Source organism: Primulina eburnea, chromosome 10 (genome assembly GCF_022965805.1).
Source record: "Primulina eburnea isolate SZY01 chromosome 10, ASM2296580v1, whole genome shotgun sequence".
NCBI classification, from domain to species: Eukaryota; Viridiplantae; Streptophyta; class Magnoliopsida; order Lamiales; family Gesneriaceae; genus Primulina; species Primulina eburnea.
Window position 1 is genome coordinate 36,667,995 of NC_133110.1, and position 144,179 is coordinate 36,812,173.

The following is a 144,179-nucleotide window of genomic DNA, read 5'->3' on the forward strand; positions in this document are numbered from 1 at the left end:
GATTAATTCAAATGATTATACTGATACACGGGACATCTCCCCGGATAATAAAACACGACATAAAGCTGACCACGACTCAAAATATATAATTATAGCTAGCTGGGAGTGTCCGACTAACCAAAACCAAACAATCCAACCTCAACCACGAGCTCGGCCAGCAGAACCTCCATCTGGTGCTGCAAAACCACTCTGGAGATCTACATAGTGCCCAAAAGCAACCACAATAGCCTCCCAGTAAACAACTAATGTTAGGATTCTGGTATGATACAGTCCAACGAACATAACAATAACATAAATCATGAATAAACATAAGTAAAGATTAAATGTGAAATGCATGAACATGGCTCAATGTCAACGGGGTAAACGGAGCCAAACGAAAGATATGATCAACAAGAATAATGCTCGAGCAATATAGAGGGGAGTTACATCGTCGTACAAGTAAACCACCCTATCAAGTATGCGAGGTATACCAGGATGTGCTGATCAACACCCCAAATCGACCTCCATACAATTGTAATGTTATATAACAGGAATGGCAGAAACAACCAGAACTGGATATGTGACACCCTGACCCGATACAATTAAAATACAGCGGAATTTAAAATTTTCTTTCAAATGGAAGGAGTTTCAAAATACATTTCATTAAAAGTGTTTACAAAATAACAACATGATCATTCCAATGACATAACAAAATACAAAATATCATTAGTGTGATCATGCTACAAAATGATACAAAATAATCATCCTTCCAATCTTCGTATGCATATGACCCCCATCCACAGTCAACGTCCCGGTCCGTCGCTCTTATCTGCATCACATGAAAATAACTGAAATGAGAATAAATCTCAGCAAGTGGAACTCTTACATAGCAATGATACATAGTATACTCTGTAAAACATGGCTTTTAAATCATAAATACCATCGACTCTGAAACATGAATAACGTAGCAATAACTGTAGCAATAACATAGCAATAGATAGCAATGCGATGGTATTCTCTTTTCTATGGTTGGATTGATATCAATAGTATCTGTGACTGTGGTTGCCAATATCCCATCGATATAAATCGATAACTGTGAGGGGATAAAAGCCTATGGTCGATGATCATCTAATTGCATGCAATGCTCTGACTATGATTAATCAATCCAATAAAACATTTGAACTCTGAATAACATTTAAAGCCGTCATTTCGCAATCTCTTATTTTCTCTTGTATTCCCTTTGAACAATAATTGAGACATCAATTGTCTCCAATGAACATAGCAATATAATCAATACATAACAATGAATCAATTGAAGGGAATATCACTTTAAAACCTTTAAAACACAATACATATATCAATCATGTGAGCAAAAAGGATGAAATTCCACTTACTACCCAATAGAACACCTCAAATAAGCTCTTGGTACACCACCTACAACAATAATCCATAAATAACACCAATATCAACTCTATATCCACAAGTACAAGCCAAATAATCCACTAAACAACTCAAACATCAAAACCAAAATAACCCTTCACTCAAAACCTCGTTAGAATCGCACCAAAAACTTACCTAAGCTTCCTTATACCACGGAGAACGATGATCTCAAGTCGGAATTCCAAACAAAGCCAAGAATCAAAGATAGGAAGCAAAAGAAATGGATGAAAACCCTTGGTTTTTGAGAGAAAATCTCGAAAAGTAGATAGGATAAGGTATGGAATTAAGTCAACTCAATCAAAAGGTACTAAATAACTCGCCCATACTTACACCGCGGGTGCGGTCACACAAGCACCGCGGGTGCGCCATGCTCACGGCATTCCAAATTAAATTCCATGCACAAACACCGCGGGTGCGGTCCTTCATTTACCGCGGGTGCGGTGCTTACTCTGCCGCGGGTGCGGTCATGCCACGGCCCTCCAAATGCAAAATGATGAATAGTACACCGCGGGGGCACTCATCTAAGAGCGCGGGTGCACTCTACTCACGGCAATGAACAGTACCAACTCAACTAAAATCGATCCGAAACGCTGAAACGAACAATCAACACCAACTAATACCTCAAATAAATAATAACCAATAATACTATAGCCCAAAACACAACTAAACACGACTAATCAAAAACCCAAATAACACAGTAAAGCTTAAACCGTACCGTACACCGGGCTCGGCTATTACAGGATATCACAATCTCAGTGCTCATCCTGAGGGCTAGACTAACAACGGGATTGATCAATCTTAACTATAGTTTCAGGTGTATCAATATAGCCCTAATCTCGAGTTATACAATAACCAGTGCCGAATAACAATGAATAACAGTAACTGGTCAACAAGAAAGACAGGGCTCAAGATGTATATCAAAACAGTATGCCCCAGATTAAATGTCATATAAACTGAACATATAACTCAATAAGGCATTTAACAACTCAAATTGTTCACATAATCACATAAACAACAATCACAACACATAAATATGCTTAAAACATAATTTAAGTGTTAACATGGTATGTTAATGAACTATAACATACCTATACCAATGAATGACGATCGATACACTACTTTAAAACTCATCGGCCGAAAACACATAACAATAAGCCAAAGAAATACCACATTTTACCAAAATCTTAATTAAACCAACTATGTTCTCAAAACCACTAAAGTTAAATTTATTTTGCTAAAACTCCAACTTTTCAAATAATGTGATGTATTAAACTAATTCTCGCTCCGTTAAATATAAAAAAACTCCAATATTCAGCATATTAATGATAAATATCTAATGAACGAATAAACTAGTTCATTATTAAATTCTTGATCGGAAAAAAATAACTTAACACGTCCAAACGGTTCAACCTACACAAATAACTGATATATTCGCCAATATAGTACCATCCGATCAACGAAAACAATTCAAATCGAAATGGTTTAAAACCCAATTCTGTGCAGCCTATAATCGATCCTAAATCTGGAAATTCGAGTTCGTTTATACCAATAATCGGAGCTAGATCGAACAATAGCGGCCTCGAGGTGGTGTCTCGTCGGAAAAGTCACCAGTAAACTCATATCACCAGAAACACCCAAAATTAGCTGGAAAATGGTTGAAAAATAAGGATATCATCACAACTATAAATCTCACCTTCAAGATACTAAACCACCAAGAAAACAAAGAAAAACTCACCGGGAAAAGAAAAAGAAAAGAAAAATTGGCTCGCACAAATAGTGAAAACAACAGCTTTGATCCAACTGAATCATTGCTTAAAATATCTGATTCATAGCTTGAATCAAAGCTTAGGATGTTAGGAACACAATCCGAATTTTTAAGTTTCAACATCGGACGGAGAAGTTATGACGATTATTCGACGGCTGCTACAGTGGTGATGGGAATGGGTTGGAAATGGTTTTCTTCCTTCTGTTTTCTTCTATCTCAATTTATGGTAAGTTTTGGGTGTATGCATATGCATATAATGTAGTGTAAATTAGTTTCTAAAAATAGTAACACATTCCTTTTTTATCCCCTTTTTGCATTTATTTAGTTCTCGTGTGTTATATAAACTATAGATGTATTTTATGTCGTATTATAAAATATATATTTTTATCACATTTCTTGAATTTATCTGACATAAATAATTATTTTAATTAATCAACTCAATAATTATTCTAATTATGTCAAATTATCAGATAATATATTATAGGGCCTTACAATATGTCGCAACATTTTATAGATGTGCGAAATAATTGTTCGCTTTTCAAAATAAAATAAGTGAACTAGAAACACTCAACCAAAACAGGTCATCATTTGAGATGAATGTATTCATTCTGAAATATTTTATTTTAATTGAAATTTAACAAATTCTTAATTAGAATTTTTTTTTAGTTTCTCCAAACTTAAACAATGTTCGAACAAGATTATAAAAATCTATATTCCGATGAGAAAGCATAGTTAGTATTAAGAAAGCAACCAAAATAGAATTTATGGTCCTTCAAAAAAAATCATCTTTTCTTTAGAATAAATATAAGAATATTTCGGAGTAAGAAGCTTGAAAGGACTCATTGAATCCTGCTCTTTTTCTTGTTGTTTAATAAAATCTTTCTGATATAAAGAAATTTTTTATTCCATATGTTGAAGAATTTCGGAGCCATAGAGCTTTCCTGTATCAGGGTCTTCTCTTAATAATTTGTCCCAAAATTTTGTGAACTAACCCTCCATAAGCAAGGAAATTCTGGTTGTAACCTCCATATCCATGGAATTCCGAATTCCATAAAGAACAGACATAAAATCTTACCATCGATTCAATGTTCTGAAAATGATTTTTTAATACTTGAGGAAATTTTTAACCAAGGCAAATGAGCGACAGTTTATTTGTATCGTCGCTACATTTAGCAACGACATTAGTTACACAGTCGCTAAAATAGCGACAGTGTTTAACTAAATTGTCGCTACGTTTAAATCGGCGACAGTCGCTAGTTTTGAATCGGCGACGGTTTTCAAAAACCTGTCGCTATTTTAAATCGGCGACGGAATTTTCTAAAACCGTTGCCGATTTAAATTTAGCGGCGGTTTATAATTCGTTGCTAAATTAAACTTTGTGACGGTTTTAGTAAACCCGTCGCTAATAGCGACGATTTTTTGTTTAAACTGTCGCTATTTTTAACAACGGCTCTCTAAAACCGTTGTAATTTCTCCGAAAAAACACGCTAATCCACAACAGTTCACGAAAACCGTTGTCTTTTCCCTAAAAAACGCTAATCCACAACGGTGCACGAAAACCGTTGTCGTTTCTCCAAAAAAAACACGCTAATAGATAACGGTTCACGAAAACCGTTGTCGTTTCCCAAAAAAACGCTAATCCACAACGGTTCACGAAAATCGTTGTTGTTTCCAAAAAAAACGCTAATCCACAACGGTTCACGAAAACCGTTGTCGTTTCCCAAAAAAAAAACGCTAATCCACAATGGTTCACAAAAAAAAACGATAATCCACAACGGTTCACGAAAACCGTTGTCCTTTCCCAAAAAAAAAACATTAATCCACAACGGTTCACGTAAAAAACCGTTGTCTTTTAGTTTTTGAGGGTCAACGACAACGGTTTTGTAAAATCCGTTGTTGTTTGCTGCTTTTTAACAACAGTTTTCATTAAAACCGTTGTTAAAAAGCAAAAGACAACGGTTTCTTAAAAAAACCGTTGTCTTTTGAGTGTGGTTGAATGCATATTTTGTTGTAGTGATCACAACTATAAATCTCACCTCCAAGATACTAAACCACCAAGAAAACAAAGCAAAACTCACCGGGTAAAAAACAGAAAAGAAAAATTGGCTCGCAGAAATAGTGAAAACAACAGCTTGATCCAACTGAATCATTGCTTAAAATATCTGATTCATAGCTTGAATCAAAGCTTAGGATGTTAGGAACACAATCCTTCAAGAATTTTTAATTTTCAACATCGGACGGAGAAGTTATGACGATTATTCGACGGCTGCTACAGTGGTGATGGGAATGGGTTGGAAATGGTTTTCTTCCTTCTGTTTTCTTCTCTCTCAATTTATGGTAAGTTTTGGGTGTATGCATATGCATATAATGTAGTGTAAATTAGTTTCTAAAAATAGTAACGCATTCCCTTTTTATCCCCTTTTTTCATTTATTTGTTCTCGTGTGTTATATAAACTACAGATGTATTTTATGTCGTATTATAAAATATATATTTTTATCATATTTCTTGAATTTATCTGACATAAATAATTATTTTAATTAATCAACTCAATAATTATTCTAATTATGTCAAATTATCGGATAATATATTATAGGGCCTTACAATATGTCGCAACATTTTATAGATGTGCGAAACAATTGTTCGCTTTTCAAAATAAAATAAGTGAACTAGAAACACTCAACCAAAACGGGTCATCATTTGAGATGAATGTATTCATTCTGAAATATTTTATTTTAATTGAAATTTAACAAATTCTTAATTAGATTTTTTTTTTTTAGTTTCTCCAAACTTGAACAATGTTCGAACAAGATTATAAAAATCTAAATTCCGATGAGAAAGCATAGTTAGTATTAATAAAGCAACCAAAATAGAATTTATGGTCCAAAAAAAATCAAAGGAGTTTTGACGAATACTACTTATAAGCTTAAGAATAATCGTGGTGAATCATCTTCATCTCCTTTCTCCACACTCTAAGATACACACATTGCCAATGAAAGAGATAACATACATGAATTGGGCAAAACCATTAGACTAATGTGAAGCAAGGCCTTCAAACAGGCTACGAGAGGAGAAGGAGCGAAAGATACAAAGGTTGTGGATTTGCTCAAAGAAATGAAAGAAGAAGAGACAGAATACTATGAAAACAAGATGCGAGCAGAAAAGCATGTTGCAAAAAATTGAGAAAAATATGGAAAGGAAATAGGAAATGAGGTTGAAGGAGCAAGAAAAAAGGAGATTGTGGGGAAAAATCTGATCATATAAAAAGATATGAAAGATCCAAAGCTGGGTGATGTTTAAAAGCATTATTATATAAGATGCAAGAACAAATTCTTCGTAAACGATTCAGTCAAGAATTTATTTAATTCATAATTTGTTAGATTTGATTATTTATATATTTTAATGGCAAAAACTTATGTGAGACGGTCTCACGGGTAATATTTTGTGAAACAGATATCTTATTTGGATCATTCATGAAAAATTATTACTTTTTATGCTAAGAGTATAACTTTTTATTGTGAACATTGGTAGGGTTGATCCGTCTCACAAATAAAGACGAGATCATCTCACAAAAGACTTACTCTATTTTAATTACTTGTATTTTGTAAATTGCGTGTAAGTTTTTAAAATTCAGTTATGTGTAATTTTAATTTGTTATAATTATGTCCAATTTTATTATGATATTTTAAATTATTTGTATTTTATTGATATTTTAATTCCATATAATTTTTTTAAAACTAGCTGTAAGTTTTAGAATTTAAATTATTTAAAATTTTATTAGTTTTTATTTTTTTGCATTTTTAAAAAAAATACAAATTATTGAATTGAATAGAAAGTTCATATTCAACAGCTTCTCACTACTACAAAATCATGCACCAATAGAGTTGCCAAGACTGATCATCGTGATCTATTTTATCTCATCCTTGAACATGTGTGTTCATCGGTCGGTTCGGTTTTGTTTTCAGTTTTTTATTTCGGTTTTATAAATCTGTAATCCGATATCCGAATAATTTTTCTTCGGTTCGGTTCGGTTTTCTACCAAAATGGTTCGGTTATTTCAGTCGGTTAATTCGGTTTTGGTATAATTATTTAAATTAATAATATAAATATATTGTAAAATATAATGTAACGCCCCATATTCGACGATTGTCTCTACTATACCAAGACGAGTTTTTCCAGCATGCTTATGTCCTCACTCACACGTATCCTAGGAAACTTTTCAGGGGGGTCACCAATCCCAAAATTGCCCCAAGTCAAGCACGCTTAACTTTGGAGTACTTATGCGATAAACTACATAAAAGAAGATGCACTTTCTTGATATGAGTGGTACCAATCAAATCTTTTAAGCCCTCATCAACTGCAGAGTCTCATACCTGAACAGTTTCAGAATCCCTCTCATTCCGGTGTAAGATCGGTTCATTCATGTTCCCTCCACCTAGAAGCCTGCCATGCCGCTCATTGTCCGTGCATCCTCATGGCACCGGCGATCACCCCCGCCCTCTTCGGTCCCGGGCCTCACATGCCCATCAGCTTCCACTTGGTTCGTCCCTGAACCACACCATACTGGGAGAGGTCGGCTCTGATACCAACTGTAACGCCCCAGATTCGACGACTGTCCCCACTGTATCAAGACGGGTCTTTCCAGCGTGCTTATGTCCTCACTCCCACGCATCCTGGGAAACTTTCCAGGGGGTCACCAATCCCAAAATTGCCCCAAGTCAAGCATGCTTAACTTTGGAGTACTTATGCGATAAGCTACTGAAAATAAGATACACCTTCTTGATATGAGTAGTACCAATCAAACCTTTTAAGCCCTCATTGACTGCACAGTCCTATACCTGAATAGTTTCAGAATCTCTCTCCTTCCGGTGTTAGATCGGTTCATTCATGTTCCTTCTGCCTAGAAGCCTGTCAGAAGCCGCTCATTGTCCATGCATCCTCATGGCATCCTCGATCAACCCCTGCTCTCTTCGGTCCCGAGCCTCACATATAATATGTTAACTTTCTACATGCTTTCATAGTAAAATATTTAAATATAAGGTCTAAATTAATTCAACAATCAACTAAAAATAGTTCAAAATGGTTTTTCATTCACTAAATATCATATCAAAATATATAATATAAATAAAAATATAAAAAAATAATTAATTTAATGAAATTTTGGTTTGTTCGGTTTTGACATATATAATTCAAAATCGAATCAAATAAACTTCGGTTTTAACATTTACATCCGAATTACAAAATTCGACTTTCGGTTCGTTTCGTTTCGGTTCGGGGTTCGGTTTTTTGGTTTGAATTTTTGGTTTTTCCGGTTTTATCCGAAGTTTGAACACCCTTACATACTCTCATCAAACATGAATTTTGAAAAAGATTATCTCCATTTATTACGTAGAAATCGTCCTAAATGAGAGTAAGACAATGAGATAATATATAAATGAGAGTAAGACAATGAGATGATATTATATATATATATATATATATGTATATATGTATGTATGTCTGTATAAACACACACAGACAACAGGTTGGAGATTTCTTATCTGGGATCAACTTGGACCGATTTATCTCGACGTGGCTTTCACTGCACAATGGTACACATAATTGTTTCCCTATATTTGTTATTTAATTAATTATTCTCCCATCAATTTCTTTAGGCCACGTTTGGTACTATGGATTATCATTGGATTACGCTTTTAGTCAAACGTTTGGTTGGTTTTTAAGAGCACCAGCAATATCCATGGGCCCGGGAATTGAGCACTGTTGAAATGTGAAAATGCAAGAAAAGAATCTCAAACTGAAGATGGTATTGACAGTCCTATTTTGCACAGTAGAAGAGACAGGTTGTTTCATTTCCAAAACTACCCTTCGCCCTACTTTTAAACATGATTTCTCTTTTCTCAATTTGTTTTCTTGTGTTCAAATGGCCGCCGTTGTTGTTTGAGGAGGATAGTAAGTTCAATTCGTCGTTGCAAGTTGTCTCAGAAATCTTTAAAAGTATCAGGTAAAATATCAATTCAAGAAAATATTTTTTTTCTTTCCACATCTGTTTGTCTTGGTACACAGTACTTCTCTTTCGAACCTTTGTTGAAAGAAAATGTTGCTTTCCTTTCCACATATGTTTTTTTTTTACGAATTAATTAGTTTTCGAACATTTTTGAAAGAAAATGTTGGTAGCTCATTTTTTGTTGAAGTTCGGTTGTAACTCTTGAATTCCGTCACCAACATTTTAAGTGCATTCCGACATTTGATGCTTCAATCGTGCATTCAAAGTCTTCTGTCACAAGATGGACATCAAACGTAGAAACCTTCTACTGGTTGTAATCGTACAACAACTGGTGTTTAGAAATTTATTGATGTTGTGTCTTCTAATCCGACTGCGTGCGAATGTGGTTGCCCATCGATGTCGTGCCACTCGTAACAGACTTGTTTTGTACAGCATGACACAAAGAATCAATTCTCAATTTAGCCATTTGAATATGATTATTGATGCTGGTGATGTTCAATGTGTCTTGAACTTGAGAATGAACCGAAATGCCTGTGGAAGGTCGTGCTATCTTTTAATGCACTTATGAGGACTAACAGATTCTCGGTATGTCCGCGTCCAAGAGAAGGTTGCAATGTTTTTGTCAATATTGGCACACCATAAAAAAAATCGGGTAACCAGTCACGACTACATGTGTAGTGGACAGACAGCAACGCACATTTTCATGAAGTTATGCATGCATTGTTGAATTATTTCGGTTAACGTGTTGGGGGTTTGTGATCGAAATATGAACTTCATTTACGCTCTTGCTGGATGGGAGGGATCTGCCGCTGATGCAAGAGTTTTAATAGATGCATTGACTCGGGATTATGCATTCAAGGTTCCAAGAGGTTATGTGTGAATAACTTTTACGTGTACTTGCATCTTTTTATGTAAATATGCCAACATTTACCATAATCAAAAGTTTATCGTGATAATGATTTTTTGAGACTTAATCATTGTGCAGGTTGTTATTATCTTTGTGACAATGGCTACGCTAATGTGGAAGGTTTCTTGACTCCGTACAGACGAGTAAGATATCATAGGGATGCTTGGGGCAATCGTGCATCCGCACCACAAGATCACGAGGAGTTACTCAATTGGAGGCATTCACAAGCAAGAAACATTATTGAAAGAGCATTTGGTTTGTTGAAAAAGAGATGGGCTATCTTTCGAAGTCCTTCGTTTTACCCCCTGCATGTCCAAAACCAAATAATTCTTGCTTGCATTCTACTACATAATTTCATCCGTAATCAAATGCCCGACGATCCTTTAGATGAATATGATGAAGAAGTTGGCAGTCCCATTCATGATACACAGAATGAGTATATAAGCAGTTTTGACTCGTCCAACGAGTGGGTTAATTGGCGAGATCAGTGCGCAATGTCCATGTGGAACAACTATAATTAACGTTTTTTTTAATGTATTAAGTGCTTGTCGACAGTTGCACATCTTTATATTGTTTATGTTGTTGTCGTCGTTGTTTTCATATCAAGTAGTGTAATTGACGAAAATTTTTTCCGAGCTCATTGTTCGTGCAACTGAAAGATTTGAATGTTACGGTCTCGGCTCTGGTTTTCACCATTTTAACTTTTTTCGCTGACTATTACTACATGCACTTATAATGTTGATTTCATGACAGAATAAGTCCACTCAGATTTCCTGTACTCATGGATAGTGTAGCAACTTCTGGTAGCGGTAGTGCGAGGTGCAAGAAAGAGGACAAGACACGGCGAAGCTGGAGTGGCCGGGAAGAAGATGTGCCAATACAGTCGCTGAAAGAAGTTATGACAAAGGGTTGGAAAAGTGAGAATAGTTTTAAAGCGGTTTACTTGACGTTGTTGGAGAATACAATGCATGTAGCAATACCAGGAACAAATATGTGTGCCAATCCTCATATTAATTCAAAAATACATGTGTGGAAGAAAACATATAGTACGTTGGTGACGTTGTTATCCAAGAGTGGAGTCAGTTGGAATGATACTGACAAGACGATCGATGCTACAGACGAGACTTGGGAATCAATTGTGAAGGTATGTATTGTATAGTACTCTGACCTTGATTTACAAAAGTTCACTGATCACTCATTCGCTTGATCCTTGATGCAGCATGACCCAAGTTTTAGACCAATGCGGCATAAGCATTGGATGCTTTCAATGATTGGGCTGAAATCTTCGGAAACGATCGAGCTACTGGGGAGCATTCAAAGAATTTTGAGAATGCGTTACAACAAGTTCTTAAACTTGATGAAAAACTTCCCAACATAGAGTTCATTGGAGAGACACGTACATTTAACCCTTTCTATGTTGCTGACGATTCGATATCTGAAACGCATACGCCAACGTCTAAGACAAATGCAGGTACGTCTTCTAAAAGCAAGAAAAGGAAGCACACGAGCTTGCATGATGAATCAATAGTCGAAGCAATCAACAACCTCGCTCACATAACCAAAGACACGATGACACAATTGATCAAGGAAATTAACGCGGAGGACAAGATCTCGGATGTTCAAGATACGGTTTTGGATGCATTGCAGGGTCTTACCGACCTTTCAGAAGATGAACAAGTTGTTGTAGCTAAGTTGTTGTTCAACAACCACAACGACTTGACACTATTCAAAAGACTTGGCGACCGTGGAAGGATGTGCTTGGTTAAGAGGTTGTTGCGTGGTGATTAATGCTTACAGTTATAAGTTTGTTTTTGAACAATGTTTTTTGAATTCGTAATCTACCACAACTAGTTCTTTGTAGTGGTTCATGAAAGGGATGTTGTGATTTTGGATTTTGCGTATGTACTATCCTTTTTTTGGGAACAAAAAGTGATTGAATTATAATTAATTTTCAATCTATGTTATATGCTCTATTTTCTTACACACTACTGCAATTCCAATTACTTTTATTACTTACCCTTGTGCACTTCCAAATAGATTCTAGTATTTGCCTACAATATGACTTCGTGTAACAAATTCGAACATTCCCAAGTGTCCTCTCCAGATTAAGTGTAACACAGTAGAACAAACTCTCCTTGACTACTGTGATTTGAATAAATAAAATGACAGTTGAATTTTTAGACGACTACGACTTCAAAGATTTTTTGTAAAACAGAAACACAACTCAATTAGCATTACCATTGTTCATTTACATACAACTACACTGCCCATAGTAAAGCCTTTCACATTTCCGCACCATATGCATCACTTATATGTACATGAACATAAAATACCCACTACACATAATGTTTGCATACATGACAACCGAGTAGACACTTGTACATACATTTAATCAAAATACACATTAGATCAGCATACTGTTAATTACTCGGTGCAAACAAAACAAAGGTGGTTCCACAAAAGGACATAATACTGTGACAATTACTTTAAGCGCTGGAGTCATCTGATGAAAGCTCCACAACAGCAATCTTCTTTGATTTTTGGTCGTTTGATTTGTTGTAGTTTTCCTTCGACTCGATATTCACTCCAACCTTCAAATTCAAAGCTTCATTCGTTTCCGCAGCATGACACTGATGGACGTGCTCGTGGACAGAAGCTATGTGACACAACTTCTGCTTCTTCCTACCGTTTTTATAAACAAATCCTACTTTGTCAGGAGTTAAGAACTTCACTTCACTACACTACCACCAACTTCATGTTCGCTGCACATAAATTTTTCATCATCAGAAATGAGATCAATGATAGGTACCTTGTACTTGCTGCTTACAGTTTCCTAAGAGCTATGTTCACAACGTAAAGCCATTGTGGACCACCTAATGAAAGACCGTATGCTGTTGAGTTCATTAGGAGTAACATAATAAGCATGCTTTATAAGAATAGAAACAAGAAGTTAATGACTTTATTTCTCCAACTACTTGTATTCAATATGCTGCATGTCCTAGATATTGTAATCATGCAAATCTTTACCGGTTGTTTGACCGAACAATTGAAGGCTTCCTCGGCAGCTTCTCTACTTTCGTAACCTTTGTAACAAGCACCAGGAAAACAATAAACTTGGACATTGGCCTCAGGCCATCTGTCGTACACTCCAATCTTCTTTCCCACAAACACGACGTATGTTTTGGTCTGCATTTACGAGAATAAATAATACAATTTTCGAACGAAATATGTATGTACAAAATGCTTTACTCAGATTAATAAAGTATTCATGGAGTTACAAAAGTTAACAAATTAGGCATTCCTACAACAAATAATATATTCATATCATTAACGTGGATGCAGAAAGAAAGGAATTGAAAGAAAGCATAAATTCACCATCTAAGATACGTTCACAACGACTGCATCCTTGATGCCTCAAATTTCTCCTTGAAAACAACCTTCTATGGTGTACAACGCAAATCAACGGTCCACAAAGGAGCAAATTTCTGTTGTATAAAACACAAAGGCATAAAAAATAATGAACCGAAAAGAGAACTAAAATATTTAATGTTCTTCTTCACATGTAGAACAGATCGAAAATATAAAAAAGAAAAATTTTTACATGCCATTAATTTGTAACCCATCACCTTAACTTCCTTTCACAGATCTACTTCCGTAGTAGATCAGATGTGTGAGGTAACAATAGCCTCACCGTTGAGTGAGAGAGTAGTGGGTAGATATGTGACTGGGAAAAAAATAGAAGCGTGATGTCCAGAGTGATAGGGGTGAAATTGGACAATTAATTATTATACTAGTACTTATCCTGACAAAATAAATAGAACCAAACATAAATGCGGTTTGAAGACTTGTACTAAATGTCCATGTACTACACTTTATTATCCATTTTATTATCTTTCAATTATTAATCTCATCATGCGTATCAAACGGTGCCTTATTGAATGCAGTTGGCAGAGGATCGGATAAATTACGTATATAAAGATCACATCTGATTGATTTTATTTATGGAGTTAAATTAATTCTGATATTGAATTATTGATCAATTATTTTATTATATTATATTAACTTAATATGTGAACGATTATTATACATTATCAATTTTATTTAATTAAATTTTTCGTGTTAATTCCCGTAATCATGAAGGATAGTTTGTAAAGTTACATCTTTATCCGGTAATGGATAAAAAGAAATAGCGAACTATTTAAGAATTTCAATAAAAGTTTAATAGTTTCCTTGTCTTTATTTTTTTAAAATCTTTTCCGTGCACAATGAGTTAATTCTAATGAAATTTTTATAGCTTAAGCCTTAATTAACAACTAATATTTGATAATAATTAACTTACATTTTTTTTTTTGAAACAAATGAATATAGGAAAATGCTGGCTTGTTATTTGCACTCTAATCAAAGTGTTAATATGCAAAATAATTTTTATTTTAGGTTTGGAAAATAAAAATTATTTTGCATATTAAATACTATAATGATAATAATAATTTTAAAAAGAATCAAAATTTTAATCTTATAACAACAATAATATCTGGAATTTTTATATAGTTACTATATTTTCACATCCATCTTATTTTTTTTGTGAGATATAGAAATTAAATTATATCAGTTGATTTAAGTTTATATACAATTATACGAATTTAATCTCAAAAAAAAATTCTGATGTGGAAGATTAGTCTAGGCTACAACTATATAACATATATACACATAATTTTAAGAAATTTTAAACCAGGACTCTTATATCACTTGTTGGTCTTAGATGTGCTATCCTGAGATATAATTATGAAAATAACGAATAAAATTGGACACTGAGATTTAGGTGTAAAATCCCTAAAAATTATCAGGATAAAAACCACAGGCAAGATGAAAAGAATTCCAATATAATATTTTATGGTGTACAACCACTCACAGTGTTTCCAAAGAAAACGCACATTCTCTCAATACAGGAGAGCAAACATCTCATAAATATTGTAAAACACACACAAATAACTTGTATATGAGATAAGAGAAATGAGTTTAGAACTAGATGCTCGTTATGCAATGTATGATGAAAAGAAACACCTATTTAATTTATAGGTGATTCATCGTGTCTAAATATAAAAAAACAATTCATGTCGTTCGACCAAATTTGACAAACATTTTACCAAAACTTTTTGATTAAATAAATGTGCTCGTTCACTGCCACCAACCATTCACACCAATCAAATGAGATACTGCCATTCTTTCTCGATAGTCGACATCGAATTAGCTCTTGTAAGCATTTATTTTCGACTTTGAATCTTAAGAAGCCGATAGAAGTTGAGAGTTTCTGTAAGAAAATTAGTAGCGTTTGGACAAGAAGGTCGTTAACTTGAACTCGGAGATTTCAAGAGGACTTGGACTTCCTATACCAGTTTTTGTTATCGGTATCGAATGGTAATCTGATTGATTTTATTGATGGAGACCTCATTTTAGCTCGTTCACGGGGTCTCCTGGAAAAATTAACGAGAGGAAGAGTATGCTAAGACGAGGATAAATGTCTACTTTTGGATGCACTCTTTGGGTCTACAACATAAATTACACAGAGAGCAGAATCAAATTTTCCATTAAACGGATAGAGCTTAAACATTCAGCTTGGCGTAGAATGCATGCAAGTGCTGCATCAACAGGAAATCTGCTTGCTCTCGAGAAAAAAAATGGATTATGGTGCTTTTGGGCCAGTTCCAAATTGCAACAACTATTTTTACTTGGTTTCGTGTCACGCCTCGGGACAAGGGTTGATTGACACCGGCGTTGCTCTCAAATTTACATTCGAAAACAATAAGCCTCATAAGTACAAAATTCATAAACCAGTCTTTTATTCATAATACTGAATAATTCATTATCGGTTACAACTCAAATAAATAATGTTTTACAGCGAAAATATAAAACCACACATAACAGTGTCTTAACAAATGCAGTGAAAATAACAAAAATAATAACTGAGAGCAACAGTCTTCTTCACCAGCCCCAGAATTGATTCTGCTCTTCTTCTTCTAACAATTCTTCCTCGTTCTTATCTGAGATGGGTTTGGTGGGTGAGTGATATGGTTGTCACTCAATAAACGGGAGTGGGAATAACTCTCAGTTTTCGAAATTATTTTCAACAGAAACAGTAAAACAAATAATATACAAAAAAACTCTTCTTTTCAGAACAGGAATCAATATTCAGAACATAAATCAGAAATTAGCAAGTAAGCACTGAGCACGTTTGTGAATTTCATGGCTAAATTGATATCAGTCCCCTATATGTTCTCTCCTCTAAGGACGAGGCCAGAATCAGAAATCAGAATTCAGAAATGTTCAGAATATATATTCCTACCATTAGTTCACTAGGTTTCAGTGCTTCAAAATCAGAGATCAGAAATATATAAAACATGAATTATCAAACTGATTTCAAGATATTTATACATAAGCCCACTTACCGTAATTTGCTATAAGGTTTCGGTAGAAGTCTGAAATCTGCTTGTTCTTGCTACTGGTTTCTACTGGTCGAAAATAAGCACTCTCTTAGCTCGAAAATTCAAGTGATAATCTCAAGATTTGTGTAACACCAATTCAGAGGTTTGAGGGTGTTATTTATAAGTAAAATTTTACTGTTAGCCTCCCAATTAATTGTCATAATCTGACATTAACAGCCTATATTCCATGTTAAATGCTTCAGTTATAAGTCATAAGCTGAATCAGTAACTGCCTGCTGGAATCTCGCTCTTCTGCTGCTGGATTTTACATGTTGTCTGCTGCAGGATTCTAATCTGCTGGAAAAATACCAGCTTCTGAATTATTAACTTCTGCTAGAATTTTTGCATTGCTACTGAAGTTTCGCTAGCTGCTGCAAAAATGCTAGCTAGTGCTGGAAATTCGAGTTCTCACATTTCGCCCCTGATTAGTTCCAAACAGAAGCCAAGTTTACACCTTTTCTTTTCTTTGATCAAGATTCAAGCCAACTATATAATTCCTTTTGAAATCATCCCCAAAAATTCAATCAACCCTTTCTGCAGTACCATCACCGGTTTGTGGACAGTCATGAACAAAGGTTCAAATAAAATATATAAGGTCGATCAAGTATTTTGCAGATTGAGATGTAAGTGAAAAGCAGTAGGATATTGAATTGATCCTGGAGATTGCTTTTGTATCTCAGGAATTTGTAAGCTGTGTACGTTGGAGATAATTGTGTGGGCGTGGTGAACATAGATCATTTTTAGCCGAACAACGTAAAAATCTGTAGTGTCTTCATTATCATTTTCTCTTGAATCTGTGCTTGAGTATAAGCACTAATTCAATGCTTCTTGGCAAATTTATCGAAACGATTTTCTGATAGAGGGTATCAAGCGAAACGCCAGTTTAGTTCGTTTACATTATATAAAGTCACAGTAAATCTGATAAAAAAATGTATTCAAACTTCTGTTCTAATTGACAGAAATGTGAATTCATACAAAAGGACAAGTTATAAAGCAACAATGAAAATGGACTCAAATGTCATACAAGAGCTTCTCAAAAACCTTCATATGCTCGGTTTGCAAAGAGATGGCCACCGATAAGCTGCCGTTGTTTGTCGGACTAGGCAACACGAAGCTTAGACCTTCATACGCAATCCCACCCGGTCCCATGAAGATCGGCCTGCCCCATCCGAAATCTGCGTCGTGGATAGGCAGCCGAGACCAACTTGTGATCCCAAGATTCGGGCACCTGAAAGTGTGCGCCCCACGAACAAGTGCCTTCAGATCTGGCTGCAGTTCCAGGTAATCAAGAGCAGACCTCAGGTAGTCATTGTCCATCCGAACCAAAGCATCGTGAATTTTACTAGCAGAATACCAGACGGGCTTGGATTCAAGATCACCAGATACAGCAACCGGAGTGGCTGTGAAGATCACATTGCCAAAATAGCCTGATGGGAGCGAGGGCCGGAGCCTGGATCGCCCATCCGTTGCGATGTACAGCTTTGTGTCCTGATCTTGAGGCAGCCCGCGAGCCTTACACACACATCGCCAAATATGGCCTGCCAGCATCTCATACGAGCTGTAAGTGACCGTGTTTCCTTCCTCTTTCGACTTGGACTTGAGGGTGTTGAGCTGATCACGGGTTAGCTTGAATATGGAAACTGCTGTCTCAGGGGATGTATCAGGTTTGCTTGTGAGTTTCATGGATGGAGGGGGCTGATACTCGATGTGCTTGAATTGTGGTTGGGGCGGATCGCGGGCACGGAGGAGGGTCCGGTCGATGAAGGGTTGGACGCTGATGTCGAGGCCTCGGGCCATGTCCGACCAGGTGTTGATGAAATGGAGACCAGAGAATCCATCGGCTGCGTGATGCTGCATTCCAACGCCTAAGGAAACTCCTCCACATTTGAAATATGTTACCTGTAATCATAATGAAATTCATTGAGATAAAGTTACCATTGCATGGTTCCATTCCCCACATTACAATTCAACTCTATGCAACAAAATGAAGCCCAAGTGTATTTTCAATTTTTGGTTTCAGGTTTTTAGTTCAACAGTTATTATTTTCGATTTTAGTAATTTTTCCGAAAAATGATAAAATATCCATTAAAGTTACTGATGTGACGTCAGACATTGCTCACATCAATACCACGTCAACATTTTGATAAAAAAAAAATGACTAAAACTTAAAAAATCCAATTAAGGGACTAAAACCGTGAATTGTCCAATAACAAGATAAAATAAAAAAAACATACAAGTTAAAAAAGAAAAGTAAAAAAAAAATTAATGTCCCCATTTCAAAATAACCTCTAATTTAGTAATATGGAATATATATTATTATACTTACTATAACATTTAATTCAACAACCTCTATTAAATTCTAAAAATGTTATATTTTGTTGTGTTTATTATAAGCAAATACTTCACGTGAATATGTGTAGCCATGAGTTGTAAGACGGTCTCATGAATCATTATCTGTGAGATGAGTCAACTCTACCGATATTCACAATAAAAAGTAATATTCTTAGCATAAAAGGTAATACATTTTCATGGATGACTCAAATAAGATATATGTCTCATAAAATACGACTCGTGAGAGCGTCTCACACAATTTTTTGTCGTGTGATCATATAGATAAATAAGTGACACACCATCTAACCCCCAACTACAATTCTATCAACTTGCATCTAATTAAACGAGCCAATTGTAATTAATAACATATCTCAAATTAGTGTGAGATATTCAAGAGGAGTGAGTCTCATATGAGACCATCTCAATGATCTTAATTTGTGAGACCGTCTCACAGATATTCACGATAAAAAGTAATATTCTAGCAAATAAGAGATATGTCTCACAAATATGACCCGTGAGGCCGTTTCACACAAGTTTTTGTCATTCAAGATTGACTTTTTTTTTTTCTGAATCACAAGTTTTAATGGTATTGAAATTGGAAATTCGATAAGAATCAACTTTAAATACCAAATAAGAATCAACTTTAATTAGCTTGTATTGTAAATCGGAAAACATGTGATAATGCAATTAACCTAATCCAGAATAAATCATTAAAAAAAATCTCTTTAAATGGAGGTGGGCAGTGCATGTAATAAGTGCGCGTGTTCTTTTAGTGGATCAATTAGATGGGAGAATAATCCGATTAAAAAAATTAGATTTTAGGTAGTATTTGTGAAAATTAATTTTCAAATATTTTTAATTTTTAAATCAATAAAATATTTTAAAATTATACGTAATAATTTTTATTTGTTTAATTACTTAAAATAAATCCCGAACGTGACAAACACTAAACCAAGAAATCACCTGAAGCGCCAAAAGTGGGTAACTTGAGATTCCGAGGGAATAATCCACGGCCGGGATGAGGCAGCGCAGCTGCAACGTCGGAGCAAAGTCGCCGAAATCATCCACCTCTCCGTCGCACTCCGCTTCCACCAGAAGCACTCCCTCGGCATTACAGTCGATCTCAATCCTTCCATCTTCATCCCTCTTGAGTCTCCCCGCCATTGGATAGAACGGCACCAGCGCGCGGCCCAGAGCCAACTTGAGAACCCTGGCGTCGAAGAAGTCCGCCGCTCCCGTGGGACGGTAAAAGTAGACGCTAGGTGTGTGGAAGTTTGGCACCACCAGGTCAACGTTGGAGTTCCATAGGCTGACGTTCGGCGTCTCCGCCGCCGGAGCAACCAACGTTGAGTTCTTCACGTCGATTTTCATTTGTCTTGGCTTCGAGTCCCACTTTATCGACAGAATCACGGCAGACAAGCTGGTGTATACGATGAACGTTATGTATGGATGCTTATAAAACAGGGAATCATTAATTTTTTTGCCTGAAAAATAAATTAGTGTTTAAATAAATTGCTGTTCAAAATGTGGCGGTGGGTGGCGGAGGAGGAGAATAACGGCTTTGGTACGGTGCGGTTTATTACTAAGAGAAATGATGAATATAGCGGCTTATTTTATAATCTTTTAAGGTTTACCTACCACGCCTAACGAAGAAGATTATTCTTATAATTTATTAATGACCAAGTTTATATATATATATATATATATATATATATATATATATATATATATATATATATATAATATGATGTCATTTGTTGGTGTGCACCCCATATTTTTCGATATTTTGGAAGCGTGTGTGAGGAGACGATCGATGTGACGTTTCATGATATGTTTAGAAATATTGTTCAGACAACACAACCAATAAATTTTTCGATATTTATTGGGATCATGATAAAGAGTGGGTCTCATGTGAGACCGTCTCACGGATCTTAATCTGTTACACGGGCCAACCATAACGATATTCACAATAAAAAGTAATATTCTTTGCATAAAAAATACTATTTTTTTATGGATGACTCAAATAAAATATCCGTCTCACAAATACGATCCGTGAGACCGTCTCACAAAAGTTTTTGCCCATGATAAATGTATTGGAAGATATAACAAATAATTTCAAGTTTAATTGAAAACGACATTATCTAAAGATAGAATTTAAAAAATAAAGCTTTCCACAAAATCCACTCTCAAACATAGAACATATATCAATATTAATCAACCTATAAAATGAATTTAATTATAAAAAATGATAACAGATTTATAAATTTCAATTTGTTCCAATAAAAAAAACAGCATTTCTTTTCTTGGATAACCCAACAAAGACGAGTAGTAATTAAACTAATAACAATAATAATAATGGGACAATAAATAATATTTCTTTCATATCTAAATTTTAATTTAGAAAATTGGGAATATTTGACTTTGGTTGACAAAGTTGGTGAGTGGCAACAGTCCAAACATATTCACAGTTCACCAACTCTAACGTGTGGCAATGTAAATTACACACTTATCCATTTTCTCACCAAGTCTAATGTGGTTTTCATTGCACCAACCCCGGGTGGAAATAGCATCTTTAAACTAAATTGTTTCCTATTCCACGAGTCAGAATATTACAAATTAATGATAGATATATACATTTAAAACTACTTACTATATGGAATATTTATCATATCATACGTCGAGAATAGAACTTTCGGTGTAGTTTTTTTTATACGAGATGAAAGATTTTGTTTTATAATGGATCATATCTTATCATAAATGTTCGTCGATCTATTTTAAAGAGTCAGAATAGTACAACATTTTTTTATGGAAAAAAGGTGTATGATTTGAATTGATCAAACAATTGTGGTTCTAGTTAGTAAATATGCATTAACGTGAATCGCAAACAAAGTCAAGTAGGCAACACACGACTAAGTCGCAAGGGGGGATTTCATGTCAACTTAGACCAACTTTTTGTATTTATTTCTCCACTCAGTTTTGACTATTGACAGATACAATCATCATGTCAGAAAATTTAGGTTGGAAAATTGGCCTTCAGTCCCAGTCGTCGATTTTTTTGTTGTTCAGTCACTGTATACTTTTTTAGTACCACATTTCCACATGAAATATACCACATTTTGTATGACATAGTACCACAATTTTGTAGGTAGTGAGTGAACTCAAAGAAATGTTTTGATTGGTGATTTTTCAACAACTTCCCCAATTTAGGTTGGCTCACTAGTCCAATGTGTTTTTATCATTTTAATTTCATGATATTTTTTTAGTTCAAATAGATATTTGAAAATATGATATAAATTTATGAGTTTAATGTATCAATACATTTTAATTGAGTATACTATTTATGTCATATATAAGACATGAAAACTAAAACAATAAATATAAATCATTGAGATTATTGGGCAATGTACAAATATAAGTATCAACCGCATTAAATTAAGTGTATAATTTTAATTTTTAGGTATGAAATATTGATACTTTTTTGGACCAATATGGATGAAAAAAATACAAAATGTATTCATTTCATGTACAAAGTGAGTTAAATTGAATATCAGTCAATTTAAATTGGGTATATGTAATATAATATTTGAATATTTAATTCAGAGAAATGAAATGAAAAACATGTCGGATCAAATAGTTAAAACTAAATTTTTTTGACACGAAAACTAAATCATAACTTCTATCTATACTTAGAGATCAATCTCAATTTAACACAAACAAAATTGATGACGCTCTGAATGTGGTGAGATCACCACCCATTTTTAGCTATTTAGCTTTTTTATGAATGGATGACGGGACTCATCAACACTAAAGGTTTTTTTATTTATATATATATTTTTTTTGGGTTAAAAAAGACAAAACAAAAACCAACATATCATCTAGGGGTGTTCAAACTTCGGATAAAACCGAAAAAATCGAAAATCCAAACCGAAAAAACCGAACACCAAACTGAACCGAAAGCCGAATTTTGTAATTCAGATATAAATATTAAAACCGAAGTTTATTTGGTTCGGTTTTGGATTATATATGTCAAAACCGAAATTTCATTAAATTAATAATTTTTTTATATTTTTATTTATATTATATATTTTGATATGATATTTAGTGAATTAAAAACCATTTTGAACAATTTTTAGTTGATTGTTGTTTGTTTAATTAATTTAGACCTTCTATTTAAATATTTTACTAAGAAAACATATAAAAAGTTAATATATTATATTTTACAATATATTTATATTATCAATTTAAATAATTATACCAATACCGAAATAACCGGCCGAAATAACCATTTTGGTAGAAAACCGAACTGAACCGAACCGAAAAAAAATGGTTCGGATTCGGATTATATATTTCTAAAACCGAAAACCAAAAAAACCGAAATAAAAAACCAAAAACCGAATCGACCGATAAACACCCCTACTACTATCAAATGATATTATAATTTTTTTTAAAAAAAAACATTTTGTAATAAATATCTATATTATTGTCGTTTAGTTTTTAATTTTATTTGATGGGATAATCTTGGACACATCATATTATGGCGCATGCGAGCCAAGTGGCTTAAAATAACTTCCGTATTAGAGCCAAAAAGTATATTTAATTTGATCTAAAGAAAAGTTATTGAATTTAATTGGATGTTAATTACAGGTGTAACATATTTCAATTAAGGTATTTAGAAAATAAGAACGAAAAAATTTACATTAGTGCTCGTAAAGTGATCGAGGCGAATTTATTTTTGCCAAAATATTATCCAGTTAATTCCCTTACATAAAATTCCAATCGATTTGTTGACTTCAGATTAATTTTTTCCAAGTATTTCAATGGTGCATTTGGAGCTAGTTTATTTAATTTTTTGCTAAAACTTATGCTCAATTTTATAGAACCTCAATTGATTCATCAATTACAGGACTGATTCGCTTGTTTTCTGTCATAAATTTTGATATCAATCGATATTCTCCACATAATTCATCATAGGCAATGCACATTGGTCTTAAAATCGAAAATGCCGACATAAACTACCACTAAGTGAATACATAATTCACAATCCATCACTCACAACCATGACCATAGGACTTCATGAGTTCCTTTTAGAAATCATCGAAGAATGTCAAAATATAAGTAAAAGAGACGTAGAATGCTGCCATTTGAAAGAGACTGCAAAAAGGGAGTTAAGGAAGAGATTCGACTCGTTTTCACCTGGCTGTGGACGAACCAGCAGAAAGTCTTTCACTTCTAGCTTTATCGGCCTTTTCCATGTAATCTTGATGAGATTGATGCTTCGAGCCTATAAGCAAATAAGCATCTTACATTTAGCTGATGCTCATTTCAAACACATTTCACATTCAAAAGGAAAAAAAATAGCATATACAGAGATGAGAAATTCGAGCCACGTGATCAAAAGTTCCAATTAGTAAAACACAGTAAAGCAATTCATTTACGATTGACTTCCATATCTTTTATTTAGTTCTTGCTTGTGCATAAGGGCTAACAAGCAACTTATTTTATTTTATTTTTATCACAGCTACGACAATATTCAAACAAATTGATGGATCCTCAATACCAAGAATGGAAATTAAAACTAAGTTATAACCAAGATTTGTTCTGTGTTGATGTTTCATAATGTCCTTTAACCAAGAAGCTTGAATCATCGTTTCAACTGATTTTAATGTGATATTTAATACCAAGTAATGATGCCAAGCCTTGTTTAGCTATTAATTTCTGTTAAGTGGCAGTCCTTTTAATCAGAAATAAAAATATTAGAGATCAAAGACAGTTAAATTCTCAAGTGTAGAAGTTAGATAATGCAGAAATTTTTAAAAAAAAAACACCCATGAAGATAATGATCGCAACAAAAAAAAGGCTAGACATCTCCATTTTCCCCATCGCATGTGACTATGTAAGGAGAATTGGCAAGATATCCAACCAAAGGTGAAAAAAAACCACAGTGCAACCAAGCAAGTCTGATTCTCATCAACAAGAAGTTTAACTTGAAGGAATTTCTGATTTTCTGTAAGTTCAATAGCTCAACCAAGCTAATATCACCTCATTTCCTTGATATATGGAGGCTAAGAGACGATATCTTGTAGCTTGTATCTAGATCTTCCAAACTTTCAGCATTTTGAGTAATGCTTGTTCTATAACAGCTAAGTCAACCATTTTCTTTGGGACGTCTACATAAATACATTGCAAAACATGTGAAATCCTAGAAGAACACATGAGGCTATAGTTTTTCTAATTCCCCTTGGCCTCTATTGTTAAGTCTTTTTGGTATGATCGGTTACTCCATGAATTAAAAACAAAGTATAAACATTTACAGTCACCAGTTCTTCTGTATAATGAAAAACCATTATTTAAATCACTAAAAAAAAACAATTATGGAATTTGAAATTCCTTAACCTGAAGACTCATAATTTGATCATCAATCACATCCTTCCTCGAATTCAAATTGTTTAAAACACAAATGCAATAGAACCCCAGTAATTTCCAATGGACTACTGAACCACACGATCCTTTCACATCAAGTTTTTCAACAGTCTACGCTCCCCACTCCACACAGATAATATAGAATCCGCCATGGATTACCGTGAAAAATATTGAATCAAATCATCAATCATCGAAGATAAGAGTACCATTACAGACAGAAGCTACGAATTTATTGAAATCAACTAGCCAAATTAACGCCATTTCCAATATCGGGTGAAATAATAAAGAATCACATAGGAAATTCCAAAAGAATAGGAAAAAAAAACCTCGATTCTTGAGGTACCATGGGATACCAAAGAGGACTCCAATGATAGCGATGCCAGCCGCCACATGCTTCTTCTCACCGCTGTATAGATAGTGATTCAATCTAGCGCCAAATCCCCCTCCTCCTCCAGCCGCCGCACCGGCTCCACTGCCGGGTTTCTTCGAATCACTGCTCATTCTTGCTGCTATTCTCGTTAAACCCGTCTTCTCCGCTTGCAAGCTTTCCATTTCAGCTCAAAACCCGTTACGACGTCGGATTGTTCTGCTAAACGGTTTGGTCCAGGCCAGTCGGCCCAAAATAAAAGTTAAACGAGCCTGAAGTTTAATTTGGGCCAAAATGACAGATGGTTTGCAATATTTTTACTTTTTAAAACACACGATTTGAAGAGTATATTTTTGGTTAGTTTGAGATTTTTGAATTCAAATTTTGAGCTAAAAATTAAATTTAAATATTTTTTATATTTTAATATTAAAAATTGAAATTAATATTTAATATTAACGAAAAAAAGGCTAGACATGTTGATGTACATGGTATGTTCTCGCCAAAAATTTCAACTAAAAAAATAAATAAAAGTGAATTAGTATTATATTTAATAATATTCCGATTTTCAATACTATTAAATAACTATTTTTAAAAAATAATAAGATTCCTCATTGTTTCTCATATACTTATTTAAATATATTGATTTTTAAATAGTATTAAACAAAAAAAATTATATATGTAATTAAAATAATAATTTATATTAAAATATAATAGTACAAATATTTTTTGTTTTACTAAAGACAAATTTATTCAAGAAACTTAAAATCTACAACGACAAACACAATAATTACGAACTATACAAACCTATACAATTCTTTTTGTAATTTATTAAATTAATAAATATTATAAATAAAATAAAATAGTTATTTGAAAAGAAGAAAATATCTTGAAATTTGCTACAACATATTTGTTAAGAAAAAATAATATCTAACAATATTACTATTTAATAATGTGTTATGATACTTAAAAAATATTAGAAATCAATAGTCTAATTGAACTATTTGTCAACATATTTATGAAAATTTACTAGAGGTAGGAAAGAATAAATTTATCTAAATTAGTTTGAGTAATTCTTCCGTGAGACGATATCATAAATCTATATCTATGGGACGAGTAGACTCAATCAATATCTTGAGTGAAAAATAATAATTTTGACAAAAAAAATATTTTTTCAAGAATCGGATTGAGTAGAAGAGGTGTATCACAAACTAACTTATGAGATGATCTAATATAAGTTTTTATGAATTAGTTTTAATATTTTGTTCATATTTAATAAAAGAAAAATATATAAAGATATTGTATGATTATATCAATATTTTAAAAAATCATTTGAGGGCATATTATGTTTTTTAAAGTAAAGAAATAAAAATAACGTATACCTTTTTTCTAAAAAAGTCGAGTGTAAATAACAATTTTTAAATATTTGCATTGATCGCATTATTTCATTTAATTTCGGTTCAGTTTTGAGTTTTGTGTTATTTACATATTTTGTTCTTCATACTCTAAAATAATAAATAAACTATAAATTTTTCATATATATATAATATTAGGTTTTTCAATTTTTAGTGAATAATGTCGTCAAGAATTTTTTTACATTAATTATTCATATATTATTATTATTATTTGTAGGACCGAGCGCTTGTCATTTTACCAAAAGCTTTGTGGTAATGGCAAAACTCAAATCTTTTAAACCACATAACAGCTCAAGTACCACGGTTCGATAGCTCTACCAAGCAGGGACAATTTTTGCACCCAACAATATTCCTCCCAATAATTGTAACCTTGCAATCAATGGGAATCAAACCCTTGACCTTGGATCATATATCAATTGTAGAACCGAGCGCTTGTCGTTTAACCAAAAGCTATAGCTGATCGTAATGGTGCAACTCAAATCTTTTAAATCGCACAACAGCTCAAGCACCAAGGTTCGATCGCTCTACAAGCACGTGACAATTATTATTATTATTATTATTATTATTATTATTATTATTATTATTATTATTATTATTATTATTATTATATTTAATTAGAACTTTAATATAAATATTTTTTAAATGTTCAAAAATAATTAAAATTTTAAATCAAAATTTTCATTTTTAAAAATATTTAATTATTCTTTAATATTTTAATAGACAAATAATATGATTTTTTAATATATTTTAATTTTTTTATCAGTATTTCGAAATACAATGATAAATACTTTAATTTGACAACAAAATAACGGTCCGAATTTGAACATAATCTCAAACAATATAATAAAATTATATAACAATTAAATATATTCATTATATCAATAATTTTAAGATAATTATTTAAGCGTTCATGCTCGCACTGAGTGAGATATTAGTTAATCATTTCATTCATTGCATATGTTATAAAGCCTTTTTCCCATTAAATTAAAGAAACAAAATATATTAATTTAATATGTAAAAGAAAAAATTGGATTGAAATATTCATCTTTAAATAAGATATGAAAGTGAGACTAATTTAAATAAATAAAATGTGAGCAATGTCAAACAAAGAATATTTGCTTGTTACGAATAAAAAATAATGAAAGCATTAAATCCTCGTTATGTTACATTATTACATATGCAAGTTGACTATGTTTATAACACCTTATGACCCATTAATCATATTTGAAAAACTCGAAAAGACACAATAGTTTAGTCCAGTGTTCTAAAAAAATTCGCTTAAACTCTACTTAAGAGCGCTTAAGCTTGAAACTCGACAAAACGCCCCGCTTCGGAGAAAAGCGGAAAAAACAGTTAAAATGTAGTTTGATCGAATTTAGCGTAGTTAAGTGTGCTTAAGCACAATTAATCACATCTATTTATTTTTAAATTTTTTATTTTGAAGGTATGTATTTTTATTTTAAAATAATAAATTAGGTTTATGATTTAGATGTTTATTTTTTAATTTTAATTATGTTATGATTAAGCATGTCTGATAATGATTTAACAAATATTTAGTATTTTTATCATATTTATGTATTATTTTATCTATTTATTGGTTCGAGATAATACAATTACACTAAAAATAAAAAACACTTTTTCACGCTTAAGTCTTTTTTAATCTCGCTTAAGCTTGAAAAGCTTGGAGCTCGGCATCCGCGCTTCGGGACGTTTCACGTTTTTTAGAACCTTGGTTTAGTCCAACTCAATGTAGAACATTCTTAAATATTTTGAAGATTATACACAAAAGACAAAACTTGTGTGAGACGGTCTCACATGTCGTACTTTGTTAGACGGATTTCTTATTTGGTTCATACATGAAAAAATATTACTTTTTATGTTAAGAATATTACTTTTTATTGTGATCATCGGTAGGGTTGACCGGTCTCACTAATAAAGATTCGTAAGACCGCCTCACAAAATACCAACTCTAAACAAAAAAAAAAATCATCAATTAACTTACAAAAAAATTAAACTAGATTTATTCACAATTCAAACAAAATAGAGCAAATTATCATCCCAAGTCAGCTGCAATAACTAGTTATCTTCAGTTCACCTGAGCCTTCTTCTTGAAGTAGGAGAAGGGGAGAACTCCAATGGAAGTGGTAAAAGCTCCATTTCACCGTTCAATATCTTCACAATGTCACCAATATCCGGTCTCAGCTCCGGCGTCTTCTGTATGCAAGAAAGTGCCAAGTTAACACACAAGCTTGCCTGTTCTTTATTGTACTCGCTATTGAGCCGTTCATCCACGAGTTCTAGCAGGCTTCCGGATCGAGCCAGGAGCCGAGACCAGCTCACTAAGTTTGCTTTCTCAGGTCTCATTGGGGACGAAAGCACGTGCAACGGTCTTCTACCCGATACAATGACTAGAATCAGTACACCTAGGCTGTATATATCAGCTTTCTCCATTAAGTATCCACATGAGCCACTGCATTCTGGTGCTACATAACATAGTGTCCCTCTCATGCTCGTTGTGCTACTTAACTCTCGACTGAAAAGATCGCCACTCCACATGTCGCTCCCCGTGGAACGCACTTTCTTTTTCCTCCTACCCTTCACTGAAACTAAACTCCACGTTCTTGTTAACAAGTTTACACTCTTTGTGTCCCATTTTGTTCTTCCTCCTCCTGAAGTGAAAGCTTTTCCCTAAACCAAAATGTGGTACTCTGAACCATTTTTTTCTCCATACTTGGCTCTTTTTTGGGTCACGGTTCTTGTTATCGAGTTCATCTAAACTCTCTTCTTTCCACCATTCGTGCATAGCCCGATGCTTCTTAGTACACACAGGCTGAGATATTTCGGTTCCCTTTCGTACACCATTCTCCATTACTGTATTAGGATACTCAATCCCATGTTCTCTTACAGGTTTCCCAATTGCTTCGTCGAATTTACCTTTCGTTTTGCAGTTATCCAAGTTGGCTTGCTCCGTGGATACCCCCATTTCTTCATCCCAATGGGGATTCGGTGAAGAACAGATTTGAGTCCCAATCCACTCATTCACATAATCTTTGCTACATAGTTCACCACTCCCATCTTGTCTCCACCACCAGTCTTTTCCCCATTGTTTCGCGCCAACGAAAACGTTATCATTACTATTATCTTTGCAATGATCCATATCACATAAATCACAATCATAAGGCATAAACTTATCACAATCCTCCCCACCATTATCATCACTCAACAACTCTTTTCCCTTCATATTACAACATCTACTATCGATATGATTAATCTTGCAACTAGTTTTCAAAGAAGAAGTCGCTTGCAAAGCCAAAGCAAAATCTACCTCCTCATTTTCATGAATCCCATTCTCTCCAACTAAACCACCGGCATTCCAGTTTTCCGAAAGCTCTTGACTCTTCCACAACTCTTGACTTTTCCCCAAGTCCTGGCTAAACAAATCTACCCCAAATTCACCCTCGAGCTTCACTCTCGACAACCCGAAATCCGACAGCTTGGCTCTGAACTCAGCATCAAGCAACACATTGCTTGGCTTCACATCACCATGGATCACAGCTGGTTCACACTCAAGATGCAAGAAAGCTAATGCCTTTGTAACATCTAGAATAATGGAAAACCTCCTGGTCCAATTCAAGCACAAATTATCAGACTCAACAAATAAAGATTCTTGCAAACTCTTGCTAGGCATGTACTCATAAACCACAAGTCTCTTCTCTTTTTCTACACAAAAACCCAATAAACAAACAAGAAAAGAAGACTTTAGCCCACCAAGAATCTTCAACTCATTCTGGAATTCTTGCTCACACTGTAATGAAGCTGAGTCAAGAAGTTTCACAGCCACCAATTTACCATCCTTTAGAATACCTCTAAAAACAGTGCCGGAACCTCCTCTGCCTATTGTATTGGACTCACTGAAATTGTTGGTTGCATTCTTGAGCTCTCTGTAAGTGAATCTTTGAAGCTTGTTCAGTGGCTCGGTGGAATCATATGGGCTGGTGCGGGACCTGTGCACCAGAGAGTACCAGAAACGGTGAAGAAGATACAGAATAACAAAGATAATCAAAGGAGATGCAGATATTGTGGTTGCAAGGAAAATTATGCTTGTTTTCGGTTTCGAATCAAGTGGTGAAGGCTGTCTTGAAGCCATTTTTCATTGAAATGATCGAGAAAAAATGGTGATGATATGTGTGCGTCTTTCTTTTTCTTTTTTCCACCTCCCTTTTTTTTTTCCTAATTTCTCGTGTTGGTGGGGTAGGAAGTTCGTCCTGACTTTATCGAGATTAACATTATTGGAACTTTGCCGATGCTATTTTATTTTTGAATTTGGCACGCATTTCTTATTATGTAAGACACCACTTGACTTTTGTATGACAACGTAAATCATACATAAATCAACAAGATAATGACTCAAAAATTTGAGTTAAATATTATTTAGGACAAAAATTTGTGTGAAACGGTTTCACGGGTCGTATGTGTGAAACGAATCTAGTCTTATTTAGGTCATCTATGAAAAATATTACTTTTTATGCAAAGAATATTACTTTTTATTGTGAATATAGATAAGGTTGACTCGTCTCACAGATTAAGATCTTTAAGACGGTGTCACATGATACCCACTCATTATTAGTTTGTATGAATTTGTTACATTCAGTTGCCAACTCAAAATCTTGTCAGAAATTTTGCAAATATTATTGAACAAACATTTATATTTAATTATTTTTCAAGTAACTTTTTCGAAACTTGATTTTGGAATAAATATTTTCCCAAATCATCCTTCCATTAAAGGTGTTGTATTAACATAACTTTACAAATTTAAGACCGAAAGAAAATGGCATAAAAAGAAAGACTGCAATATCACCATTACTGTTATAAATTCAAAAAGGCAAAAACTTATGTGAGACGGTCTCATGGGTCGTATTTGTGAGACGGATCTCTTATTTAGATCACCCATTAAAAAGTACTACTTTTTAGAGTGGGTCTCATGTGAGACCGTCTCACGGATATTAATCTTTGAGACATGTCAACCCTACTCATATTCACAATAAAAAGTAATACTCTTAGCATAAAAAGTTATACTTTTTCATGGATGACCCAAATAAGAGATCCGTCTCACAAATTCAACCCGTGAGATCGTCTCACACAAGTTTTTGCCTACTTTTTATGCTAAGAGTATTAATTTTTATTGTGAATATGGGTAGGGTTGACATGTCTCATGGATTATGACCCGTGAGACGGTCTCATATGAGACTCACTCATTCAAAAAATATTTAATTATTGTGTACAAAAGTTGTGAGTTTATTAATTTATATGGGGAGGATTATACTATCAGATAATGTTGTTTAATTTTGATTAAATTAATGGGATGGAGTTGAAATTTGTGAAAAGGAGATGGATATCGGGGAGCTTTTGACTAAAGAGAGCATTTTGCAGGAATGGAGGAAGAAAATGGGACCGAATATTTTTAAGGCCTTAATGGTTTGTCGGTTCACTTTCCACTTTCTGTCCTTCAAAATTTTCTTTATTTGTAATTGTTTCATGTCAAAGTCAATTTTATTCTATCAAAGTTTCCATACCAAATTGAGCGTTCATCCATCAGATTTCTTATCTCTGAGTATTTGTCTCAAACATTGACTCGATGAAGTTATTTTTACTTTTGTCAAAAATTTTAAAACATTTGTGACCAAAACTTCTAGATGATTAATATTAAAAATACAGTGGACTTTATTGTTGTAAAATAAATATAACAATTATTGTATATAAAAAATAGTATAGATGGTTTAACAAATCATGAACCTGGAAAATTCAACTCTTCACCATATCTTATGACATAAGATAATGTAAGTTCTATATATTGAAAGGTTGTTGTTTATCATAAACGTACGGAAAATTAATATGTTATGTGTACCAAAAGTTATTGTTGTGCTCTGGTGTTGTCAACACGAGTGCACAACATGCAGGGAAAATTAATATTGACACGCAAGTATAACTTTTTTAGATTATGCATGAGTACGAATACTTGTGCGACGCCTCGTGGCAAAAATCCATTAGAAAAATATGTAAATTTTTTACACAATACAATATCAGTGAAAATAACAAAATCAAATTCACTGACACTCCAAAGAATTAAAATGCATCAAAATAAACAAAACTAAAAACTATATACATAAATCGAAGTTGATTAAAACAAATAATTGAAGAACACTTTTCAATCAACACTCTGCGTCAGAGTTGTTCTTCACCTTTCCTCAACACCAATCAGCAATACGACATACACGTGAATCAATCACGCAAAGTCTTTCAACAAGAAAAATCTGTTGGGGAAAACCCATAAACCGCATAATCCATCACGTTAAATCATTAAGAATTTGACTGAAAACTTAAGCGGAAGCGTACCTGAAGCCATAATTCTGAATTGTTTAGAACGTGTCTTGATCTTCCAGATCTACGCGCTCTTTCCTTGAGAGAATCCTTTAGTTTCTCTTCAGAACTATTTTCTTAATGGGTGAGAGAATAGTGAAAGTAACAACGCGAGATCTGGGGACCATGACCCTTATTTATAGATAAAGTTTACCAATATCTTCTGATATTTCTGTTTTAGCCCATCATAAAAACAGAAATTACACTTATGTCTCTACACATTAAAGGCCCACAACTCATTAGATACATTAAAGCCCAATAATCCGAAACATTAATTGATCACTTTATTTTGGGTTTAACTTAATAGACAACCCACAACACATAATTATTCACATATAAGCCCATATAAATAAATTGATCCAACAATCTCCCACTTGGGCTATATGTGCAACTTTATAATTATGTTTGTGAAAATAACCTTATGAGCTCAAAATTGTTGTCATTCCGAAATGTATTTATAACCAATCCGGTCCATCAATTACATCAACATAGGATCCAAGCAGTCTTCGCTACACTCAAGGTAACTAGACCCATCAATGGTCACATATGCCAACACAACTGAATGACATGGATCATGAAGTGGATGTGTAGCATGGAAATTTCATGCAATGTGACCGTAACATGCCTATTTCCAACTGGTCCTCCCTTTAACTTTATTGAGATCAAACTTTAAATCATAATCAGAGTGTGACTTAACTTGAAATTTATTTATGCAGAAAATAAATTTACATAACTGTAACTGAAAATGTCTACAACTGAAAAAGCATTTAAAATAACAAACTCCCACTAAAACTGAATTTCCTCAATTGACATAACACTCATACTAGCAGTGTGCTCATGAAACTGTTTGGGTGGTAGTCCCTTAGTAAGCGGATCCGCAACCATGGAGTTTGTACCGATATGCTCAATAGATAACTTTCCACTCTGAATTCTTTCTTTTACAACCAAAAACTTGATGTCAATGTGTTTTGACTTCGTCGAGCTCCTGTTGTTATTGGAATACATAACTGCTGATTGATTGTCACAATGTAATCTTAGTGGCTTTTCAATGCCATCAACAATGCGCAGTCTTGTGACAAAATTTTGCAGCCATATTCCATGATTGGATGCCTCATAACATGCTACAAACTCAGCTGCCATGGTGGAAGAGGCTATAAGTGACTGTTTAGCACTCTTCCAGGAAATGGCACCTCCAGCAAGGAGATAGATGTAGCCCGATGTAGATTTCATACTATCTTGGCATCCAGCAAAATCGGAGTCAGTATACCCAATGATCTCAAGCTGATCCAACCTCCGATATATGAGCATGTAATCTTTTGTTCTCTGTAAGTACCGTAAAACCCTTTTGACTGCTTTCCAATGTTCCACTCCTGGATTACTTAAATATCGTCCCAAAATTCCTGTCACGTACGCAATATCTGGACGTGTACAAATCTGAGCATACATCAGACTCCCCACTGCAGATGCATAGGGAACCTTCTGCATTTCATTTTCCTCAAAATCATTCTTTGGGCATTGTTTGAGACTAAATTTGTCTCCCTTAGCCACAGGGGTATCTGTTGGTTTACAATCTTGCATCCCATATCGCTTGAGAACTTTCTCGATATAGCCTTTCTGAGATAATCCAAGAATACCCTGAGAACGATCCCGATGTATCTGAATACCCAGTACAAAAGATGCATCACCAAGATCTTTCATCTCAAAATTCTTAGCTAGAAATCTCTTGGTTTCATGCAACAACTCTATATCGTTGCTAGCGAGCAGAATGTCATCAACATATAAAACCAGAAAAATATGCTTACTCCCACTGAACTTATGGTACACACAATCATCGACCAAATTCATCTCAAAACCAAACGAGATGATCACTTGATGAAATTTGAAATACCATTGTCGAGATGCTTGCTTGAGCCCATAGATGGATTTCTTTAATTTGCAAACCATATTATTTGTGTCTTTGGACACAAAATTTTCTGGTTGCACCATATAAATCGTTTCATCAATGTCACCATTTAGAAACGCAGTCTTTACATCCATCTGATGAAGCTCAAGATCGAAATGTGCCACCAAAGCCATTATAATCCTTAAAGAGTCTTTCGAAGAAACCGGAGAGAAAGTCTCTTTATAATCAATACCTTCTTTCTGTGTAAAGCCTTTAGCGACAAGACGAGCCTTATATCTTTCCACATTGCCTTTCGAATCCTCTTGGTTTTAAATATCCATTTGCAACCAATGGGCTTCGTACCTTTAGGCAATGGGACAAGATCCCATACGTCATTATCCTTCATGGACTTTATCTCTTCATTCATGGCATCATTCCACTTTTGAGAGTTAAAACTTTCCATGGCTTGACGGAAGTTAATAGGATCATCCTCCATCAATCCAATGTCTGCCTCATGTTCTTGAAGAAATACAATGTAATCATCTGGCACTGCATTTCTCCGCTCTCTAGTGGATCTCCTTAATGGCATAGGTTCTGGAGGTGCTTGAGTTTGTTCATCTGGAATGAGAGGATCTCTAATATTGTCTTCATCTATTGTGTCTTGGTCAAAGTGAGGAATATGATCCTGATCAATGTCCAAGACACCTGTGGGAATATTTACATATTCCTCTTCAAAGACAATATCCCTGACTTTATCTCCCCCCGCAAACTCAACATCCTCAAAGAACCGGGCATTTCCCGACTCAAAAATCGACTTACTTGTGGGATCATAAAACTTGTACCCCTGGATCTTTCAGAGTATCCAATAAAATAACAACTAACCGTCCTTGAGTCCAGTTTCTTTTCATTAGGCTTGTAAGGCCTTGCCTCAGCTGGACATCCCCAAACGTGCAGATGCTTAAGACTGGGCTTTTTACCCGTCCAAAGTTCATAAGGGGTTTTGGTCGCTGCCTTAGTTGGAACCCTGTTAAGGATATATGTTGCGGTCTTTAGTGCTTCTCCCCAGAGTGATTCTGGTAAGATAGAATGACTGATCATACTCCTCACCATGTCCTTAAGCGTTCTGTTTCGTCTTTCAGCAACACCATTCATAGTGGGCGAACCCGGCATAGTGTATTGTGGGACGATACCGCATTCCTCTAGGAATCTAGCAAAAGGTCCTGGACGTTGTTCACCTGAACCGTCATATCTATCATAGTATTCACCACCACGGTCAGATCTAACGCTTTTAATCTTTAAGCCAAGTTGATTTTCAACTTCAGCTTTATAGTTTTTGAACACATCCAATGACTGTGCCTTTTCATGAATGAGATAAATGAAGCCATATCTTGAAAAATCGTCTGTGAACGTTATAAAATATTGTTCACCATTCCAAGAAGCCGAAGGGAATGGTCCACAAATATCAGTATGTATAAGTTCTAAGACGCCTGAACACCTATTGGCTTCAAATCTCCTTTTGTTGGTTTGTTTTCCCTTTATACAATTAACACAATTATTAAAATCTGTGTAATCTAAAGGTTCGAGAATTTCGTCTGACACAAGTCTCCTTATTCTCTTTTCAGAGATATGACCCAATCTTTTGTGCCATAACGCAGCTGAATTCTCACTGGTTAATTTTCTTTTAGTGCCTCTACTTGTTTGTAGGGATTCATTAAATGAAGCAATAACATCCAAAGAATAAAGATTATCGTATCCTGATAAAGAACCAGAACCAACCAATTTTGAATCGAGAAACAAACTGAATATTCCATTTCCAAAAGAACAAGAATAACCAAATTTGTCCAATGCAGAAATGGAAATCAAATTCCGTCTAAAAGACGGCACAACAAATGTTTCATAAAGATCCAAATATATTCCAGTCTTTAACAATAATCTAAATTTTCCTATTGCCTCAACTTCAACTTTGTTGCCGTCACCAACATAGATGAATCTTTCAGCATCATTTGGTTTTCGGCAATCCAGGCAACCCTGCATGGACACACTGATGTGAGTTGTTGCACCAGAATCTATCCACCATGTGTGTCTAGGCACTGAAGTTAAATTAACCTCAGAACAAACCATATTCAGAAGCATACCTTTCTTAGCACGCCAAGCGTGATAATTACTGCATTGCTTCTTCATATGCCCATCACTGCCACAGAAAAAACAACCAGAACTTTGAGAATCACTAGGATTCTTCTGTTGTTTCTTCGGAGGCTGTGTATCCGCAGCAACCTTATCCTTCCTTTTCTTTCCTTTATCCTTCGAGGTAGATGTATAATGAGCACTTTTTGTCTTGTCTTGCTTCAACCTGTCCTCTTCCTGGACACAGTGCGAGATGAGTTCATTCAGAGACCAAGTCTCTTTCTGACAGTTATAGCTCACCTTGATCTGGTTAAACTGAGTAGGAAGAGATATCAAAACCAGATGCACCAGCAAGTCCTCAGAGAGGTCAAGCTTCAGTGCTTTCAACCTTGAAGTAAGATGAGACATTTCCATAATCTACTCCCTGATGTTGCCCTTACCCTTATACCTCATTGAAACTAGGCTTGCCAAAAGTGTACCAATTTCGGACTTTTCACTTTTAGCAAACCTATTTTCGAGATCTTGAAGGAAAGCCTTAGCTGTAGCAATGTCGCTAGACATTGTGACCCTGAATGTTTCTGGAATGGCCCTCTTCATGATCATCATACACATGCGATTCGATCTCTCCCACCTTTCAAACTCCCTCTTTTCATCAGAGGTACTCTTATCCGTAATGGCGGGAGGAGAGTCAATCCTTATCGCAAGGTCTAAATCCATGACTCCGAGAACTATCAACAAATTCTCTTGCCACGATTTAAAATTTGAGTCATTTAACATAGGAATAGAATTTATGTTGGAATGAATATTTGCAGGAGTCAAATCTGAACATAGAACAAAAACAAAACATACATGCTCAACCAAATATCCAAATAAAATAATCAATAGATTCAAATAATGTAAACCCCCATAAACAGAATATCGAGCACTCCATTAATGTTTCATCTTTGGACAAAAGATTAACTTGTAAGTGATATCCTGGTGCAGCAGTCAAACACTGATAGTAACTATCATGTCAAATAACAACCTTCCTTTGGGCCGATTTATTATTCACATGAAAACCGAACAACTATCACATGTTTACCACCACAATTGTATATGTGATTATATTAAATATTAACCTTCCTTTGGGCCGATCAATATTCATATAAATCACATATACCCAAAATCTTTTTGTATTTCAAAATAAAATTAATTTCCATAAAAGAGGTCACTTTGGCGACATTTTATTTCAATTAATCAATTTTAAAAATACATATAACCTTATTATTTTTTGAATTAATGAAAATTTAACCTTAACCGAATAAATCTGAACCGAAAAAAAATTATTTTTTTTAAATTTTTTTCGGAAATTTTCGTTCGGGTCGGGCCAACCCGGTCCATAAAACCCGACCCGAACCCGTATGAGTCGGGTCGACCCGGTATGTAAGATCTGGCCCGAACCCGTATGGGTCGGGTCGGCCTGTTCCGTACGACCCGACCCGAAACCGTATTTTTTTTTTAGAAAAAATAAAAAATAAAAAAAATCCGAATTTTCGATTTTCCTCTTGAATATTTTGTTGAACAAAAACTGGAAGGAAAATCGAAATATTATACCAAATCTTTACATTTTACAACCAAATCTTTTTACCAAAACCGAAACTTTAAAAGATTTGGTTTTCAACCAAAATATTTTCCAGATCTGAAACCTTATCAAAAAATTTTCAGATCTAAACCAAAATAATTTTCAGATCTGAAACCGTATCAAAATATTTTCAGATCTGAAAACATATCAATATATTTTCCAGATCTGAAGCCAAATAAAAAAAAAATTTAAACAAAATTTTATTTTTCAGATCTGGATCCAAAAAGTATCCAAAAACTTTAAACAAATCTCAATGATTCAAACATGAATGGCTCTGATACCACTTGTTGGAGAAAACCCATAAACCGCATAATCCATCACGTTAAATCATTAAGAATTTGACTGAAAACTTAAGCGGAAGCGTACCTGAAGCTATAATTCTGAATTGTTTAGAACGTGTCTTGATCTTCCAGATCTAGGCGCTCTTTACTTGAGAGAATCCTTTAGTTTCTCTTCAGAACTATTTTCTTAATGGGTGAGAGAATAGTGAAAGTAACAACGCGAGATCTGGGGACCATGACCCTTATTTATAGATAAAGTTTACCAATATCTTCTGATATTTCGGTTTTAGCCCATCATAAAAACAGAAATTACACTTATGTCTCTACACATTAAAGGCCCACAACCCATTAGATACATTAAAGCCCAATAATCCGAAACATTAATTGATCACTTTATTTTGGGTTTAACTTAATAGACAACCCACAACACATAATTATTCACATATAAGCCCATATAAATAAATTGATCCAACAAAATCTTCAACTCTAAACTTTGTACATATTCAAAGAAAAACTCCGGAAGTTGCGTAAAAATCCCCTCACGGTTCTTCGATCTCTCAGTATTTCGTATATATAGATATTCATATCTTGACCTAATTATCTTTCCATTAAAAAAATCCTACAAACATGGAAACAAGAGTTTATTAGGAATAAGATTTTATTCAAATATAAGATATTATATCTTAGAGATAAATTCAAAAAACAAATCTTGTAGGATAAATACCAAGATTAAATTATCTAGGAATAAGTCTCATTATTCGATCAAGTCAAATTAGTCTAGAAATCCAAAACTCTTATTTTTCTATTTACATAAAATACAAAGATTAATTAGAAATAAAATATTCCTTTCACACACACACACACATATATATATATATAATTCTCATACAATGTTCATTAACTTTGTTCAGCTTTGTGAACATTATTGAGATGTACAAATTTGACCTACTTCATTACGTCTAATATGTGAGTGTTGCTTCAACAATATACACAAAACGATAATTTTTAGTACAATTAATTAATATCAAACGATTATCCGTCTCTTTTCCACGAGTTTGATGTAACTCATCTGTTATCACTTCTGTCTGACGACAAGCATTGCGTTCTATTAATTAAGATCAAAGACTCGGTTATCATACTGTTTAGCCCAAATATTTGAAAACCCATCCAATATAAAAGCCTGCAGAATATGAGAAGGCCCAATAAACAAGCCCATAAAGTGTCAGTTGAAGGCCATGACGGAGGAGGTGATCCACGACTCATAATGGATAGACGTGGAAAATGGCCAAACCGTTTAGGGGAGTTGTACAAAAATGGGAACGAAGGAATCAGAGAAGGCTCTCAACAACTACACACAAAAAATCTACAGCAACTTCTCTGCAAAAATTCTCACATTTCCTTTGTCGCTATTTTTATTTCCAGTAATCAATTTCCATAGATTTCAGCATGTTCATTCAAGTTTATTGTAAAAACTTCGTTCGAATTTATAAAAACATAACTAATGTTGATGTTGCTTATGAATTCCTCCTTTAATTCATTATTTTCCTAGTTTCACGTTCTTATTTTTGGAGTCATTTCGAGGGAATTATAACAAACGATCGAATCGAGATTCACAACGTTTGAATAGAAGTCAGATTATTTAACAATTTTGGCACGAACACGTGCCTGGCACGCCCGCAAAATTTCGTGACAAACAAGTTGGCACGCCCAGTGGGACCAAATGCCTCCAAAGCGTACTGAGAAGAGTGAAAGAATTCCTCCATCACTGGGGAAAGATCATCGTTTACAAGAAGAGTTTCAGGAAACTGATGCAGATGGAAGAACGGTGGAAAGGCTAGTTCACCAGTTTGAAGAGGAGACTATGAAGGAAGGAACTGTTGTTTCTGGTGGTGATGGGCTTTCACTGAACTTTATGTTGGCCATGGAGAAAAATATCCGCAGTGATATCAGAGAAATGAACCAGACTTTCGCTACTGTCATGATGGAATTTGTGGCAGAAATGAAGGAATGGAGAAAGTCTGCAAAAGGCGAGGTGGTTACTACAGAGAATGACAAACTTCAAGAAACTGATGTTAAATCGCTGAAAGATCAAGGCCAAGGATTAGGAGTTTCTCAAGCAGGTGAAAGTCGCCGCTTGGGGGAGGCACTGATTCCTGAATCTGCCAAGGAAGGAAGATATACTCCTCCGCACAAAAAAGACGAGGAGTTGGGGTTGAAATTCCAGAATTGCAATAACAGTAAACAAATGGCTGCTAATATGTTCTCTGTGACATCTCCTAACTCACATCCAGTGATGTATGGTGATGGGGGAATGCGTGGATTTTCAGCGCCAGGTTCAGGGAATAACACTCGGGGGGCAATATATCCTCCTTACCAGTTACGACAAACTCCAGTGGTGGATTTTGAGATGGTACGTGATGTTATTCAAGAGTTGTATGGCCCAGGAGTGAGGCCAATCAACCGACCAGAATTCTATAAACCGTATTCTGATGTTGTGGATCGTGACAACACTTATCCAAGAGGATACCGCATTCCAGACTTCACGTTATACTCCGGGGAAGATGGTCAGTGCAGCGTGGAACATGTGGCCAGGTTTACAATTCAGTGTGGGGAATTGGCAAATTTGGAGAACTTTCCTAATTTCAAGTTACGTTTGTTCCCCAATTCCTTGACCAGCACTGCTTTCACATGGTATGCCACACTGCCTCGGAAAATGATGTTTGAGGTAAAGGAGAACAAGACAGAAACTTTTCATGGAAAATGCCGCTGTCACAGTGGAAATGATATGTATTATAGTGGTTGGAATATGAGGTACAGTAGGGGATCCATGGCCAAAAGGCCGGAGAACCAGCACCTTGGAAAGGTTTCATTTCATGGGTCAATGAATGGCGAGGGAAGGAGTGACCGACAGTCATTCCAGAAGCTAATACAGAGACCACCACCTCTAGACACCGATAATAGATATGAAAGAAAATCTCGTTTTGTTATTCCTCCCAGAGCAATCCTCAATGGTGTATGGAAACGGGTGGAGCATTTAAAGTTCCCAAAACCGCTTTCTCGGACCCAAAAACGACGTTTGTTGAGAGAAAAAGCTGCTGAGCGCAGATCTAAGGTGGAGGAATCACTAAGAGAGAAGAAAAAATTTGGGAGGAAGGCTACTGAAGATAAAGAAGAGGAAGATGGTGATTTGTTAACGGAGGAAGACAGTAATGTTGTCAAGAGAGCTACTTTTAAAGTGGGGCAGATTTTAGTTTCGTTTGAGTGTGCCACTGGCTCATTAATGTTGCCAGAGGAATTCAAACGCAAAAGGGTGTTTGAATCCGATGTATTCCCTGGAAGTCAAAGTGGTACAGAACCTATCCAAACTGATATTTTGAATGAAAGCATTGATATTCTTATCGATGAAGAGAAAAGAGTGTTAATGAAGCGACCTACCAATGAAATGACGAAACATATCAAATCACTCTACATTGTAGCGCACATGAATGGAAATCCGTTTTCTAGGGTGCTGATAGATAATGGGTCTGCTGTGAATATTTTGCCATACAGAATCCTTAAGAAGTTTGGGAAGAATGTGGAAGACTTGATATCTACCGAATTCTCTGTGGCAGCTTTTACTGGGGAATCTACAAAAACTTTGGGAGTGTTGCTAGAAAATGTTACTGTGAGGTCTCATCCTCGCTGTCAGCTTTTTTCGTGGTCCATTCCAGTGCTAGCTTCCATGAGTTGTTAGGGAGGGATTGGATTCACTCCAATCATTGTGTACCATCATCTATCCACCAGTTACTGTTAATGTGGAAAGAGGATGAAGTGGAAGTGATACAGGCTGATTCACAGCCGTATCAATCGAATTCCAATGCCGTGGAAGCTAGATATTATGATGGAGCATTTGGTCCAATCAAGTTTTGTAACTACAAGATGTATGGACAACCAGGAGCAGTGTACATGGATACTCAAAAGGTTAAAGAAATAGTTGAGAAGGTTCTCAAACCTACTGCCATGGTCTCTCCTAGACCTATGGTCCGACCTATTATCGAGGAGGTCGATGACTAAGTTCACTAAAAAAGAGATGGAAGTCGCTGCAACTTCCGAATGGAAAGCCACATTGTAGCAGCTGGTGAATGAAGTACAATCTCAGGAGTTGTGGGATATCGATGGAGCTAAAGTAATATTTGAGGAGGAACGTAGAGGTAGTGAGGAAGAAAAGTTACAAATGAGGATTTCATCTTAGCTCCGGCTTGGATGAAAGATCGACAGCCGGAGACATGTGGTTTATAAAAATTGAAAAGATGGGAAGTATTGTACAAAGTAGGCTGGATGGCCACTTTGGTTAATTTTGTCATATTGGCTTATAAGAAGTTTCTGTAAATATGAGAGGAATAGGCTTTTAAGCCATTCCTTGCTAAAAAGTTCATTCCTTGCTGAATTTGTTTGCAAATAGTGATGGAGCATCTGTGAATAAATAAAAAGAAAATTTGCTCATGGAATCCTTTGCAGCTGATGTATTTTTAAGAGAATAATGTGTTGTCTTGTTAGCCGAAGTGATGACGTGTAGAGTACGTTTATTACATATTTCGATATTTTGATGGTGTTTGGAAAGTATGGGTATTAATGAGCATTGGTGATAGCGTGTTGTGAGAATCTTAAAGGAAACAGGCTAGTTAGCCGTTATTTTTAAGTGATTTTTACAAAAATTTTGGCAGAGTTTCCCTTGTAAATGTGATATGCCAAAATTGTAAACACCTGCAAATATATCTCAAGCAACATATACCAGAACAACAATGTATTTTACAAACAAAGTTTGGCTATCAGCCACTTTTCCAACCCTACACCTCATAAAAGACACTTGCCAAACCATGGCAAACAAGTGCAAAAAAGTACACCTACCGTCCCTAGCCTACTTATTTTTTTTCAAATGTGTATTACACTTCATACATATATGCTCAATCAGTTGCAAAGATATTCATCCAAGCTTGGAAATTATTTTGGATTGGCCGGCGGCATTCCCAAGAGGTAATTTCCATATTCATTGGTATTTAAGATACTGCTTGCATTGGCCTTTGAGATAAATCCTCAATTTATCCAACTATGTTCCTGCGAAATAAATGGGAGCACATTAGAAATAATGGGATGTTGATCAACAAAACCATGCTTTGTGTGTGCTATTGTTGTCATTGATGTGGCACGTGTCACTTCTTTGTGAGATGGAATGAATCTTGCCATTTTTTAATTTATGGCTTGCCAAGATTCCAGAAAATGAGATCTCATCCTCAGTGAATTTGGGTGGAGCATCACCATTCCTTGTGCTGGTACATTTCTTTTAAGCGCATGGAATACAGAAGTTGCACTAGCTATATGCCAAGTTTTGAATATGGGCGCCAAGGGAGCCGTCCTGTTGAGATGCAAGCAGTGGGTGTTGCAAGGTATTGCTCATAAAAAACTCATTCTGACATATTCACGAACACCTTGAGTGCATCATGAAATATGATATATTCTACAAAGTTTTTGTGATGAGGGATTGGATAAATGGTGAAATATACCTACCTCGAGAAGATGTGGTTTGATGTGAAGGAGATTGACGATGACAACTTTCAGAAACTTGAATGGCATCACAAAGTCGATGGAGCGGCAATTTCTTCGGGAAAATCGGTGGGCACCGATGGAGGTTTGGGGGAAGTGAGAAAGAAAGAGATAAAGAATGGTTTGAGGAAGGTGATATGAATTAGGGGATTCAGGTAATGCACACTTTGATTTAACCCGATGGAAGGAAAACATGTGTCTCGGTCAATTCATATTCAAGTCACAGAACCATTCCTTCTTAACCATATATTTCTACGCAGTGTATAATAGCTAGTTTGGCCAAAATTGGGCCAAATTAGTAAAATGTCCAAATAGCCAAAATTGGGCCAAAAATGGCCAAATTGGCCATTGGCCCAAATTGGCTAGGGGGGCAGTTGTTTAGCCCAAATATTTGAAAACCCATCCAATATAAAAGCCTGCAGAATATGAGAAGGCCCAATAAACAAGCCCATAAAGTGTCAGTTGAAGGCCATGACGGAGGAGGTGATCCACGACTCATAATGGATAGACGTGGAAAATGGCCAAACCGTTTAGGGGAGTTGTACAAAAATGGGAACGAAGGAATCAGAGAAGGCTCTCAACAACTACACACAAAAAATCTACAGCAACTTCTCTGCAAAAATTCTCACATTTCCTTTGTCGCTATTTTTATTTCCAGTAATCAATTTCCATAGATTTCAGCATGTTCATTCAAGTTTATTGTAAAAACTTCGTTCGAATTTATAAAAACATAACTAATGTTGATGTTGCTTATGAATTCCTCCTTTAATTCATTATTTTCCTAGTTTCACGTTCTTATTTTTGGAGTCATTTCGAGGGAATTATAACAAACGATCGAATCGAGATTCACAACGTTTGAATAGAAGTCAGATTATTTAACAATTTTGGCACGAACACGTGCCTGGCACGCCCGCAAAATTTCGTGACAAACACATACATTGTAAATTAGTGCAATTATTGAGAAAAAATGCCAATTAGTAGTAATTTTCTAAGCTTATAATTTTGACGAGAGAAATGATTCGGCTGGACGACGTATGTTTAATGTTTCCTTCCACTTCTGTCCTGTTAGAAAATGGAAATGTTTTTCCAACAATAATTACCTTAATTCTACTGGATTTCCTAGTCCTTTGCATTGCAAATAATCTATATACTGCTTTACTGAGGTTCTTCATAGGTTCAAATACACGGGTTAACTGGAACACTAAAATGTGTACTTCGAGTTAACGAGTGAAAACATACAAAGTGTAGTTTCTTTTCAATTGGTTCTTCATGAATCTAGTGGAAAATCAATATAACACTTTACGGACACTGCACACACTCTCTATATCTGCTCATTTTGTAGCACAAAATCTGCTAGGTGCCAAGATTTGATAACCATTACCCTGCGGTCTCGATGGCTGTAAAGCTTTACAACCTTTATCTTATTTCGATGTTGATACTCGTGCTTCTGGTGGATCTGTTCGTCTAAGTCATACAGGATGTGATGATCATTGCTGATATTCCAGTTCTGTAACATAATCAAAGAGGCAAGATGATCATGATCACGTTACTTAATTCTTCTGGGATTTACAGGATTTTGTATTGCGATTATTACCTCAGCGGCTCAACTACGCCACGCGGAAGATAGTTCGGTGTCCACATCTTCTTCTCACCAAGTGGCACTCTACAATATCAGTTATATTCATCAGCACGTAACATTTAGTGAGAAACATTTTTGGATCTTGCTGCTACTAGAGTTGAAAATGTGCATTTTGAACACTTTTTCGGAAGAAACTGTATTTCTATGAAGCTGAGAACTTAGAACAAAATTCGGATAAGGAGAGAGAGAGAGAGGATAACCTTGTAACCTCTTCGAAGGAACTCAAGCGAGCTTCCTTCCTCCTCCCGCAGTCCCAATACCCTAAGTAATTCTTCCTTAGCCTTCAAAGTAAAAAATTTCCTAAGTCAGCAGGTTTGTATCTCATACCCATAAAGTGACTAGAATAATGAAAAGAAGCGGTAAGGAATTAATGTATATTTACTTCTCCAAAGTGAATCGAGTTGCACTCTCTGTTATACATGCATATGACCCATCTCCTTGCTTCAACATCACCTGCCTAGGCCCTGAACAAGTTGATAAATGACTTGCTTATGGCCATTGATTTTCGCTCTAGGTTCGTAAACTTCTCTAAATTTTGTGGGAACAAGATTTGAGAATCACTCCAATCTGGGATTGCATGAAGTGATCTATTAACATCTTTTTTTCCACCATAACCAATGAATGCAATGAAACAAACCAGTAAAGTTTTAGCAGGCAGAGACCGAAAAACAGAAGAGAAGTATCCAGACTTAAAAGCTAAGCATATGTATTGCTCACCGGGATATTGAATAAATAATGCTCCAGTATAGTTCACCACATAAGATGCCACAGCAACTGTCTTCGAAAGCCAAGAAAAAATAATTGTACACCAAAAAAAAAAAAAACAGAACAAAAAGGTTGTGTATAGAATTTTGAAATTCAAGGCAGTACCTTTGAGTACTCTCGAATTCGACTATAAAAAATGGAAGCGAATTGAGAAAGAAAACGATAATGCAAATCCCTGCCAGGAAATCCTAAAAGACCGAGATCAGCACTGCGCTTACAAATGATATTCAGTACAGACAATGAATGGTGAAGGATACAATCCATAATCCATCAGAATGAATTTAACTTTAGCATACCGTAATGTTTCAAGTTTCAAGTTGAAGAGAAGAGTGGGGGGTGGAAGAAGCAAATGTTTCCTACATCATCCAGAAAACATTAACTAGTTCACATACACATCATCGATGAAAAATATTTGTACCAAGTGTTCTAAACGGCGGTCGACTAAACACATTTGTACTCAGTGGTCTAAATGGCGGTCGAGGCCGTCTAGGCGGTAGGCAGCCCTCGACCGCCCCGCTCTTGTACAAGGTGGTCTCTATAGCGGTCCGAAGCTATCCGGCAGGTGAGGTGGCCGAGTAGGTGGCCGATGCAGTGGAAGTGGCCAAGCAGACGACTAACACGATCAATGATTTTAAAATCCTAATCAACTGTCAAAATCAAATAATTTTAAAATCAGTCAAAGTCAATCAATTTAAAAAAACCTTAGATATAATAAAAACACATTTCATTTTCTTTTGTATTTATTTTTGGTTTCAAGTGTCCCCCACAATCAGTTATCACGTGCCTCAAACCATCTCCAGCCGCCAATAGTCACCGCCTTGATTATCTTGTTAGTTTGCGTTTTTATATTTATTTGCATTTTGTCTAGATTGTACTATATTGTATGAATCATTTTTACGCATAAACATAATTTAATTACATATATTACGTAAAAATGATGATTATTTGTAATATTATGGCACGATTATACACAAATACCTATAAAAAATTGCTAAAAAAATTCAAACGCCTAGACGACTGAGGCGGTAGACGGTCACTGACCGGCTCCCGCTACCTTGTTTGTACTAGTCTAAAAATGATCGATTTATTGAACAACTATTTGCATTTAACATGGAAATGGCTTGGGAAGATGAAATAAATGACATACCACATACTTCTCTACACTAGAAAGATCATGTGTGCTGCAATTGATTTTTTTTTTTTTTTTTAACGAAATTAATTCATTGATGAATATATAAAGTGAGGGTGGCTTGTCGGATTTCCAACGACCTGCATCGCAAGTCAGTAATCAGAATGGTGAAATTAAAAGCATGTTAGCAAAATCACTCCAAAGTTAGTCATGTCAAATATGAGCATTTCAACATAAAAGTTTAATAATATGATTATCATCTAAACTTGGTTATAGCTTTTTGAATATTTTACTTCACGGAAGATTTGATAAGTTAATGACATTTATTCGAATTCCTGATGGCATTTAAGAGAACAACCTTCATTTTCATATGCAAAATCAAAATCCAATGCGTCTCTTATGGACTTGAAGAGCGACGTGACTGCACCACTAGGAACGTCATCCAAGGATCCAATCGTTTTCCATCAATCTGAGTTTTTTTTACAATAATGAATGAGAAAATTTCTACAAAAATAACTCCATGTTTCTTTGGCAGATAAACTTGTCATCACCTGAGAAGAACAATATATATTTTAACCAAGTAGAGTCCATCAAAAGAGCAGGCCGAGTAAAAATATGGTAATGACAAATGCGCTGGGCATTTTCTTGATGCTATGCACGTTCAGAAACAAAAAAACAAAAAAGTAATTAAGTTACCGAGTCAAGAGCTGCTTTAAAAAGATCTGTTGCCCTATGCCTTTCTGGTTTATCGGGGAATACCTGAAAGCATCATGGCATACAGCTTATTTGACTTCCATGTCCTGAAATTGAAATTATACCATCTTCATGGCAAATGAAAATCAAAACTGAAGATGATTTTCTTGCGATGCAAGCTCTTGTTTCCTGTTTCTGTTGTAGCTTTCTAACAAATGCTAACGCAAGTTGAATGTTGGCATCACTGTACTCATCAGATTATCCCTCTATATCTCAGAAAGTTTCAGAAAAAATAATGTATCTGATAATTAATTTGTCAAAAACTTGTTTTTACTGCGTTCCTTACAAAACCAAGATACAACTTCTTTCATTTGATTAAGTAAAAGCAACCATGGAAAAATAGAGATGGAAATCTTTGGCACTGTGTCTTTTCTCTTCTTTTATTTTTTTGCGGAGAAAATACTCAGAAGCTAAAAGAATACCTTATAAGAAGAAATATTGGTAGGCAATGGGCTGGTAAAGTAATCAGCAGAGCGACAAGCAGAAGACGATAAAGAGGAGGAGGCAAATGTCAGTACAGCAAATGAAACTCATAAAATATCTCTCAGAATTTGCAAGAATCTTAAACGAAGCAATCAAATTCAGAAATCCGAAAATATCAATGCAAAGGATGTGCAAAAAGATCTAATCGATAACAAGTGGATTAAATGAGTGTGTGATAGATAAATTGCTTAGAGTATTCAAGAAAGTAACTGAAAATACCAAGCTTGAACTACCAATGAAAACACAATAAAATAATTACGGCCGCAGTAAAATTCTTCTATCTTGTGTTGCCAAACTCAAATCTTGGCAATTTTTGCATTATCCATGAGTCGATGACTTAAATGGAACTCGTTAACAGTACTAATTAGTTTTCAGGTTCAGCTTTTTATCACTTCATAATACATTTTGTCCTCTTAGGAAGATGAGCAGTTCTATGTTCATCCTCGCTACTACTGACGAATCATACAAAGATTTTAACCTTACAATCAACAAGACATCAGAAACTAAAATAAATACCAGAACACAAATCCAACACAATTATATAAGCATATGAAAATCATTACTGCATCACTAAAATCCATACCATAATGTAGCTGCAAAATCAGTAAGAATCCAACCTAAACTACAATCAAAGAATGAATATTCTTTAAATCTGAATTACAAACAAAGGGCCCATCACCCATCAACAAACACATAGAAAGTAAGCATCAGTAAATTCTTAGGAGTCTAGAGAAATACGCACGGAAAATCAATTTCAACACGAGTTTTTCCATCTTGAAGAGCGTAAAAAAGCGAAGTGGCCGGATCCGATGCAAGAACTTCATATGATCTGGGCTTGTAAACTGAAACGCCGGACTTTGGGCTCAACCCGACGCAGATTTCGTGCCTTCTGGGCAACTATTAATCACTCTCTTCCGGCAGTGAACTGAGCTGACTAGTTTGATCGAAAGAAGGACCAATGGAGGAAGAGACGAGAAAGGAGACTGCTGATGAGCAATTTCAACAAAAGAAGAGTCCAAAACAGATGGGATTTTCGTCATTTTTGAAACTGCGGCCGAAGAATTAATAGTGTGTGATGGGGGCAGGAGACAAAATAACGGTCAGCAAATTGGTTGGATGATATTGTCACTTTTGAGTCAATATCCTTAAGTTCGAACTCGCCTCTATAAAATTGTCGAGTTCAAAATCGAGTTTGAGATCGACTCAATAAGTTTAACTAACGATCTCAAATGGGCTTCTCACTGAGTCGAGCTCTGAGTAAATTACGAGAGGCTTCATTCGTTTACATCCTTATCTTCCTAAAATAAATGAGATATGCACCACTTTTCATGGATTCTGCTAGTTATTCATATTTGAAATCATGTACATTTCTAAGGGTTTTTCACTTTTTTTTGAGCTAATATTGAATTGAGTGTCAAAAAAACCACGCCGAAAAATCTTTCCATTTGAAAACAAAGCCTTCTCTCTTACGAAAGAGGGCATTCGTGAACAATAGGTGAGGGACATTCCTTTCACGAATTTGTGTTTCATGTTCGTAGGAGTTTAGGAGCTCAGGAGTCTGGCCATAATCCACATAAGAACCCTCACGCGATTAGTCTCCGACCACGTTTCTCATCTCACGAGCCAAACCGTATCTAATAATCTCCAAAAATGGAGCTAAGATTGTAATACTAAGAACAAAGTTAATAAAATTTCAAGTATTTGAAAATCTTGTGGGTCTCACGTGCGGCAACTCGAGATAATAAATATGAAAATAAACAATAAATTTTGACATCGAGATTTACGTGAAAAACCCCTAAAAATTATTAGGGTAAAACCACGAGCAAGATGGAAAGAATTCCACTATAATATTTTATGGTACAACCACTCGCTGTGTTTTCAAAGAGAACAAACAATCTCTTAGTACAGGAGAACAAACACTTCATAAATATTTTAGAACTAAGCACTCAAATGCTATAAGATGAGAGAGAACTCGATGAAGAGATACTTTGAAATGTCGAATGATGCATCTGTGTGAACCCCTTATCCGAAATTTCAAATCTGCTGCCTGACAAAACATATTCAAAGTGTTCTTTGATTCCTGCCTAATAAAACGTGTTTCCATCTCATTTAATGCTTGTCTGCCACCTAACATACTAACATAGTGTCAGCATTTCTCCCACTTGGAGATTTGGTCAGAAAATCAGATACATTATCCTTTGTATGAATTTTCTGCATATCCACACTTCTTTCTTCTAGTATTTCTCGAACAAAGTGAAATTGAACTCTAAGGTATTTCGTCTTGGAATGAAAGGCTACATTCTTTGCGATGTGCAAGGCACTTTGACTGCCACAAAACAAAGGAACATACTTTTGTTGGAGCCCGATCTCTTCCAATAATCTTTTAACCCATATTGCTTCCTTGCAAGCTTGAGTAGCTGCCATATATTCTACCTCCGTTGTAGATAACGCTACAACTGTTTGAAATTTTGAAACTCAGCTTACTGCTCCATCTGTAAGTGTAAAAACATAACCAATAGTAGATTTTCTCCTATCAGGACTACCTACGTAATCTGAATCGACATAACCTTTGATTGTAAAATACGATCCTCCATAAAATAATGCAGCATTTGAGATACCCTTAATGTATCTAAGGATTCTCATAACAATGCTCCAATGATCTCTTCTATGATTCACCATCTACCGACTATCTGCTCTCACTGCTTGAACAATGTCTGGTTTTATACAGACCATCTCGAGCGTCAAACTTCTCACTACTGATGCATATGATAATCGAGACATCTCCATCCTTTCTATTTCACTACTAGGACACATCTCGGAGAATAACTTGAAGATAACAGGAAAAGATGTCGAAATTGACTTACTATCTTGCATGTTGAAGCATTAAAACTTTCTTCAAATAATTTTTCTAGGAAAGCCAAATCTTTCTGTTACTTCTGTCTCGGTGAACTTGCATCTCTAGAATCTTGTTTACTGGTCCCAAGTCTTTCATAACAAATTCCCTAACCAATTGAGCCTTCAATCCTTGAATCTAATCTTTTTTGGGGGCATGCTACCAATATGTCGTCCATATACAACAACAAAATGATATAATCATTATCAGACCTCTTGAAATACGTACAAGGGTCTGCACTCAGTCTTTTGTATCCAAGGCTCATGATATAGGAATAAAATCTCTTGTACCAACACCTCGACGCCTCTTTGAAACCATGTAAAGATTTTTTCAACCTGCAAACCAAATTTTCTTTGCCTTTTTCTACAAATTCTTCTGGTTGTAGCATATATATTTCTTCTTCAAAATCTCCATGAAGAAATGCAGTTTTCACATTTAGATATTCTAGATGTAAATCAAACACCGCACACAATAACAATACTACTCTGACTATTGTAAACCGAAACACGGGAGAAAATATCTTGTTGAAGTCAATGCCTTCTTTCTGAGTACTCTTTTACCACCAATCTAGCACGATACCACTCCACTTGGTTATTGTCATCACGCTTGATCTTATAGTTCATATGTTACCAATTGCTTTCATCCATCGTGGTAGTGCAACAAGATCCATAGTTTTATTCTTTTCTAATTCCTCCAACTCTTCTTGCATTGCTATCATCCATAAGAATACATCTGAGCTTTAAGTAGCCTCGCGGAAATTCGATGGCTCACCATCCTCCGATATAGATAATATGCAATATTTTTTTGGTAACATAATCTAAAAGCCAACCTGGTGGTCTTTTGTCTCGAATTGACTGACTCACACTGGAAACCTCTGATTCAATATGTTCTTGTTCTTTATTATCTGGTACCGCTTCACAAGAAATTTGACATTCGTTCGTATTATTTTCCACTTGAAATATAGTAGTTTCTGAATTCGGCATGCCTTTGTCTCCCTTTACTTTATCTTCCTCGAATATAATATCCCTACTGATGACAAGCTTGTTGGTAATAAGATCTCACAAGAGAAACCCCTTTACTCCATCAGCATAACCCAAGAAGATACATTTTCTGGATTTCGAATCCAACTTTGATGTTTTTTTTTATCATTGTACAAAACGTACACATAACTTCCAAATGTATGCAAATGAGAATAATCACTCGGCTTCCCAGTCCACATCTCCATCGGAGTTTTCAGATCAATCACCACTGAAGAAGAACGATGGATAATATAACAAGCGATTTTGACTACTTCCGCCCAAAATGAATTGTTTAGCCCACAGTCCTCAACATAGTTCTTGTTCTGCCCAACAAGGTTCTATTCATCAGCTATGTCACTTCATTCTGTTGAGGTGTTCAACACTTGCCTCTACAAGCCATATTCCTTTGATTTCTTCTTGCTTATCCTCCCATTTTTTAATACCCCATACAACAAACTTAAGAAGAAATTTTTGGTATTTTGATCATTTGCAAGAAGAATTTCAATGGCATCAACATCTACTACAACTCCACATGCAACCATTGCACAAGGAGAGAAACCGGAGAAATTTTCTGGTGCGGACTTCAAAAGATGGCAACAAAAGATGCTTTTCTATTTCACAACCTTGAGTTTGTCAAGGTTTTTGAAGGAAGATCCTCCAACCGTTGCTGAAAACGAGACAGATACAAACATCAGGGCCGCTTTGGATGCATGGAACCAAAGTGACTTCTTGTGCAAGAACTACATCCTAAATGGGCTTGACAATGCATTGTACAATGTGTATTGTCAAGTCAAGACCGCCAAGGAACTATGGGATATACTTGATAAGAAATACAGAGTGGAGGATGCGGGCTTGAAGAAGTTTATTGTTGGAAGATTTCTGGACTACAAGATGGTGGACTCAAAATCTGTGATGAGTCAAGTGCAAGAACTACAACTTATCTTGCACGATATTCATGCAGAAGGAATGAGTCTAAGCGAATCTTTTCAAGTTGCTGCGTTGATCAAGAAACTCCCTCCGTTGTGGAAGGATTTCAAGAATTATTTGAAGCACAAAAGGAAGGAGATGAGATTGGAGGATCTCATTGTGAGATTGAGGATAGAAGAGGACAACAAGAGCACCGAGGCCAAGGCAAGTAAGATGGCACCAAGGGTGAACATTGTTGAATCAAGTTCTCAAGGGAAGAAAAGGAAGTTTGAAAAGCAACCACAACAAGGCCAACAACTATCAAACAAGAAGAAATCAAAGGGCACTTATTATAACTGCGGAAAACCAAATCACATGGCTAAGGATTGTAAGAGGCCAAAGAAGGGAAATCCTCAAGCCAACGTAGTTCAAGAAAGGTCGGTACCATTTGATTTTTCTCAACTTGACTTGTCTGCAGTTGTTTTAGAAGCAAACTTGGTTGAAAACCCCAACGAGTGGTGGGTTAATACGGGAGCAACTCGACACATATGCTCCAACAAAGGGATGTTCTCCACATACACTCCATCGACCGGGAGAAAACTATACATGGGGAACTCCGCTACATCTGAGGTGGTGGGCACCGGAAATGTCGTACGGAAGATGACATTGGGTTTGCAAGTAACCCTTGTTGATGCACTTCATGTACCGGACATAAGAAAGAACCTCGTGTCGGGGTCTTTGTTGGTCAAACACGGGTTTAGACTAGTATTTGAGTCTAATAAGTTTGTATTGACAAAGAATGATCATTTCATTGGAAAAGGATATCTCGATGAGAACTTTTTCAAGTTGAATGTAATGGCTATAAGCCAAGATGTTGTTGAAAGTAATAAAGGAAAAAGTTCTATTTACTTGCTTGAGTGTTCTCATTTATGGCATGTTCGTTTAGGACACGTAAATTTTAATACCTTGCAACGTTTAATGAAACTTGAGTTATTGCCTAAATACAACGTCGATCCAACACAAAAATGCGAGATATGTGTTGAAGCAAAAATGACCAAAGCGCCTTACCACTCGAATGAAAGATGTACAACTCCTCTAGAATTAATACACACCGATCTTGGTGATTTAAAGTTTGTACAAACTAGAGGAGGGAAAAGATACTACGTGACATTCATTGATGATAATACAAGGTACTGTTACATATATCTTTTGAGGTCGAAAGATGAAGCTCTTGAAGCATTCAAATGTTATAAGACAGAAGTTGAGAATCAACTAGGCAAACAAATAAAGAGAGTTCGAAGCGATAGAAGGGGCGAATACGGAGCACCGTTTGATGAATTCTGCACATCTGTGGGTATAATTCATGAAACGACTGCTCCTTATTCACCACAATCGAATGACATTGCCGAAAGAAAGAATCGAACTCTAAAAGATATGATGAATGCTATGTTAATAAGTTCAGGACTATCCCAAAACTTGTGGGGGGAAACAATACTATCGGCTAATCACATCCTGAACAAGATACCCCACAAGAAAAATGACAAGTCACCTTATGAATTGTGGAAAGGTCACAAACCTTCCTACAAGTACCTTAAAGTGTGGGGGTGTCTAGCTAAGGTTGAAATACCAAAGCCTAAACAAGAGCGGATTTGACCAAAGACGGTCGACTGCATATTCATTGGATATGCACATAATAGTAGTGCCTATAGGTTTATAGTGCACAAATCTGAAAATGCAGAAATGAATACGGGCATGACAATTGAGTCAAGAAATGCAGTATTTTTTGAAAATATATTTCCTTGTAAAGAGAGGAAAGAGAATGGTTCTAGCAAAAGAAAACTAGAGACGGAGAATGAAGGTCAAGTACCTACACATGATCCAACTCTATATGAAAATGCTATACCGTTGGAAGACTCTTCAAAAGATCAAGAGCCAAGAAGAAGCAAAAGGGCTAGAATCTCAAAGTCCTTTGGTCCAGACTTCCACACTTTTATGTTGGAGAATGAACCAAAGAACATACAAGATGCTATGGCTAGTCCTGAAGCTCCTTATTGGAAAGAAGCCATCAACTCAGAAATGGACTCTATTTTGCAAAACCATACTTGGGAACTAGTGGATCTTCCACCAGGTACCAAGCCATTAGGATGCAAAATGGATATTGAAAAAGAAAATGAGAGTTGATGGAAATATTGAAAAATACAAAGCCAGGCTTGTGGCCAAAGGCTATAGACAAAGAGAATGTCATGATTTCTTCGACACGTATTCACCAGTTTCAAGAATAACATCCATTCGTGTACTCATTGCTATTGCAGCTTTGCATAACCTTGAGATACATCAAATGGATGTCAAAACGGCATTCTTAAATGGTGAACTTGAAGAAGAAATATATATGGATCAACCTGAAGGCTTTGTTGTTAAAGGACAAAAAAGAAAGGTCTGTCGCTTAATTAAGTCTCTATACGGACTTAAACAAGCGCCCAAGCAATGGCACGAAAAATTTGACAAAGTGGTATTGTCAAATGGATTTAAGATTAATGAGTGTGACAAATGTGTTTACATAAAAGGCACTCGAGAATCTTATGTGATGGTATGTCTATATGTGGATGACATGCTAATAATGGGGAATAGTCAAGAGTTGATTAAGGGTACAAAGAAAATGTTGACAAAATATTTTGATATAAAAGATATGGGTATTGCTGATGTAATTCTAGGGATTAAAATCTTTAGAACTCCAGAAGCAATAGTCCTATCTCAGTCTCATTATGTAGAAACAGTGTTAAAGAAGTTTAACGCTTATGACTCTACCCCAGTAAAAACGCCTTTAGACGTGAATGTCTATTTGGCGAAGAATCGTGGAGAACCAGTTTCCCAATTGGAATACTCCAAAATTATTGGAAGCCTTATGTACATCACTAATTGTACTAGACCTGACATCGCTTGTGCGGTTAACAAGTTAAGTCGGTTTACAAGTAATCCTAGTGATGCACATTGGAAGGCGTTGACAAGGGTGCTTAGATATTTAAAGGACACCTCAGAATATGGACTACATTTCACAAGGTATCCTGCAGTACTTGAAGGATACTGTGATGCAAATTGGATTTCTGACACCAATGACTCCAAATCCACCAGTGGCTATGTATTTAGCATTGGTGGAGGAGCAGTCTCTTAGAGGTCATCGAAACAAACTTGCATTGCGAGGTCTACTATGGAATCGGAGTTCATAGCGCTAGATAAAGCTGCAGAAGAAGCTGAATGGCTTCGCAACTTTCTAGAGGACATTCCATGTTGGACAAGTCCAGTGCCAGCAATCATGATACATTGCGACAGTCAGTCAGCAATTGCAAGGGCACAAAACAGTATGTATAATGGCAAGTATCAACACATTCGTCGATGACATAATATTGTGCGACAGTTGATCTCTAATGGAGTTATATCTGTTGATTATATCAAATCAAAGGATAACTTAGCGGATCCGCTTACAAAAGCATTAAATAGAGATCAAATGTACTATCTGTCAAGAGGAATGGGCTTAAAACCTACCAAATAAAGTTTTCATAGTGGCAACCCAACCTTGTAGATTGGAGATCCCAAGATCTTGGTTCAACGGGACAACTAAATTATGAAAACTTGTGGAATCACTCCTCATTCCTAAGACGATGAGTGAAGTTGCCTACAAAGGTAGTGATGTTAAGTATTGTGGTTTTAATGATTCCGTAGCTTACAAAAGCGGGGTAAGTAGGATACCCTTTTACAAGAAGATCACCTATGTACGTGTGAGGACGGGCCGCCTCGATGAAACACGTATGAAACCAAGATGTGTTCCATGGCCAAAACGGACACAACCGATAAAACAAAGTAAAAATGGAAGAAAGATTATCTTGTGGGTACAGTTGTCTGGTTTTACATGAACCGCCAAGAAGTTCAAGACATCACGTTCACTTCGTGGCCTAGTAAATCCGATTGTATTCCACTAGGGAAGGTTCAAAGCCAAAAGCCACCTCTCCTGATGAGATAATTTTTCGTATATACTCTCTTATGCATCACGAGCATTCATGCATTAATTTCATTCATGTGGGGGATTGTTGGAATAGTGATGCTTAATGAATGAAAATTAAGCAAATTAATCAATGTGTTTGATTGGAAAAATTCGAAAAGAAAAACGAAGCTTAATGAATGAATATTAAGTTCGGTGGTTCTGAATAAAACTCGAAAAAGTTCTTCATATGTTGAAAGAATTTCAAACGAGTAGTCGGAACGTGTAAGGAAAAATAAAAAAAATTGCTCGGTGAACAGTGTCATGCGCGCAGCCGCGCGCGCGCCTGCCAGGCGCGCGGCCACCCGTGTCTGCGCGCAGCCACGTGCGCCTGCCGAGAGCTCTCGGCAAGCGCTGCCGAGCGCTGCCGAGAGTGCTCGGCAGCGTGCGAGCGGGCGTGCGCCCCTGCACGCACAGACGCGTCCCTTCGGGTTTTTTCGAATTTTCTGATGTTTTTTCATCTCCTTGGCATTGTTTGATGATTGTGATTAGTTATAATGGCCAAGGGACACTCCTTATGAATGAAAGATCATGTCTTTCGCATGAAAAACATTAAATGCTTGATATTTTGAAAATAAAAAATAACATACACAACATATTCATCTTTTTGCATCTTCTTCTTCCTTCTTCAACAAGAGAGAGTTTCTTCATTTCCTTGTGTTAGAACTTGAATATTTGAGTGCTCATTATTAAAGAGTTGTAGTTGTATCTTGGGAGAAGATTGTCACCAACCTCTAGCACATTGTGAGGGGCAAATTATTCTTAAGGGGAAAGTGTTCAACACTTTCCTCTACAAGCCATATTCCTTTGATTTCTTCTTGCTTATCCTCTCATTTTTTAATACCCCATACAACATGGTCTTAGTTTTAAATGTAAAAATCGGTTAGACCGATTAAATCTATATTATTATTATTATTATTATTATTGGGACTGGCGCCCTTTTACCATTTTTATTTTTTGTATTGTGCTTTAAGCATATCTCACAAAAAAAAAAATATTGGCCTTTAAACAAAAAATCTTATTTTATTATTATAAGTCCTAAATCATAATAATTATTCCACAACTTATTATTTTATTGATTGTTTGAATTAATAAAATTAGATGAAAAGTGAAAAAAAATTAAAAACAATTTTTTCTTAAAAAATATCTGTTATTTCGGTTATCGACTGAAAGAAAACCGAAAAAACTGATATTTTATCTGTTTAGTTTAGTCAATTTTAATGGCTAAAATCGATCGGTTCGGTTAATAGAAAAAAAAAACATTTTTTCAATTTTGGTGTTTCTGTTTGGTCACTTCGGTTTGGACTGATTGCACATACCTAATAACAACTCTAAGCGTCTTATGCTTAAATTTGAATCATGCGATGCAAAAGATTATCTTGATTGTCAAAACTAAAAGTTCATCAAAATTTTTAAATTTTCGATGCTTATTAAGTGCAAGAAAATGATAATCTAACATAAATGACATGATAGGAAATATTCAAAATTTTATGGATGGTGGAGGGACAAAAAAACAAAAAAAAACAAATTAATGGGGAGATGTCTACTTTTGTCTCCCATTTTTTTTTGTCTGGGCAAACTATAGTGGTCGTAGAATCATCAAGAATATATGTAGCTGACTTGATCAAGATGTGACATTCAGATACAAGATTGGATCATTCTAACTTTTTAACTTCTACAATCATCAAAGGGCAATTTATTTGTGATTATGGCTAGAGATGATGTATAATTACAAAGCGCTTTCATATTTTTCAATACGATGCAATAATTATTTCATCTAAAATCAAAATATATGATATTTAGATTGTTATATATATTAAAAGATCTGAGTTATATCGTTATCATAGTTTTTGTTGATGTATTCGATTCTGCGATTTTAATTTTTGATAAATCCCCTCGTTCTTTGAGATGGTGACTGGACTTGTCATCTTATATTTAAGATATGATGGTATTTAACGTAAGAAAGGCAAGAAATTACATGGGTAAAAAACTTGTAACTATTGAATCAAAGATCACGAGGATCAACAAATATAATCTTGGAATGTGATACAGAAGACGATTTCAACCAATTATCGTCGCAGTTTTTGTTCTTAATATCTTCTTGAAGTTTCTTTACACACCAAATATCCTCGTCCCATGAGAATTTTCTCCAATGGGGAATGGCCTCTCTCACTGGATCCATTTGCCCTACCTCGGCCACCACCACCCTACAACCACGGTCGTTTCTTGCCATGTTGTGCACGAATTTGCACAAAGTTTTCATGAGTCGCGGACCATCCTCGCCTTCCATGTGAAGCCCGTACAAGAAGTAGAACCCGAAATTCTTGAAAACGTTCGGTATCGATGGTATCTTTAACCATGGGAACATTGAGTCGACAACCCTAGTACCCATGCAAACTGCATGTGTTAGAGCTGAAACTCCCTTCAGCTGCAACCTAAAGACTTCCTTGGTGTTCCATATGCTACAAATAGAAAATGATGATGGCAAATCGCCCTTCTCAGGGTTCCAATTCGAGATATCCCTCTTCGGGAAGGCGACGAAAGTTCCTAGATTGAGCTTGTTGTGAAGTAGCACATCAATATCTTTAGGAAAGAACTCCGAGTTTGAGAATAGAGCATGATACATTGTCTCAGCTAAGTTTGGAGGAACACGAACAATAGCTATATCTGATGGTAATGACTTATAATGCCCGTGAACTGGTTGCACTAGAACCGTGGGATTTCGGAATTTCACATAATTGTTTTTTTGGGTGAACAAACTTAAGGAGGGCTTGTTGCTACATTCTGTAGCCATGTATGCATATTCTGCCCCATTTTGTTTACACCACCCCTCCAATTCTTGAACAAGTTTTGTTGCAATGCCAAATCGCCTGTAGTAAAATCAAGAACCCCATTAGGACAAAATCAAAAATTGATTATTTTTTTTTAAAATAAAGTTATGGAATTGGCAAAGTGGAGTCTACAAATCGAGTTATTTTTTTTAAAAAAAGTAGAAGATATTGTTATTTAATTTATCAAATGGGACATATCATGCAATCTAAAACTGTACGGAATATGTTCTTTGACAAAAATGATTAGTTTTTGGTGCATCTAATGGAATAATTATTGCACAAAATAATAAAAGAACAAATGGAGATATAGCCAAGGGGACAGGTTGCATCAACTCACCATAAAATATGGCTATTATTATATTAATACTGAAAAGTACAAAGATATTTTCTGTTGACGAAAATATATATCTCATATTCCCTCAAATATATACACACAAATATACATACACACATATATATGCTGAAATTATAGATGGACGAACCTGTGGGAAGATGACACCCTGAGTCCAAGAATATAGGCCAATTTAACATAGATTGGAGATTCATTCGACCTTAATTTTCCACTTGTTACGGTTTTAATGCAGCCCCTAATTACACCCACGATTTCTCTTCCATTTCCATGTTCCGCCACCTATAGATTTTACAAGAATATTGTTACTACTAATGGTTGATAGCGTATAGTTTTTCTGATATCAATATCATAAATTTGGAACGATTTCTCGAGTTCACCTAGTAATAAGAAATATATATACCAATTTGAAGAGTAAAAAATAAAATATGTTGTATAAATATTGTAGTTCTCATTCCTACCAACATAATGTGTGACGAGAAGTTCCGGACTCTAGCAACAGGGTCGCCCATGAGGTCAGTGACAAGCGCCGGTTTTCCCGGCTGCCCCACCTCGCACCGCCGCTCCAGCTCCTCCACAGCCTCCTTATCTCGCCTTCCGTCGTACTCTCTCACCGCCACGACCACCGGCGGGTGAATCGCTGCTGCTATTTTCAGGGAAGACATGTATAATATTGGTGACAATCAGTATATATATCCTCGGTTCTATCAAATATCTGCTGGGAATTTTGTTCTGTGATACGAAATTTTTACATCCGAAAGATGAATATATATAGCCAGTGGGATTCGATGACGTGGCTGAAAACATGTACGATGTATGCGATGGGATGTGTCGGTCTCGTTTTACATGATAAATAAACCGGAATATACCAGTATATAGTGGATTATATATATATAGTTATGTTGACTGCACTCAAAATAACATATAAAAAATATAAGAAAAAAAGCATAAGTTAATAAAATGGAATGATATATCTATTGATTTGAGGTGTATGATATATAACTATCAAAAACAAATTCATGAGAACTTACGTTCAAAATGGACAATATCATATCATTATGGATATATGTGATTTTTTCAAGCCACTACAAGTTGTATCAGAGTCATGGTCTAGATCGAATCATATGGATGGAATATTCGGATACTTTTACAAAAGAGATGAGAGCTCCCAGTAGATCCGTACGCTCCTGACCCAATGAAAATGAGCAACCTCGAGGGAAGGATGTCTGACCATGAGAAGAATTTGACCGAAGTTCCACATTTTAAAATACATGGAGAAAATCATGGATTAATAATATGGAATGATATCTCCATTGATATAAGGTTTTTGGTAAAGTTTAAAAGTAAATCTATAAAAACTTAAGCTTAAAACTCTCTAATCATGTCAAAAATAATCTTAAAATTATTATTTGTTTTATTGGGCTAGAAATGATACATGAGGCGAAGTAAAATTATTTCCAACATACAATGATTACTTTGTAACTAAATGTTTGAGAGGGATATTTTCTAAAAAATTATGGATCTGAACATATATTCGAGATTAAATCTTTACATGACTTATCCAATACTTCATAATATTTAAAAGAATGGCTAATCAAAGTTAGACATCATGATAAACAAGGAACACATCAGAATAATAATGTAAACTCATTATTCAAAGTAATATGCTCCTAAAAATAGTCTTGGATTCTTCTAAAATCTCTGGAGATATAAGAAAGATCTAAAAGACAATATAGAATTATGACAATCAGTTATACTATCTACCACATAAAATTGAGGACATTCTTGAAAAATAAGAAGAAATTCTTGGAACATTAAAGGATATTCAAACAAGAATATAAACTCTATAACAAAAACCAATTTTTAGTACAAAGATATTGGAAGGAAGGTCATCACCATCATTTGGTATCGAATCCTTATTACACCAAAGAGGAAATGTCAAGATAATGCCAAAACATTTAACCGACGAAGTAAAATTTATCAATTTGATTAAAAATTTCTCAGAAAAGAAATTAAGTTGATGACAACTATAGAAATGATCGGTTTAAAAGATCTTCAAGACCTTGCTGAGTCTTTTGCGAATATCAAGATCGTAGATCTGAATATGAATACAACAAGGGGTGAACCTCCCCCAATTACTTGGTCATATTCCCATGAATCACCAAGGGAAAATGTGAAAATATCATAATACAAATATGAGAGGACCTCAAACAGAATTTCAAGTAGGTGGAGAAGCACACCCGACGGGAAAAGGTCAATGAAAAATCAAATTCTATTGCATCAAACACCATATGAGAAATCTGTTTTAGAACCAATACATACTTTCGGGGTTATACTTAATCTTGATATACTTAATTTAAAAACAGAGAAGATATCATAGATAAATGAGCATCGGGTATGAGAATCATAGCAAGAATACTTGTTCTCAACAAAGAGGAACTCATTAAAATTCTAGAAATGAGTTTGATGAGATCAATTAAAATTTTCTGGGACATGCCTTCGGCATAATCAAAGATTCAGTCCTAATGCAAGAATTTCTTAACGAGATGGATGGGAGAATGAATACCCTATTTAAGCCACAATTATAGGAATATACTATTTTAATAGTCAAGACACAGAGAAAAAAAAAAGCAATACACTCAAACTCTGTGTGGTCTTGAATCACATGACATATATTTGGTTGATGAATCTATAATATTATTCACTAAATATAGATGAAATTTAGGGTAGGAAAAATATATTAATGCAACTTTTCTTTCCCAAGGTGCCAAGTCTCTGGTGAGAAATGCTAATTAGAGAATATGTCATTGGCAATCCATATTTTTGGCATGAAGAACCTCGCTTTTCAAAGAAAACTTGGCAGGATTATGTTGTATGACACATTACAAAAGAATTAAAAACGACTAAGTGTTATTAATAAATGTACTCTCTTATGTTGTAAAGAAAATGATCTTCTAACAATCATTGAAAGTAAACCACAAAGACAGAAAATTGAGAGCTTTAGATCTCATCCTTATATCAGAAAGGGAAGAAGTGGAATTAGTTCTTGGAAACCAAGAACATTATGGTCTAGACGAAAAATTTGATCTTACAAACCTGAGCAAATAAGTTGACCATCAAGAAGTAGGATGAAATCTCAAGCATCGAATTCATCTCGAAGTACATAACGTACACCAACAAAAAAAAATTTCAGAAGACATCAAACCCGAGCTAGTAAAAGTTTTAAAATTTGTAATTTTTGAACATGTGGAGCAAGATATCATATTTCGACCAACTGTCCATAAAATAACAGAAAAGGAATAAAATTCTTCAAACCAACTATGAATATTGAAGAAGTAATTTATTATCAAGATTTAGTTCAAGTATACCAATTTGAAGATATTCTTTCAGACGAAAATATATATGAAGAAGAAGAAATCTCGAGTCAAAAAGAATATAATGGAACATATTCAAAATCTGATCGAAGAAAATGCGTTTCGTGTCGAAACATACGAAAATGTTTAATTTATTTACGGAAGCATGATGAACTAATACTAATAAAATAATAATTTGGTATATATGCTAAAAAAACCTTGCGAATTTAAATGTTTTTAGCCTAAATGACTTTAAAGAACATGTTCTATAGGTATAATAATGTCCCGTGCCAAAAGTTCAATGATATTTTTGAAAATTTTAAATAACTAGGGAGCTCAAAAAGATTATCAAAGGATAAGAAAGTAAAGATAAAAGGGAATTTTAAGTTTAGAGAGTTATCACAATTTGTCCTAACTTAAACCACCACCTCTTAATTTTTTTAATATACACCAATAACAACATCCACTTGCATATAAATTCAAAAACCCACCAAGCTTTTGAAGTTACCAATAAAATAAACAATAATTGTGCACACACACACACACACACATAACGTGTAGCTTTTATTTAATTCAATATTAATTTTTTTTGTCAAAAAAAAAAAAATTGAATGAATATTGACCAGATAGTGTACCAATAATTGCTAGAGAAGCCGCTGCAAAAGATCTTATTTATCATGTGTGTTTATGGCTGTGGCGGCGAATATGGAACTTTGCATATATTATCAATCTTGGAAATTATATATATTTACATTCAAAACTTCTTACCATATTATATAAATAATCATGCCTTTGGTCCACAACTTTTTCTCATGTTGCAAAAGATTCAATACTTTTCCCACTTCCTCTATTGGCTTCTTTTCAGTGACAGTGAGACTATATCGGGCAAAGTATAAAGTAAAGATTACGACATTAATTTTAAGATATGGTATGAATCGAGATTACGTATATATTATTGTGGATTTGTTCCGTGTTTCTTATAAGATACATGGAGAATATTACAACCCTAGTGAGTTGCACATGCCATCGTGTTCGCGACCCAATAATTGTCGCAAAATTCGCGAGTTTAAATTTTATTGTTATACCGCTATTAAAATTTTGATATACGGTAAAATTTATATTTTTTTTTTACTTTATTGTTCAATTATTGTTTTAGTTATGCATCTTTCAATTGTTGAAAATTTTAGTAATTTTTCACCTGGAGTGTTCATGTGATATTATGCATATCAGCGTCATGTCGAAGTCATATAAATATCGTATTGGTAGCTCCACGTCAAGAAAATGATTAGAATTGCAAAGATGATAGACTAAAACTAATATTTGACGACATAAAAATAAAATCTCGTTATAGAACAGCACAAATTCAAGACCACCTCTCATGCACAGTTGATGAGGACATATGTATGTAGAGTGAATCTCATGTGAGACCGTCTCGCGGATCTTAATCTGTGAGAGGGGTCAACCCTACCCATATTCACAATAAAAAGTAATACTCTTAGTATAAAAAATAATACTTTTTCATGGATGACCCAAATAAGATATCCGTCTCAAAAATACGACTCGTGAGACCGTCTCACGCAAGTTTTTGCTATGCATGTATATATGTATGTATGGTGATGATCACATGTTCTTCACTAGTTAATTATAATTAAGACTTTTATTTTGCTTTTATAAAAAGAATGGTAATGATATAACACACAACAGGTGTTGGAAATTTAACAACTTTAAAGTTCAAAGCTAACACGTCGTCTAATTTTATTACGAATTTAATAATAACTACGATATTATTATTATTATTATTATTATTATTATTATTTATTATTATTATTATGATATATAATTAAAATGTTCCTTCTCATCAATATTAATAGATTAACAAAATCAATTCCTTCGAATCAGATTCAAGATTTATTTATTTTACTAATTAATAGAGAAGATAATATAGTTGATGTGTGCGAATATTGACCTAATCTCTTTTACTATTTTCTACGTCCCTCCCAAACTTTTAAGAAATTTTTCCTTTGTTAAACTAGCTGTAATTCATGCGCATTTATGCTAACTTTTTGTAATACTCTTAGGTTGATTGTTCATGGAAAAATGTTAGTTTCGTTCGCTTGGATAAAATTCTCTCACAGAATAAAATTATAAATAATTATATTATATATATCATTCATATATTATATATCATTCATCGTCTATTAAACCATGCGTAAGTGAATAATAGGAATATAGAATTTTAATGTTATATACTTTTTTATTTGTCTGTGTTATAAAATAAAATAAATCATTTCATTTTAAGCACGAAAACAACTTCTTTTTTAAAAAAAATGATTTATAAAAAGAATTATTCTGAATATTGATTTAATAATTTACTTGTCAAAGTACAATGGAGTGCCAAAAATAAAAAAATAAATAAAAAGGACAACTCAAGTGCTTAGCAAGTGGTATATATTGATTAGAATAAAATTGACTTTTAATAATTATACACTTCATAGAACGTTGTCCACATATAATTGGTTCCACATTTGATTTACACAAAAATAATGTCTTAAAAGGAATTATTTTAGATTAAAAAAAAAAGCCCTCGAAATGACTAGAAAAAGATGGAGGAATGACAAGAAAATTAGAGGGATTCATGAGATGGGCATATTCTTGGATTAAAGTCGGATGGTATATATGAATATAATTATATTTGATTCTAAATTTAATATAGTATGGTTGGAATGTGATCTTTCACTATTCATTTTTTTAATGATTATTGATTTTTTTTAAAGTTTAATTTGGTATTTTATGTTGTATATTTTAATATCGGGTCAGTATTAAAAGTTAAACAATACATCGTTTGGTACAAATAATGAGATCCAACATGTTAGTATCATCACGTATTTTAATCAAATTTTTCTTCTTGATTGGTTAAAATTATATCCATGAATGCTTATTCTTAATAAGAAGTGATACGAGTTTTCTGGTAAAAAAAAAAAAAACTATTTTATACTTATGATCAAACCTTTTGATTTTATGACAGATTTATCAACGGAGTATTTTGAAAGTTATAAGAGATTAAAATTTTAAATCTTATTTGGTTGAAATAAAATTTAAGATACATTGTTTAAATGTTCAATACATAATAATGTTGATCAATCAAGTACGCAACCGAAAGACAATAACGATGTTTATTAGATATATTGAGACAATTAGCAATGCTGCCCGAGTCATGTTCCTTAACAATCACATCAAAGATGTAAGGATTAACTATTTAACTATGTCTCTAACGATGCATAATACTAAAAATCAGTATTCTCGTTCTGTACTGGATAGAACAATCAAAATATGATGTTTGAACTGCTATATGATTTAAAAAATTTGAGTTGTACCGTTACTATCAGCTATAACTTTTGGTAAAACAGTAAGCTCTTGGTCCTACAATTGGTATCAGAACCAAGATCACAAGTTCGATTCTCATTCATTGTAATAATTGTAATTATTAGGAGAGAGATTGTTGGGTGCAATAATCGTCTCTACTGGATATAGCAATCGAAACGTGGTGCTTGAGCTGCTAACAACAATGTAACTCATCTTTTAACTCAAATTCATTCCACTAATCGTGTCCGAATTACTCGAAATTCATCCTCGATCGAGTTCGAGTTTGAACTCAGAGTACTAAATTTTTTTTTCGATCCTCACTAATACTCTACTGGGAATGTACCTTGGTGGCAACTGGCTTAATTATTGACAGTCAATCTCTTCTTATGGGATAAATAGATGAATAATCTGTATACTTAAGGCGGTTTACTTTGATGGATTAGATATGATAAAAAAAAATTGTATGATTTGGAGGTAGAATAGTAATTGATAGCTAATAATATGTTTAGTTTGATTAATTAAATTTGAAATAAAATTATAAAATTACAATTTTATTATTTTTTTAATAATGTTAACGATATTAATGAAATATTAAATTCAATAATTTGATTGATTCGAGATAAATAATCAATACTTAAATTTGCGATCAAACATTTGATGGGATCGTGTTAATCATGCCTAACAATAATGCATTGAATTTTCCTATGCAATAGCCGAAGGCAAAGTGAGAATCTGGACTGCAGTCTTCACAGCTTCAACATCTATGTCTACAAGTTTCCCTGTCTTAGACGATAAATGGCAAATTTCTTTTCCTCTGCATTTGGGATTATCTTCAGAAATAAGGCCAAACTGCGCCAGAAATACAATCATATTAACATGAAATCCATCCATTTCTATCATATTGCATGTCTGAAATTGTATCATGCTTCAGTTTTACTTGTTCTTTTTGTTACTTACCTCGGTTTTCCACGTGCGTTCGCAAGTTGTATGGCAGCTGTATTTGTAGCTATCACTCCCGCTGAATCATTTATCAGAGCAGCAAGCTAGCACAAGAACAAAAAGTATACTGATTCGACCGGAATTTTAGCACAAATATAGCTATAATTTTCTACTCCCCGTGTTATCATTTTAGGCTTTCTTCATTTGTAGCAGCAAGAATTGAATAAAGAGTTGATTTTGAAAGTTCAAAAACTGTCTTGATTGTTGGTGCTACCGATCTTTAATCGTAGGGCCTCGGAAAACTAGCATAACTAGCCCATATGAAGAAGCCTAACCTGCCCGGTGGTGGTGATATGCTACGATTTCTTAAACGTTTTCCCTCTCTTTTTCATGTGGGATGACGAATACCGGTGTGAGACCCCTGTTTACGACCCCTGTTTACGTCGTTTGATCAAGTAATTTACAAGTTAGCTAAACCCCAAATCAGAAAGTTTCTTTCTGCACTAGTATCAATCAGTGTGATAGATGATATAGCACCAAATGTTGCAAAAAGATTTAAAACAAGAATTTTTTGTATTCGAGCTTGTACACCTTATCACACTGGTCATCTCATCCCATATATCAAGAAGTAGCAAGCGATCAGTATCACCCCTGCATTGCATCGAGGCTTTGGAATCTGACTGCATCCCATGAATCACTACGTAATTCCCCTACTGCACACTGGCATTCTTGTACTTTGCCTCGACAACCTCCTTCGGCCATCGAAATCGACAATTTCCGTGGAGGCAGGGGCTGCTTTGGTAAGTTACGTGCTGGTCTCGCAGCCAATCAATCATCTCATGATACCTAAGATACGACCCAAAATAGTTAAGTAAAAACTAGAGGATTAGAATTCTGGGATGTTTTTTAAGCTCACATGTTGTAACCACCCTCAGAGAAATTCATTCTATCAGGTGTAAATGTTTCAGAAAGTATTAGGCGTTAGTGTGGACGATATAGAAGATATAATTGGAGGACACACTTGGGAAGAGCTTGCTCAGGAGGCCAGTTCCTACAGCATTTACATATATATAGCTAACTCAGTCCCGGGCGGTGGACATGAACAAGAGCGCAGCATGTCCGATTCCTGCTAATTTGGTGGATAAGATCATATCATAGCACCTATTCTGCAATCAGCGCGGGAACTGAGATTTTGAGGCCTGAGGCGAGTACCAGAAATCGTGCACTCAAATCTTAATTTTCATATATTTTTCTTCGAAGTATATATAATAATATTCGCAATAATAATTCTAAAAACAAAAGATATCATTCAAAACAATATGTCATAAAAAATGTTGTTAATAAAACTAAGACGATATTAAAAAATATACATAACATTCATGTTAGGAACGAGTAATCAGTCACTTGAATATTGTTCATCTTGTACTTTTGGAAACGAAATATGGATTAAATTTGCATAATCAACTTTATCAACTATTTTTTCTAGATGGATAGCGTGGTCAAGCCATTTTACCTTGAAGGAGAAAATGCTAAACTTTTGCAATATTGTAATTGCTTGGTCAGAAACTAAAGTGCCATGTTCTTTTCCAAATATTCCGATAAAATTGGTACTTAATTCTCTTCTAAATAAGCACGAGTAAATCTTTCTAAGTGCTAAGGACTTACGAATCATTATCCATGATATATACAATAAAAAATAATCTGTATAACATCAGAATTAATATTTTTTCATTTTTTCATAGATTATCACAAAATATAGATAAATTTTTGTCAATAAATATAATATATACAGCTGTTAAGAAATAAAAATATTTTCTGCAAATATTCTAAGTAGATGAGAAATATCTGATTTTACTTTTGACATCATCTCTAATCTTCGACGGCAATGAAGCCACTTCTACAGCATACCCAGCCTGGAACTTGAGGAATCCGTAGGGGTTATCCGGGTTGTCGGGCAGCCTTAGATCCTCTTAACTCCATTTCAGGAACGTCTCCTTGGTTGAAAGGATCCAGCCATGGGTGGGTTCTTTTTCTTAGCATTTGGGAGGACAGAACGAACTTCTTGGATTGTTATGCGGGATTCGTTGAGAATGCGAGATGGGTTATCTGAATTGATGAGAAAGAAAGGTGAGATTGATTTGGGATTAAAGGTGTAGCCGCCATTGTTGGTGTGGAGAGTGATAACTGAGAAGCCTGTAAGATTGTGTGACCAGAAATGAAAGGTTGGATCTTAATGTGTGAAAGATGCCTGGTTAAGTGGGTCCAATGTCTATTATTATTATTATTAATATTATTATTAGATATGTGGTGAAATGGTCTCAGAAATCTTTATTTGTGAGACGAGTCAATCTTACTGATATTCATAATAAAAAATAATACTCTTACCGATATTCTTTTTAAGTATAACATGCAAAAGTGTTCCTAGAGTTCTATTAACAACTTCAGTTTGTCCATCCGTTTGAGGATGACATGTAGTAGAAAACAACAGTTTTGTGCCAAGTTTAGCCTACAAAGTTTTCCAAAAGTAACTCAAAAATTTAACATCACGGTCAGATACAATAGTTCTAGGCATACCATGCAACTAACGACTTCCTTAAAGAACAAATCCGCAATGTTTGATGTATCATCGGTTTTATGACAAGCAATAAAATGTGTCATCTTAGAGAATCTATCAACAACAACAAATATTGAATCTCTCCCCTTCTTAGTCCTAGGCAACTCCAAAACAAAGTCCATAAAAATATCAACCCAAGGTTCAGTAGGAACAGGAAGTGGTGTATACAATCCATATGGTTGAGTTCTCGACTTAGCTTGTCTACAAGTTATGCACCTTTCACAAACACGTTCAACATCACGTTTCATATGCGGCCAATAAAAATGTTCATGCAAAGAACTCGAAGTTTAGCCATACCAAAGTGCCCCATCAAACCACTTCCATCTGCCTCCCTCACAAGTAATTCACAAATTGATGACTTAGGAATGCACAATCTATCTTCTCTAAATAAAAACCCATTATGCAAATAAAATTTATCATGTGGACCATGCATGCATGTTTCAAATATCTCCTTGAGATCCTCATCCAACAAATACAACTCTTTCACATGCTCGAATCCCAAAATTTTCGACTCCAAGGTAGAGATTAGTACGTACGTCCGTGATAGTGCGTCGGCCACTACATTTTCCTTACCTTGTTTGTACTTGATTATGTAGGGAAATGTCCCTATGAACGCCACCCACTTGGCATGCCGCTTGTTCAGTTTCTGTTGTCCCTTAAGGTACTTTAGAGACTCATGATCCGTATGGATCACAAATTCTTTAGGCCTCAAGTAGTGCTGCCACATCTCCAAAGTCCTCACAAGCGCGTAGAACTCCTTGTCATACGTGGGATAATTCAGCGATGCTCCATTTAGTTTTTCACTAAAATACGCCACTGGTCGTCCTCCTTGCATCAAAACCCCACCAATACCTATACCTGAAGCATCACATTCAATTTCAAAAGTATTAGAAAAATCAGGCAAAACAAGTAAAGTAGCATTAATAAATTTTTGTTTAATAATATTATAAGACTTCTCTTGCTCTTCGCCCCAATGGAATGGAACATTTTTTTAAATCACCGCCGTCATCGGTGCTGCCAGTGTGCTGAAATCCTTTGCAAATCTCATATAGAAGCTTGCAAGACCATGAAAACTTCGGATTTGACCAATGTAGCTGGAGTTGGCCAATCTCGAATAGCACTTACCTTATCTTCATCTATTTGTATTCCCTGTGAGCTTACCACAAAATCAAGAAAGACAAGTTTGCTTGTACAAAAATCACATTTCTTTAAGTTAGCATACAAATTTTCAGCCCTTAGTGTGATTAGCACAAGTCTCAAGTGGTTAACATGCTCATCCAAGTTTTTGCTATACATTAGGATATCATCAAAATAAACCAAAACAAACTTTCCTATGTGTGCACGCAAAACATGATTCATTAACCTCATAAAAGGTGCTAGGAGCGTTAGTTAAGCCAAAGGGCATGACCATCCACTCATATAACTCGTATTTGGTTTTAAAAGCAGTTTTCCACTCATCGCCTTCTCTCATTCTAATTTGATGATAACCACTCTTCAAATCAATTTTGCTAAAGATACAAGCACCATGCAATTCATCTAACATATCATCTAGTCTAGGTATGGGATGTCTATACTTAATGGTTATGTTATTGATTACTCTACAATCTACACACATACGCCATGAGCCATTTTTTTTAGGAACAAGTAAAACAGGTACAACACAGGGTGACATAGACTCACGCACAAACCCCATATCTAACAACTCACTTACCTGCCGCTGAAGTTCCTTAGTCTCCTCCGGATTGCTCCTATAGGCTGGACGATTTGGCAATGCACTCCTCGGCACGAAATCGATTTGGTGCTCGATTCCCCTCAATAGTGGTAATCCTTGAGGTAGCTCATCCGGAAATACATCTTCAAATTCCTGCAAAAGTGAAACAACAATGCTCGAAAGGGACCAGGCCATATCACTTGTGTTAAGGAGAATCTCCTTGTAAAGAATCAACACAAGTGGATCATGTGTGTGCAACAATTGCTTCAACTCACTCTTTTGAGTCATATATGTTTTTTTTTGCTTCTTTCCTCTCAATTTCTTTTCCCTCATTTTCTTTCCTCTCTTTTTTCTTTTGTATGGCTATCTCACCATTTTGATCTCTCTTTCTTTCAGCCATCCCATCTTTTCTTTCAAAGGCCATCTCACTTTTGGTCTCACTCTTTTTTTCGGCCTTTTCTCTCTTCTTTTTTTTCAATTGGTCCTCCAACACTTGCTTTGGGGACAAAGGAAGTAAAACAATAGGTTCTTTCTTGAGTACAAAAGAATATATATTCCTAAACTCATCCTGTGTCACTTGTCTATCATATTGTCATGGTCTCCCTAACAAAATATGACAAGCATGCATTGGCACCGCATCACACAACACCCCATCAACATACTTCCCAATCGAAAAAGAAACCAACACTTGTTTTATCACCTCACTTCCGCACAATCATTCAACCATTGAAGTCTATATGGTTGAGGATGCTTTAACGTAGGTATACCCAACTTTTCTACCATCTTACTACTAGCCACATTGGTGCAACTTCCTCCATCTATAATAATGTTGCAAACCTTGCCACTGACAAAACATCTAGTATGGAACAAGTTTTCCCGCTGATTAGTCTCCTCTTCTTTGACTTGGGCACTCATGATACGCCTTGTCACTAACGCCTCACCCACAACTGCTTCATATCCCTCATCAGGATCCTCTAATGCAGGCATCTCATCTTCATCTTCTCCATCATCTCCCTCACTATGAGATTCATACTCCCCATAAGTATTCAACAACATCACCCTTTTATTAGGACATTGGCTAGCAATATGTCCAACTCCTTGACACCTAAAACATTTGATATCTCTAGACGTTTAATAGGAGTTTCAGGTTTACCTTGCAATCCCTGCTTAGGCGCCTCCTATTTTGTGGGGCCTTCAGCTCCTAATCGTTATTACAATGCAATTTGATTAGGGTTTAATTAATCACAGCGGAAAACGAGTTTAAAATTTCTTTTACGACGAGCCCAAAACATCTCTTCTAGATTTATAATACTAAAAATAGTATTTAATCTTAAATCATAAAGCACGCCCACACGTAATCACAACCAATCACATACAAACATCTCATATCCTCGGGACATGCCCCGGTATATAGATACATATACATATATACTGGGAACAAGACATAAACATAAACCTCAGCCCAAGCTGTGGCTCCCTCCAAAAGTACCCTCTCTGGCCTCCTGATATCCTGGAGTACCTGCCATTGTCCACACACAAAGACAACAACAGCCCCCCTTGGGGGTGAGCAAAGCTCCGTATGGAACAACCAATCATATATACCACAGATATCTAAACAATGATATATGGTATGCAATGCATGTATGTCGTGGAGGTATCGGGTCAAATGCTCATCCACTGAGCACATGTCAGAATCAATCGAATCGATATCAAATCAAATCAATGCTCGAGCTGGCACACCGGCCGATATGGGAATACACGTATGATAGCGTCGGCAAAGCACCATCAAATCCCACATCTCATATCCAATCATATGGGGCCACAATTGTCTATGCTTTACGGGTCATATAATACCGGCATAGCGATTGTGTTCACAAACCTCGGAGTCCAATCAAATCATATCAGGGTATCCAGGGATCATAGCTCAACGTGTATGTCATGTATCGATGTATGCATCAAACAATGTGTGTTAACAAAACATTTATTTTATACATCGATATTCAAATCATAATGTCATGTATGCCACATCAAATCAACAAATAGGCATATAGACACGTATTCCATTCCAATCAATCCAATCATATATCATATAATACAGATACCTGTCGTATGTTACCCGGTCGCAACATACCTCAATTCTTCGTTCCAATCAATGTAGCTTGAAGATATCAGTATAATACTTTATCTACATCAATAGCATACTCATTCCAATCAATAACATACTCCAAAATCATTAATATAAGTTTCAAATATCATTTGAAACTTCAAAAATTCATATCAAATCAAAATCATATCATAATTCAATTCTGACTTCGAATACGAGTTTATTGTCGGTTATTCTACTACATATCAGAAATTCAACTTCAAATACATGCTATTCCAGCACTTTGATATTTCAAGCTGCTGGAACTAGAAGAAAATTACCTCAGTCAGAAGCCCTCAACGCGACGATCACAAATATATAATTTGTTTCGCGTTTAGACAGCGTTTCAAAGTCGATCTGGACAAAAGAAAATCGAATTCTTTCAACTTTCTCGAAAGTTACTATCGGTGGAATGAAAGAAGAAAGAACAAAAATTCTTATTCTTATCCCTACCGCCATCGCGCTCGGGCGGTAGAATTCTCGCGCCCGAGCGCGAGACATTCTGTCCCCGAGAATTATTTACGCCGCGCTCGGGCGGTCAAAAGTTACCGATCGGGCGCGGGGTGTTCTGCCCGAACACTCATAATTTCAACCCCGGCGCTCGGGCGGTCATTTTCTACCGCCCGGGCGCCACATGTTTTGTACAAATATACACTTTTGTACTATATTGGCGTCCGGCTTCTCCACTCGAGCTCTTACAACGTCGATTCATATTCAATATTCATTTCTCAATTCATTGTCACGATATACATCAAATACATAATTACATGGCAATTTCATTAATTATCGATAATCACACAGGATTTACGATAATACGATACACGGTCCTTACATTTCTTCCCCTCTTAAAAGATTTCGTCCTCGAAATCTCAAAAATCTCTATATACATAACATTGGCAAACATATATATGTCACCAGTTATAGTATATATGAAAACTAAAATCAGAATAAGGATCAGAATACATCGAATACAATGGAACAGATATCGTAGAATCAAACAAATGCGGATACGAATCTCGCATCTTGCTCTCCAACTCCCACGTCGATTCTTCAACACCATGTCGTGTCCATTGTACTCGTACTAGAGGAATCGATTTGTTTCTCAATATCTTTTCCTTTCGATCCATAATGCGAACAGGTTGTTCAACATAGGAAAGAGAAGGATCCAGTTCAACTTCATCAGGTGTAAGCACATGTGATGGATCTGGTTCATATTTCCTCAGCATAGAAACATGAAACACATCGTGAATGGCAGATAGAGCTGGTGGCAATGTCAATCGATACGCAAGATCACCAACTCGATCAAGAATCTCGTATGGACCAACATATCGAGGAGATAACTTCCCTCGCATGCCGAATCGAACAGTGCCTCTAAAGGGAGATATTTTCAAAAATACCCTGTCACCTTTCTGGAATTCAAAGGGTCGTCTTCGTTTATTCGCATAATTCGTTTGACGATCCTGAGCAGCTTTCATCCGCTGCTGAATCAAATGAACCTTATCATTCATTTCCTGTATCATTTCAGGTCCAGTCAATTGTCTCTCACCAATTTCATCCCAGAATAACGGTGACCTACATCATCTCCCATATAGAGCTTCAAACGGTGCCATACCGATACTCGTCTGAAAGCTATTATTATATGAAAATTCGACCAATGGTAAGGCATCTTGCCATCCCATTCTAAGTCCATCACAATCGCACGCAACATATCCTCTAAAGTTTGAATCGTACGTAGGGAAGACAATTTTCCCCGCGGGTTCGGGTCCTCGCGGGGAAAACCCAGAACGGGGCGGTTTCGGGGGAGAGTTTTCGGTTTCGATTTCGGTTTCGGGGATTTTTAAAAGATTCGGGGGCGGGTATGGGGATGATATCCCCATCCCCGAACCCGCCCCGATAATATTAATAATAATTAAAATAAAGTTGGTAATTGTCTATTGGTTGGAATTTTAATAATAATAATAATAATACTAATAATAATATACAAAATAAAAAAGTATCTAACCTAACCCCTCAATTCTCATTCTCCTCTTCACCACCGATTCACGCCTCACGCCGCCAATTCCCATTCTCCTCTTCACCACTGATTCACGCCTCCACCACCGGTGCTATATATATATATATTTTTTTTCCCTGTTTCTTTTGCAATATATATATATATATTTTCTGAACGTTTATTTTTGTTTGCACTGAATTAGGGACACTTAATTTTTTAGGTTTTGTTACTGTGTTTTAAGGAAGTAATGATTTGTTTGCCTTAGTCCGGGAATTTTGAGTTTGGGATTCTTAGTTCTGTCGAAGGGATTTAGTTTTTTGTTTTTGATTTTTGCAGAGAAGTTGGGAAACCTTAAAGGAGAGTTGAAAGAAGCTGAAGATGCTATGGTAAAAGCTCTATCTGGTAATTATATTTTTCTCTTTCTTTTCTTTCTTCTTACGTATGAAGCAAAATTTAAGTTTTTTCTTCTTTTAGATGTTATAATTAGTGAACTGATTGTTGTGTATGCGAAGCTGGCTGGGTTTCTTCTTTGTGCAGAAGAGTCAAACAGGGATTGTGCTTTAAATTTTGCTGCAGTAGTTTTGCCTACTTCATATTTGCAACGAATCTTGGTTTGCTTATAAGAGTGATTACACTTTGTGGACCTGAATGGCTTTTTTGCTGGTGGGGGGTAATATTAGGGTGCATGTTCTTTTATTGGGATATTGAACGAATTGGAAGAAATAGACTTACATATTTTATTTTGTTTGAAACCCAATGGTTATTAACATATCATTCACTTCTATTTCAATTCGATGATGCAATTGTTACTTATATTAATAATTTTACTCATTGAATTATGGATCATCTTTTCTCACTAAGTTTCTGTATTATAGGTGGCTTGGATCCATTGTGATTTTTTTCTGAATTTCTTTTCTTTTTCCAGGAAATTGAATCAATCATCGTGGAATAACCAGTACTTATACACCAAACCAGAAATCCAGGAGCATTGCTGAAGTGGTGTGTGAATTCTCTAGACTGCTAACTCATTATGGGTTTTTCCTCCAATTAACTTGTTCTTTTTTTAACACAATGAGAAGTTTGTTTTAATTATCTCTTATGCAAATTATTTGATATCATTTCAGATGGAATCTATTGATAAAGAGGTTGAGACTGCTCCAACTGTAGGAAGTCAAGCACTTGCATCGAAAAATGATAGTGTTTTGAACGAGGAAAATGAAATACCTCAAAATGAGAATTTAGATGCTGAAATTATGGGAGCAGATAGTGGAAATAAAAGAAAATTTAGATCTCCTGCATGGGATCATTTTGAGAGGAAGCCAATTGGAGGAAAATGGAAAGCGATATGCAATGATTGTAAGAAGTCTTTAGGTGGTGAAAGTAAGAATGGTACCAGACATTTGCTTGACCACATAAAAACATGTTTGCACAAAAAACAGAAGACTATAAAGCAATCTCTATTGCAACCAACAAAATCTAGTGACGAGACAATGATGCTTGGGACATACCATTTCAACCAAGATCACGGGAGGGAAGAGCTTGCGAATATGATTATATTGCATGAGTATCCGCTATCTATGGTTGATCACGTGGGCTTTAGAAGGTACTCTCATACCTTACAACCTTTATTCAAAGTTGTTTCCCGGAACACAGTTAAGAACGATATCATGAAGATATTTGAGCATGAAAGAGATAAAACAATGAAATTATTGGATTCAAATGCTAGTCGGATTGCATTGACTACTGATATGTGGACGTCAAATAATCAAAAAAAGAGGATTCATGGCAATCACTTCACACTTCATCGATGCTTCATGGAAACTACAAAGTCGGCTTCTGAGGTAAATTTTTTACTTCTCTCTTAAAATTAGTATTTAGTAACGATCCAAATTATTTGTTATCATTTCAGATGGAATCTAATGTTAAAATTTATTTTGTTTCTTTTTTTACTAGGTTTATATATGTACCGTGTCCACATACTGCTGATGTCCTTGCAAAGTCCCTTGTTGATTGCCTCTTGGATTGGAATTTGGATCGTAAGTTATCTACTTTAACTATTGATAATTGCACAACTAATGATGCTATGATTGAGCTTATGCTAGAAAAGCTTCCTCCGAGTTCACTTATTTTAGAAGGTAAATTATTTCACATGCGGTGTGTGCCCATATTTTGAATTTGGTTGTGAGAGATGGACTGCAATTAATCAGTGGTAGTATTGAAACAATTCGATATAGTGTCGGATTTTGGACAGCAACACCGAAAAGAGATGAAAAATTTATTGAAACAGCTCGACAGTTGAAGGTTCCAAGCACTAAAAAATTGGAACTTGATTGCAAAACACGTTGGAACTCTACATATTTAATGCTTAACACTGCATTGGAATATAAAGATGTGTTTGCTCGTTTAAAACACCGTGAGAGTTTGTATAAAAGAGTTCCCACAGAAGATGATTGGTCAAAAGTGAGAGAGATTTCTTCTAAATTGGAGATTTTTTATGATGCCACAGAGTTGCTTTCGGGGACCAAGTATCCCACTATAAATATTTTCTTCTCAACTATTTGTGATATTAAGTTGGCAATTGATGATTGGCTTCTTTTGGATGATAATGTGGTGAATACAATGGCAACAAATATGAAATTAAAGTTTGAAAAGTATTGGGAGATGATGAATCGTTTATTGGCAATTGGGAGCATTTTAGATCCGAGGTACAAGATGAAGACAATTCAAGTTTATTATCCTCTTGTTTATGGTGATATGTCTTCATTTGAGATTGAAAAAATAAAAAAAATATTGTATGAAATTGTTGAAGAGTACAAGAAGAGAGTCAAACAATCTCAGGAAGTGAAATATTCATGATCTTCATCTTTAAGGCCTCCACTTCCTAAGCGTGGTAGTTATGCTGATAAATTTGAGATGTTCATGGATTCCAATAGTAATACTGAACTTGAGAAGTCGGAGTTGGATTATTATTTAGAAGAGTCTTTGTTGCCAAGAAATACAAGTGAGTTTGATATCTTATGTTGGTGGAAGACGAATGGGATCAAATATCCCATTTTGCATGATATTGCAAAGGATGTGTTGGCCATTCCTGTGACGACAGTTGCTTCTGAATCAACATTCAGTACGAGTGGGAGAGTTTTAAGTGTTCACCGTAATCGACTTCATCCTAAAACTGTGGAGGCTTTAATGTGTGCTCGAGATTGGTTATGGAGTGAAATTCAAGGTATTAAATAGTTTCATGTAAAAATTGTTTATGATGTTTTATTTATATTTATAATTTATAATATTTTTTATTTGTTTTGTTAGATTCTATATCTTCGAAGGATCAAAAGTTTGACAACGATTCTGATATAGAGGTAAGGAACAATATATATTTTTTAATTGTAATAAAGTGTTTGAAATTTATATATTTTTTCTCTCTGTCTTATTATTTTTTAGGAACCGGAGTCATGCACTAACAGTAATACTGATTACACCATGGACTATGGAGTGATGTGATATGATGTGATGGTGGACCTAATCAATTAGTTGTGCTGGTGAAGTTGGATACAATTGATTGTGTTTTGTTCTTGTAATTGGTGGAGAGGAGTTGAAGGTGTTTGTGATCATATAGGTTATTTGGTCAAACATTTGAAAAACTAGTCGTATTATTCAAGTTTTGTTTGGATGTGGATTATGGAAGTAGCCACAACAAATTATGATTAAATTTTTAAGGAAAAGAAACATGCTTATATATGTCGCATTAAGAGGGAGAGAGATATTATAATAATTTCATAATTTTGGAAAAAATGAGAGTACATGTCAAGTTATCATGTACGACGTCAAAATAAATTCTTCAAAAAAAAAAATTCAAGCAGAGGACGGGGATGGGGCCGGGGATCCCCATCCCCGCGGGGTCGGGGATGGGGATTCCCCGATTTGTATAATCGGGGATGGGGGCGGGGATATAAAACGGGGGCAGGGATGGGGATGGCAAACCCGCCCCCGCCCCGACCCATTGCCATCCCTAATCATACGCTCAGTCTGGCCATCAGTTTGAGGATGATAAGCAGTACTCATAGCCAAACGCGTACCCATAGCTTCATGAAAACTACCCCAGAATTTAGAAGCAAACCTGGGATCACGGTCAGATACAATTGAGACTGGCACACCATGCAGTCTCACAACATTCTCAATGTATAAACGGGCCATTCTCTTATAAGGATAAGTCCGCTCATACGGAATATAATGCGCAGATTTCGAAAGCCAATCAATAATCACCCAAATAGCATCACAGCCCTTGGGCGAACGAGGTAAATGAGTCACAAAATCCATAGCAATATGTTCCCAATTCCATTTCGGGATTTCAAGACTATGGAGCAATCCCCCCAGTTTCATTCTCTCGGCTTTCACTTGCTGGCAGACAAGACATTTAGAAATAAACTCAGCAATGTCCTTCTTCATACGTCTCCACCAGAATTGAGGTCTCAATGTCAAATACATCTTCCGACCTCCAGGGTGAATATTGTATTTGCTACAATGTGCTTCTCGAAGAAGGGCAGATTTCAAATCAGAGTCGTTAGGAACTATCAGGCGACCGTTAAGTCGTAAAAAACCATCAGTAGAAATCTGAAATCCAGACTGATGTCCTACAGATACAAGTTCTTTCGACTTTTGGATCTGAGCATCGCTTCGCTGGGCCTTTCTTATTCGGCTCAATTTGCAATGCTGAGACAGTGACAGAATTCCAATTCGAATGAGAAGTCCAACCATAAGTACATATGTAAGGACCGTGTATCGTATTATCGTAAATCTTATATGATTATCGATAATTAATGAAATTGTCATGGATTATGTATTTGATGTATATCGTGACAATGAATTGAGAAAATGAATATTGTATATGAATTGAGGTTGTACGAATTGATTTGAGAGGCCGGACGCCAATTTAGTACAAACATAAATATTTGTACAGAACGTGTGGCGCCCGGGCGGTAGAAAATGACCGTCCGAGCGCCAAGGAATGAAAACTTGATGTTCGGGCAGAACACTTCGCGCCCGAGCGGTAGTTTGTGACCGCCCGAGCGCGAAGCGAGTGGCATGGGACAGAACATGCCGCGCCCGAGCGGTAATGTTTGACCGCTCGAGCGCGGTACAAGCAACTCTCGGGGACAGAATGTCTCGCGCTCGGGCGCGAGAATTCTACCGCCCGAGCGCGAGAGCGGTGATGATAAGAATCCTTTCTTTTCTCTTTCCTTCGCCATTTCTTATACGATAACTTCGAGGGAAAGTTAGAGAATTCGATTTCTTTCGTCCGATTCGACTTTGAAACGTTGTCTAAACGCGAAACAAATTATATATTTGTTATCGTCGCGTCGAAGGCTTCTGACTGAGGTAATTTTCTTCTGGTTTCAGCAGCTTTAAATATCCAAGTGCTGGAATAGCATGTATCTGAAGTTGAATTTCTGATATGTAGTAGAATAACCGACAAGAAACTCATATTCGAAGTCGGAATTGAATTATGATATGATTTTGATTTGATATGAATTATTGAAGTTTCAAATGATATTTGAAACTCATATTATTGATTTTGGAGTATGTTATTGACTGGAATGAATATGTTATTGATGTAGATAAAGTATTATACCGATATCTTCATGCTACATCAACTGGATCGAAGAATTGAGGTATGTTGCGACCGGGTAACATACGACAGGTATCTGTATTATATGATATATGATTGGATTGATTTGATTGGATTGGATTGGATTGGAATATGTGTCTATGTGCCTATTTGATACTTTGATGTGGCATACATGACATTGAGATTGGAGTATCGATGTATAAAATAAATGTTTTGTTAACACACATCATTTTATGCATACATCGATACATGACATGCACGTTGAGCTATGATCCTTGGATACCCTGATATGATTGGATTGGATTCCGGGGTTTGTGAACACAATCGCTATGCCGGTATTATATGACCCGTAAAGCATAGACAATTGTGGCCCCATATGATTGGATATGAGATGTGGGATTGATGGCGCTTCGTCGACGCTATCATATGTGTATTCCCATATCGGCCGGTGTGCCAGCTCGAGCATTGATTTGATTTGATAGCGATTCGATTGATTCTGACATGTGCTCAGTGGATGGGCATTTGACCTGATACCTCCACGACATACATGCATTGCATACCATATATCATTGTTTAGATATCTGTGGTATATATGATTGGTTGTTCCATACGGAGCTTTGCTCACCCCCAAGGGGGGCTGTTGTTGTCTTTGTGTGTGGACAATGGCAGGTACTCCAGGATATCAGGAGACCGGAGAGGGTACTTCTGGAGGGAGCCACTGTTGAGTTGAGGTTTTTATATGTTGTTCCCAGTATATATGTATATGTATCTATATACCGGGGCATGTCCCGAGAATATGAGTTGTTTGTATGTGATTGGTTTTGAATACGTGTGGGCGTGTTTTATGATTTGAATTTAGATACTATTTTTAGTATTTAAATATCAGAAGAGATATTTTGGGCTCATTGTAAAGAAATTTTAAACCCGTTTTCCGCTGTGATTAATTAAACCCTAATCAGATTGCATTGTAATAACGATTAGGAGTTAAGGGCCCCACACTAGATGGTATCAGAGCATAGCTGGGAATGCTCTATTGAGTCTTGTGTACACTTGAATAGGCACAAATGAATTGTGCGTATGTGTTTGACTTATTTGTATTACTTGCTCTTATGTGATTTGATTTGAGTAAGTATCTGATGAGATTGATGATATGAGATGATGAGATTATGAATTGATATGAAATTGTGATATTCATCTTTTGATTTGTAGATGTATCACACAAATGAAACTGCGAGTAGCAGTACTGAGAGGATTGTTGGGCAATTTGAAGGATTGTCCATGGATGTTGTGATGGCTCGATTCCAGGATCTGAAACCACCGAGGTTCTTTGGCACTGAGAGTGCTGAACGAGCTGAGGCCTGGTTGAAGGACATCGAGCACTTGTTTAATATTGTTGAGTATTCCAAGGCTCGGAGACTGAAACTTTCTCTCTATCAGTTGAAAGACCGAGCTAAATCTTGGTGGGAAGCCGCTGAGATTGGATTGAAAGAGGCCGGGACTGAAGTCACATGGGATGTCTTCAAGGCCCAGTTTTTGGAGCAGTATTCCCCTCCTTCTTATTATACTGCTCAGGAGAATGAATTCAATAATCTGCAGCAGGGAACGATGTCTGTTGCAGAGTATGCTTCGAAATTTTCTACGTTATTGAAGTATGCACCTCACGTGGCTGGGAATGCGAGGGCAAAATATAACAGGTTTGTAAATGGTTTACATCCTGTCTTGTATACATATGTTGTTTCTGGATTGCCTACCAGCTACGCAGAGGCAGTTGAACGAGCCAAGGCAGCCGAGGCTGGACTTAGGCGGGGAGGTCCACAGTATACTCCTCCACCACCGGTGTCAGCTCATCAGCCTACTTTGCGACCGAGGGGTAAGAAGTTCAAGAAAACTGGATCTGCTTCTTCGTCTTCTTCGAGCTCTAGTGGATCACAGCGAGGGAGTCCTGTGATAGCTCCCTACTGTAGTCATTGTGGAGGCAAACATACTATCGAGCAGTGTCGAGGTATGTTTGGTACTTGTTATCAATGTGGGCAGGAAGGCCATTTCTCTCGAGTATGTCCGAACAGGGGTACGACTTCTGCTCAACCCCAGCCAGGATTTAGAGGTGGCCCTAGTATGATGAGACCTGCTGTTCCTGTTCCATCTTTTCAGCAGTCGAGTGTCCCACGATATCGAGGACCGGGTGGTCAGAGTGCCCAAGTTCCTCCTCAAGTGAGAGAGTGCGCCATGACTGAGGATCAGGCAAGAGAAGCTCCTGGAGGTGTGATTGCAGGTATTTGCACGCTTTGCGATTATCCTGCACGTGTTTTATTTGATACAGGAGCATCTCATTCATTCATATCTCATGCATTTGTTGCATCTCACGATATTGAGTGTACCCCGTTGTATGATATTTTGTCGATAGCCACGCCAGCAGGGAAGATTATTTTGTCTGAGAAAGTTGTGCATAATTGTCTATTGATATACGAGGATAATGTGGTATTTCTGAATTTGATTGTCCTCCTTATGCACGACTTTGATTGTATTGTTGGCATGGATATCTTGATGACGAATCGAGATACTGTTGATTGTTGTCATGGAGTAGTTCGATTTCGACCGATTGATGGACCCAAGTGGAATTTTTATGGCAAGGGTTCCCAAGCCAAAATTCCATTGGTATCTTCCTTGGAGATGTCTCGATTGTTGAATAGCGGAGATGAGGGTTATCTTATCTACGCTATTGATATTTCGAAGAAGGAGTCTTCTTTATCTGAGATTCCTGTTGCGAAAGAGTTTCCAGATGTATTTCCCGATGAGATTCCTGATTTTCCTCCTCATCGAGAAGTTGAATTTAGTATTGATCTTGTGCCGGGGACTGCGCCTATTTCTAAAGCTCCCTATCGCATGGCACTATTGGAACTGAAAGAATTGAAAGAACAATTACAGGATCTTCTCGATAAGGGATATATTCGACCGAGTGTATCACCTTGGGGAGCTCCAGTTTTATTTGTTCGGAAGAAAGATGGTACGATGCGAATGTGTATCGACTATAGACAGCTGAACCGGGCTACTGTGAAAAACAAGTACCCACTTCCTCGTATTGATGATTTGTTTGATCAGCTTCAAGGTACTTCTGTATACTCGAAGATTGATCTTCGTTCTGGGTATCATCAAGTACGAGTTCGAGACGAAGATGTGCCCAAGACTGCTTTTCGTACGAGGTATGGCCATTATGAATTCCTGGTTATGCCTTTTGGTCTTACGAATGCTCCTGCTATCTTTATGGATTTAATGAATCGTGTCTTTCGAGATTATCTTGACCGATTCGTTATTGTGTTTATCGATGATATTCTTGTGTATTCGAAATTGAAAAAAGAGCATGCTGAACATCTGAGACTGGTACTTCAAACTCTTCGTACTAGTCATTTATATGCTAAATTGTCCAAATGTGAATTCTGGATGGACAAAGTGGTATTTCTGGGCCACGTCATTTCGAGACATGGCATATCGGTTGATCCTGCAAAGGTCGAAGCTGTATTGAATTGGCCGAGACCTACGAATGTTCCTGAGATCCGTAGCTTCATGGGTTTAGCTGGATATTATCGCCGTTTTATTGAAGGATTTTCGAAAATAGCTAAACCGATTACTCAACTGACACAGAAGAATCAGCGATTCATTTGGTCAGATGAATGTGAAGCTAGTTTTCTTGAATTGAAGACGAGATTGACCACAGCACCTGTGCTTACTATTCCCTCAGGTACCGGAGGATTTGTGGTGTGTACAGATGCGTCTGGTAAAGGTTTGGGCTGTGTTCTGATGCAACATGGCAAGGTGGTTGCTTATGCGTCTCGTCAATTGAAATCTCATGAAACACGTTATCCTGTTCATGATCTCGAATTGGCCGCCATTGTATTTGCTTTGAAGATTTGGCTCCATTACTTGTACGGAGAAAAGTTTGTTATCTATTCGGACCATAAAAGTCTGAAATATCTCTTTTCTCAATCTGATTTGAATATGAGGCAACGCAGGTGGATGGATCTCCTGAAGGATTTTGATTGTGAGATTCAATATCACCCTGGATCGGTGAATGTTACTGCGGATGCCCTGAGCCGTAAAGTTCATGATTCTGTTCTAGCTTCTGTCAGTGTCGCCAAGGTACATGAGGATATTTGTACTTCTGGCTGGACTTTTCACTCGAATTGGAATTCTGTCACTGTCTCAGCATTGCAAATTGAGCCAAATTTGATATCGAAGATACGAAAGGCCCAACGAAGCGATGCTCAGATTCAAAAGTCGAAAGAACTTATATCTGCTGGACATCAGTCTGGATTTCAGATTTCTTCTGATGGTTCTTTACGACTTAATGATCGGCTGGTAGTTCCTGATGACTCTGATTTGAGATCTACCCTTCTTCGAGAAGCACATTGTAGCAAATATAGTATTCACCCTGGAGGTCGGAAGATGTATTTGACATTGAGACCTCAATTTTGGTGGAAACGTATGAAGAAGGACATTGCTGAATTTATTTCTAAATGTCTTGTCTGCCAGCAAGTGAAAGCCGAGAGAATGAAACCTGGAGGACTGCTCCATAGTCTTGAAATCCCGAAATGGAATTGGGAGCATATCGCTATGGATTTTGTAACTCATTTACCTCGTTCGCCCAAGGGCTGTGATGCTATTTGGGTGATTATTGATCGGCTTTCGAAATCTTCACATTTTATTTCGTATGAACGGACTTATTCTTATAAGATAATGTCCCGTTTATACATTGAGAATGTTGTGAGACTGCACGGGGTGCCAGTCTCAATTGTATCTGATCGTGATCCCAGGTTTGCTTCTAAATTCTGGGGTAGTTCCAGGAAGCGATGGGTACGCGTTTGGCTATGAGTACTGCTTATCATCCTCAAACTGATGGCCAAACCGAGCGTACGATTCAAACGTTAGAAGATATGTTGTGTGCTGTGGTGATGGACTTTAGAATGGGATGGCAAGATGCCTTACCATTGGTTGAATTTTCTTATAACAATAGCTTTCAGACGAGTATCGGTATGGCTCCGTTTGAAGCTCTATATGGGAGACGATGTAGATCACCGTTATTCTGGGATGAGATTGGTGAGAAACAATTGACTGGACCTGAAATGATACAGGAAATGAACGATAAGGTTCAGTTAATTCGGCAGCGGATGAAAGCTGCTCAGGATCGTCAAACGAGTTATGCGAATAAACGAAGACGACCCTTGGAATTCCAGAAAGGTGACAGAGTGTTTTTGAAGATATCTCCCTTTAGAGGCACTGTTCGATTCGGCATGCGAGGGAAGTTATCTCCTCGATATGTTGGTCCATACGAGATTCTGGATCGAGTTGGTGATCTTGCGTATCGATTGGCATTGCCACCAGCTCTATCTGCTATTCACGATGTGTTTCATGTTTCTATGTTGAGGAAATATGAACCTGATCCATCACATGTACTTGCACCTGATGAGGTTGAGCTGGATCCTTCTCTTTCCTATGTTGAACAACATGTTCGCATTATGGATCGAAAGGAAAAGATATTGAGAAATAAATCGATTCCTCTGGTACGAGTGCAATGGACACGACATGGTGTTGAAGAATCAACGTGGGAATTGGAGAGCAAAATGCGAGAATCATATCCGCATTTATTTGATGCTGATCCATCTGTTCCATTGTATTCGATGTATCCTGATCCTTATTCTGATTTTAGTTTTGATATGTACTATAACTGGTGACATATGTATGTTTACCAATGTTATGTATATAGTGATGTTTGAGATTTCGAGGACGAAATCTTTTAAGAGAGGGAGAAATGTAAGGACCGTGTATCGTATTATCGTAAATCTTATATGATTATCGATAATTAATGAAATTGTCATGGATTATGTATTTGATGTATATCGTGACAATGAATTGAGAAAATGAATATTGTATATGAATTGAGGTTGTACGAATTGATTTGAGAGGCCGGACGCCAATTTAGTACAAACATAAATATTTGTACAGAACGTGTGGCGCCCGGGCGGTAGAAAATGACCGCCCGAGCGCCAAGGAATGAAAACTTGATGTTCGGGCAGAACACTTCGCGCCCGAGCGGTAGTTTGTGACCGCCCGAGCGCGAAGCGAGTGGCATGGGACAGAACATGCCGCGCCCGAGCGGTAATGTCTGACCGCTCGAGCGCGGTACAAGCAACTCTCGGGGACAGAATGTCTCGCGCTCGGGCGCGAGAATTCTACCGCCCGAGCTCGAGAGCGGTGAGGATAAGAATCCTTTCTTTTCTCTTTCCTTCGCCATTTCTTATACGATAACTTCGAGGGAAAGTTAGAGAATTCGATTTCTTTCGTCCGATTCGACTTTGAAACATTGTCTAAACGCGAAACAAATTATATATTTGTTATCGTCGCGTCGAAGGCTTCTGACTGAGATAATTTTCTTCTGGTTTCAGCAGCTTTAAATATCCAAGTGCTGGAATAGCATGTATCTGAAGTTGAATTTCTGATATGTAGTAGAATAACCGACAAGAAACTCATATTCGAAGTCGGAATTGAATTATGATATGATTTTGATTTGATATGAATTATTGAAGTTTCAAATGATATTTGAAACTCATATTATTGATTTTGGAGTATGTTATTGACTGGAATGAATATGTTATTGATGTAGATAAAGTATTATACCGATATCTTCATGCTACATCAACTGGATCGAAGAATTGAGGTATGTTGCGACCGGGTAACATACGACAGGTATCTGTATTATATGATATATGATTGGATTGATTTGATTGGATTGGATTGGATTGGAATATGTGTCTATGTGCCTATTTGATACTTTGATGTGGCATACATGACATTGAGATTGGAGTATCGATGTATAAAATAAATGTTTTGTTAACACACATCATTTTATGCATACATCGATACATGACATGCACGTTGAGCTATGATCCTTGGATACCCTGATATGATTGGATTGGATTCCGGGGTTTGTGAACACAATCGCTATGCCGGTATTATATGACCCGTAAAGCATAGACAATTGTGGCCCCATATGATTGGATATGAGATGTGGGATTGATGGCGCTTCGTCGACGCTATCATATGTGTATTCCCATATCGGCCGGTGTGCCAGCTCGAGCATTGATTTGATTTGATAGCGATTCGATTGATTCTGACATGTGCTCAGTGGATGGGCATTTGACCTGATACCTCCACGACATACATGCATTGCATACCATATATCATTGTTTAGATATCTGTGGTATATATGATTGGTTGTTCCATACGGAGCTTTGCTCACCCCCAAGGGGGGCTGTTGTTGTCTTTGTGTGTGGACAATGGCAGGTACTCCAGGATATCAGGAGACCGGAGAGGGTACTTCTGGAGGGAGCCACTGTTGAGTTGAGGTTTTTATATGTTGTTCCCAGTATATATGTATATGTATCTATATACCGGGGCATGTCCCGAGAATATGAGTTGTTTGTATGTGATTGGTTTTGAATACGTGTGGGCGTGTTTTATGATTTGAATTTAGATACTATTTTTAGTATTTAAATATCAGAAGAGATATTTTGGGCTCATTGTAAAGAAATTTTAAACCCGTTTTCCGCTGTGATTAATTAAACCCTAATCAGATTGCATTGTAATAACGATTAGGAGTTAAGGGCCCCACAACATATATCCTCATGTACCTTGGCGACATTGACAGAAGCTAAAACAGAATCATAACCTTTACGGCTCAGGGCATCCGCAGTAACATTCACCGATCCAGGGTGATATTGAATCTCACAATCGAAATCCTTCAGGAGATCCATCCACCTGCGTTGCCTCATATTCAGATCAGATTGAGAAAAGAGATATTTCAGACTCTTGTGGTCCGAATAGATAAAAAAACTTTTCTCCGTACAAATAATGGAGCAAAATCTTCAAAGCAAACACAATGGCGGCCAATTCGAGATCATGAACATGATAACGTGTTTCATGAGATTTCAATTGACGAGATGCATAAGCAACCACTTTGCCGTGTTGCATCAGAACACAGCCCAAACTTTTACCAGACGCATCTGTACACACTACAAATCCTCCGGTACCTGAGGGGATAGTAAGCACAGGTGCTGTGGTTAGTCTCGTCTTCAATTCAAGAAAACTAGCTTCACATTCATCTGACCAAATGAATCGCTGATTCTTCTGGGTCAATTGAGTAATAGGTTTAGCTATCTTCAAAAATCCTTCAATAAAACGACGATAATATCCAGCTAAACCCATGAAGCTACGAATCTCAGGAACATTCGTAGGTCTTGGCCAATTCAATACAGCTTCGACCTTCGAAGGATCAACAGATATGCCATGTCTCGAAATGACGTGGCCCAGAAATACCACTTTGTCCATCCAGAATTCACATTTGGACAATTTGGCATACAAATGACTAGTACGAAGATTTTGAAGTACAAGTCTCAGATGTTCAGCATGCTCCTTCTTCGATTTCGAATACACAAGAATATCATCAATAAAAACAATAACGAATCGGTCTAGATAATCTCGAAAGACACGATTCATTAGATCCATAAAGATAGCAGGAGCATTCGTGAGACCAAAAGGCATAACCAAGAATTCATAATGGCCATACCTCGTACGAAAAGCAGTCTTGGGCACATCTTCGTCTCGAACTCATACTTGATGATACCCAGAACGAAGATCAATCTTCGAGTATACAGAAGTACCCTGAAGCTGATCAAATAAATCATCAATACGCGGAAGTGGGTACTTGTTTTTCACAGTAGCCCAATTCAGTTGCCTTTAGTCGATACACATTCGCATCATACCATCTTTCTTCCGAACAAATAAAACTGGAGCTCCCCAAGGCGATACACTCGGTCGAATATATCCCTTATCGAGAAGATCCTGTAATTGTTCTTTCAATTCTTTCAATTCCAGGGGTGCCATGCGATAAAGAGCTTTAGATATGGGAGCAGTCCCCGGCACAAGATCAATACTAAACTCAACTTCTCGATGAGGAGGAAAGTCAGGAATCTCATCGGGAAATACATCTGAAAATTCTTTCGCAACAGGAATCTCAGATAAAGAAGACTCCTTCTTCGAAATATCAATAGCGTAGATAAGATAACCCTCATCTCCGCTAGTCAACAATCGAGACATTTCCAAGGAAGATACCAATGGCATTTTGGCTTGGGAACCCTTGCCATAAAAATTCCACTTGGGTCCATCAATCGGTCGAAATCGAACCACTCCATGACAACAATCCACAGTAGCTCGATTTGTCGTCAAGATATCTATGCCAACAATACAATCAAAGTCGTGCATCGGGAGGACAATCAAATTCAGAAATACCACATTATCCTCATATATCAATACACAATTATGCACAACTTTCTCAGACAAAATAATCTTCCCTGCTGGCGTGGCTATCGACAAAGTATCATACAACGGGGTACACTCAATATCGTGAGATGCAACAAATGCATGAGATATGAATGAATGAGATTCTCCTGTATCAAATAAAACACGTGCATGATAATCTCAAAGCGTGCAAATACCTGCAATCACGCCACCAGGAGCTTCTCTCGCCTGATCCTCAGTCATGGCGTATACTCTCACTTGAGGAGGAACTTGGGCACTCTGACCACCCGGTCCTCGATATCGTGGGACACTTGACTGCTGAAAAGATGGAACAGGAACAACAGGTCTCATCGTACTAGGGCCACCTCTAAATCCTGGCTGGGGTTGAGCAGAAGTCGTACCCCTGTTCGGACATACTCTAGAGAAATGGCCTTCCTGTCCACACTGATAACAAGTACCAAACATACCTCGACACTGCTCGATAGTATGTTTACCCCCACAATGGCTACGATAGGGAGCAATCACAGGACTCCCTCTCTGTGATCCACTCGAGCTCAAATAAGACGAAGAAGCAGAGCAAGTCTACTTGAACTTCTTACCTCTCGGTCGCAAAGTAGGCTGCTGAGCTGACACCGGAGGTGGAGGAGTATACTGTGGACCTCCCCGCCTGAGTCCAGGCTCGGCTGCCTTAGCTCGTTCAACTGTCTCTGCGTAGCTGGTAGGCAATCCAGAAACAACATATGTATATATAGCAGGATGTAAACCATTTACAAACCTGTTATATTTTGCCTTCGCATTCTCAGCCACGTGAGGTGCATACTTCAGTAAAGTAGAAAATTTCGAAGCATACTCTGCAACAGTCATCGTTCCCTGCTGCAGATTATTAAACTCATTTTCCTGAGCAGTATAATAAGAAGGAGGAGAATACTGCTCCAAAAACTGGGCCTTGAAGACATCCCATGTGAGTTCAGTCCCGACCTCTTTCAATCCAATCTCAGCGGCTTCCCACCAAGATTTAGCTCGGTCCTTCAACTGATAAAGAGCAAGTTTCAGTCTCCGAGCCTTGGAATACTCAACAATATTAAACAAGTGCTCGATATCCTTCAGCCAGGCCTCAGCTCTTTCAGCACTCTTGGTGCCAAAGAACCTCGGTGGTTTCAGATCCTGGAATCGAGCCATAACAACATCCATGGACAATCCTTCAAATTGCTCAACAATCCTCTCAGTACTGCTACTCGCAGTTTCATTTGTGTGATCCATCTACAAATCAAATGATGAATATCACAAATCAATATCAATTTCACATCATCTTCATCTCATATCATCAATCTCATCAGATACTTACTCAAATCAAATCACATAAGAGCAAGTAATACAAATAAGTGAAACACATACGAACAATTCATTTGTGCCTATTCAAGTGTACACAAGACTCAATAGAGCATTCCCAGCTATGCTCTGATACCATCTAGTGTGGGGCTCCTAGCTCCTAATCGTTATTACAATGCAATCTGATTAGAGTTTAATTAATCACAGCGAAAAACGGGTTTAAAATTTATTTTACGACGAGCCCAAAACATCTCTTCTAGATTTATAATACTAAAAATAGTATTTAATCTTAAATCATAAAACACGCCCACACGTAATCACAACCAATCACACACAAACATCTCATATCCTCGGGACATGCCCCGGTATATAGATACATATACATATATACTGGGAACAAGACATAAACATAAACCTCAGCCCAAGATGTGGCTCCCTCCAGAAGTACCCTCTCCGGTCTCCTGATATCCTGGAGTACTTGCTATTGTCCACACACAAAAACAACAACAGCCCCCCTTGGGGGTAAGCAAAGCTCCGTATGGAACAACCAATCATATATACCACAGATATCTAAACAATGATATATGGTATGCAATGCATGTATGTCGTGGAGGTATCGGGTCAAATGCCCATCCACTGAGAACATGTCAGAATCAATCGAATCGATATCAAATCAAATCAATGCTCGAGCTGGCACACCGGCCGATATGGGAATACAAGTATGATAGCGTCGGCAAAGCGCCATCAAATCCCACATCTCATATCCAATCATATGGGGCCACAATTGTCTATGCTTTACGGGTCATATAATACTGGCATAGCGATTGTGTTCACAAACCCCGGAGTCCAATCAAATCATATTAGGGTATCCAAGGATCATAGCTCAACGTGTATGTCATGTATCGATGTATGAATCAAACAATGTGTGTTAACAAAACATTTATTTTATACATCGATATTCAAATCATAATGTCATGTATGCCACATCAAATCAACAAATAGGCATATAGACATGTATTCCAATCCAATCAATCCAATCATATATCATATAATACAGATACCTGTCGTATGTTACCCGGTCGCAACATACCTCAATTCTTCGTTCCAATCGATGTAGCTTGAAGATATTAGTATAATACTTAATCTACATCAATAGCATACTCATTCCAATCAATAACATACTCCAAAATCATTAATATGAGTTTCAAATATCATTTGAAACTTCAAAAATTCATATCAAATCAAAATCATATCATAATTCAATTCCGACTTCGAATACGAGTTTATTGTCGGTTATTCTACTACATATCAGAAATTCAACTTCAAATACATGCTATTCCAGCACTTTGATATTTCAAGCTGCTGGAACTAGAAGAAAATACCTCAGTCAGAAGCCCTCAACGCGACGATCACAAATATATAATTTGTTTCGCGTTTAGACAGCCTTTCAAAGTCGATTTGGACAAAAGAAAATCGAATTCTTTCAACTTTCTCGAAAGTTACTATCGGTGGAATGAAAGAAGAAAGAACAAAAATTCTTATTCTTATCCCTACCGCCATCGCGCTCGGGCGGTAGAATTCTCGCGCCCGAGCGCGAGACATTCTGTCGCCGAGAATTATTTACGCCGCGCTCGGGCGGTCAAAAGTTACCGCTCGGGCGCGGGTTTTCTGCCCGAACACTCATAATTTCAACCCCGGCGCTCGGGCGGTCATATTCTACCGCCCGGGCGACACATGTTCTGTACAAATATACACTTTTGTACTATATTGGCGTCCGGCTTCTTCACTCGAGCTCTTACAACGTCAATTCATATTCAATATTCATTTCTCAATTCATTGTCACGATATACATCAAATACATAATCACTTGACAATTTCATTAATTATCGATAATCACACAGGATTTACGATAATACGATACACGGTCCTTACATGTTTAATGTCAACTTTGGCCTTGGCCACAGCCTTGCCTTCTTCACGTTTAACAACGTTGGAACGCAAAGGTGTTGATGCATTCCCCACTTGAGTAGTGCGACCAACTCCTCTCCTCTTGAGTTGTTGCTCCACTTTTATCGCCATCTGCACCATCTCATCTATATCCAAGTAGTGCCTAAGCTCCACTTGGTCTTGAATTTCCCTGTTTAAACCACACAGAAAACTGAGCCATAGTAGCCTCACTATCCTCCTCTATGTTTGCTTTAATCATGACTACTTCCAACTCTTTATAGTAGTCCTCAACACTCTTCACACCATGTCTCAAAGTTTGTAACTTCTTAAATATTTCTCTATAGTAGTGATTTGGTACAAACCTCTTCCTCATTACGCTCTTCATCTCAGCCCAAGTTTCTATAGGCCTCTCATTGCATCTTCTCTTAGTGGTCAATAATTGATCCCACCAAATAAGTTGCATAATCAACAAACTCAACAACGGCCAACCTAACCTTTTTGAGTTCAGAATAGTGGTGACAATCAAAGACAAATTCAATTCTCTTTTCCCATTGTAAATAAGCCTCTAGGTCTGACTTACCATGGAACGTTGGAATTTTCATCTTAATACTACCTTTGTTACTATCTTCCTTATTCCCATCATCATACCTACCCCGTACAGCTTCTCTTCTTTCCCTACCAAATCCTCTACCTCTTCCGCTTCTACCCCAGTTCTCGTTTTGGCTCTCCTCTTCTCCTCCCAAATCATAATCATCCTCTTCTTCTTCGCCTCTACCCAAACCTTTAGGCTTAGATTTATTTTCACTAGTACTAACATCAAGCCTATCCAACCTCTCATATAAAGGATCCAACTCAGTCCTCATCATCCTACTGAAATGCCCAAATAACTCCTCCATTCAAACCTTAGACAACCCCTGGTTCGAACTCTCTCCTACCTCCCTCTCCATTTTACTTTCAGATTTTTTACCTGCAAGAAAATGTTAGTAGAAATAAAAGATATTTCTTACCCAAATTCTCACGATCACGCCAAAGAAATAACGCTCTCACTCAAATGTTTTCACTCGAATGTGATAGTTTTCTCAAAAGTGTGATAAATTTTTGTAAATCAAACTAACAAGATTCAACTCGTGGACACTCGCAACTGTCTCACTTGGACTGCACAAAACCAAGAACGCTAGAATAACGCAGATCTGATAACAGAACAAAGGATAACACGGATCTGAAAACAGAAACGAAGTATAACACAGATCTGAAAACAGAACTAAATTTTAGAAAGATCTGAAAATAGAAACGAAAGGATAACACAGATCTGATAACAGAACGGATTTTTTTTTTTATTTTTAGACAGATCTGAAAATAGAAACGATAACTTACTTGAATCAAACAGAACCAGAAGCTCTGATACCAAATGATACGAATCCTCGTACGAATGAGAAGCAAACACGATAAATTAGAATTGCGCCCTCAATTCAATAACGAACAAAGATCGATTATGTTGTCCCGATCTTTTGAAACAAAAAAAATTTGTGATATTCACCTCTAAGCGATAACCACTTAGCAACAAATATCAACGATAATAACGGTCGAATTTCATACGAACCTTCAAAGAACTTGTTTTGACAATCCGTGCGAAAACAATCGACAAACGCCACAAAGATGCAATCTTTGATAAGTTTGATTTTTGTGAAGAACAAAGCTAAAATAGCCTTGAATATTGAGAGAAATCTCCAATAATGTGTTTAAAAGTCTGAATGTCCCGTTCATGGGTTGATACAATGCATATATATTAAATAAAATAATAAAAAGTAGTGTAAAAAGTCATCAAAAGAGTTGGCAACAAAGTTATACACGGAATTGCGCGGAGTAGCGCATGATTCTCGCTCGATGGCGCACACGATTCTGCCTTTGTCCAGCTCGGGGCGCGCGGTGGCCGCGGGTTTTACGCACGGTGGCGCGTGCATGTGGCACGGTGGCGCTTCTAGTGCTGATTTATGCGCTGCGCCTGTGCATTTTTCTTGCGCGGGTGCGTGTAAGTTGCATGTATTCATGGTCTTTTATCACTTGAATGACATTCCAAACACTTCTATTATTGTGTCCATGTTCCCCAAGCTCCTCTAATTTAGACACCTCATTTGTTGAACTTCCTTGGTAGCTCACCATGAATCCTTGAAGTTCTTCTTTAAACTTCTTGCTACGTCCCCTCATTATAGGTCCTTCGGGCAACTCCAACGACTCCCATGCCTTCTTTGGTGCTTGACCAACCACGTTTGCATCACTAAGATTTTTGGTCTTTCGAGAATATTTTTCAGGGAAAAAGGAAATAAAGAAGTATTTGATCCTGAAAGACCAAATTTTTTATGTCACTGTGAGAAATAATGATGAAAAGATGATATTTGTTCACATAAGTATTCCGGAAATATATGTGAGTCTATAGTCTTTTGGGTTGAGGAACCGATATTTCTTAAGAAGGTCAATTGAAAATAACCAGTGGTTTCAAAGGATGTCGTCTCATCAAAGTTCCAGGAAATACTATGACAATAAGAATCCATATTACTTCAATTCAAGAAGAGCATAACTTGGGAGGAAATCTGTTGTACAGGGTAGACATGAAAAATTGAGCACAACTAAGTCCAAGAACATTGATAATGACCAGATAATGATAATTCAATTTGTGCTCCCTGCTAGGAGGAGTTTGGTGAAGCTTGAAGAGTAGACCAGCACAAAAGGTTTTCTAAGCCACTCACTCGGCCACATAAAAAGAATGTTATTCAAGGAACGAGCTGGTTCTAGGAGAGATGAGCTTGACAAGATGGAAAGCAAGTCTAAATTTGGTATATCAACTATTGAGGATAAAGATAGTGACAAAGATGATGAAATAATCAGCGAAGGAGATGTAAAAGAACAAAATAACACTTTACTTTTATGTGGAAAAAATTCATATCTTAGTATATTGTTATACATGCGTGGTGAGATGTGTAGAGAATTTCACATTTATGAAAGAAGATCTGGGAGAGTCAATGTCTAGTGAATTAGTGCAAAAAGTTAGCAATAGCGGCAAACTCCCGAAGGAGGCTTGAGAGTAATCATCAGAGAGGAACATCTAAACAAACTTAAACATAAGATACTTGAGAAGTCTACTTTGGCTATGAACAAGCAAATAAAACCATTGTACTTCAAGGCATGTGAATGAGAAGCCATTGTCCTGGGTATTAGTTGACAATGACTCGATCGTAAATGTCTTGCATGTGAGGATTTTGGGAAGCTTGGGAAAAAGTGAAGAATATTTGATATCCAGAGAGGTACTTGTTGTTGTGTTTACATGGAAAAACCACCAAAATCCTGAGAGCTTTCCCAGCTGATGTTATGATTGAGAGTTGGCCCTTAGACCACTTTGCATATGTTTTTATGTTGATATTATTGTTATTTTTATTAAATTTTATGGAAAGAGTATGGAGAAAGAAGACTCTATAGCCATTGTTTTGAATCTATTTTTCTTATTTGCGTAGTGTAAACCCATTGGGTGGGCCTCCGAGCTACCTAGAAACCGTAGCAGAAGATGGTGTAGTTGAGAGTTAAGCTTAAAATATATGAGAAAGACTAAGAAAAAAAGATAGGGATGTTATTGAAATTATCTGCATTGAGTAGGCTTAGGCTTCGCGGTCACTTTTGTACATGATGTTATTGTTATTGCGTCCGGAATTATGAAAAAATTTGTGTAAAGTAGGCAGAATTGCACTTTTGTTAATAAAATGTTTCGTGTGATGAAGTATAGATTGGGCTTATGGGCTACCCAAAGAAGATGACATATGCGTACATACTGATTTTATGGACCAGAGAGTTGGATTGATGAAAGTAAACATACACTGAGATAAAAGAAAAGAAATAACATAATAGAGTTAAAAAGTTATCAATTGCGGTGGATAAAGTTAGATTTTTAAGTTTTTTTTATACAAATTTGTGCTTTTAGCACTTGACACTCCTGCATTATTAAGAAATTGTGCGAATAATAAGTGAATTATAACTAAAATTTGATTTGGATAGAATATGTTTTGGAAAGGATAGTTAGTATATATTAGAGACTAAAATAATTTCCATAAATGTTTCTATCTTATAAATTTACAAAAAAAAATAAAAGTTATTTCATTATTTTTTAATTTAATCAAAAATTAAAAAAAAAGTTGTACATTTTTCAATTTTTAATTTTAATTAATACAAATATATATTAGTAAAAGAAAAGAAATTTGCTATAAAATAAAAACTGAACTGTATCTACAATCTTGGAATCACTTATAATTTAGAAGACGAGAGTATACATCAACAATTTTGTTGATATATGAATCGAGTCAATCTTATAGGGCAAAAACTTGTATGAGACGGTCTCACGAGTCGAATTTGTGAGACGGATCTCTTATTTGGGTTATTAATGAAAAGAGTAAGTCTCATGTGAGACCGTCTCACGGATCTTAATCCGTGATACGGGTCAACCCTATCCATATTCACAATAAAAAGTAATACTTTTAGCATAAAAAGTAATACTTTTTCATGGATGACCCAAATAAGAGATCCGTCTCACAAATATGACCCGTGAGACTGTCTCACACAAGTTTTTGCCTAATGAAAAAGTATAATTTTTTATGCTAAGACTATTACTTTTTATTGTGAATATGGGTAGGGTTGACTCGACTAATCTATGAGACAGTCTCACATGAGACTCACTCACATTATCGATATCAGACGGGTCAATTCTACCGATATTTAAAATAAAATTAATACTATTGTCATAAAAAATAATATTTTTCATGAATAACTCAAATAAGATATATACATCACAAAATACGATCCATGAGATCGTTTTTTTTTATTTTCGTTAACGAATAAAAAAAATAGTAAAATTTAAAGAAAAAGTGAATAAGTCCAACATGTCAAGTGGCAAGCATTAAATGGTTCGAAACTTCAATCTGTCCGTATTTATCACTCACTTCTCTCTCTAGAAACATCCACGAACCGCCGGCGTCGATCAACCGCCGCCGAGGACAGCTGCGTCACCAATTACCGTCGCTTCTTCTCCTCATGATTATGTAGTCATATGGAACTGAAAATGCCCTTTTCAACATCCGTCTAGTGTCGCGATCTCGTGCTCACATCTCCCTCACCAAATGCAATTTCAAAATCTCACTTGAAAAACCCTACTTTACCTCAAGCTATGATCTTGACGTCTCACTTGTCTGATAAACTTCGAAAACCTCTGTCGACGCGAGTAAATTGACAATGTCTGGAGCGACGAGGGTTAAATCGATGAATGCTGAAGAACTTGAGGCTCGACCGGTGCTTGTACCCGCGGGAAACAAAGCCAGATCTGTGGAATTACGGAAGCCGATATTGAAGCTGAAAAGTGGGAAGGTAGAAAAACCTTTGGGCATGGATGAGGTCAAGGGGAAGAAGTCTCCGGCGACATTGCCGAATATGGAGACGAGGACGGAGAAAGTTTGCTCACCGGTGGGTTTAGGGAAGAATGTAGGCAATACCGTGTCGATTCTGAGGCAGCGGCAGCCGAATTTGTCACTTAATGTTTCATGTTCTTCAGACGCCTCGTCGGAATCTTCTCAAAGCAGGGCGTCAACCGGGAGAATTAGCCGACGAAGTGCTACTCCGAGGACCCCTCCTTTTCGAGGTAAGCAGATATGTAGCTCGAAAGTGGACAAATTTGAAAGGGTTGACAGAAATGGGAAAGAAGCAAGGGGTGAGAATGAGGGCGAGGTGACCGGAGTTGGTGTGTTTCAGAAAAGGTGTGCTTGGGTGACTTCTAATACTGGTACGTGTTTTGCATGCTTCTTGAATTTATAGAGCTAGGGATATCGGGTTTGGTGGCCTGGTTGCTTTGGCATTTTCGGCATTCTTTTCTTGAGATCCAACATTATTCAGTTATGGTTCTTGTTGGATATTTTAAGAGCAATAGCGAGTGCTTTTATACCTTCTGCATAATCTTGTGGATTTGCATACTTTATTTTTTTCCAGTGCTTGAAATGCGGAACCATTTTTGTTCAGCAGAGTCTTTGTCAAGTATGTTTTAGGTTGGCAGTCTGTATTATAGCATGATTACAAAATATGTTCATTATAATGGATAGTCATCTGTTATTTAATGGAGTTACGCAGATATCAAATTAACAATTAGCTATACTGCAATGTCGCATATTGGACCTCCGGCCTCCTTGTTGCCATTAATTTACAGATAATTTCATTATTAACTACTGAGAGAAAAAGGGAACTGGAAAAACTTGTGTTACAACCCTTGGAAGTTTCTGAAAATGTTGTTTTCTCAGAAATTCCTGGTGTCTCTTTGGCTTTATTAGCATCCAGTCGTACAGCATTATGTTTAGGGATGCCATGTTAGAGATTTTCTCTAAAAATCATATTTTTGCACGTATATAAACATGATAAACAAATAGGCGGGAGCTAAATCGAGGGTTACCTCCAGCCATTGAATCATCTATAAGTCTTCTGATTTTCCTCCGATTGAAACCTTCTAAACACTTCAACACTCCTTTAGATGGTGTATTTTCTGTATGAGATTGTGTGTTTAGGGACCTCAATGCCTTCGATATTTATAGGCAACTCATACCATCAACGAGTTTATTGTGAGAACTTAATTGTCAAAGAGGAGATACGTGCACGTCTCAAATTTTTAAAATTTGAGGCTGCATGTGCTGTTCGAAAAAAATGGTAGGTTTATTATTGGCCGTCGCCAATTCCTACATGCCACGTTTTGAAATACAATATTTTAGGCTTTTCACGGTGTGGAGTATCTCTTATCAGTGAGTGGATGAGGATTTTTTTATCGATTGTTGTTCTGATTGCCATTTTTCTTAACGTGTTAGTCATTAAATATGTTTTATGGAAAATTTAACCTTCAATCTTACAATTTTTGCCCTTCATCATTTCCACATTTGTGAATTTGTTGTTGTGCAAGCATTTATCATTCTGGTAACCACATATTTGTCTTCTGTGTGCCTCTGCCACTGAAAGCCAGATATAAAGAAAGAGAGAGAAAAAGAACGAGCCCATTCACGATATTGTCCTATTCCTTGTAAATTGAATGAGAGCTCTCAGAAACTGGCATCTTCACATCAAAAGAAATTTGAGCCTTTAGGCATCTCAAGAGTGAATCAAAATCTCATGTGTCTTTTTTCAAAAAATCTGTTTAGAAGCTCAAGGTGGTCTGATGTGTTCAATTCGATGTAACTTGGCTTGCAGTTACAGGCTCCATTGGCTATTGCTGTGTGTTGTTTTTGCTTCTGAGAAAATATTTCCATTACTTCATATGTTCTCTCTCCTACCTAATTGCCCAGTTGTCTCTTGAACTTCGAATGAGATTCTTCCTTAACTGGAGAGCTATGTCGAATACTCAAATTAACTGATGTTAGATTTTTTTTTTTAAAAATACTGATGTTAGAAATTTTAGTTATAGATAAAAGGCTAGTTAAAAGTAACAGCTGATAAACCAAATGGCCAGAAGCTCGGTCAAAAGATATATGTTCATAGGTTTATTTTTCACTTTTAAATGATTGTTTTTCATGAGCTGATAAGGAAATAAAGTTATGTCTACCATGGCCAATGAGCGGTTATGTATAGCTGCTGCACTGGAGGCAACATTTGCATTTCAAGCCCCGCCCCCTTGAGTCAACCCATGGTTGTTGATTTGTCTCTGCTGCCCAGAGATGTGATAGGCGTTCTACATTGTCTTGAATGAAAACATTAGTTTCATTTTTGTCTTGTTGAATTATGTTGTCTTCCCTCTATATATTTTGTTGACAAGCACTGCCCTTTGATTATATGATGTCTCTGAATGCTTATTTAGCTGCATTTGAATTTCCTTGTCCTGATTTCCTTGCTTTTCATTAAAGATTCATTATATGCTGCTTTCCATGATGAAGAATGGGGACTTCCTGTTCATAATGACAAGTATGCATTTTCCGCAACCAGTTTTATTCTATTTGTTGCTTAGTTTATTGCTTGCCCAATACTCACTCATCTGCTTCTGACAATTTGCAGTGAACTTTTTGAATTGTTAAGCTTTTCCACAGCTTTGGCTGAATTAACTTGGCCCGTCATACTTAGCAAAAGACATTTATTCAGGTATCTTAGCAGTTAATCTGACAATAGACATAAAAAGGAAATTTACAGTTTTTCTCTTATTCAGTAGTTTTCAGGATCCTGATTCATTGTTTATTTATCGTTATTCAGAGAAGTATTTCTGAACTTTGATCCAGTTGCTGTGTCAAAATTAAATGACAAGAAAATAGCATTACCTGGAAGTCCTGCAAGTTCTCTTTTGTCCGAATTGAAGCTGCGAGGAATTATCGAAAATGCACGCCAAATTTGTAAAGTATGCACTGATTTCTTATTTTAAAATCGAATAGTTCAAGTTAACTGGAATTGATGTTTTTACTGAATACTCAGTTCTTGTTTTGCATGTTGGACCAATGTGAATTTGAGTGGAAATGGTAAAGGTGATTCATACCCAAATTCCGTGTAGGGTAAAATTTACCGCTATGCAATTGTCTGGTCGCTATCCAATATCAGTTGCTGTGTATAAGCATTTTCGATTGTTCAATTTTTCCCAGGACTGATTTCTCTGAAAAACTTACTGGAATGTTACCAGTGATTTCTTTACGTAACTTAGTATTTCATTAGCTTACAGACTTGATAACCTTGAAGACTTGTTTACTCGAAGAAGGTAAACTAATTCATTGTAAATTTAACAAAAGCTCAAACCATTTATGGAACTGTCTAAGCAAATGTTGAAGCAAAAATTCTGTGCCCATTTAGAATCTTTAGTAGACAACCTGATCGTATATAACTAGCAAATGACGCCGCTTTCTCCAAATCATATCTGTGGTCAGTTCCCAATGCCATTCTTTTCGAGGGAGAAACTTGTTTGTGATAGGATAAGATTTCCAAATTTTGGATTCGTCTGAGACTCCACTTAAAATAATTTATTGTTGGTCCGAAGTTCATGTATGTGTACTGATTTTGCAGATTATAGATGAGCTTGGATCTTTTGACAGATACATTTGGGGTTTTGTAAACTATAAGCCCATTGTTGGCAATTTCCGCTATCCTCGACAAGTTCCAATTAAGACATCAAAAGCAGATACCATGAGCAAAGACCTAGTTCGAAGAGGATTTCGAGGAGTTGGACCTACATCCGTCTACTCATTCATGCAAGTGGCCGGAATTACAAACGACCATCTCATTAGTTGTTTCAGACATCAGGACTGTATCAATACAAGTGATTCAAGTGATAAGAATGAGGGAACCACGTCTATAAACGAAGATAAACGAGCTGCTGATACATCAGAACTTGAATTAGCTAAAGATATCGATGATTTGGGCTTGTCCATGTAGGAATGTTCTTGTTGTTTTTTAACTCTTCTGCACCTGTAACTTATTTTGTGAAGATCGTAGTTTCCCACACTACTGATTGATTAATGTTGGACAAAGTCTTGTGTACAAATCGTTATAAAATGTTCGTTCTCTCATTACCTATACTAATCTTGCTTAATCTACTATCTTCTCTGTTTCAGTGATTGTGTTTCTTCTTTTCCTCTAGTGTGAAAGAATAATGTTTTGATGAACCGGTGAACAATTTCCTACATGCTAGCAGCGAGAAACCGTCAATTCGATCTCGAGGACTCGTCACTAACCAACGACGTTAGGGTGTTCCCTCTGTAATTGTATGCTCGTCCAGAATTCCGATCTTCACCAGTGGAGGTTTCATTGTTGACAAACATAATAAATCGGAACTTCTTCTGCTAGGAATAGAAAACGAGGATGATTGCAAGAATTGGTTGGTGTAATTATGGAATGAAGTGCATTTGGCCAGCTGAGATGGTGGCATAGCCAAATAATACATAGAAGTTTTTGTTTTATAAATACATCAGTGTTCTAAAAAGCTCGCTTAAGCCCCGCTTAAGCTCGCTTAAGCTTGAAGCTTGGCAAAAACGCCCCGCTTCGGAGAAAGCGGAAAAAAGCGGTCAAACTGTAGTTTGACCGAATTAAGCATAATTAAGGTGTTTAATTAAGCGTGTTTAACCATAATTAATCGCATCTATTAATTTTTTTATTTTGAAGGTATGTCTTTTTATTTTAAAATAATAAATTAAGTTTATAATTTAGATGTTTATTTTTTAATTTTAATTATGATTAAGCGTTTCTGATAATGATTTGAAAAATATTTAACATTTTTAATGTGTTTTAGTTGCGAAAACAAATTAAGATTGTAATTTTGATATTTTATGATTTTATAAATATGAGAATTAATGCATCAGACATAAAATTTATCATATTTATGTATTATTTTATCAATTTATTGGTTTGAGATAATTACAATTACACTGAATATAAAAAACGCTTTTTCACGCTTAAGCTTGTGCTAATCTCGCTTAAGCTTGAAAAGCTTGGAGCTCGACATCCGCGCTTCGGGGCGCTTCACGCTTTTTAGAACCTTGAAATACATACATAAATATTATATATCTGTTATTAAAACGGAATACTTTTTATTATTTTATGCACAAATAAATATAATACAACAGTTTGTTGATTTAAATACTTTTTTTAGCAATATAGATTAACAAAGAATAAGAAATTAATATTATATAAATACAAATATAATAAATGGAAGAAGAAATATGAACTTGTCTATTCAATGGAACATTCCGTTATTTATAGCGTTCGATTAACTACTGGACTAATATGCAAAAAAAAAAAAATTAAAACTTCAGGGACTATTCGGGTAGTTAATAAAATAATCTTGGTCAAAATTTATTTTTTTTAAATAAATACCTCATATATATAGTAAAAATTTGTGTGAGACTGTCTCACGAGGAGTATTTTATGAGACTGGTCTCTTATTTGGATCATCCATTAAAAAATATTATTTTTTATTGTGAATGTCGGTATGGTTGACCGGTCTCACAGATAAAGATTCATGAGACTGTCTCACAAAAGACCTATTCTGTGTGTGTGGAAACAGTCATATATACTTGGGTATTATTATTTTTAAAAAAGAAATTTGATCATAATTATTTTCGTGTCACACAAAACAACAAAGATTGAATCGAGAAAACATTTAAACAACATATATTAACCTTTTTTTTTAATATTAAATCAGTTTCAAATTTCCTTTAAGAATATGCTGATTTGCTACATATATGTTTCAATCTAAAGCAATCATCGAACTTTCGCCAATTCTACATCGAAATCTTCTTTAGACACTTTCATTTTACCACTTCACATCTTCTCATTATGTCGAAGAAACTTTCCTGAGATGGCGGCGGCCAAGGCTGCTTTGAAATTGGGGTCCTTTGTCAAAGTCGAAGCCATGTGTTCCACGAAATAGTCTTGGAGTACTTCTGGCGCATCAGTCTTGCCTCTTAAGTTTCTTGTTTCTTCATGACTCGGCTTCGATTTCGACATGTCAAGAGTGATCCTCGGACCAGATGAACTCGAGCTAGGCGCCGTGCCAAGCGCCACGCCGCCTCTATTCGGCCCCGAGTTCGTCTCGAGTTTCGAAGGTTGAGGATGGTTGTGCTCTCCTTCATACGTTGCTACTACTATTGATTGATCTTCTATGCTCCTTTGAACCTGAAAAAGAAGAACCCGACTCTTGAAACTCAGTTTACTCGATGTTCACATATCTAATACATTACTATACGTGACAAATATTGAATTAACGTATCAAAAAACTGTTGTTCTACCAAGTGGTGCACAAGATTCAGAGTGCTCGAAACTACCTTCTTTTTGACAGGGCAAGTAGGAGCAAAAGAACACTTGAAGTAAGCTCTTGGAGAAGGGTTATCCCTGGTCACCTTCTGCCCATATTTCCTCCATTGATATCCATCCTTCACTATCTATAATCAACAGACAATATCGTCTCTCAGCACCAAGAATTCAACTAAAAAAAAAAATGCCGCAAATCTTAAAAAGTCGTCAAGAAGATCAAACTTACAAGGCTTGTATCAGATACTTCTGTTCTAACGCAAGTACGCGAAATCTTCGGTTTGAGGTGTTCTTCTCTGGGCTTCTTGGAAGAATCTTCGTCACTAGAGCTGCTCTCAGAAGCGCCGGTGTTGTATTTTCCGTCGATATTGTTGTTCCCACCATTGTTGATGCTGCTTTCAGCTCTCCTCTTCTTCGATGCTGCTGTATTGTTGTTGTTAATATTATCGTTATTGTTATCCGCCGGAGAATTCTTGGTCGTGTATTCCATCAGTTGGTTCCTCAGTTCAGTGCAATTCTCACACATTATTGTTAATAATTCTGTGAGCCTCTTGTTTTCAGCAGTCACTCTGTTCAACTCCTCGATCAAAGCATCTCTCTGAAATGTGGAAACAAGAAACAGATTGTCACGCCAGATTGTCATTCAATGGAAGCGAGCAAGAACAATTGATCTATTTCAACACAATCTCGTTGCGTTTATACTCGAATCTTTCTGTCCCATTATCAAAATATTTCCATTCAGACCTCCGAAACCTCGGTTTCGGGACATGTCATAATGATGACACACAGCATTGTGACCGTGATCATTATTGCTCACAAAATTATATGATTCCCCGAGATTCATTCTTGATCTTTTTAAGTCGAAATTTAAATTTTTTGGCAAGCCCATTAATTTATAGACTCTCAACACTCGTATCCCTTTAACAAAAAACTGTTCTTGATCTGTGGGAGAACGAACACTAAATACATGTGTATCAAGTTTACTCACCTCATCTTTCAGTGTCAAGTCTCTTCCCAACTCGAACAAATTGCTCCCCACCTCTTGTTTCTGCACAAACAACCCAAACAAGCCTCAGAGCCAGAGCACTTCACAGTCACCTACGATATCACAAGTCAAGAAACACACGTACCGGTATCGGGTGGTCGTCGAGAATTCGGAGGGGTTTGGCATTAAGATCAAATGAAGTATTCAACAGACTAGTGAACTCCATTACTTATGTTTTGCGAACTTGATTGCTCTTTAAAGAATCCCAGAGCTTTCTTGAGTTTCTTTGTGTTTCAATGGCATCAGTATTCAACGAGGAGACAAAAATGAGAGGCTTTTATAGTGAGTAAATAAGATTTGGCTCGCTAGTTGTGGGGAAGGTGGGGAGGAAGATGGAAATGGCTCTTGAAGTTCCAAGTTTGAATATCTTTTATTGGTGGTTTGTTTATTATTGTTTTTATTTATTTAATAAAATTGCATCAAGAAGTCAAAACCCCACGCGATACTTAGATTCAATAGCTTTGACCATTTTCCAAAATTTTGCAATTTGTTAGTTTGTAGATAAATTCGTGTTTCCGAAACCTCAGAAATAGAGGATAGAACCATTGAATTACAAGGGACCAGCACCCTAAAAACGAGAGCCAACGGATCTAACCTATGTTGATAATTGATAATTCTAGAAGTCACCGTTTCCATAACATAAGAATATCTACATCTACTTTAATAATATGTCAAGGATGTCAATTCGGGTGGATTAAGTCGGATTGAGCGATAATATTATTCAAAAATTGTTAAACTCGAACCTAAGCCAACCCGAAAACTCTCAACTCGAACCTGGACTCGAATCAACCTGATCAACCCATCAACTTGATTTTGAATTTTTTAAAAGAAAATTAAATAAAATTCAAATAAAAATAATAATAATATTTTAATTGAAACACATAATAACAAAAGCTCCCTCATATATTTGATTTAAATTTGAAAGTCTAATAGTAGAAAAATAAAGTATATTTATTAAATCAAATAAACAATTATTTCAAATATAAAAAATGTTCAAAATAAATATTAAATTATGAAAATTTATGACATAAATATACAATAAATAATTTTTCAGGCATAAAATATATAACAAAAAATGTATGCAATATTTATTAATTATATATATATATATATATATATATATATATATATATATATTTAAAAATAAATTTTCGGGTCAACCCTCAACCCGATGATTTTTTTCGGGTCAGCTATCGGATCCCCCCGATCTGATCCGAACCCAAAAACTTCAAATTCAAACCTTATTTTTTTTCGGGTTAAACCGTATCGTGTTGGTGTGTCATATCGGATTTTGACACCCCTAATTATATGTGTGCACCTATTGAGGTGGAGCATGTCTGTTACCATAGTGGACGACCGAAATACTACAATTTTTAATCTAAATGGATTAAGATGAAAGTCCCGCTTATGACACTTTATCATGGCTTATTCATTGTACATGTGATCTTTAGTATGTCTCTTTGTGAGACAGTTTTGGAGATCTTTATTAATTAGTCGAGTCGACAATGTTTATATTATAATAATAAAATAATATTTTTTACATAAAAAATAATATTTTATATGGGTGATCCAAATATAATATATATTACAAAACTGACTCATGATACTGTCTTACAAGTGTTTCCTGTTATATGATTGTATTGATATACTTGATTTGACCCTTTTTGGGGATGGTACGGAAGGGAAGGGGTTGAGCCGGGTATGTAAGCCATGTATCTAGGAGGAACAACAATAAAAAATAAGGGCTTTCGAGTTTTTTCACCTGGTCTTGCATTGCAGCTATTTCCATATTGATATATTTGATTTGAATAGAAAAATGTAAGTAATATATTTTGAGTTAGAACCATATTATGTGTATTTGAAATTTCAAAATTTTACTAGAATTGATTCACTTTATATAACATTCAATTTTTCTCATTTAAATAAGTCGATAAATTTGAATTCCATCAACACTTTGGTGTAAAAAACCTGAGATTGAAAATTGTCTAATTGCCGGTATGCCATGAGAACCAATCCCACTTTGCTACTAATTAATTATATATAGGATCAAGTGTTTGACATCTGAATTTTTTTAAACAATATAATAATTCGAGCACTAAGTTCTAATAGTCTTTTAGCAGAGGCAAAAACTTGTGTGAGACGGTCTCACGGGTCGTATTTGTGAGATGGATATCTTATTTGGGTCATACATGAAAAATATTACTTTTTATGTTAAGAGTATTACCTTTTATTGTGAATATCGGTATGATTGACCTATCTCACAGTTTAAGATGTGTGAAACGGTCTCACATGAGACCCACTCTTTAGGAGAATAATTTTTTGGCCCGAGACAATAATCGCTAAAATTAAGAGCATTATATGATACTTTTTAAACATAAATATGATTTGGGAAGATTCCAAACATGGTATTCTTTTGGCAATTGAAAGTCAAGCCCACCTTAGGTAGGAAGAAGAAGAAAATGCGTCCTCTAACCTGGCATTTTGACCAATCTCACGCTATTTTTCTAAATTAGTTATATAAAATAATAATTAAACTATTATTGTTTCACCCAATGTTTTCAAAATCGGACCGGACCGGCCGGTTGGACCGGTTCAACCGCGAACCGGCCTCCAGACCGGTCCGGACATAAATAAAAACCCGGAAAACAGGTTTAACCGGACAAAACCGGTTAAAACCCGGTTCAACCGGAAAAACCGGAAACCGGCCGGTCTTCAGGAACCGGCCGGGTCTGTGAAATTATAAAAAAAATTGACCAGAGATCGGCGACGGTTATTTCAAAAACCGTCGCTATATAGCGACGGTTAAGGAATAACCGTCGCTAACTAGCGACGGGTTTTCCAAACCGTCGCTAAATAGCGACGGTTTATACGAAACTTGATGTTTGCTACTTTTTTTATAATTAATCTTGATGTTTACTTGAGCACTTAAACTTGGTCATCACTATTTGGTTACATGTTATATGTAATTTGGATTTTTGAATTTGAAAAGTAATGTTTATTTTGATATTTGTTGTAATTTTCATTTTAAAAATTAAATAAAAACTATAAAAACATAAATAATCAATATTTTACTATTTTATTTATTATATAAAATAAATAAAATATTAATTTTATTGATCCGGTTCGACCGTCCGGTCGAATCGGTTGAACCGGTTGAACCATTTTTTAAGGCTTGACCGGTTCGATTAACGGTCCGGTTATAAAAACACTGGTTTCACCTGCTAAATTTACGCGCATTTTCCACGTTTGGTTGATAACTTTTTCACGCGTTATGTTCCCAATTATTTTCTTAATTACCATTAATTAAAATACAATGAATTTGACATCAAAACATGTTTTTCTTATATAAAAATTGCTTTGAAAATAAAATTTAATTTATTTGATTATAATATAATATATTAGGATATATATATACATATATATATATATGTATGAGATATAGAGATTGATGTTTAACTTTTTCTTTCTTTTTAATTTATTATTTAATTTATATAAGCTTTCCTTACATGTGACTCACATGTGCGCATATATATATATATATATATATATATATATATATATATATATATATATATATATATATATATATATATATATATGCAAAAATTTGTGTGAAACGATCTTACGAGTCTTATTTTGTGAGACGGATTTTTTATTTGGATCATCCATGAAAAAATATTATTTCTTATGCTAAGAATATTAGTTTTTATTGTGAATACTGGTAGGGTTGACGTGTCTCACAGATAAATATTCGTGAGACCGTCTCACAATAGATCTATTCATATATATTTTTATAATTATGTACCAAAGATATGATCATATAATGTAAAAATTCAAAAATCTAAATAAATAAATATTTTAGTAATAAATTTAAAAATTATATTTCACTAATAAATTTTAAAAGAATAAAACCTGATGAGTTATGACAGTAATAAGTGAATTACAAATTAATTAAAATATAATTTATGAAATAAAAATGTATTGTTTTGTTGTCCTTAATAGTTACCCAAAAAAAATTTATCGATCAAAATAGAAATGTAACTCATGAATTTTTAGTTCGACACGTTTTTTATAATTAGATCTCAAATCTTTTCGCAAAAATTATATTTTATATCAGTTGAGCTATAAATAATCGAATGAACTTAAGTTCAAATAATTCACACAGATTCCTTACATGATTTTCTAAGACATGACCACCAACAGGTTATAGAAGTTTTCTTAGTCACAATGCGTAACATGCGACTCGTCTTGTCCAATCAATGTTTCTTATATATTTGATATTTCACACAATCCTTCATTGTTCAATCAATGTTCCTTATAAGTTAATCCGGTCTTCATTTATTTTTAGTTAAAAACTTGTGTGAAACGATTTTACGGATCGTATTTTATGATACGAATCTCTTATTTGGATCATCCATGAAAAAGTATTACTTTTCATGCCAAAAGTATTATTTTTTATTGTGAATATCGGATAAAGATTCATGAGAATATCTTACAAGAGACCTAGTCTTATTTTTAAATACAAGTATAATAATAATATTATTATTATTATAATTATTATTATTATGATAATGATTCGATTTAAATAAAATATTTATTCAAAATAAATTCTGAAAATTCTATCCTCTTCGTCTTCAACATCGAGTATTTATTTTTCAAAACGGAAACTTGAAAAAGACAAGTCAAGCATATTAGAAATATTAATTATATTATTTAGTTTTTATCGTTGTAAATTAATTTTCTTCAAAGCAATTAATTCGAAAACGTGTCAAAGTTGGCTGGTACACATGTTTTTTTTTTATGTTTTTTTGAATTTGTATATAATTAAATCTAATGGTCAGTTGTCACCCATTAAATCAAAAATATTTTTTTAAAAAAAAATAGTGTTAATATATATATATATATATATATATATATATATATATATATATATATATATATATATATATTAGTAATTTTAATGAGTTTGGTTAATCTAAAACTAGGCAGTGGCTGCTAGTTTCGGAGTGTAGCATAAGACATACAAAATGACTTTGACATGAATTCCTCGTTGGGTCCTCCCCACCAACCATTTTCTTGTCTCCCTTTTATTTATTTATTTATTATATTTGTAAAGTCCTAATTTTTAATTCTCAATCATTATATTTAGAGAGTGTCTCATATGAGACCGTCTCACGGATCATAATCTGTGAGACGGATTAACCCTACTCTTATTCACAATAAATAGTAATACTCTTAGCATAAAAAGTAATATTTTTTCATGAGTGACTCAAATAAGAGATCCGTCTCACAAATACGACCCGTGAGACCGTTTCACACAAGTTTTTGCCTTATATTTATTGTATTCATATTTTGCATAAAATAAACCACCTCCATATACCTAATAATTAATTGAGCAAGCAAAAATAATGAAATAATAATTTGTTTCACACTTACAAAAAAAGTCAACAGTTAAATAAAAATCAAGGTAGACTCGGCAATAGGACGGTGCGACGGTGCGACCTGACCCAAGTAGTTCCGTTCCTAAAATACAAAAAAAAAATGGGATTATTTTTTTTAAATATGCAATCAAATAAAGATTTTTGAAGGATTATATTTTAGAAAAATATACTTAGGTTAATGAAAAGAACTTATCCAATTCCAAAGAGCTGAAAAAATCAAATCTAGCAAACTAAAAGACTTGGACCAAAAAACTTAAATTCAAGTATTTACAACCTTCAAGTCGGTGGCATGAATGTCGTTCATTGAACAATATGAACTCCAAGTTGCGCAAATTGTTCCAAATTCAATTAACTTCTCGAGATACAAATACTCAACTATGTCCATGTACTGTTAATTCCAAGAAAAGCGTTTAATATTACACATGACATCGAATATTGCACATGGATTTGGTAATGTGACATCAGATATTATTAACATGTCTCGTGTTACATTATTAATCCGATGAAACACGACTAAAAAAAATTACTAAGCGCGCACACACACACACACACACACACATATATATATATATATATATATATAGCTCGGATGATTATGTATTAGTGTGCATGAATGCAGACAAAAATCTTTGATTGATCATGAAAATGGTAACAAAAGTTAGTGCTATAGAATATTAATGATGGACTTTGATTACAAAATTGTACTGCATTTCCGAAGTCTTTTGTTGATTCTGTTGGCTGAGTAGTAATAGTGACAAAATAGTATTTTGAAACATTAGAAATTAAGAATTTTAATATTGCATATATACCACTAGTTTGTGTTTTGGTTTACAAATTTTACACGCGCGCCACTATTTTGTTTTCTTGATTTTTACACTTTCTAAAGTTGAAGTCTTCCCCATGCTATGTGTCCGATCATCCTATCCTATGGAGGCATTGTGCATAGTGGAAGTAGCTTTGAAGACACATAGCTAGCACGAGTTGATTTTATCCCAAAAGTGATGATATTGTCGATGTATTTAAATTTGACTATAAAAATGTAAGTGTGTATTGTACGTGAAAGCGATTTTATTTGAAATAAAAGTAGTTAATATGATAAATAAAAATGAAAATTATACTTTTTTTTATAAATTCATATTAATAACATATGAAATTCGCATGTTTTCACGTGTTTATTTTAAATAATTTACTTTTTGTTGAATCATTTTGTTTGTTATTGGTCTTCTTCTCTTAAGTTTTTCGTAAATACAAATATTTTCTCATTATATTTAGTATCAATTTCAGTGCTTGGGTTGTAGAAGTTCTATGAGTAATGACGCATGAGAAAGCCCGTGAAGAAAAATGCCCTAATGAAAACCCAAGATGGGACAAGGCCCTCGAGCGAGCCCAAGATCGAGATAGCCCATGGTCGTTACAGGTAGAATCAGCTATCCCAATGCCAAAAATATCCACGATGTTCATTAGCGTCAGACAACAAATTCAACTGGTGGAGAAAATGGATAAGAAATGCAGTATCTTTTGAAGAATGCACAATCTGTAGAATCAACAATCAATCAACACATTTCAGTCCATGAGACAGAAAATGAACAAAGATCTCCATGAGTTAGAAGAAGACCGACATGAATGGAATATTATGAAGTAACTGGTATTAACCAAATTGAAGATCCATTTGTTCATTTTGCTCTATTCTCATATTGTGACCTAGTATCTTCTGAAGATGCCGTCAAAAAATCAAAATAGCGAAAGACAATGGATGCTGAAATCACATCCATCGAGAAAAATAAAACTTGAGAACTGATCGAGCTTCCATTTGCAAAAAACAATAGGTGTGAAGTTAATTTACAAAAGTAAATTAAAAGAAAATAGAAAAGTCATGTAAACTGCGTGTATATATGTTGAGATGGTTTTTTCCTTCCATCCGTGTTGTTAGCCCATGAGTCCAGTAAGGTACGTGTATATATTTCAGTGTTGTCTCATAACCTTTAAAGGTCAGTACTGCCGTTACCGTACCGTCGACTTTATCCTCAACAGAGATAATATTAGCCGTTATGATCTAGTTTCACTCACCTAGCTAAACCAAGAAAAATCCATTGGTACCAAATACGAATCTTTTAAAAAAATATATACATATATTTGCAATTTATTACTGAATTTTTTAAAGAATCGTAGCACTTAGCCTCGAACCATTTCAAGTTCAAATTGAATTTGGCCTTCTAGATTGACGTTTGACATTCAAAGCCAGAAACAAAAGTGTGGTACACACAAGACTCCCTATCTATATAAATGTGAAAAATGTTGACCATTACACCTAATTGAACGAAATGTCACTGTACAAATAGAACCACCAGTCAACCACGTTACATTTTTTCTAATTATTATTATATTTGTATTTAAAAAATAGAATATATGTCATTTCAATCAATTATAGCATTAATTAGAATTAAATAAATGGCAGCCGAAATTGGAACAGTATCATTTTTGCTGAAAATGAACGTGCAAATAAATTAGATTAGATTATATAAAAATCTAGCAGTTTTGGAATAGATCAAGACCTAATTATATGACCACGTACGACTTTATATGTTGTCTGAAAATTCATTGAAAATTTTGAGGGTGTAAACTATAAATTAATGTTTTAAAAACGACATATATCCTTCAAATTCTAGTAAAAAATTATATTAAAACTTGAGGGTTGACTTTATTATCATAATTCCTAAGTCAAAAAAAATGTAATTAGCAAAAGTTTTCTTGCAAATAATATCATTAGTATATTTAATTTTATGAATTCTAAATTGACTTCACATAACTTCCTAAAGGTCGTGGCGGTGTTGCACATTTACATTAAACTTTTTTTCAAAGTCAGAGTATGATTTTATTTCAAATGAATTATCTGAATTTTTAATAAAAAAATATAATAATTGGATTGAGCTATATTATTATGATTTTTTTTGGGTACTCCAAATTACAAATTAAAGTAAATCAAAAGGATTAGCGAAGTTAAACATTGAATTTTAACAAAATTTCTTGATATGCATAAAATAAAATAAGTATTCGATTTTGGAATATTTGATACCAATCATGTCAGGCAAAAACTAATGTGAGACACTATCACGGATCGTATTTTGTGAGACGGATTTTTTATTTGGGTCATCCATGAAAAAATATTACTTTTTATGCTAAGAGTATTACTTTTTATTTTAAATATCGGTAAGATTGACTCGTCTCATACATAAAGATTCGTGAGACCGTCTCACAAGAGAACTATTCATAATGCCAATATTAAATTGTTGATGATGTTGAATTAAATATAGATACAAATGTGTTAAATACGAGGTTTACCCAGTTTATTCTTAGGCGAATGGATGTATGTTAACAAAAATAAATATGTTTTTGTTTCATTTTTTTTTTTTTCATGTCGAAATGTATTTGAGAGAACGGAATGAGTTTGAATAGTATCAAAAAATGGAAGGAAAAAGAAAATTAAATAAATAAAATTTTAAGTTATATATCATGTTTTTAACAGTGGTTGCTGATAAGAAGTTTTAAATAATTTATTCTTCCAAAATTAAATTTTGCATTTTAGTTTCTTATTTTTCAAAAAAAAAAATTCACAACTTGAGATTTTTAATTTTTTTTAGATCTATGATCTCGACAAAACAATGGAACAACCTACTAACCTTTGAGTCCAATGATTTTGGGCCTACACTGCAATGGCTATGGCCCAAACAGTAGGGTCAGGCCAACACAGAATTTCAAAGACTTAATCTTACATAGGGCCAGCACGTAAGTATGTCCTTGTTACGTTCTATAATTGGGCCACTATTTTTGGGTCCAAATATTTTGGGCGTAAACTGCATTGCCACTGGCCCAGTAAGTAGGATCGGGCTCGATATAGCTTGGACATATTATTAGGCTGGAAGCAACACAAGCCGCCCAGCAAACAAAACATCTCCATGAATTTTTAATTGCACATTTCAAACCTGGCCCATTACACCAACATATATTTAAAAAATAATAATAAACGTAAATTATTATGTACAACTTCCGTAGAAAGGTAATCTTATAAGAGATTAAAGTAAAATTACATTTACTACTCCCTTAAAAAATCAAAAGAACACAAAACCCTGTACATGAAAGAGTATGTCTCATGTAAGACAATCTCACATATCTTTATCTGTGAGACATGTCAAATATGCTCATATTTATATTAAAAAATAATACATTTAACATAAAAACTCATGCAAGAGGATCTCATGGGTGAATTTTGTAAGAAATATATTATATTTGAGTCACCCATGAAAAAATATAATTTCTATTATAAATATAAACATGGTCGACTCGTCTCATGAATAAAGATCCGTGTGATCGTCTCACAAAAAACCTACACAAAAAGTAATATTTTTTCATGGATAACCCAAATAAAAGACCCGTAACACAAATTGATCCGTGAGACCGTCTTACACGAGTTCTTGTGTACGTGAAATGGACGATCTTTTAAAACACTATGTTTTTTCAGTCATATGAACAAATCTCCTAAAAATTACAATAAAACAGGAAAATGCGATCGTGATTAAAAAAACCATATGATTTCAATGATATCGTGCTTTTTTTTAGTTTTCATAAGAGTCAAATACAATCAACCTATAAAACTACTACACATAAAACTTGTCGATCATTTGAAATAAATAACGTTAGAAATATGTACACGTACATAGCAATTGGCTTAAATTATGCATCGGCTTCGAACATGTAAGAATTAAGAAATAGCAAAAGTTTAGATGAGATTATATTGAATAATAAAGTTAGATATGAGATTATTTTGAATATTATCCACTCAACAAACATCGTGCTATGGACAATAAAATTTGTTGTCACCATGCATTACCGAACATGGGATCGAGAGATAAGGAGCATATCCTTTTTATATAATATATATTTTTTTAAATTAGACAAACAAGATTTTTATTTACTTTAATATATCATGTTGTTTGAAACCCAGACTGACAAGTTTGAAAATTGATCATTATCGAAATATATATTAATGTATTTATTACGATGAAAGAAACAATTCCGCAGACATGAGGCATGTCATTTATGGCAAATGAATGGTTCTCTTTTTCTACTGACTCAATCGAGTATGTATCGGATGAATTTCGGACCTGCACGTTACATATACCAGGTTAACCGACAACCTCGAACAAATGATCGAATCGAACATTGGACTTTGACTCTAAATTTCGCGCATTCAATCAACTCAATTATATATCTTCGATATGTGTAAATGAGTTTTTTGTGTGTTGTATGTGCTTGACATGTTACTCTATGTCCATCTTATGATAAAAGAACTTAATTTTCATTTAAAGTACCTAAATTTAGCGTTAGATAATGGTTAAAAGTTTTTACGTACAAGTCACAGTAGTAATTTTTATCCAATGTATATTTTGAGAAAGAAGAAATTGAAAGTATTTTAACTTATAATCCAATAAAATGAAGTGTATGCATGCGATTTTAAGAGTTATTTATTTAATGCGACACATGAGGTCGAAGAGGTAGGGAGTGATTGTCAGTGTCATTTGTATGGACAATGAGTGGCTTCTGACAGGCTTCTAGGTGAAGGGAACATGAATGAACCAATCTCATTTTGGAATGAGAGAGATTCCAAAACTTTTCAAGTATGTGAGAAGTGATTAAAATATTTGATAGGCATTATTCATATCGAGAAAAATGCATCTTCTTTTGGGAGCTCGTCACATAAGAAATTTAAAGTTAAGTGTGTTTGACTTGAGGAAACTCATTTTGGTACAGTAAAGAAAGAATCGTTTTGATACAATAAAGACAGTATTCAAATCTGAAACCTTGCATTTAATTTCTTCTTATTTAGGATTATTTTTGGTATAATCTCTTTGGACTAAAGGCACAACAATCAGATTTTTTTTATTAAACAAATCAGACATTTATTTATTATACTGACCGTCGCAAATGTGACAAATGTTGTGCTAAAAAATAAACGAAGATATTTTGAGAGACTATGGATACATTAATCTCTAGATTAGCTAAAGAAAATACATGATTAATGAAATATTTATTTTCTGATATTATTCATAATATTATTGGAAACACAAAATTATTATCAAGAAACTTTACGAAAGCCTGACAGGTACTTGATCTGATAAATTTCTATAGCAATTTTTTTGTTATAAAAATTAAGAAATCTATGGGTAAAATACTAAAATATCGTGCCCATAGTTCCATACTAATAATTCATATTTCATTCCAACTGGTTTTCTATCTTTACTACATAATATTCATCCCGCAGAATTCAAAAGGCTAAAAGTTCATTCATTTTCCCTAAGTGGGAAGAATCTCCTTACTGCTACTAATGAAACAACTTCCCTGATGTGATGCTTTCTTTCTTTTCTATCGATATCGCCTTTCTTGACCAAAACAAAAGCTAGTAAAATAAGCTCCATAATGTTGAGTAACTAACGATTCTTTCGTGATTTTTCACTGATTAAATATATGATACATCGGTTCGATACTTGAATCTTTTTTGCAATAACAGAAGTATTTAAACTTCATTCAACAGAAGCTCATGTGAGATTACGATTTTCACTCGTTTATCTTACCGATTATAGAGATGGAGTCTCAAACTTAATAATTCAATTTATGTTACCTTGCATAACATTTAACTTAGTTAATTGTGAATGGAAGAAGTTATTTATAGATAATCAACCTATTTTCTTTCTTATTTAGGCAAATCTTGAAGGGGGCCATGTTAGGGGATTTGGTTAATTGAAAGCCGCACATTGCGTTTGTGAATATGTCATTGGGCTCCCACAAAAAATGCCAAGTTGCATTATGACATTGTCAATATTATTACATATATATTATTATAATAATTTCAGTCCAAGATTTTTCCATTCTTTCTATGGACTCCCGAACACTCCACATAAAGGCAAAATTATGTCCTCCAATCACAAGTTGACACCCCCTTACCCCACCATCTAAATATTCTTCGTAAACAAGTATTTATATAATACTATAAAAATAAATGATAAAAACTTGTGTGAGACGGTTTCATCGGTCATATTTGTGAGACGGATCTATTATTTGGGTCATCCATGAAAAAGTATTACTTTTTTATTGTGAATATCGGTAAGGATGACCCGTCTCACATATCAAGATCCGTGAGACGGTCTCACATAAGACTAATTCAAAATAAATTATGGATGCTTAAAATGAAAAACAAGATGCCATAATCAATCAATTGTAATTGGTATAATAAAATTTTTTTTAAAAAATAATTGTTAGTGATTTAACACTATTAAATTTTTGAAACAGCTGGGCCCACCACAAACTCACACACTATATTGTTTGCACCACCATTCAATTGTTCTCTCAAAGGGCTAGACGAATTCTTCTCCTTCATGTTCCTAAGCAAAAAAGATTCTCCTCCTCCGGCCCCGCCGCGACCGCAACCTTTGCGGCTTCTTTCGATTTCCAAGGCACAATTTTTGTCGTTGCTTGGTCTCTTTCTTTAATTAGTGTCCCATTACAACTTTTGCTTTCGGGACCAAACCAAGTAAATTGATTAGTAAATTCACCGTGTGTGTGTTTAATTGCTATAAATAATCGACCAATAGCCCTAGAACTCAACCTTTTGCCATTTTTCTTGATTTGTATTCCCAATGGAGGAAAAACCCGCAAAACATACTGAAGAAAACCACCAAATCAGCAATGGATCCTCTAGGAACATCATTTTCGACAAGTACGAGATGGGGCGGCTCCTAGGCCAAGGCACCTTTGCTAAGGTTTACCATGGCAGAAACCTCAGGACCTCCGAAAGCGTGGCAATCAAAGTCATCAACAAGGATCAGGTCAAGAAAGAAGGGTTAATGGAGCAGATCACCCGCGAAATCTCCGTCATGCGAATGGTTCGGCACCCGAATGTGGTAGAGATCAAAGAAGTAATGGCCACGAAGCAGAAAATCTACTTCGTCATGGAGTACATAAAGGGCGGCGAGCTTTTCGCGAAAATCGCCAAAGGGAGGCTGAAAGAAGATGCGGCGAGGAAGTACTTCCAGCAGCTGTTAAGTGCGGTGGATTTCTGCCACAGCCGCGGGGTCTCGCACAGGGACTTGAAGCCCGAAAATCTGCTTCTTGATGAGAACGAAAACCTCAAAGTCTCCGACTTTGGGCTGTCCGCTTTGCCGGAGCACCATCGGAACGACGGGCTTCTGCACACGCAGTGTGGAACGCCGGCTTACGTTGCTCCGGAAGTGCTTAGGAAAAAAGGATATGATGGTGCAAAATCGGACATTTGGTCGTGTGGGGTGATTTTATATGTTCTTTTAGCAGGATTTTTGCCATTCCAGGACGAGAATCTGATGAAGATGTACAGCAAAGTTTTCAAGTCTGAATTCGATTTCCCCCCGTGGTTCTCCTATGATGCAAAAAGGCTAATATCCAGGCTCCTGGTTGCTGATCCACAGAAGAGGATCACAATTCCAGGGATCATGAAAAATCCCTGGTTTTGCAAGGGATTCAACAGGCCGATCGCCTTTTCGATCCAAGAACCAGCGAATGAAACTCCCTTGGATCAAGAAGATGAAGCACAGAGGAAAGAATTAGAGCTAAAGAGGACAAAATCTTCCCCCCCTTTCTACAATGCATTCGCATTCATATCATCAATGTCATCCGGGTTCGACTTATCGAACCTTTTCGAGAACCGATCAAGGTCCGGTACGCTCTTCACGTCCAAATGCTCGGCCTCCTCGATCATGTCGAAGCTCGAGTCACTGGCCAAGAAAGCGAACTTCAAGATGGTTTTCAACAAGGATTTCAAGGTGAGGATGCAGGGCGCATCGGAGGGGCGTAAAGGTAAGTTGTCGGTGACGGCGGAGGTGTTCGAGGTCGCGCCGGAGGTGGCGGTGGTGGAGTTCTCCAAGGAGTCCGGGGACACACTCGAGTATAGGAAGTTCTGCGAGGAGGATGTCAGACCTGCCTTGAAAGACATCGTTTGGACTTGGCAAGGGGAGAATTCTGTTTCGGGGACTGAAATGTAATTTAGCTTCATGTTCAAGGCTAAAAGAGTCCTTCCGTGGTAAACTAAAACCAATTTTGTAAAAAATTTGCGTAGCTTTTTATCATGTTTGCGACTTATTACCGTGTGGGGTATATTAATTCCTACTGTAAATATTGTTTTTTACCTTGTCTAATGAAGAAATCGACTACATAAAATGACCATTTTGCCCTCCAACAATCAATTTTCTACTCTTTATAGCTGCAAGTGTGTGAATTAAGGTGAAACTATAGCTCCCAAATTTTTTTTTTTTTTTTTTGGATTTTTATGTATAAAAATCTAAATATTTCAATATCATGTCATTTTATTTGATTTCACTCGATTCGAAAATATTAGCAATATAAATGCATTTAAGTGCAAAAAATAAAATGTTTGTAATGCCGATTATGTAGCGATTTTGTTCCATTTGTGTTTGATATTCTATTTTGTTGGCCATTCATGCTAAAAGTTTTGTTTTTATGTCAAAAATATTAATTATTATTGTAAATATGAGTATGATTGACTCATCTTATATATAAAGATTCGTAAAATCGTTTCATAAAAGATTTATTAATACGACAAAGGAGTCTTTCAATAAGTGAGTACCTAAAGAGAATATTCACGAATAATAATATATAAAATAATGAGTAATTTTTAACAATATCCCTCTATAGACTAACACCACCAGCCTGCATTTATTTATATGCCTAGTCGATATCAAGAAGGTTAATCTAACAAGTTAACTAACTTGGCCTTGTACGGAAAATTTAGTTGATTTTTGTCGCTTTTCCATTCCAAACCAGCAAACTTTTATCTTTTTTTATTTTTGAACTTTTTGTTCTTTTGGAAAAATAGTAAGAACAGTCCTTTTAGTTTACTCATAATTGTGTGCAGTAAATATTCAATTTTGAGTTTTGATCAAATAAGATATGTCATGTTTTGATTCTTAGTCATTTTTTGAAATTATGACGTGGCATCGAAAACACAAACAGATCAATTTTATGAGACAGATCTTCTATTTTGTTCACCTATGAAAAAATATTACTTTTTATGTTAGATATATTACTTATTATTATAAAAATGAGTAGAATTGACAGTCTCACAGATAAATATCTATGAGACTATCTCACAAAAAACTACTACATTGAAAAATGCTGACGTTACGTCAAAAAATAGACAAAAACTTATGTGAGATGATCTCACAGGTCGTATTTGTGAGACGTGTCTTTTATTTGGGTCATCCATGAAAAAATATTACTTTTTATGCTAAGAGTATTACTTTTTATTGTGAATATCCGTAGGGTTAATCCGTCTCACAGATTAAAATCCGTGAGACGGTCTCATATGAGACTCACTCTGAAAAATATATACATAAAGTCCAAAATTGATGATTTATTCGGCGTCATCTAAACATTTCATCCTTGTAAAATCCAAAACATGATATAATTTACTTGACCAAATACAAAATAGGCGAGCATATGTTACTCAAATTTAAGATTTTGCTATAAAAAATTGAACAAATAAAATTATAAACTATGTGGTTGGCCACCAATTCCCAACGTACATAACTGCAGATATTTCTGAAGTCCAAATTAATAAACATTTAAATGGGCAAACAAATTTTTTTTAGTAAGAAAAAAGACAATGAAATACGAGTCCTGGCCAGGATTAATTTTTCACACAATCGAATTAAATGTGAGTGTGTGGTCCAAGACTATGCATGCACTTATCTTTTGAATTAAAGGATTAGTCAACCAACATTCGATTGGACAATGTCACAATTGCGTGATAGGGAACAGTCCTAATTTAAATTGCCTTTATAATTTTTTTTAAAAAAATTATTTTTTAGTGGGGAAAAAAATCAAAACTTAATAGTTATATTTTGTCATGTATTCCTAAGGAAAGCTACGATTTTGATCGCTGTCACTCTAGATCAGTCGTCATTGACTATTAACTACAGTTTTTCAAAAATCGTAAAGGTTTTTAATTTAGCGACGGATTTTCAAAAATCATCGTTAATTTATTTATTTTAAATAATAATTTTGAAAATATAATATTTAAATTTTTAATAATGAATTATTTTTTATATTCATAATTGTATGTATCAATATGTTTTTTTTAAAAAAAATTGTTATAATGTTTTTGAATATTTATAAAACATAATAAATTAAATTAAAATTGTTTCAAAAAATAACATTAAACTATATATATCCAACTAAATCCGATCGATATTTAAAAAAAATCAAATTCGATTGATATTTAAATTAAAATGTACAATAAGTATCATCAACAAAAAAAAAAAAAAATCATACGGTGCCTAGGTCTCGACATCAACGTAACCGTCATGATCATTTTCATCACCATCGTCATCTCTATCATTATCGTCATCGACGAATCCTATCATATTTTGATTTTTATATAAATTTTTGAATTTTCGAAAACGCTCGCTCTCTCAAACAAAACACTCATCGTCTCACTCCCGAACAAACTCCGCGTTATTTCGCTTCTCTTTCAAATAAAAACACTCATTAATTCCTCCACAAATATTCGTTACACACGCAACGCGATAACACAATGGGTAAATAATAAATTAAAATCTACATATATTTGACCATAAAATTTAGAGTGAGTCTCATGTGAGACCGTCTCACGGATCATAATCTGTGAGACGGGTCAACCCTACCCATATTCACAATAAAAAACAATATTCTTAGCATAAAAAGTAATATTTTTGCATGGATGACTCAAATAAGAGATCCGTCTCACAAATACGACCCGTGAGACCGTCTCACACAAGTTTTTGCCTAAAATTTAAGTAATTTGAAGCTAAACTTATATCGGCCACCTATCCAAAAAGAATCTGAATATTTTTTGTTGGCTTCGATAATTTTCTTGCGGAATAAATAAATGTTTTGCCCATCAAATAAGGAGGTCCCTCAAAATTAAATTATTTCATAGTACAGCTGCCATAATATTGTAGCATAACACGCGTACTAAATTCTTTTTCTCCATTTTCTTTTTCTTTAAAATAATAATATAATAATAATATAAAAAAATAATAAATAAATTATCCACACTTCTAGCATCTACTACACTTTAATTAATAATTATTACAATTCATCGGTCTTTCTTTTTTTATGGCATTACATACAATACGTGGTTGGCCGATAGTTCAAGTATTTGGCTTCGCATGGAAAATAACAAGCCCGTATTCATACCATGTGAGATTATTTTATAATAGAAATTTGTTAATTCAGAGAACGGTGATTGTCAATTTATCGAGAATTATATATATGGTAGATCTAACGATTTGTCAAATTATCGAAAATTATATCTGATGATCACAGTGCGATTTAAAATTTTCTAGGATTGCAGCATGTCAAAATGACAAGAGTTTATCACTTTTATATATGAGGATAACTATTTATTTGCAAAGAAAATATCTTAATTACTTTGTAATAATAAAAACTTGGTATTTCACTTGAAATTGTTCTTCAGTTCGTGCTAGCTAGCTGTATATTAGGATTATGATTACATTCATTATTATTATTATTTTTATTCATTATTAATTTTTTATATCAAGTATGCTTTTTTAAAAATATCATCTCGGGTCATCGATTGCTTTATGATAGTATTATCAATAAATTAAAGAGAAAATATTGGCTCACTTTATAAAATTATTATAAGTTAATCTTACTTCATCATTATTTAAATTGGATATTGAATAATTTTATAAAAGAATGTATTAAATATTTACAAATTAATTTATTCATGATAAGTGTAAAACCGAGCAACTACTGTTGTTTAATTAAAATCAGATTAATGATACAACTCAGATATTTTTAAACGTTACATTTTGATTGTTAGGCTTTATAACCATGAGAACGAGATGTGTGAAATGAACTCTTTTATCATATGGTCAAGTTAAGTGCTAGACTTCGAGGTCGACCTTAAAGCTCAAACTCAACTCGAAATAATATTTCGAATATGTCGAGTTTTGATCGAACAGCTCACGTAATTGTGACAACCTATATATACACATACACATATGTATATGTATACATATAATTTATTAGGGATGGGATGGGATGGGTAAGAATTCACCTCTCTTTACTTTTATATAGTTGGATGCCATTTCGACCAATAGGTGGGTGGATGACACTTTTTGCTCAACAAGTTGGGACCAATTGACTTGCATGTTTGCCTAATGTGGCCCGCTGCGGTTACATCTGGTGAGAAGTATGGCTTCACGTGGTACTGAAAAGGAAATATACCAAGTCGACAAAAGGAGGAAAAATGAGATGGAGATTGAGAAAAACTAAACAAAGTGGAAGATACATTTAGGTTTTTTTTTTTGGCATATTTTTCTCGGCAAAAATTTGTGTGAGACTGTCTCACGGGTCGTATTTTGTGAGGCGAATATCTTATTTAGGTCATTCATGAAAAAATATTATTTTTTATGCTAAAAATATTACCTTTTATTGTGAATATCGGTATGATTAATCTGTCTAGCTCATAAATAAAGATTCGTGAGACCATCTCACAGGAGACGTACTCATCTTTCTATCAACATCGGTAGATAAAATCTCGTTGTAATAATTGATTTGATCGCGTGATCATATTCATGGACGTGGATACTTTTCAACCGAATGCAGCCCTTCTCTCGACGGAGCTTTTAGACACTGTATCTTTAGGTCCCGTAATTCGAGTGAGATTGTCATGGTTGGTTGTTATGCCAATAGCAGCGTCGGGCAGCTAAGTTAGTATGGAAGAGCTGTGCTCATGGACTTGTTAAGATACAACGATATGATAGGACAACGAGATCATATTTTTCCACGGTACGTATCGGCGAAACGCCACGAAAATTCCCATTATACATATGTAATAGACACTAAGAAATCACATAGTATGACCATAGGAAGATAACACACGATAACGTTTTAGCCACCTTGTCATAATAAATCTAGGTAACGAACGTTTCAACAGAATAAAGTAGGAGGCCCAATAAACAGTATGGGCTAGGATTGAATACGAAGAATGGGCTCATCAGTTTGGGCTGGAATTGGAAGGTGGCCTTTATCCTGTAGGCTTTTGACTGTATCATACAGGCTCTGCTTTACTGGTGTGAACTCCAAGCCCAAATCCTTAAGCTTTTGATTTGAGAATTTGTAAGGTTTCTTCCTTGGGTTCTTTTCATCCGAACACCTGCACTCAAATTTATAAAATAAAATGAAATAATATTCACGACCAATTTCAACCCAAGCACCAATTTGGATTGCGACTTATAATCTTGCTACATTTGACATGTATAAATAAAATGTCGAGTTTGAATTAAAGTTCCAATTCGAGTTTGGCTCGAAAGATTCAAACATTTTCGCGTACTATTCGAACTACTACTGCTTGAAACTAAATACTTGAAAAATTCGAAATTTGTTTATTTAATATATAATTAAATTATATTAATAAACTATTAAGGCTTTTGAGTGGTTATCTAACTATCAAACAAAATAATTTGGGTTCGAGTTCGGCTCAAAATGAAGATCGAACATGTACGAATTCGATAAGCTCGAATACAATTCCAATATTTTTCGAACGAGTGAGTCTCATGTGAGACCGTCTCACGGGTCATAATCCGTGAGACGGGTCAACCCTACCCATATTCACAATAAAAAGTAATACTCTTAGCATAAAAAGTAATACTTTTTCATGGGTGATCCAAATAAGAGATCCGTCTCACAAATATGACCCGTGAGACCGTCTCACACAAGTTTTTGCCTTTTCGAACTGTCTCCAAAAGCTCGTGAACCGGTTCGATTGTGCAGTGGCACGTAGATATCCATATCAGCATCACCATCACTAGGGTGAGCATTTGGTTAATTCAGTTACCGACCGAACCGAATTAACCGATTAGTTTAAAAAAAAATGTGATTTAATTTTAATTATATATGTAATTTTTTTCACACTACACTTTATACAAATGCATAAAAACATAAAATCACACACATCACTAATGCATAAGTTTTATTTGAATACAATTAATACATATTATATCGATTTTAAAATTATTAAAATATTTATAAAAATCGATAAATAAAAAAATATTAAATAATAATATTTATTAATTCGGTTAACCGATTTCAAAATTTTGAAAACCGTAACCGAACCGAATGAACCGATATAACCAAATTTTTTTAATTTGAAAACCGAATTTCCGAATTAGCTCGATTTGGTCGGTTAATTCAATTTAACCGAAATCTTGCTCACCCCTAACCATCACCACCAACCAAAAAAAAAAAACAAAAACCATGTATCAAAATAAATAAATAAAAATATAACGATTTAGAAAGAAAAGGTGTCATCAAGAAAATGGTGGGGTACAATTGGTGACTTAAGTGCTCGATGACAATCACATGGTAGTTGGTGAGGACTCTCTCCGTTCACTCGTGTTTGCACAATATTTGGTGTTGCGGGCGTGCCAGGTGCGAAAGTGCACCGATTTGTGTAAAAACGATAAAAATCTAACTTCTAAAATCAAACGACAGTGAATTCTAAATTTGATCGTTGGTTCTAATCTCCTAAAACATATGCGATGCCAAAATTAAGAAAACTATTGGAAAGTGGCGGAAATAAACCCCTGACATGATTTTGCATTTACAAAACTGTAGGAATTCATCAAAGACATGAAAAATATAATAATTTGTTGCTGAAATCTAAAATGAGAAGACGTAAATTGCTAGAAAACGTAAAAGAAAGTGCTTGAAGCAGAGAGATTTTTTTTTTTGTAGAATTTTGTCAGTAGTTGAGTTGTGTTGTGTAGCCAGTGTTTGCCGATGTCTTTTTCTTTCCAGCGTTGTGCCGTTTCTCCTCACTCCCCCATGAGCCCATGATCTTTTCCACTACTTTCTCACGATCTCCATTTATCCTCCCACGTTCTGTGACCAGTTTTGAATCGATAAAAACCAATTCCGCCAATTTTATCGGGCCTATATAATTTAATTGGGCTTGTAATTTAACTGGGCTTATAATTAAATTATTTTGGCGCAAACAATTGCCCCCCGCAAGCATTGGCCCATTGGGCCAAAATGCTTGTATGTAGCCCGGTCCGATCCATTTATTTGTAGTAGCCCATAATCATTTATCTGTGAATTTGATTTATAGCAGTGGGCCACTCACCCAAGCCCAATCCGTATTTGGGCTTTAAAATATTGGGTTCTATTTCTTCCCCTTCAATTCAAAATCTGTAATCCGCTTTCTTCACTTCTTCCTTCTCGCTGCCCTCATCCGATTACTCCCCGCTGCCACTGTGGAAGCCCGTCGCTCCGCCAATCCTACACCTCAACCGTGGCGGCTCTCAAGCTCTTTCCAGCCGTTCTTTGCTGTCGATTGTTCTCTACTGCTGCCCATAGTCGTTTTATGGCTCACGATCCACCTCCGGCGAATCCTTCCGCATCCATCGCTGCGGGCGCCATTTCTTCTCCGGCCACTGTTTCTGTCTCGTTGCCCATTGCGTTCGCCGGCTCCGCCACTGGTCTTAATCCCTTCCTCGCCATCTCTGGGTCGTCGATTTCCCATTCGGTAGCCAAGTCAACTAATACTTAATTTGATCATCATCACGTCTTAATGGTGTTTGTGAATTTGCCCAAATGAAATCCACAAGCATTTCCTTGTATTGCATGTCTGCTTCTTTAGCTTCCATTCCTTCTTGGATTTGGGATTCATTCAACTCCTTACTCTTTCTTGGGCATCAACTCCCCACTCTCATTTTTTTTAATAGTGTTGGCATGTTTACTCATAATAGGTATCACTCGATTGAGATTGGCCATGGGTTGGCCTCAGCTCCCTGGTGCATTTGACACTTAAGCATTTGTGTCATTTGAGGTTTCTTGACACAGGTATTTCTCGACTATTATGTACTCTTATATGCTCTTATGTGTTGCATCCACTCAAGATGATTCCCTCGCTCCTAACATTATGCATTGCACTTCAGTCGGATCCCTTTCCCGCATACACGTATATGCATTTGCACTTCAGTTGGACCCCTTTCCCGCATACACGTATTTGCACTTCAGTTGGACCCCTTTCCCGCATACACGTATTTGCACTTCAGTTGGACCCCTTTCCCGCATACACGTATTTGCACTTCAGTTGGACCCCTTTCACGCATACACGTTTACTTACTGTTCTTGCATGCGGTGGCTCCGCTTCTTATCTGTTGATTGTTGGTTTGATGTTATGGTTGTTGGGTGATGGGTGTGGTACGAAGGTGGATTTGTATGGGGTGTTGTGTATTGGATGTTGGGAAGGAGTTTCTATTCGTTCTTAATGCACTTAACCCAACTCATTTTCAATAGCTTCAATCAAAACCATATGTTGGCTTAAAACTCCCCACTCGAGATTATTCTCTCCCTTCATTGGCTATCGAAACACAATGGATCCAGTACGATAAAAGTGGCCTACTGGCCAACTTTAATCGATCGTTGTCATTTTTGAATCATAACCAACAAATATTTACATTAGTGGCCCTAAGGCCTACTTCAAATAAAATCGTACAACATGAACATGAAGCTAGAACATACAAAAATGGCTGGTCAGCCTATTTTTCTTCCAAAGTCAACTTCTGGGTCCTCTTGGGTTTGCATAACGTCCTTGTTCTCTTCTATTCTTCCTTTATTATTCGCTTTTCCCACCGGTGAGCTCAACTCCCTGCTCAGTATATTTCTTTCCTGCCATATTCTAAGTGGCCTGAAGGCCTACTTCATGGTTTGTCACTGCATATGCAAACAACCAATTTATAATGGCGGTATGGTCTACTTCCCCATGATTTCTCGTACCATAGGAACATTAGAAATATCAACGGAATGTATATATAATAAGTGGCCATAAGGCCGACTCCCTGCTGAAACAAAGTATCTTCAAAATAATGAAAGTGACTTGATGTCCCACTTTCTCTGATCAATCTTATTGTTGAATCGTAAACAACAGATATTTACCTCAGTGGCCCTAAGGCCTACATCACATGACAACTTGAAATAAAAAACTAAACATATACCAGAGTGGCCCTGAAGGCCAACTCCCCGCTGAAGAAGGCCAACTCCCCACTGAATATCAGCCTTCGTGTTTGCATCACTCGCTAGCTTTTTCCTACTTCTTGGACAACCTCAGTTCCATAGGTGTCCCATACTTCTTCTTCCTCTAATTTTTCCAGTATTTGCTGCACATGCGCCTTCCATATAGAGGTTGCAGCCACCTCTTTTCCTTTTTGGTTCAAATCAATCATCAACCTCCTCAATCAGCGGTTGAATTATCGGCCTAGGCGGCACGATAACAGTAGGCTTGAGGATTCTTTCTAACACCGAGCTTGGAGTTGGTGTTTGCATGTACAATGGGTTTTCTTTCTTGCTACTGCTACAAATTTTGATAGGCCCAAAATCCCCATTGTAATATCTGGCCTCCACAGCACTTGCGCTTGTTTGGAACGGCTGTCCATCCGCTTCCACAACCTCCACATCATCCTCTTTCCAAAATAACAACAGTTGGTGCATTGAGGATGGGATGCACTGGTTTGCATGGATCCAATCTCTGCCTAACAATGCTTGGAAGTTGGCGGAAGAGTTCACCACAAAAAATGCACATAAAGATGACATGCTCCCTACAGTAACATCAGCGGGGAATACCCCAATGGTCTTGGTGGTTTCCCATGTAAATGCAGCAACCGAAAATTCCGAAGGAATCAAGTCTTCTTTCGTTTTGCCTAGACTTTTTAACATTCTTACTGGAAGAACATTCACAGCTGAACCATTGTCAATCAACACCATATACACTGGCTTCCCATTCACGTGGGCTTTGATGTACAACGGCCTTATGTGCTTGGTCATGGCCGGTGTAGGCTTTTCCAGTATCACCTGTTGAGGCTTATTTGAGTGGCCCTCCTGGATAATCACTCTTGAACTCCCTTCAGGGAGTTTATTTGCATACTCTTTCTTTTGCACTGATTTATGGGGCATCAACTCCCCATCCTCTTCTTCCACCATTTTAAATCTCTCGGGTAGTATCACCACTCCTTTGGCACAATCCACTGTGATGTGAAACTCTCCAACGCAAAAATTGATTGTTTTTCCTCTTTGATCTTCTTCTTCGCTTAACAAATCATCATCATCCTCCACAAACTTATCCTCAGTAGCCGATCTTCCAAACTTGGATTTACTCCCCACTGGACTCCTTGCGACTGGAATATCATTTGTGGGTTCATTTCTCAGCTTAGCAGACTCTTCCCTTCTTGCAATAGCTATTTCTCTCAACAGTCGTCTCTTTTGAGTCCTAGTAAGTGGACTAGGGAACTTTTTGTGTTGGGCCACTCTCCAAGACTCACTGAACTTGCCTCTGGCTGGGAGGACATACATGGGCTTTGCTCCCCTATTCTCAATCATTTTTCTTCTTGAGATTTCATATGCACGCCGCTCTCTGCCTTGATCACCTGATACTTTCCTGGTTTCCACCCTTCGTGACTTAACTTCATATGTATTTCTCGTGTCCGACCTTTGGTGCTGATCACGAAATGATTCCCCTCTGAACTTTTGATTCTCACGTACTGGTCTTTCAAGGAAGTGTTGGTTCCTCGGCCTATAGGCCGCGGATTCACCAACATTTCTGGGGAAACGCGGTTGAACTGTTCGTATTTGATCGGCATTATGTCTTCCATGAGCTTCAAACAATTGACCCTTTGGAATCCAGTATTTCTTGATTACTCGGTCTTTTACTGTAAAGGATCGGCTTCTTTTCTCATTGAGAAGATCTCTCAAATCTGTCACATTCACATTGACCAAAGCCACAGGGGGAAAATGATCATCATCCACCGCCATATACTCCTGTTTGTTAGGGAACTTCACTACTCCCTTGTTAATTCTGTCTTGCAAGATGTTTTTGAACGCCCAACAAGACTTTGTAGCATGATTGTAGGAGTTGTGGTACTTACAATACTCTCGTCCCTTCAACCCTTCAGTGGGTGGCATCCTGTGATCAGGTGGGAATGTGATGAATTTTTCTTTTACCAAGAAATCAAAAACTTTCTCGGTCTTTGACACATCAAATGTATATTGCATGTCTTTGGGGAGTTGGGAGTTGTTCTTCTTTTCAGGTTCTGGTGGCTTCTTTTTTAGTTGGGGAACTGTGCAAGAACCAGCTGATCGAATCTCTGCCAATGACATATCTTCCACCTCCTGATAATAAGACCCCATAGCAGTTTTCTTCTTGTAAGACTCTTCCCGCAGTAGTTCTTCATATTCAGCCACTTTGACAGCTAGCTCAAAGAAATCCCTGAACTCCATGCCTTGAAATTTCTTCCTTAATTCAAAATCCAGCCCCTTTTGTGCAATCTTCACGAACTCGGTTTCAGGTAGGAACACCTTGCATCTATTCTTCATCTTCTTGAATCTGTCTATGAAATATTCCACAGACTCCCCTTTCTTTTGAGTGACCCTGGATAAGTCGGCAATGCACACTTCTGTCTCTGTTCTATAAAATTGGATGTGAAATTGTCTTTCCATCTCATGCCAAGTCATTACTGAATTTCTGGGGAGTGAGGCATACCAAGCGAATGCAGTCCCAGTGAGGGAATTCGGGAATAGCCGCAACTTTAGATTGTTGAAGTTCTCCAACTTGGCTAATTCCCCGCACTGTATGGTGAATCTGGCTATATGTTCCATGCTCGATTGGCCGTCCTCCCCACCGAACAGGCTGAAATCATGAACTCTATAACCCCTTGGATATGGGTTATTCACGTCTATGTGTTCTGGATAGGGCTTGTGGAATTCTGGGCGGCCTATCTGCCTCAAGGCCGGCCCATATAACTCTTGAACAGCCTCTCTCACCATTTCTGGATCAACCACGTGAATGTTCCGAGCTGGGAGTGAGTGATGGTAGTGATTTGCCCCCCGAGCTTGAAACCCTGCATTTAAATCAATATTACCTCCTGGGAAGCCCCCATCCATTCCTTGATAATCCATGTGCGATATGTCATCATAAGCTTCTGGTTGGTATAGAGGATTCGTCACGCTATACACTTGAGTTTTCTTTGAGCTCCCCACTCCATGAGAATGTGGATATGGCTGAGCCCTCCCTCCTAAGGTTTCTTCTCTCTTGTGAGGTGGTGTATACCTTCTTTCTGGCTGATTCGGAAGAGTGAACTCCGGGCGGCGAGGATCGCCAGCCCTTGAGTTTCCAACTCCCTGGTCGAATTCATGGACTTGGTCGCTTCCCTGACCAGTCTCTTTGACGGTGGTATTTTGCTCCCCTCTGGTAGATTGATTCGGTCTACTCAGTAGAGTCTTCAAACAGTCGGCCATTGCCTTGGACAGGGCCAGTGATATTTCCTCAATCTTTATAGCAGTTAACTCTTCCATCACCTTGTTTGAAACTTGATCGTATGTAATAGGAATCTGCAAATCTACTTCTTCAGCATGTGGTTCAACAGTAGGTTGCTCTGGCTGTGGAACCTGAGTTCCCTCTTGATTAGCCAGAGACTCTCCACTCTCCTGGTTGACGTTTTCTTTTATCCTTGGCGCCATAGTGCGTGTCCCACCGGGCGTGCCAAAAATATGTTTGCACAATATTTGGTGTTGCGGGCGTGCCAGGTGCGAAAGTGCACCGATTTGTGTAAAAACGATAAAAATCTAACTTCTAAAATCAAACGACAGTGAATTCTAAATTTGATCGTTGGTTCTAATCTCCTAAAACATATGCGATGCCAAAATTAAGAAAACTATTGGAAAGTGGCGGAAATAAACCCCTGACATGATTTTGCATTTACAAAACTGTAGGAATTCATCAAAGACATGAAAAATATAATAATTTGTTGCTGAAATCTAAAATGAGAAGACGTAAATTGCTAGAAAACGTAAAAGAAAGTGCTTGAAGCAGAGAGATTTTTTTTTTTGTAGAATTTTGTCAGTAGTTGAGTTGTGTTGTGTAGCCAGTGTTTGCCGATGTCTTTTTCTTTCCAGCGTTGTGCCGTTTCTCCTCACTCCCCCATGAGCCCATGATCTTTTCCACTACTTTCTCACGATCTCCATTTATCCTCCCACGTTCTGTGACCAGTTTTGAATCGATAAAAACCAATTCCGCCAATTTTATCGGGCCTATATAATTTAATTGGGCTTGTAATTTAACTGGGCTTATAATTAAATTATTTTGGCGCAAACAACTCGTTCGTTTAGATATGTTTTCCTAACATCCTACCCTACATTCTACGTAGTCGGAGAAGCCTAAAATTATCATATCAAAACTTATGATACCAGCAATATTTCATGAAAAATCTAAGACCAAACTAAGAAAAATGGATAGTATTTAGGCTTACTTTGTAGGTATCGGATACTCCGGAAAGAACTTGGCGAGAATGTCTACCACCTCAGCACGATGGAGCACGCTCTCTGCGCAAAGGTGCCGGCCGGATGCTGCCGGCGACTCATACAAGAGTATGTGTGCCAATGCAACATCCTTTACATGGACATAGGCTTGGATAGAGTTAGCATAAGTCTTTGCGGAGCCAGTTAAATACTTTAAAATGTGAAGAACACTGGCGTTAATGATTGGCTGCAGTAGGGGGCCGAGGACCAATACAGGGTTGATCACTACGAGGTCCACACCTAGCTCCTTAGCTGAATCCCATGCTGCTTGTTCAGCCACAGCTTTTCCATAGCAATACCAATTCTGAATAGGGCATGTAAAATAAACAAATTAACAAGTAGATTAAATCATAATATTTGACTCAAAAGAAAAATCTACTTATATTGAACATTATTTTATAAATATAATTCCAAAAATAATAATTGTATACAACTAGCAAGTTTTTCAAACCAGCTAAAAAATTAATGGATTCATATTAGATATCATCATGTTTAAGTTTAACTCGAACATGTTCAAACTTTTTTCAAATTCCATTCATTTTGTTCGACAGTTTAAGAGGCACTTTTGAGACTATTCGAGCTAGACGATAACATACGGTAGGAATTAATAAAAACATAAATATCATATGCAAAACCTTGGTATTTTTACAGAATCCCAAGTCACTCCAGCATGTTTCGTCCACAACTTGATCAGGGGCTCTGTTGGGGTCCATGTACACCGCGCCGATTGACGAGGTTAACACGACGCGGCGGACGTTGGCCTCCGCCGCGGCTGTGATCACATTCTTGGTCCCAACCACCGCGGGCTCCACCATTTGTTCCTTAATCACCACAATTAATACGTGGATCACATATTAGATGTATGTAAAATAATAAATTAGACGTGGTTGTCTGGAAAACAACTTTTGCTAACATTTTACATAAACGAGCGTCGCACGCTAATTAGAAATATTTCGTGCTTCCCATGGACACTCTACTTCAAATAAATTGAAATATTTATCAAAATAATTATATTTCTTGAATATCATGTGAGACCGTCTGACAGATCATAATCTGTGAGACGGGTCAACACTACTCATATTCATAATAAAAAGTAATACACTTAGCATAAAAAATAATACTTTTTCATGAGTGACCCAAATAAAATATTCGTATTACAAATACGACCTGTGAGACCGTCTCACATAAATTTTTGTCTTCTATAAAATACATTAAGTTGTTTGATGTTTTGAGAATTGGTGGTCCAACCAATAAGTCCAATAGCACCACCACCAATACCAACTTTTATCCCACTTTTATTTATGTGAAAAGAGTGAAGATTACTCCAACAAAGTTCCCATAGCTTATAGCTATATTCCGACCACTTTGTTATTGATCTGACACCAAAGTTCTACGTAGAGGAGGAGCCAGAAATATGGTTCTGTTCGAAATAGAATTTTAAACTCTACAATTTTTTAATATTTTAAATTGATCTACCGGAGGCAGAAATATGTCCCCGCCCCTGGTTCTACGATCACAAGATTTTAGATTTGAGACCTAATTGTAACAAACTATCTCCGACTCAAAAAAGAGAGTTTATAACAATATTAATTCAAAATATATGTGAAACAAAATATATAAAAATAATCACAATTATATATAAAAAAAACGAAAGAACTTACGGGATCATCGGTCACGGGAGAGGCAGTGTGAAAAACACCATTGCAGCCATTAATGGCTTCACGTAAGCTCTCATAATCATCAAGATTCGCCCTGCATAGAATCAGCCTCTCATCTGCGCCTTCCATCTCCCTCAAATGCGAGTTTTTCGGATCATCTACAACTCAAAACAATAAAAAAAAAAAAAATCAAACAATATGACAAAATCAAAGAGAAAAAAAAGAATTTCAATGTTATATATTTTTCACCTGGATTCCTGACGGTGCCTCTAACCGTGTATCCCTTTTCAAGAAGCAGTTTGACAAGCCACGAAGCAATGAAGCCGCCGGCGCCGGTGACACATACAACCTCGCCGTGAACAGTCGGCATGGCGTCGTAGTCAGGGGTTGGTGATTGCGGAGGAGGAAAAGGGTGGCAAAAGAAAGGGAGTGATGTAGGAGTTGGAGGAAGTGTAGGGAAATGATCTATATTTATAAACGGGAAAATTACTTTAACAACTTCACCAACCCCGTTTCAAATTGAAAATGAATTTTTTTTTTTTTTTTTTTTTACTTTTTGGAGTTTCATTAAATGAGAATCTATTTTCAATAAAGGGTAGAAGTATTTCAATTTCTTTCCTTTGTTTTCAAGGGGCAACTTGACTTAAAAGTGGGGTTGTTAAGTGATTTTCGTGCTTGATATATACTTTTGGATTTGGTGGAGTAGTTTGATGTTTGTGGGGTTATATTTTGGAGTGGGTTACATGTGAGACCGTCTCACGAATATTAATATGTGAGACAGATCAACCCTATCCATATTCACAATAAAAAGTAATACTCTTAGCATAAAAAAATATACTTTTTTATTAATAACCCAAATAAGAGATCCGTCTCACAAATTTGACCCGTGAGATCGTCTCACACAAGTTTTTGCCTACATTTTATGTTACATGCACAAATTTATTTTAATGGTGTGAATTCATTTACATTTGTATATAATAAATTTCGAGGGACAAAATAGCAAATAATTTGAGGGATAATTGAGTTTTAAATGAATTCTTTCACCACAAACAAGAATATAATTCATATATTTATTACATGAGCATATTTGTCTTCTTCGCTACTTATACACAATAAGCTCAAGCAAGTTTCCAATTGACATGACCGACAAAATAATAATTATCGAAGAATAATTAGCTTGAAAAACGATACAACCGGTTCATCGGATAGGAAAATCGTTATATTATATAAAATAATATAATTTTAAATTATAAATATTTTAAATATATATATAAATAATAAAAATGATTTAGTTATCTAAGTTTAAAATCTAAACATATGTATAAGATATATATAATATACAAAAAAATATTTACCAAAATTTAAAACATAAATAACTATATACAAATGGGATGAAATGCTGAAGTGCCGGTTCCAAAACATTGATTGGAGGCATGTGGGATGAAAAACTGAAGTGGGTCCAGTCTGAAACATCGACTGTAGGCATGTGAGATGAAATATCGAAGAATACATTATATAATAACGATAAATGGATTTATAATAATATAATTATATATAACTCTAATTATTTATATAACTTGAATTAAACGAAAAATGAAAATTATGGGGAAAAAAATGATTATCCATTCATATTTCGGACTTGAATCCACAACCACTTCGATTCTGTCGTAGAATAATGGGAAGGCTATCGCGAAAGACGACATCTATCCATTTGTTGTACCAAACTATATTAGCATTAATAAAATGTTACATGGAAAACTCATTGCAATCATTTGAAGAGTAGATTTTTTGTAAGACGGTCTCACGAATTTTTATTTGTGAGACGAGTCAACCCTACAGATATTCACAATAAAAAGTAATACTCTTAGCATAAAAAGTAATACTTTATTATGGATGACACAAATAAGATATTAGTCTCATAAAATACAACTTGTGAGACCGACTCACACAAATTTTTGTCTAACTTGAAATATGGGAACCCATGCACATCAAATTTGCCGTGTGGTCATAAAAAACCGTAAATAACTCCTACAAAATCTGAAAATGCTTGGGGTAGCATTTCCTGGTTCAAAGTCTTACCTACCGTGCACGTATGCTACTTTCTTGGTAATATGAAAACTTCAATTTATGTACAACGAAACATTCTAGTAGCAACAAGTAGAAGATGAAATTAAGAGTTTATCCCAAATAAAATCCAAAACAAAACAAACACACATGCTGTTTATATTCAACAGTATTCTAAAAATCCCGGTTAAGCGCGTTTAAGCTTGAAACTCGACAAAAACGTCCCACCTAGTAGAATAGCGGTAAAGAGTTAATTAAGTATGCTTAAGCACAATTAATCACATCTATTTATTTTTAGGTATGTCTTTTTATTTTAAAATAATAAAATATGTTTACAATTTAGATGTTTATTTTTAAATTTTAATTATGATTAAACATGTCTGATAATGATTTGACAAAAAATTTAGCATTTTTTAATGTGGTCTAGTTGCAAAAACAAATAAAGATTGTAATTTTGAGATTTTTATGCTTTTATAAAAATGAAAATTAATGCATAAGACTTAGATTTATCATATTTATGTATTATTTTATTTATTTATTGGTTTGAGATAATTACTGAAGAACCTAAAGGGGGGGTGAATAGGTTCTTTTAGGCCCTTTAGCGTTTTTAAAACGAGTTTGCAAAAATTGCAAGCGGAAGACTTGAGGGACAATCACAAATAAAATGAATGCGTAAAGTAAGTGCGTAAAATAAATGCGTAGTAAAGTAAATGCGTAAAGTAAAGAGGGATAGAGATGTTTATGGAAGTTCGACGAAGAATCGTCTACGTCTCCCCTTCTCGATGAGGATCGAGGTATCACTATATCGACTTGGCTTTAGGAGCTCCAAGCTAGCTTTTACAACCACGCCTCGATGCGTCTACTTGGCCTTGAGGGCTCCAAGGATAGCCACGAACTTTACAACCCACTCGAGAGTATTACTCTTTTTCTACAACTCTTTTGATATTACAACTCTTTTAATCAACGCACACAAGAGATAGTAGAAAGCTTTGTAAGAGACAAGAGAGAGTGGAGTGGGATGATTGAAAATGCATCCTCAAAGGCCTATTTATACTAGTCTTGGACGCCAAGGTTCGGATCTTCTGTTTATGCTTCAGAACGTCCGATGTGATTGAAATCAATTTGCGTAATTCTGGGATGACTTCGGATCGTCCGTTCTTGACTTCGTAGGGTCCGAACATATGCTTCGGAGGGACCGATCCAGCTTCGTTTCTTCCGAACAGTTCTTTCAGACAGTGTATGACAGATTCGGAAGGTCCGAACTCAAGTTCGTACCGTCCGAACATTCCCGCGTTTCCAGAGATTTGAAATCTTCAACACTTCGTAGCGTCCGATCATGTCCTTCGTAGCGTCCGAAATCTTACTCAATCAACAGTCAGATCAATTTGTCTCCGCATTCAAGTGATTTGATTGCTTGTGTTCGGAACGTCCGATCACGTCTTCCGACCGTCCGAACTGGCTCCTCGCAGCTTCCGAACAGCTTCCACTTTGCTTCTGATCGACACCTTTTCGGAACGTCCGAACCAACTTCGGATCTTCCGAACGTAACTTTGTTCTTAATTTCCTGCATGCCTCAATATAAAATATTAGTACATTTTTAAGCCAAGTTTTGGTATCATCAAAACAAAAACTTTGGGATATGTTACAGCATTAAAAACATTAATCTCATCCTCGAGATTTGTATGCGTTTAAGGCGTAACAATCTCCCCCTTTTTGATGATCACAAAACTTGGTTAAAAATTGAGAAACAATAATCAACATAATCTAAATTATTATTAAATAACTCCCCCTTAATCAAATAACAAGTCTAAGAGGTTGAATTAAGGCGAATTTATTTAATAACCATTTAAAAGCAATTTTAACCAAATAAATTCTCCCCCTTTTTGTGATAAGCAAAAAGACATAAGCATAAAGAGAGACAAATAAACAGGTAAAAAATCCACTAATAAATGCAAGTCTTTTATACAATGATGCATAAAGATAAAATAAACAAAAATAACAAAAACATAATCTAAGAATCCGCATCCCGCGACTCTCTATGGCTCGGTTCGGACGATCCGAACACGTTCGGTGGATTCCGAAGTAGCCAAGATGAGGAACACCTAAATTTTAAAATATTTAGCACATAAATGAATGTTGAGCCATAATTATGGATAAATACAATTAATTTGTATTATCCGACATTATAATGCTCACATTAATAATACTCCCCCTCAATTTAACAAATATGTACGAGAGTATTCGACTAGTGTTTACAACTCAATCATGCCAAGTTCACCACGCAAACGAGTAAAAGTAGATTCATCTAGTGGTTTTGTAAAAATATCAGCAATTTGATTCTTGGTGTCAACATAGTGAAGTTCAACATCATTTTGCTCAATGTGATCACGAATGAAATGATGTCGAATGTCAATATGTTTAGTACGAGAATGTTGAACTGGATTCTTTGTTAGACATATGGTGCTTGTATTATCACAAAAGATTGGAATTTTTGAAAAAGTAACACCATAGTCGAGTAATTGATACTTCATCCAAAGAATTTGTGCACAACAACTACCGGCAGCCATATACTCGGCCTCGGTCGTTGAAAGTGCAACACAGTTTTGCTTTTTAGAAAACCATGACACCAAGCAATTTCCCAAAAAGAAACAAGTTCCACTAGTGCTCTTTCTATCCACCTTATATCCTCCAAAGTCGGCATCACAGTAAGCTTTTAAATCGAAAAATGAGTTCTTAGAATACCATAATCCGAGATTTGGAGTATTTGAAAGATATTTGAAAATGCGTTTTAAGGCGAATAAGTGTGATTCCTTTGGACATGATTGAAATCGTGCACACAAGCAAACACTAAACATAATGTCAGGTCTACTAGCAGTCGCATAGAGTAGGGAGCCAATCATGCTACGAAATAACTTTTGGTCAACAGGTTTACCTCCCTCATCTTTGTCGAGTCTGACTGTCGTGCTCATAGGTGTGGATGAGGCTTTGGAAGACTCCATCCCAAACTTTTTTAGCATCTCCTTGATGTACTTCCCTTGGTTGACAAAGAAACCATCCTTGCATTGCTTGATTTGGAGACCAAGGAAGTAGTTGAGTTCGCCCATCATGCTCATCTCAAAGTGATCCTGCATAAGCTTAGAAAAATCTCTACACAAGTGTTCATTAGTAGCACCAAAAATAATATCATCTACATATATTTGTACTATCAGCAAATCATTATTTTTAGTCAAGGTAAATAAGGTAATATCAACTTTACCTCTACAAAAACCATTAGACAGCAAAAAGGTAGATAATTTCTCATACCACGCTCTAGGAGCTTGTTTCAAACCATACAAAGCCTTATCAAGTTTATACACATAATCAGATAAGTGCACATCTTCAAAACCAATAGGTTGCTCAACATACACTTCTTCTTTCAAATCACCATTAAGAAAAGCACTTTTAACATACATTTGAAACAATTTAAAGTCTCTAGAGCAAGCAAAAGCAAGTAGCATGCGAATGGATTCTAGTCTAGCAACAGGGGCATAAGTCTCATCATAATCAATTCCCTCTTCTTGAC

The 144,179-nt window shown here is 35.8% G+C and overlaps 10 protein-coding genes, 3 long non-coding RNA genes and 1 pseudogene across 19 annotated transcripts; 4 read left to right on the top strand and 10 right to left on the bottom strand.

Annotated features, from left to right (window-relative positions):
- Positions 1-8,840: 8,840 nt before the first annotated feature.
- LOC140803939 (uncharacterized) lies at positions 8,841-12,028 on the top strand. The gene is made up of 3 exons (XM_073159783.1): positions 8,841-9,183; positions 10,847-11,237; positions 11,313-12,028. Exons 1-3 carry the CDS (start codon positions 9,065-9,067, stop codon positions 11,469-11,471), a joined length of 669 nt encoding a protein of 222 aa, XP_073015884.1. The 5' UTR covers positions 8,841-9,064; the 3' UTR covers positions 11,472-12,028.
- LOC140803940 (uncharacterized) lies at positions 9,918-10,848 on the top strand. Its single transcript, XM_073159784.1, has 2 exons — positions 9,918-10,055; positions 10,172-10,848. Exons 1-2 carry the CDS (start codon positions 9,953-9,955, stop codon positions 10,612-10,614), a joined length of 546 nt encoding a protein of 181 aa, XP_073015885.1. The 5' UTR covers positions 9,918-9,952; the 3' UTR covers positions 10,615-10,848.
- A 192-nt stretch (positions 12,029-12,220) lies between the features above and the next one.
- On the bottom strand, positions 12,221-14,017 carry LOC140803941 (uncharacterized). Of its 4 annotated transcripts, XR_012111987.1 has the most exons (4): positions 13,699-14,016; positions 13,469-13,578; positions 13,121-13,279; positions 12,221-12,855 (listed from the first exon to the last, which is right to left on the bottom strand). It is a non-coding gene; the product is annotated as an uncharacterized lncRNA (long non-coding RNA). The 4 variants fall into 4 exon arrangements; XR_012111988.1 differs by lacking the exon at positions 12,221-12,855 and having other exon boundaries at positions 13,118-13,279; positions 13,695-14,017; XR_012111989.1 differs by lacking the exon at positions 12,221-12,855 and having other exon boundaries at positions 13,118-13,279; positions 13,720-14,013.
- Positions 14,018-17,417: 3,400 nt separating this feature from the next.
- On the bottom strand, positions 17,418-20,500 carry LOC140803425 (shikimate O-hydroxycinnamoyltransferase-like). The gene is made up of 2 exons (XM_073159303.1): positions 19,867-20,500; positions 17,418-18,471 (listed from the first exon to the last, which is right to left on the bottom strand). The coding sequence occupies exons 1-2, from the start codon at positions 20,272-20,274 to the stop codon at positions 17,584-17,586; spliced, it is 1,296 nt and encodes a 431-aa protein (XP_073015404.1). The 5' UTR covers positions 20,275-20,500; the 3' UTR covers positions 17,418-17,583.
- A 3,382-nt stretch (positions 20,501-23,882) lies between these two features.
- On the bottom strand, positions 23,883-25,905 carry LOC140803942 (uncharacterized). The gene is made up of 2 exons (XM_073159785.1): positions 25,650-25,905; positions 23,883-24,184 (listed from the first exon to the last, which is right to left on the bottom strand). Exons 1-2 carry the CDS (start codon positions 25,873-25,875, stop codon positions 24,093-24,095), a joined length of 318 nt encoding a protein of 105 aa, XP_073015886.1. The 5' UTR covers positions 25,876-25,905; the 3' UTR covers positions 23,883-24,092.
- A 3,112-nt stretch (positions 25,906-29,017) lies between these two features.
- LOC140803426 (putative receptor-like protein kinase At1g80870) lies at positions 29,018-31,344 on the bottom strand. Its single transcript, XM_073159304.1, is given in 2 exon segments — positions 29,018-29,695; positions 29,697-31,344. Coding segments are annotated over 2 exon segments (2,055 nt in total). The 5' UTR covers positions 31,250-31,344; the 3' UTR covers positions 29,018-29,193.
- A 14,935-nt stretch (positions 31,345-46,279) lies between these two features.
- Positions 46,280-48,603, bottom strand: LOC140803428 (uncharacterized). 4 transcript variants are annotated; one of them, XR_012111871.1, is made up of 5 exons: positions 48,559-48,603; positions 47,364-47,767; positions 46,847-47,110; positions 46,602-46,670; positions 46,280-46,514 (listed from the first exon to the last, which is right to left on the bottom strand). It is a non-coding gene; the product is annotated as an uncharacterized lncRNA (long non-coding RNA). The 4 variants fall into 4 exon arrangements; XR_012111872.1 differs by lacking the exon at positions 48,559-48,603 and having other exon boundaries at positions 47,364-47,424; positions 47,517-48,450; XR_012111870.1 differs by lacking the exon at positions 48,559-48,603 and having other exon boundaries at positions 47,364-48,450.
- A 30-nt stretch (positions 48,604-48,633) lies between these two features.
- LOC140803429 (uncharacterized) lies at positions 48,634-50,839 on the bottom strand. The gene is made up of 3 exons (XR_012111873.1): positions 49,237-50,839; positions 48,899-49,091; positions 48,634-48,680 (listed from the first exon to the last, which is right to left on the bottom strand). It is a non-coding gene; the product is annotated as an uncharacterized lncRNA (long non-coding RNA).
- A 9,788-nt stretch (positions 50,840-60,627) lies between these two features.
- LOC140803943 (probable N-acetyltransferase HLS1) lies at positions 60,628-62,527 on the bottom strand. Its single transcript, XM_073159786.1, has 3 exons — positions 62,269-62,527; positions 61,941-62,089; positions 60,628-61,497 (listed from the first exon to the last, which is right to left on the bottom strand). The coding sequence occupies exons 1-3, from the start codon at positions 62,470-62,472 to the stop codon at positions 60,633-60,635; spliced, it is 1,218 nt and encodes a 405-aa protein (XP_073015887.1). The 5' UTR covers positions 62,473-62,527; the 3' UTR covers positions 60,628-60,632.
- A 6,586-nt stretch (positions 62,528-69,113) lies between these two features.
- Positions 69,114-74,843, bottom strand: LOC140802904 (photosynthetic NDH subunit of subcomplex B 1, chloroplastic-like; annotated as a pseudogene).
- Positions 74,844-101,106: 26,263 nt separating this feature from the next.
- LOC140803431 (uncharacterized) lies at positions 101,107-105,709 on the top strand. Its single transcript, XM_073159306.1, has 5 exons — positions 101,107-101,982; positions 104,072-104,129; positions 104,220-104,303; positions 104,412-104,553; positions 105,207-105,709. Exons 1-5 carry the CDS (start codon positions 101,439-101,441, stop codon positions 105,573-105,575), a joined length of 1,197 nt encoding a protein of 398 aa, XP_073015407.1. The 5' UTR covers positions 101,107-101,438; the 3' UTR covers positions 105,576-105,709.
- Positions 105,710-107,281: 1,572 nt separating this feature from the next.
- Positions 107,282-109,334, bottom strand: LOC140803432 (probable WRKY transcription factor 40). Its single transcript, XM_073159307.1, has 5 exons — positions 109,079-109,334; positions 108,937-108,996; positions 108,178-108,546; positions 107,963-108,079; positions 107,282-107,813 (listed from the first exon to the last, which is right to left on the bottom strand). The coding sequence occupies exons 1-5, from the start codon at positions 109,157-109,159 to the stop codon at positions 107,460-107,462; spliced, it is 981 nt and encodes a 326-aa protein (XP_073015408.1). The 5' UTR covers positions 109,160-109,334; the 3' UTR covers positions 107,282-107,459.
- A 12,492-nt stretch (positions 109,335-121,826) lies between these two features.
- LOC140803433 (CBL-interacting serine/threonine-protein kinase 5-like) lies at positions 121,827-123,680 on the top strand. The gene has a single exon (XM_073159308.1). It carries the CDS (start codon positions 122,123-122,125, stop codon positions 123,497-123,499), a length of 1,377 nt encoding a protein of 458 aa, XP_073015409.1. The 5' UTR covers positions 121,827-122,122; the 3' UTR covers positions 123,500-123,680.
- A 4,700-nt stretch (positions 123,681-128,380) lies between these two features.
- On the bottom strand, positions 128,381-139,015 carry LOC140803434 (cinnamoyl-CoA reductase 1). The gene is made up of 5 exons (XM_073159309.1): positions 138,803-139,015; positions 138,557-138,711; positions 137,531-137,716; positions 136,847-137,199; positions 128,381-128,700 (listed from the first exon to the last, which is right to left on the bottom strand). Exons 1-5 carry the CDS (start codon positions 138,921-138,923, stop codon positions 128,514-128,516), a joined length of 1,002 nt encoding a protein of 333 aa, XP_073015410.1. The 5' UTR covers positions 138,924-139,015; the 3' UTR covers positions 128,381-128,513.
- Positions 139,016-144,179: the final 5,164 nt, after the last annotated feature.

Coding starts and splice junctions, on each gene's coding strand:
- LOC140803939 (XM_073159783.1), top strand. CDS start 9,065: ATGATTTCTCTTTTCTCAATTTGTTTTCTTGTGTTCAAATGGCCGCCG. Junction 9,184..10,846: donor GAAATCTTTAAAAGTATCAG/GTAAAATATCAA, acceptor ATTTCATGACAG/AATAAGTCCACTCAGATTTC. Junction 11,238..11,312: donor CTTGGGAATCAATTGTGAAG/GTATGTATTGTA, acceptor TCCTTGATGCAG/CATGACCCAAGTTTTAGACC.
- LOC140803940 (XM_073159784.1), top strand. CDS start 9,953: ATGAACTTCATTTACGCTCTTGCTGGATGGGAGGGATCTGCCGCTGAT. Junction 10,056..10,171: donor TGCATTCAAGGTTCCAAGAG/GTTATGTGTGAA, acceptor ATCATTGTGCAG/GTTGTTATTATCTTTGTGAC.
- LOC140803425 (XM_073159303.1), bottom strand. CDS start 20,274: ATGAAAATCGACGTGAAGAACTCAACGTTGGTTGCTCCGGCGGCGGAG. Junction 18,472..19,866: donor ACCCACTTTTGGCGCTTCAG/GTGATTTCTTGG, acceptor TTATGATTACAG/GTAACATATTTCAAATGTGG.
- LOC140803942 (XM_073159785.1), bottom strand. CDS start 25,875: ATGGAAAGCTTGCAAGCGGAGAAGACGGGTTTAACGAGAATAGCAGCA. Junction 24,185..25,649: donor ATGGTACCTCAAGAATCGAG/GTTTTTTTTTCC, acceptor ATTTGCTTATAG/GCTCGAAGCATCAATCTCAT.
- LOC140803943 (XM_073159786.1), bottom strand. CDS start 62,472: ATGTCTTCCCTGAAAATAGCAGCAGCGATTCACCCGCCGGTGGTCGTG. Junction 62,090..62,268: donor TCTCGTCACACATTATGTTG/GTAGGAATGAGA, acceptor TAAAATCTATAG/GTGGCGGAACATGGAAATGG. Junction 61,498..61,940: donor AGGGTGTCATCTTCCCACAG/GTTCGTCCATCT, acceptor ATTTTACTACAG/GCGATTTGGCATTGCAACAA.
- LOC140803431 (XM_073159306.1), top strand. CDS start 101,439: ATGTCTGGAGCGACGAGGGTTAAATCGATGAATGCTGAAGAACTTGAG. Junction 101,983..104,071: donor TTGGGTGACTTCTAATACTG/GTACGTGTTTTG, acceptor TTTTCATTAAAG/ATTCATTATATGCTGCTTTC. Junction 104,130..104,219: donor CTTCCTGTTCATAATGACAA/GTATGCATTTTC, acceptor GACAATTTGCAG/TGAACTTTTTGAATTGTTAA.
- LOC140803432 (XM_073159307.1), bottom strand. CDS start 109,159: ATGGAGTTCACTAGTCTGTTGAATACTTCATTTGATCTTAATGCCAAA. Junction 108,080..108,177: donor AAGTATCTGATACAAGCCTT/GTAAGTTTGATC, acceptor TGTTGATTATAG/ATAGTGAAGGATGGATATCA. Junction 107,814..107,962: donor CTTGCCCTGTCAAAAAGAAG/GTAGTTTCGAGC, acceptor CTTCTTTTTCAG/GTTCAAAGGAGCATAGAAGA.
- LOC140803433 (XM_073159308.1), top strand. CDS start 122,123: ATGGAGGAAAAACCCGCAAAACATACTGAAGAAAACCACCAAATCAGC.
- LOC140803434 (XM_073159309.1), bottom strand. CDS start 138,923: ATGCCGACTGTTCACGGCGAGGTTGTATGTGTCACCGGCGCCGGCGGC. Junction 137,717..138,556: donor CTCCCGTGACCGATGATCCC/GTAAGTTCTTTC, acceptor GTGGTGATTAAG/GAACAAATGGTGGAGCCCGC. Junction 128,701..136,846: donor GAGTATCCGATACCTACAAA/GTAAGCCTAAAT, acceptor ATTTGAGTGCAG/GTGTTCGGATGAAAAGAACC.